Source organism: Peromyscus eremicus, chromosome 16_21, assembly GCF_949786415.1.
Source record: "Peromyscus eremicus chromosome 16_21, PerEre_H2_v1, whole genome shotgun sequence".
Classification (NCBI taxonomy): Eukaryota; Metazoa; Chordata; class Mammalia; order Rodentia; family Cricetidae; genus Peromyscus; species Peromyscus eremicus.
In genome coordinates, this window is record NC_081432.1 from 23949428 (window position 1) to 24061783 (window position 112356).

The 112356-nt window shown below is 48.5% G+C and overlaps 4 protein-coding genes and 1 long non-coding RNA gene across 12 annotated transcripts; 2 read left to right on the forward strand and 3 right to left on the reverse strand.

Moving 5' to 3' along the window:
- Positions 1-7014: 7014 nt before the first annotated feature.
- On the forward strand, positions 7015-53119 carry LOC131926351 (core histone macro-H2A.2). The gene is made up of 9 exons (XM_059281721.1): positions 7015-7164; positions 25916-26149; positions 30071-30177; positions 31389-31586; positions 37344-37454; positions 39219-39318; positions 43090-43179; positions 48710-48884; positions 52324-53119. Exons 2-9 carry the CDS (start codon positions 25978-25980, stop codon positions 52487-52489), a joined length of 1119 nt encoding a protein of 372 aa, XP_059137704.1. The 5' UTR covers positions 7015-7164; positions 25916-25977; the 3' UTR covers positions 52490-53119.
- A 34-nt stretch (positions 53120-53153) lies between these two features.
- On the reverse strand, positions 53154-75326 carry Aifm2 (apoptosis inducing factor mitochondria associated 2). Of its 6 annotated transcripts, XM_059281723.1 has the most exons (10): positions 74370-74470; positions 66207-66455; positions 65804-65919; positions 64802-64921; positions 64250-64342; positions 60103-60211; positions 57453-57605; positions 56213-56416; positions 55318-55493; positions 53154-53460 (listed from the first exon to the last, which is right to left on the reverse strand). In XM_059281723.1, exons 2-9 carry the CDS (start codon positions 66382-66384, stop codon positions 55342-55344), a joined length of 1125 nt encoding a protein of 374 aa, XP_059137706.1. In that variant the 5' UTR covers positions 66385-66455; positions 74370-74470; the 3' UTR covers positions 53154-53460; positions 55318-55341. The 6 variants fall into 6 exon arrangements, with proteins under 6 accessions (XP_059137706.1, XP_059137708.1, XP_059137707.1 ...); XM_059281725.1 differs by lacking the exons at positions 53154-53460; positions 74370-74470 and adding an exon at positions 75223-75326 and having other exon boundaries at positions 55134-55493; XM_059281724.1 differs by lacking the exons at positions 53154-53460; positions 74370-74470 and adding an exon at positions 74498-74622 and having other exon boundaries at positions 55134-55493.
- Positions 75327-81235: 5909 nt separating this feature from the next.
- Tysnd1 (trypsin like peroxisomal matrix peptidase 1) lies at positions 81236-89540 on the reverse strand. Of its 2 annotated transcripts, XM_059244103.1 has the most exons (4): positions 88187-89442; positions 86628-86758; positions 85288-85473; positions 81236-81714 (listed from the first exon to the last, which is right to left on the reverse strand). In XM_059244103.1, the coding sequence occupies exons 1-4, from the start codon at positions 89359-89361 to the stop codon at positions 81497-81499; spliced, it is 1710 nt and encodes a 569-aa protein (XP_059100086.1). In that variant the 5' UTR covers positions 89362-89442; the 3' UTR covers positions 81236-81496. The 2 variants fall into 2 exon arrangements, with proteins under 2 accessions (XP_059100086.1, XP_059100085.1); XM_059244102.1 differs by lacking the exons at positions 81236-81714; positions 85288-85473 and adding an exon at positions 85488-85845 and having other exon boundaries at positions 88187-89540.
- LOC131893946 (uncharacterized) lies at positions 89033-93674 on the forward strand. Its single transcript, XR_009374772.1, has 2 exons — positions 89033-89425; positions 93408-93674. It is a non-coding gene; the product is annotated as an uncharacterized LOC131893946 (long non-coding RNA).
- On the reverse strand, positions 93631-108260 carry Sar1a (secretion associated Ras related GTPase 1A). Of its 2 annotated transcripts, none has more exons than XM_059244104.1 (7): positions 108132-108260; positions 103645-103718; positions 103413-103532; positions 102942-103007; positions 99318-99421; positions 95985-96116; positions 93631-93793 (listed from the first exon to the last, which is right to left on the reverse strand). In XM_059244104.1, the coding sequence occupies exons 2-7, from the start codon at positions 103700-103702 to the stop codon at positions 93677-93679; spliced, it is 597 nt and encodes a 198-aa protein (XP_059100087.1). In that variant the 5' UTR covers positions 103703-103718; positions 108132-108260; the 3' UTR covers positions 93631-93676. The 2 variants fall into 2 exon arrangements, with proteins under 2 accessions (XP_059100087.1, XP_059100088.1); XM_059244105.1 differs by lacking the exon at positions 108132-108260 and adding an exon at positions 107893-107911.
- Between the last annotated feature and the right edge of the window lie 4096 nt (positions 108261-112356).

Here is a 112356-nt window from a genome sequence, read left to right on the forward strand (position 1 = left end):
AGAGTCTGGTAAATTTGTTCTGTGTTGGCATGTCAACCAGTCCGGCCATTATGCATATTGTTGAGATTTCATGGATTCACCTTGTCTGCTGTGTCTAGAAGACACCATCCAGCAAAGGTATCCTGATCCTCTGGCTCTTACCTTACTGTCCCCTTGTCCCCTGTTCTCTGAGCCTTGGATGTTCTCTGCCTCCACTGGGGCTGGCAGAAAAGGATAGGTTTTTAATTAATGTTTTTTAAGGATCAGGACCAGTGAAACGGTTCTCTTGTTAGGAGACCAAGACATGAATTCCAGCCACAGATGGAAGAAACTGGGTTGTGGGCACACTGCTTGCCTATTTCTTTCTTTCTTTCTTTTTTTTTAAATCCCCCTCCATGAATGATTTAGATCCTGAACAAGAAAACAAAAGTTTAGCATTAATCATGTCCACCATTCAAAATGTAGCGACCTGAGAGACTTTGCATGTTTCCAGCTTTAACAAGAAAGATTAGCAAGATTGATTGATTGCCAGCACTTCCCCAGCGATTAGATATTTTCAAAAGCTGTATTTATTCTTTAAAGTGATTGCTGAGCTGGGAGGTTCATTCATAACCTCAGACCCCCAGACTGCTCTGAAGCGTTATGTTAGTAGGTAGGCTAATGGAATTACCACAGCATCCAGGGCAGTCCACTTCCATCTGGCGGTTTCCCTCCGTCTGCATGCCTGTCTGTCTGTACGAGACAGATTTTTTGAGGGGGAAGAAAACACAAGTGTACTTACCTCAGGAAGAAAAGTCACCACAAAGCAGAGTCAGGATTGTACCTACATCACACTTGGTGAACCAGTGAGCTTTTGTTGGGGTCACTAACAGGAGTATGGGTGGTGGATTACTTATAGGACCAGGGGTGACTCAAAAGCAGCTATACCACCATAAAAGCCCACCCCAACACCATGGCAGCTCCCAAAAAATGCAACCCTGGACCTTTCTGCACACCTTGCCGGCAGCTCCACAGGTCAGAGAAATATCTCTGTAACTCAGGGGCTCACTGTCTCCTACCCCACAGTTGTTAGTTGTTTCTAAAACCCTGGGAAAGCTTACATGCTTCAGTTTCCTCAGACATGTGACTGTTTGCCTGCTAAGTTTCCCCCACCTCCCACTTCCCTCCTGAAGGAAGCTGGTTCTGTTTGTTTCCTTGCTGGCCTGTGTAGCCCAGGCTGACCTTAAACTCGCTTTGGAGCCAAGGACAACTTTGAGCTTCTGATCCTCCTTCCTCTACCTCTGAAATGCTGTGTTTACAGGTGTGCACCACCATGCCCGGTTAATTTACCAGAGACCAAACCCAGGGCTCCATATATGCTGGCTGTGGTGGTTTGAAAGAAAATGGCTCCCAATGGGAGTTGGCACTATTGGGAGGTGTGGCCTTATTAGAGGAAGTGTGTCACTGTGGGGGTGGGCTTTGAGGTCTTTTTCTCAAGCTTCACTCAGTGTGACTGTCAGTCAACTTCCTATTGCCTCTGAGTCAAGATGTAGGAATCTCAGCTCCAGCACCATATCTGCCTGCACACCACCATGCTCCCCATCATGATGATAATGGACTGGACCTCTGAAACTAAGCAAGCCAACCCAATTAAATGTTTTCTTTATAAGAGTTGCTGTGGTCGTGGTGTCTCTTTACAGCAATAAAAACTCTAACCAAGACACTGGGCAAGCACTCTCCCAACTGAGCTACATCCCCAGCCCTTCATCTGTCTTTATGACTCTTGGGGTATCTTTATGAGATCTTGGGGGAATCTCGGCTTGCTTCAAAGAAGATCAGAAACACAAACAAAAATCATCTGGATGTACCAATCTTGCACGTGTGTACTTCCATCTGCCAACTATAAATATATAGCGGCATGGTCATGGTCCTATTGGAAAAGGCATCGAGATCAATAGATCCTAGAGGAGTAAAACTGATCACCAATTGTGTGTGCATCATACACTGGATCAGAACTAATCAGGGAAAATAAAGGTCTATTTAATCCACAGATGATGCATTTGATTGTGTGTGGGGATAGAAACAGGTTTGAGAGGCAGCATGGTCCCAGTGCAGGCAGGAGGATCAGCAGGGTTTTGTTTTGACTTTTTGAGACAGGGTTTCTCTGGGTAGCCCTGGCTGTCCTCGAACTCAGAGATCCACCTGCCTCTGCCTCCCGAGTGCTGGGATTAAAGGCGTGTGCTACAACTGCCCGGTTGAGGATTAGCAGCTTGAGGCCAGCCTCAGCTACACAACCAATATGAGGCTGCCTGATCTACATAAGACCTGTCTCAAAATAAAAGGAGGGAGAGAGAAAAGAAGAAGATTTTAAAGGGCAAAATGGATGAAGTTCTTTTTTTAAATAGGTGACTTGGAGCCAGTGAGGTGGCTCAGTGGGTAGAGGGGCCTGCCACCAAGCCTGGTGACTCGAGTTCAATTCCTGGAACTCACACGGTGGAAGGAGAGAATCGACTCCCTCAAGTTGTGCTCACGCACAACATGACACATGTACACACACACACACACACACACACACACCAGGTGCACAAATAAATAATTGATTTATGAAATAAAACCGAGGACTTGTGGATGAATTTCTGGCAGATCCAACAGGACACGAGTCTCTCTGACTGCACTCTGATCTGAGCCGTTCATTTTCCGTCTCTGCACCAGGCCCCACACCTGTCTGAAGGTAGACGCACTTCACCCCGCATCTCAATAAAATCTCACCAGACATCCTGTAAGGGTTTTTCTGGCACAAGCCTATCTTGGCAACTGGGAGCCAGGCAAACCACGACGTCACACCATGCAACAAACCTCACCCAAGACATTTATTGGGGACAAGAAGGGAAAACAGCAGCTGCCTCTGAACTGGAAGAGAAACAACAGAGAGCTGGGCTTTTATAGGGTCTTTGGAGCATGGCCAGTGAGCTAGTGGAAAAGTATCGCTGGAAGTATCGCCCAGTGGTTAACTCTGAAACATTCTTTGGCCATTAACACGGATACAGCTGGGATTTCCAAGTGTCTAAGTGTTACAGCTCAGAAAGGAAAGGTACCCTGGCAGTTTGGAGCCAAGGAATATCACGAAGTCACATTGCACAACAAACCTCACACAAGAGATTTATTAAGAGGGAAAAACCCAGGAGAGTAGCTGCCTCTACCCCAGTGAGAAGCAGCAGCAGCAACAGCAAATTGAGTTAAAGACAGAGTTTATATAGGATTTCTTGAAGGGGGGGGGTAATGGGTGGAGCTTTCTGGGGTGGCCTAGGATTGGAGGGATTATGTGGCCTGATCTTGGGGCAGGCTCAGGGATTGGTAGGATTTTTTTCTGTGGAGTGGGGCCTGGCCACTCTCTCACCGGGGTCGGGGTGGCGGTGGGGTGGGGGTGGGGGCTGGGAGTCTTGGTGGAAAAGACTATTACAACTGATATGGAAGTCTGGGGCAGGGCCTGGTCCCTGAGATGCCTAGAGGGGCCTGGAGGGGTCAGGCAGGGCCACCGGAGTAGTCTGGGGGTGAAGCCTGGCAGCTGGAGGTCTCTAGGGGCAGAATCTACAAGGGGAGTTCTGTGCTCAGCAGGGAAAGCCACCCATACTGACCAGCCAACACCAAGTCTTGGTCAAGCAGAGGAAGGGTGTTTTTCCCTTGACCTTTTTACCTTATACATCTCAGTCACTAACGGTGTCAACTCAGAATCAATACGCGGATTCATCGCATTATACACACACAGGTCAAGGGTTAAAAAAAAAAAATGTTCCAACCGAAAACTGTCATCCACCCACCTCCTACTATTAGGTTAACTGCCTACTCCTTGAGGATATAGGTTGGGAGCAGTCCAAGAGGCTTTCAATCAAATGACTGAGTGCAAAACTTCCTTTGGACTCGTGACTCAAAAGCGGCTGCACCACCCCAAAGCCCCCCCAGCTGGTGAAGGCTCACAAAAGCGCAGCCCTGCAGCGCTCTGCAGAACTTGCAGGCAGCCCAACAAGTCAGAGAATGATCTCTGCAACTCAGGCTGGTCAGTGCCTCCTCCCCTGGAGTTGTTCACTGTTTCTATAACCTTGGGGAGAGGCCCTGCGGAACCTTGAGAGTATCAACTTTCCCAGACACGGAGGGTTTGTTTACCTGATGAGCCCCGTCCCCAGCAACCCCCCACCTCTGCCTTTGGAGAGAATGTTTCCATTGGCAGGAAACCACTATACACAGTATATGCCTCCATCACAGTGGTAGGTTTCTGGTTATGTGTTAAAAGCCCGTGATAAAATATGAGCCATTGAACTCCATCTGCCCAATGGAAGTTGTAGGTTTGTCCACTATATTTCCTGCAAATTTTGGAGCTGGTAGAGACTATTCTGGCTGGGTATCTCTAAATGCTGTGGAAACTTTGCCTATGGTTTGCTGGGTGGCCTTGGCTGAACCACTACGTCTACCCAAGTTTTGATTCATGAAGTTTTGGTTCTGTGGCAAAACACAGTATTGTGTAGTTGACGGCCCCCTTGACTCTGAGTGACTGCATCATTTACAGCTGGTCCCCAACTTAACAGTTTCTCAGCTTTACCATTGGGCAAGAGTAAATAGCATTCAGTAGAAATCATGCCTGGAGTTTTGGATTTCCACTTCTGCACTAGTGATGTGTGGTGAGCATCTCTTGGGATGCTGGGGGAGGTGAGAAGCCATTCCTCACTGGTGAGCTGGGCAGGAAAGATTACCACTACACCACAGTGCACTGTGCTTACCGGTTAAGTGTTCTGCCCTTATGTCTTAATTCGGCTTACACCATTTACAGGGACGTAACCCCATCTTAAATGGGAGAATCATCTGTATTTGAAGACACTTCCGGAATGAAATGGGAGGTTCTTGAGTAACACACTTCGCAGCTGTATCCTTTCTCTGGAGAGCACATAACCAAATATTGGATGAGACAAGTCGCAGAGGGTTCATATAAACCCAGCCGATAGCCCCTGAATTGGGGGGCAGAAGGATCAAAGAGTAAGGTCTTTCTTGGCTACATGGCAAGTACAAGGCCAGCCTGAGCTACTTGAGACGATGTCAAAAGAAAGGAAAGAGGAAGTCAGGTGTGGAGGCACAAACATTAATCAGAGCGCTCAGAAGGCAGAGGAAGGCAGATCTCTGTGAGTTTGAAGCCAACTTGATCTACCTATCCATTTCCAAGCCAGCCAGGACTACATAGTCCTTGTCTCAAATAGAAGATGGAAAGAGTGAGGAAGGGATGGAGGGAACGAGGAACAAAGGAAGGAGAAAAATGAAGGAAATAAATATCACATTAAAATGACTTTTTTTTTTTTTTGACAGGGTCTCTGTATATGGTGATACAGCCCAGACTGGCCTTGAATTCACAGAGGTCCACTTGCCTCTACCTCCCAAGTGCTAGGAGTAAAAGCATGTGCCACCATACCTAGCCACATGCATCATTTTTAGTAGAAATTACAGAGAACATGACTATCATGTACCAATGAGTAATTCGATTACATTTCTCTGAGCATGGCTGACTGGGGACCGGGAGTGATGGTCAAGTTCTCCTCCAAGGTGCCGGAACTGTCTTGAATGACGGCCTGAAGATTTATTTATTTATTTATTTTTTTTAGTAAGAAAGATTGACACTCCCTCTAGGAATATGCGAAGATGCCAGTAGGAGACATCTCAGATGGCCATCTGAAGTCCTTGAAATACCCATCTCTGGAAAGAGGACTGCATGCTGCTTGGATTTCTGGCCTGGCAAGGATTTTCAAAACAAAAGATGGAAAGGTCATACCCCAAGCATAAAGGGTCTAGGTGGAAGAATTAAAGCTGTCCTGCCTCTCCGACTGTGGGGCCCCGGCCAGAGGAGATGAAATGCACATTCTCAGTGGAAAGCACTGTCGTCTATAAATGCCAGCTGCCGGCTCGATGAAATGGCGTTGAGCTAGGGTGGCAGGGTGGTTAGCCTTTCCCCACCCAGGCCATCACAGGCATTGGTCACTCCAGTCTCCCCACTGAGCACATAAATGTAAGGTCTCGGATTTGGGAAAGTTCATTTGGTCAATGCTGAAGATTTTGCTTCATTTATTATTATTATTATTATTATTATTATTATTATTATTATTATTATTTGCTGATATCAAAAGGTTGCTTGCCTCTCAGACGCCTCTGATTCAGCCAGGAGAAACCTGAGGAAAACATGGATGGTCCATTCAAGTTAATGCATATGGTGACTGGCCTTGGAACCATGTGCCCTTGACAAGCTTCACAGTATAAAAGAAAGCCATAGTTTCCACCAGGGATCATGCAACTACACATGCCCAATGTCACCTGATACTGTCCACCGCTCCGCCATCACAATGGAAACTAATAACAACTGCTCCTTCAGACACTATCTTTGTGCTAACCTCAGTCCCCGTTGGGAGAGGGCAAATTAAAGCAACTCAATTAAAAAAAAAAAAAAAAAAAAAAAAAAAGGATGCTGGGGCACACGGTCTTCATCCACCAAGGAGCAAACACATTTGTGCCTCCAAACACTATACAGCCGATTCTCGCTCGTTCTTCGCTTATAAACAGCGGACAGGCAGGAGTATAAATTCTCAGTTCCTGTGGCCGCCGTGTGCGACACAGTAATGTGTTTGGTAATATTTTCAGGTCAAGGCTGCCTCCAAAGTGGGCTTTTTTGCGTTCACCTTCTCACCCCGTAACCGGCAGATGAACGCCCACACCTCTTTCTCCCAGCCAAGGTGAGTCGAGCTAACCGGAGCCTGTGGCTGGTGACCACAAGGCCTCCGTGCAGGGCTCTAGGGAAGCGGGGTCCTCGCAGCCAACAGCTCCGCGAGGCGCAGGCCCGGTGGTTCCATCGTGACCACTGCAGAAGGACAATAGCTCATCAAGCCCCACGAAAGCCCCCGGACCCGTCGCGGAGCCTGGGCTGGCGGGGGATGAAGCTGAGCGACTCCTCCTAGAGGTGGTTATGTGGAGAAGGAGCAATCCCTTCTCCCTCCTCCTCCTCCCCCCGCTACTATCCGCGGCCCGGAGAACTGCCGCTTGCCGCCATTGACACGCACAGATACAACCCCAAGAAAGGCAGGGTCCTGCCCGACACCGGCGGCACGCGGGCCGAACCTGCGGCCGGGGATTGGCGCGCAATAGGCCACGGGGCGCCCGGAGCCCGCGGCGCAGCACCAGGTGAGCCCGCCATGCCCGTGGCATCATTGTTTCGGGGGGCGCCGGGGGTCTGGAAACAAAACCCTCTGCCCGGGCAGTGCAGGGGCCGAAGGGAGCCACGGCGCCTCCCCCTGCAGCCCTGCGGGCGCACCCCGGTCACCGACCCACCTCTGCCACAGAAATTAATAAATCGATTTGCTCAACTTGCTTCCTCGGGAGATAAAAAGGGGGGTTTGCTGAAGACGCCGCGCGATGCCCGCAGCCGGCGAGGGGCTGGGGCGCCCTGGGCCAGGCAGGGAGGACGCAGAGATGCGGGGTCCAGCGGCCCGGCTGGCGGTGCCGGGAGCTCAGGGCTTCGAGGATGCGGAGCTCAGGGCACAGGGGAGGGAGGAGGGAGGCGCCCGGGCGCCGAGAGGACCGGGCGGGGGACGCAGGCTCGCCAGGGCCGAGGGCGCGCGACCAGGGCCTCCGGGGTGCCGGGCTGGGCGCGGGCTGACAATGGAGGAGGACGCGGAGGCGCTGGGGCGGCGCGGATGAGGAGCCGGGATGCTGCGGGTGCCGCGGCGGAGGAGGACGCGGGGCCGAGCACTCCCCCTCGGGTTCCCTTTCCGGGGCGCTCGGTGCTTCCACCGGCAAATGGCGGCCCCTGTGCGGCTCGCCCTGCCGGTCCCAGCTGCTTAATTTGCGCGGGAAAATAACAATAATATTAATAATATCAAGAAGAGGGAAATCAAAGTCAAGTCAGGAAAAGGCTGCACCCGCTGCTGCCGCGGCTTGGAGTCTGCCCTGCCTCCCCGGCTGCCAGAGCGCCATCCAGGTGCACCGCATCCCAGCCCCGCCAGCCTCCTGATCGCTCCCCAGAGTGTCTTTCTGCGCCTTTCCTCATGGGGGCGCCCTCAGCTCCTGCCCTCTTTGTTCCTCTCAACAATAGCCAAAGGGGCATCGAACCCCCCAAACGCTAATTGAGCCGCCTCCTCCAGGAGCTGTGCGTTGCTCATTGTGCCTGGGAGTGAAGTGGGCCACTGGTGGGCCTGATTTATGCCTGGCCATTGCTGCAGCCTTCAGGCCGTAGTTCTCTGGGGTGAGTGGAGAATGGAAGGAGCTAGTGGAAAGAGGCTGAAAAACCAAAGTGTGGATCGCTGCCTGTTGGGGGACGCGGTGGGAACCAGCCCAGACTGGAAAGCAGTTCTCCAGGTGAGCTGGCAGTCCTGGCTTCAGGGGAATTCACAGCAGGAAGCCACACACTCTAGGAGCCCCAGGGCGATCAATCCAGAGTGGTGAACGGCGTCCACTGTTCCTCACGTGTTTATGTTGAACACAGTTGCACCCTCACTGGGCTTTGCAGTAGGTAAGGGGGAAAGGAGATGTTGTTCCGAGCAAAATGTCTGTGCTTATGTCGTCTCAAAATAAATTAAACTGTGCCTAATCCCCAACCAGTCCGCTCTTTCTGCGAGACTGAAAGTTGTCCCCTACCCCATAGGGAACTCTCCGAACTAAATGCTCAGAGCTGCAGGACCGGCGGCCGACCGGTGCCTTTGGGTTTTCAGAAATGTTGAAATGAAGGAACTGAAATATTGGAATTCCTCTGTAGGAAATTGCATCTTAATAAAAAATAATTCACATCAGCAAAATCTCTTTCCTGCATCCAAATTCCCTCTCAAAATACTGTCTTCCTCTCCTCCGGTTTGTCCCACCCTAACACTGGTTCTGCTTCACCGGGATCCACTCATCCTTAGCCTTCAGATGGGATTGACAGTTTCTGCTATTTCAGAACTCCATACTGAGAACTTAGCCTCTGTGGATCTAGAATGTCCCAAAGATTCTGACCCTACTCCATCTTCTCTGCCTAGCTGCCAGGGTTTATTTGGCGCCTGTGGTCTGCTGTGCCCCAGTGGGTGGGACCCCCTGCTAACTGCAGCAGAGACAACCAAGCCCTGTTTTCTCTGCCTCCTGCTAGGAAAGCAGGAGGTGAATTCTGTTGCAGACAGCTTTAAATGGAAAATATCAATACCTAGAGAGAGGCGCGTGCAAAAATTGAATTATCTTAAGAATGTTTTGTTGTTGTTGTTCGTAAAAAAATAACCTCAAAGTTAGTTGTCATCTTGGTGCATGATTTTGAAAAGTGTGTTGTAGAGATCAGCAAAAGACAGGGATCGGTCAGCCAGCATTCACTGAGTGTGGACTCTTAACAGAGCCAATCAGAGAGAGCAACATGGATTTAAGGAAGCCAGGGTCCCACTCTCAGTGAGCATCCCACCGAGGGCCTAGGAGATGCTAAAATAGAAATACAGGCAAAGCAAAAGGGAAAGTGTTATCATTTATGCTCCTGGGAAATTGGGTACCTACTACTGTCGAGAGGTGTGAGTGCTGATACAATGTGGATGGCAGTTGGGCATTATTTTAAAAAATTACTACATTCGTGTGTGTGTGTGTGTGTGTGTGTGTGTGTGTGTGTGTTGACATTTGTTTGTGTGTCTGCATGGGCATGCATGTGCCACAGCACTCAATGTAGAGGTCAGAGGGCAATACCAGGTGTCTGCCCTTGCCTCCCACCGTATTTGAGACAGGCTCTCTGCTTTCTTACCCACCACATAGACCAACCAGGCAAGCTAGCCCTGGGGCTTCTGGCAGTTCTGACTCTACACCCCACCCCCCCACCCCACCCCGTTTCTGAAGATCTTCTGGGATTGTAGATACTCTGCCTACTCCTCCATCTTTGACATGGATTCAGAGATTTGAACTCAGGCTTTCGTGGCAAGAACATTTACCCAAGGAACCATCTCCCTTAGTCCTGAGCTTGGCACTATTAAATCTATAATATGCACGTGCTGTAAAGTAGCAGTTCGTTTTTTCTTCTGATAGTGTTATATTTAGTGCGTGTGTGTGTGTGTGTGTGTGTGTGTGTGTGTGTGTGTGTAGGTTAGAGGGCAACTTACTGGAGTTGGTTCTCTTCTTCCATGATGTGGGCCCTGGGGATCAAACTCAAATTCTTAGGCTTGACAGCAAGCACTTGACCTCTCAGTCATATCCTAGTACTCCATTTCTTGGTGTGTGTCCTCCTGAAGCAGACGTGTGTGCTCCATGTGTGCGAACATTTATGGCAGGGTTTCGGTAGTTCCAACCTTGGAAACACCTTAACAGCCACTAGTAAGGGATGCTACATGATCCCTTCCGCGTCTACGTTCTGGAACACTAGACAGCAGTTAAGAGTAAAGCCAATGTATATATACAGAGAAAGATCACCAAGGCATGCTATTAATAAAGACAGAAAGGGGCAAATCGCAGACATGCAAAATGGAACTGTAGATTTCTATAAATTAAAATACCATATAAATAGGAAGTGTAGAGAAGATATTTGAAGGACTGTGAAGAGCTTTGATTCACAGCTGCTACCATGGCTATTGTGGCCTTTTGACATTGTACACATCGTCCAAGCAATTTATGGATTGCTTGGACAGGTAGATGCAACTAGTCATTTGGAAATAATGTAAGATAATGTGTATGAAAGCCACAAAATGCTGCAATTTTTAAAGGAAGAAGATTTCAGGCCGGAAGGGAGGAACAGAGTTAGGCTTCCTAGAGAAGGGGGTGGGACTGAGTGGAAGCAGTGACTGAGTGGAAGCAGGACTGAGTGAGGAGGCAAGAAGAGCTCCCTCATCTCCTCCGTCTCCAACAAAACTTTATGTGCCATCCCAGCAAGGCTGACCAGGCCCATCAGCTTCCCACTGAAGGATGAACTAAAAAACACTCACAATGCTTTTCATCACAATGATTCTGCAAACAGGTCCATGAGACATTAAGGAGGAAGGGAGGAATAAAAGAGGAGAAAGGGGCAGGGGGTGTCTGTTTTGTTTCATGACAGGGTCTGGTACAGCCCAGTTTGGTCTTGAACTCTCTACAGAGCCCCTGATCCTCCTGCCTCTGTCTCCCGAGTCCCTGGGTTATATGCGTGCAGGACCACACTTGGTTGTGAAGAGTTGAGACTAAAACCCAGAGCTTCATGATGCTAGGAAAGCACTGTCAGCTGAGCCACACCCCCAGCCTGGAGTCCCCTAACAGCGCTGAAGGATGGTGTTTTCAGCAGCAGCTGGAAGGCAGGGAGTTTCTCTTGGGAATTAAATTCCACGGGAAGATGGGTCTTTGAAAAGATACTTCATTTGACAAAATAAAGGGTTTAAAGGGTTTATGCTATGTTTCAGTGTGTTCGTGGGGGAAGGCTGGAAGACAGTTTTCTGAGAGTCGGTTATCCTGAGGTTTCTCCTTCTCACCGGTTCTGGGGCCAGAACGCAGGGCCTTAGGCTTTGCCGCAGTCTCCCTTCCCTGCCTAGCCATCTTGATGGGTTTAAACACGCTTTTGAAGCAAAACATGTAAGTGGTTGCTTTTAAATTATTCACTCACTTCAGGAATACTTATCGAGTATCAACCATGTCCTTAGCACTCGACAGGGTGTTGTCAGGGGTACAATGGAGAGCAGGAAGAAATCAGGAACTGGAGGGTGGAGCATTCCAGGTGAGGTTTTTCCACAGATAGTGTAGCTGTGGCCAGTCTTCTCCTGACTCCTGAACGTTGTCTTCTGACTGCCACACAAAGACGGCAGCATGCATGCACACACACACACACACACACACACACACTCATGAATAAAGAAATGTAATTAAAAATTTTTTGTAATAGCTTCTTTTGAGGAAACAAACCATGTTGAGGGGTAGCGAGTCGGCTCAGTGGTAAAGGAGCTTGCTACCAAATCCGATGACCTGACTGATCCCACGGTGGAAAGGGAGACCCAGGTCCCGCAGGTTATCCTCTGTACTCTCCATGCCCATCGTGGTATGTGCATGAATACACACATGCATGCACACATGCGTACAAACAAATAGCGTAATAATTAAAATGCAAGAACTTAAGTTCGTATTGATGGCGTGTGGACCGCCGGCCAGGTTCTATTCTGAGCACTTGATATGAATGAGCTTATTTAGTTCTGACCACGGCGCCACAGACAGCCAATGTTACTATCCCTACCCTTCAGGAAAGGAAGCAAAGACTGAGGAGGAGCCAAGGGACTCCAGCCCAGGAAGCCTGCCAGCATGCTCTATCCATGTATTTTTAAAAAAAAAAAAAAAGTGCTCCTAATATTCCAGTGATGCGGTGCTGATTTATGCAGATTTTTTTGAAGTATGAAAATTTTTATTTATAAAACTTATTTGCATCGCTGCCGGGAAACCCCTCCCATGCTGTGACAAATGAAACATAAAGAGAATCCGATGGAGCCACGTAGCGCTCTGCTTTCAACTGTCGTATCGCAGTATTAAGTGAGATAAATCTGATGGTGTCTCCGAAGCCCTCTCTGTTCGTTTATCCATCTCAACATCCATCATACTTTGCCTGATTTATTTGACTGGCATTGCCAATTTGGACCTTGGATGGAGTAAGTAATTCAAGTCAAAATTCCCACGCCTTGACATAAATAGGTGCCAGACATACACACAGACCACCAGCCCGGGGACACCACTTCAGCTAATTCCCTGGTGTCACAACAGTCTTTTTTTTAAAAAAAAAAAAAAAAAAAAATCTTATCGTTTATTTATTGTGTGTGTTTATGTAGAGGGGCGTGCACATCACATGGTACCGCACACGTGTGCCGCTGAGTACGTAGAGGACGTACTTGCAGGGGACAGAGGACAGTTGGCAGGAGCCACTGCCCTCTTTTCTCAGGGGTCACACTCAGGCTTGGCAACAGGAACCCTTACCTACTGAGCCATCTTGCCAGCCTTAGCCACATTTTTTAACCTAAAATGATAACACTCAGTCTGCCTCGAGATTTGAGGGTTGTTTCTGGATACGAGACGCCATTCTAGGGAAATAGTTCAGATGCTTAAATTTGGTTGTTTGCATGAGAATTGGGTAAAAACATAATTAAGGTCAAATCCGATTCTCCTGTACCCCAGGCCCGTGCTTGCCGGGCAGTACTCTACATGATGTATGTACAGAACAATGTAACTCGTATTTTCCACAACCCTTGCTGCTCAATAAAGCATAAAATTAAATAGTGGTGTGGCCCACAGAGAGGTCAAGTCCAAGAGCTTCTGCAATAGATGGTATAAATGTTTAGGTCAGAGGATAATTCAGCGCATCCCCCATCAGCACAGGAAAGTTACAAATTGATTACTCTCACAGAATTTCAACCAAGAGATAATCAATTCATGTATTCCTCTGCCTACTCTCAGCTGGATTCTGTGTCTGTGTGCACATGTGGTGTACGTATGATTGCATGTTTGTAGGTATACATGTGTGAGCGTACATGTGGAGGACGAAGGGGTGTGTGTGTGTGTGTGTGTGTGTCTGTGAGTGTGTGTGAGTGTGTGTGTCTGTGTGTCTGTGAGTGTGTGTAGATCAGAGGACAGCTTGCAGTTGAGTCTCTCCTCCCACTGTGTGGCCTCCAGAGATGGCTTGGCATCAAGTGCCTTTCCAGCCCCAGCCCCGTGACTCTTGTTTTGTTGTTTTTGTTTTCTGAGACAGGTTCTTTCTATAAAGTCCTCCTGCCTGGCCTGGGACCAGGCTGTTCTTGAACTCAGAGAGATCTGATTGTGTCTGCCTTCCCTGCTGTTGAGATTAAAGAAGTGTAGCCACGCCCAGCTCACCACCTGATTTTTTTTTTTTTTTTTTTTTTTTTTGAGACAGAGTTTCTTTGTTGCTTTGGTGCCTGTCCTGGATCTCACTCTGTAGACCAGGCTGGCCTTGAACTCACAGAGATCCACCAGCCTCTGCCTCCTGAGTGCTGGGATTAAAGGCGTGCAGTGCAGCACCCACGCCCAATTTCACTGCCTGATTTTTTAAGAAAAGGCGAGGCTGGGTGGCCAGTGAACCCCAGGAATCTTCCTGTCTCTACCTCCCCATGCTAGAATTGTACAGACTCATGCCACTGTGTCTGACGTGGGTTCTGGGAACACAAACTCTGGACCTCATGCTTGCAGACTGAGCCATCGACCTAAACAGAACGTTTCCTTTACCTGTTCTCCGATTGACACGGGGTATCATTGCCCTGGTGGGTGGAGACCAGACTGTTCTGGTGCTCAGTGAAATCGAATTTTGGGGGGGCCAGATTTTCTTTTCTGTGATTATCATGACAGTGACTTCAAAAGAAAGCTCCCAGGGTAACATCAGCTTCTCCTGGTGTGAGGGTCCGGAAGGCTCCTGTGTTCAGGGTTTAGAAAAGTTTTAAAGAATCTACTGATTTGACCCACAGCTGATGAGTGAGAAATAGTCCAGTGCTCCACCACCATTGGGTCTCCGTGAGGCAGCAGTGGGAGCTTCCCTGGTGCCAGCACTTGGGGGCTACAGGGTGGGGGCGGGGGCACACCTTGTCATCTGCTGCCTGCCAACAGCACAAAATGCTGCCGCAGAGGAAAAAGCCCCAGCCACTCCTGAGAGAAGGGGAAGAGAGTAGAGAGGTGTGGGTAGGAGAGGCGTGGGGGAGGGGCCTCCACAGCCGCTGCCTGTGTTAGTCAGACTGTTGGAGTGAGAGCAGATGTCAGGTGTCCATGTCTGCCTTGGTGGGTCAGGTAGCACCAGCGGCCTGGGACCCTCACCCCAAGCCCTGAGCAGCTAGCTGATCTTGAATCAGACAACACCAATCCACTTCCTAGAGAAACCCAAAGGACGCTGCTTGCAAGAAACTCCATTACTAGTTGGGATCGATCAGATTCTGAGGAAACAGGACAGTTAACCCAGACAGATCCTATCTGTCCATCCTTAAAAAGCAAACAGTGGCTAGGCTAAACACACTAGGGGGTTAGTTTTGTTTCTTTTGTTTGTTTGTTGTTGTGGAAAGGATGAACGGCGCTGGTGGCGGTGCTGGTTACTGGCAGAAAAGTCAGGAGCCACAGCCACGACTACCAGAGTTACAGAGAGCTTTATTGGAAGGAGGGAGGGGATAGGAGAGAGGAGAGCCAGGCCTGGAGAGAGAAAGATGGCGGGAGCAGAGCAGAGCAGGAAACAGAGAGAGAGGATGGGGTCCGAGTCTGGCTTTTTTTTTTTTTAAGGCGGAGATTGCGTGACAACGCTGCGCATACGTAGTTGCCAGTGACCCCTAATGACATAATGACCCCTAATGACATAAGATGCAAGACCCAGAGCTGTTGTTGTTTTTGTTTTCTATCAGTAAATAGATTCAGGTCTAGTGCAGTGTCTCTGTGGGTAAAGGCACTTGCCCTTTGCAAGCTTCATGACCTGAGCTTCAGGAACCCATGTGCAAAGGGAAAGAGAAAACAGGCTCTATATAGACCTTCCCTCTTGACCCCTCGAACACACACTAATAATAAGCAAATAAATCCAAAAGGCAAACTAGCTCATTTTCTAGTTGACTTTCTTCTGGGGTGCATTTTTAACTCAGACTTAAAAAAAAAAGTTACTAGCCATCTTTCATCCAACTAGTACCACTAAGGGCCAAGTGTATTTATATTAAAACAGGATATGGATAGCTGGGAAGAGATAAACACAGCAACAATTTCTGCCTTTCTCTTGTTTAAGAAAACCATATCTGTCTCTCTCTGTCTCTCTCTCTGTGTGTAATGTATCGCTGGAAAACTCTAATAAAATTTAAAACTCCTCCTCAAAAAAAAAAAAAAGAAAACCATAGCTTGAGTTAAACAAAGACAAGAAAAATGTGTTGAAAGTCACCACCTGCAGCTGGGGAGAGGACTCAGTCAGGGAAGTATTTACCATACAAGCACAGGACCTGAGTTTAATCCCCAGAACCCACACCAAAAAAAGTCAGGGTTGAGACTGGAGAGATGGCTCAGAGGTTAAGAGCACTTGTTGCTCTTCCAGAGGACCTGGGTTTGATTTTGATTCCCAGCATCCCCATGACAGCTCACAATTGTCTGTAACTCCAGTTCCAGGGGATCCAACACTTCATCTGGCCTCCATGGGCACTGCATGCACACGTTGCATAGACACACGTGCAGACCAAACACCCATACACATAAAATAAAAATAAATACATCTTTAAAAACAAAAACAAACAGTTGGCTTGGTGGTGTGTGCACATAATCCTTGTGCTGGGGAGGTGGAGACAAGTGGATCCTGGGGTTTGCTGGGTGGCCATCACCTCATCAAGTAGGTGAGCCCTGGACCAGAAGACTGTGTGGATCTCAAAAATTAAGACTACAGCTCCTAAAGTTAACTGGCTTCCACATGTATTTGTGCACACATACCCACACACTTGCATGCATATATGCACACACATGTGCCCCCACACACACACACACAAATTCACTCGCATGAGGCCTCATCTCTCCTGATAGCCTCTGGAATGACCCAGGTGGCCCGAATTCTCTGCCTCTAAATTACAAAGAGCACACAAGCTTCCCAATCCACAGCATGAATGGAAATGCATTTTTTTAAAAAAGGGAGTGATTTGTTTTCCAATAGTATCATTAAAATCAATTGGATTAATGCTTGATTTTCATGTTCATGGTTGGTTAATTTGGTTAATTTGATCCTCCTGTCATTTTGATAAACCTGCATTTAGTGTTGCTTTTTGCATGATAAATTGGTAGCGTAGTTTAACATAGGTGACAATGAAATTATTGACTGTTCGCAGTCACTTGGAGATGGCCCTGGAAGAAAATGGTGTGGGAAGTATTACTTGTGCAGTGATGGTTTGCCCTCAGAGTTCCTAAATGGAAGTGTAATAGAGCCAGTGCTTTTGCTAGTATCACTGAAAATGGTTTTTACAGCTACAGAATAATGCTAACAAACTATTATTGTCTTAATACAGTGCTCGGGCTAAGACACCAAAATATGTTAGAATTGTTGGGTGGGGAGCTGTCAGGAGGCCCTGTTCCCCTTTTCACACCCTTTAAGACGCAGTTCTGCATATAGTTAGTGTATTTATATTGAATTCCTTTATGTCCTATTTAGTCCTATTTTATCTCATTTGATTCTCCCTGAGGACAGTTTTGAACTGACAGAGAAAAGCTGCTTCATGGTGGCGTCTGCTTCATTTTTTTCATAAATATTTACAGTCTACAATATTCTGGAGCACAGTACCACAGAGGAGGGAAATGCCACAGGTACTAACGGAATTTTCACACAGTCCACTGATCCACTGGGGACAATGCTGGAAGTTTCACGTTTGAAAATGTCTCAGAAAAACAACAACCAGTATTTAAAGGGTTTTTAAAAATTCATTTTCATCATTAAAAAGCAGTGCGACCTCTTATTTCTTGCTTCCTGATAACACAGGTGAATGTTTGATTTGTATAGTTCTGAAGCAAAGGGTCACAAAAGAACGCTTTAACAGTCTCAGGTCTAGGTCCCTTGGCAAGATGGTGTAGACACATGAACAGATTCACCTGGTACATGATGGCTGCAGCGATAGCATCCAGCCCCCATTCTTTCTCTCTCCTGCCTCCAGTCTTCATAAGAGCCTCCAGCTGAGGACACTGAGGATGTAGCTCATTGGAGCATTTGCCTAGCATGGCCAGTTGTTGTCTGGGTTCTGTGTACACACACACACACACACACACACACCAAAACCCTGTCTCAAAAAGAAGCAAACTAAGGCTCCATCCTTAAGAACACTGGGCTGCTCTTCCAGAGGACCTAGGTTCAATTTCCAACACCCACATGGCTGCTCTTTATTAAAGCTATCTGTAATTCGAGTCCCAGGGAATCCGACACCCTCTTCTGGCCTTTTCGGGTACTGCATACACATAGTGCACAGACACACGTAGACAAAACACCCATACACATAAAAATTTTTTGTTTAAAGAAGTAACATAGATAGAAAGAAATGATAAATGCCTCTTGGAAGACATGTAACTGTTTTGAAAACTGGTCATTTACGTGAGGCACTGGAGGAAACTTTTTTTCTTCTGATTTTAGCAACCATTTATCACATGCTCATTTATTTGTGTGCTGGAAATGATGAGATTGAACTCGGGTTGTCAAGCTTTGTGGAAAACACTTCCAGCCACTGCGCCATCTTTCAGGTGCCCAATATTTTTAGAGACAAGCTATCAGGTAGCCCAGGTTGGCCCAGAACTCACTACAGAGCTAACGATGATGATGAACTCCTGATCCTCCTGCCTCCACCTCACAATGTTGGCATTACAGTATTTCAGGCTGGTATATACAGCTTGAAAGTGTCATTTTCATTTAAGAACTTAACAAATCTCATTGGCAAATCAGTTTAGACATGACTGTGTTGGTGAAGAAGCCGAATTCAACTGTCTTCCAATTGAACACTGGTGTCATGAAGAGAGTGAGATCATTTTTATTAATAGGTTCATTTTTTTATTTTTATTTATTTGTTTGTTTGTTTTGTTTGTTTATTGATTGACTGGCTTTTAGAGACAGGATTTCACTGTGTAGCCCTGGCTGTCCTGGAACTCACTCTGTAGACCAGGCTGGCCTTAAACTCACAGAGATCCGCCTGCCTCTGCCTCCTGAGTGCTAGGACTAAAGGCATGTGCCATCACTACCCTGCTTAGTTTTTTTTAAATTTTATTTTATATAGTTATAATATAATTACATTATTTTCCCCTCTTCCCTCTCCTCCCTCTAAACCCTCCCATTTACTCCTCACCCTGTTCTATTTCAAATTCATGGCCTCTTTTTCTTTAATTGTTGTTGACTATGTATGTGTGTGCATATGTATTACTAAATGTGTAAATACAATCTACTCAGTCTGTATAATGTCTCCTACACGTATGTTTTCGGGGCTGACCATTCAGTATTGGATAACCCATTGTTGGACTCTTCCCTGGGAAACACTGTTTCTACGGCTCTCTCCATCCCTTAGTTGCCTGTGGTTCTTTATGGAGGGTTGAGGCCTCATGAGCTTTCCCTCTTCTGCTTTGGGATGTCTGTTGGTGTTGTCCTTGTTCAGGTCATGGTAGTTAATCATGCTGATGAGACTTCATAGGCATAGCTTCTGTTATTTGTAGGAGACACAATCTCACACTCCCTGATCCTCTGGCTCTTAACAATCTTCCCGCCCCCTCTTGCACAAGATCCCTGAGCCTTAGGTGTAGGAATTGTTTGTTTGTTTGTTTGTTTGGTTGGTTGGTTTTGGTTTTTCAAGACAGGGTTTCCCTGTGTAGCCCTGGCTTTCCTGGATCTCTATAGACCAAGCTGGCCTCAAACTCACAGAGATCCTCCTGCCTCTGCCTCCCGAGTGCTGGGATTAAAGGTGTGTGCCACCATCGCCCAGCAAGGTGCAGGAATTGTGGTTATAGATGTATCCGTTGGAACTGAGATCCACGGTCTTCGCTTTCATTGGTTGTTATTTTTCCGTAATGGTCCCTGTCTGTTGCCAAGAGGAGTCTCCTGGATGAGATTTTTTTGAAGATTCTCCGCACTGATTTACACAGGCCTTGCTGAGGCACAAGTTACAGTACCGCAGACAATAAGGGCGATGTTAGTGACATAGTGATGTGTATTAAATAAGGTGTCTTTAGAACAGAAACCCACATGTAACAAAGCCGTGGGGCTGGGGTGTTGTGCAGGGGTAGGATGCGGGCTTAGCACATCTGGAGCCCTGGCTTCCATCCTTAGCACCTTGACCAAGACCTATAACTACAGGTGTTTGTCATCTTACAAATGGGTTATGCCCCAGTAGCCCTCGTAGTAAACGGAAGACATGAAAAGCATTGAATTCACCTCCACTCTCCAGACCTCCCGTTCAGCAGCACAGTGCACCGTACAGTACTGGTTCCTTCTCCCCTGTGACCACATGGCGAGCTGTGAACTGCAGCCCGCCACAGCCCAGCAACACAAGCGAGCATCACGCTGCATTATTGCTTGCATGTAAGATTAAAGTACCAAACTGAAGGTGCAGTTTCGGCCACATGCATCTGTCTAGCATATACCTCTGTCAAGTCAAAAAAAAAAAAAATCAAGAACCCCCTGTACGCCGAGGCCTGTCTATACATGTTTAAGCTGGTGGGCGTTGAGCCGGACACAGGCATCTGGGACATCCATAGCTCCCAGAGGCCCCAGTGAGGCCGCTGTTGCAGGAGAAACATCTGTTGGTTCCTTGTATTAAGTGGTGGAGTCGGAAGAATTTAATAACCCGTATGCCCTAACCACATGAGTGACTGCTAAGACACGTGCACCTGTGGGGTGCTGCACACGCTCTCGGGAGGGAGAATAGGACTGGACACTGCCGGCCTCATTTTCTTCCTGTATTGACTTTCCCCTGGCAGTTTTATGTACAGCAGTGGTTCTCAACCTTCTAACGCTGTGACCCTTTAATACAGTTCCGCATGTTGTGGTGACCCCCAACCATGAAATTATTTCATTGCTACTATTGTGAGTCATAATGTAAGTATCTGATATGCGACCCCTGTGGGGGGGTCGAGACCCACAGTTTAAGAACCGCTGGTTCACAGCGACACTCAAGAACCCCCCTGTGCCACAGTCAAGTATCATCAAAAGGAGGACATTTGAGGCCCCTAGAGAGATCTCAATCAGCAATATCTTTGCCACCCAAGCATGAGGACCTGAGTTACCATGACCCCAGCACCCACATCAAAAGCCAGGCATGGTAGTATATGCCTGTAATCCCAGCGCTGGGGAAGTGGAGACGGGGATTCCCTGGGGCTCATCCACCAGCTAGGCTTTATCAGTGAGCTCCAGATTCAGAGAGCGACCCTGTCTCAAAAACAGTATGGTGGAGAGCAGTCAAGGAAAGAGTCCTAATGTTGACCTTTGTTCTCCACATGCACATACACACACTTGCACATGAACTTGTAAATGAACACGCATGCATGCACGCACGCACAAAAAGAAGGAAAAGAAAGAAAGGAAAAAGATAGTCTGAAGACTTGAGCTATCATGAGCTGGCTACCATAGTAGTGGTTGGTCCCAGCAGAGATCAAATGCTCCCCAGCTTTCCTAGAAGGCTGCGGGAACTGAGTGGTGAGCGGGGAGAAGGGGAAGGAGGGGCCCTCACTGAGGTGCCCCAGGGCAGGGTGCTTGGGGTAGTTACTACCTTTGTTATGGTACCATGGAAAACATTTAAGGACAGGGACATATAAATTCCACAACATCTATATGGTTTCCTCCTTCTCAATAGCAACCCGTAAGACCGTGTCTCGTTGATGCCATGATGGCACAGGTTGTACCACGAATGCCAATTCTTGACATAGAAAAAAAAAGGGACCATGAAGTCCCTGAAATATGGCAGTTCCTGGACAACTCCAGTGAGAGTCTATTACCTGTGTTCAAGGGAGGACTGCAACTTATTATTTGTCCTGAATTGTCTACAAAATCTAATTGCCCTTATGAACCCAAAACCAGACCCTGGAACAGCAGACTCCCAGCTCCCCTTCCTGGCATGCCCCAATGATGTTCATTAAGAGTCTGATGAGGTATTTCCTGGTTCCCCATGGGTGTGCTTATAACTATCCTGGTCAAAGGGCCACTGAAGGGAGATCCTATGCCCTGGGTCCTTCTGCTGTGGACCAGCTAGATGTACTGCAACTCAGGACTTTCTTGAAGTTCCTTAAGGGATCCCTTGTGCAGCTTGGAGTATGGGAACTCCCCCAGGGGGGACCCTGGAAGGTCCCTACTGTTACACAGTGAGCTGCAGCCAGCCAGTGTTTTCTTCAAACATGTCAACGAAGAGAGTCGATTGTATCCTTGAGCTCTGCCTGATGGGAGCCAAAATTGTTTGAGAGCAGACGGTAAACAAGGGTAAACATTAACTAGTAGGCGGATGGAATTGGAACCTCCCACGGATGGGTCTTTTTTCCCAGACCACCAGTTCTCAACTTTCCTAAAGCTGCGACCCTTTAGTACAGTTCCTCATGTTGTGGTGACCCCCAACCATAAAATTACTTTCATTGCTACTTCATAACTGTAATTTTGTTACTGTGTTTTCTGATGGTCTTTTATTTTGTGTGTGTGTGGGGGGGATCACGACCCTCACTGAGAACCGCTGCTGTAAACAGCAGACCCACCCCAGACTTAAGTTGACAAGCTGTGAATACAAAACTCAAACCTTAAACTCCTCCCTCTTCCAAGACCAGAGTGGAGTGAGGAAACCCCGTGAAGGAGGAAGTTAGGGTGATCTCTGCTGACTATAAGCAAGGCACAGGTAAGCCTAGGGAGGGGTGGTCTCGGGGTGCAGGGGCTCTCCAGTGGTCGGGAGGTGAGAGGCTTCCTTTCCCGGTGGACTTGGGACCCTGCCAGCTCCCGGCAGCCCTCCTCACTTCACCTGTGGGTTCTAGTAACGGACAGGGTGTCTCAGCCCTGGCACATTCCAGGGACCCTGCAGGTAGGCACCTGCCTGTGTGAAGACAGCAGGCCTGTCTGAGGAGGTATGTTCTCCAGCACCAAGAACCTTCTGGTCCCAGGGAAAGCCTGTGAGGTGGTCATCTCACAGATAGACCTCACCTGGCCCTGCTTCCCCAGCTCTGTGCCAGGCTATCACTAACAGGAAGCCTGGAGCTGCAGAAGGAAGTCTTGCGTTTAGGAGCCTTTAAAACAATCTACAACCAATTTCCCTGGGGCATCTTACCTTGATTTTCCTTACCCAGCTAATTTGTCTTCCTGAGTATCTCAAGCATCCCTAAAGTCACTTGCTGCTCTTATGGATCCTAATTTCTAATTTTAGGGCAGGGTCTGATTTGTTTCGATTCATCCTGGGGAGTCTCTAGGTAGCATTATCTCGCAAACCTAACTATTCTGGTATTAATTAGAAAGGTGTGTGTGTGTGTGTGTGTGTGTGTGTGTGTGTGTGTGTGTGTATGTGTGTGTGTGTGTGTGTGGTGCAAGTGTGTTTGGGAGGTGCTTCTGTCCATTTGGCACACAGCATATCCACAGGACATGTTTACCCTGTGGTGGGCCTTTCAGGTGGTTTCCTTGGCAACCACACTTACTAACCCTTAGGGGCGGGGTAGGGGGACTCATGTAACAGTGACTAAAAAAGCGTGTAATTGGCTTAGTGGGTTCACTGTGCATCTTTGTAAACCTGAACTGACCCTGAACTGATTGGAGAGGTACAGTTTTGTGTAGTGGTTTGTTTGTGTGTTGAGGTTTTTTGCTTTTTGTTTTTTTGAGACATGGTCTCATGTAGCCCAGGCCAGCTTTGAACTCCATATTATATGGAATACACACACACCACACACACACACACACACACACACACACACACACACACACACACACACGAATGAAGGTGGGCATAAATTCCTAATCCTCCTGCTTGCACTCCAGAGAGCTGGCATTACAGGTGTGCACCTCCACCATCAACCTCTCTGGACTCTTAAGAACTGGCTTCGTCTAGAGGTTAAGCTTCTTAACCCAAACAGTTTGAAGGTGTGTTTTAGAAAAATTAGAAGGTGTGAGAGAAAGAGCAGAAGGCTCCTGAGCTGCCTGCACTGCTGTACAAAAGAAGGAGCCCATGGTATAGGGATGCACAAAGCCCCCTGCTCCCCTTCCGGGCTCTTTCCTCTCAGCCACGTGCTTTTGAGCACCACCCGCTGACCTAACACGTGCCCAGTGAGATGACAGGGTCATTGACCATTGCTGTGAGTCCCCTAGCTCCTAGGACAGTGCAGTGACAGCTGCTGTTCCCTGCATTTCCTGCCTCCTGACCCCTCTTAATAACCTGTTTGATGTTCTTACTGCCAGTCTGCAGTTCTGGCTTCCTCGGGGACAGAGCGCACTCACAGCTAAGTGGGGGGTCAGCAGCTTCGGAGAGCACGAACCCAGAAATCATGGACATTTTCAACACTCAACATCATCTTATTCCTGTGTCCTACCTTTAGAGATGATGTTCTAGGGCTGCTAGTGCTTACATTCCACTGAAGAATACCAACACTTGTTTGTTTGTTTGTTTGTTTGTTTTTTGTTTTTTGAGACAGGGTTTCTCTATATAGTTTTGCTGCCTGTCCTGGATCTCGCTCTGTAGACCAGGCTGGCCTCGAACTCACAGAGATCCGCCTGGCTCTGCCAACTAAGTGCTGGGATTAAAGGTGTGTGCCACCACCACTCGGCTCTACAGCTCTATCTTATGGAGGCATTTTCTCAATTGGAGTTTTCTCCTCTCAGGTGATTCTAGCTTGTCAAGTTAACATAAAAATATCCAGCACACATACATACACACACAAACACATCCATACAGACAGACGTGCATACATATACATACATACATACATACATACAGATACTATCAAACACACATATGTACGTATACACACACACACACACACACACACACACACACGTAAATTTTTTAAAAAGTGGCCCATGCCAGGTTCAATAACCTTAGTTGCATGTCTCCCAGCAGCCGGGCACTCATTTAGTACTGTCCCCATCAACCCTGAGCCTTCTTTGGCTTTCTCATTGTGTGTGGGCTGCAGCTAAGACAGTCGTGGAAAGATGAGCCATTGTCTCAGTGGGCAGAATCAACTCCAGTTAATTTTGACTTTCTCATTTCTGTCAACAAGAGAATGCTGACACCCTGGAGCAGTTGTGACTCATTTCCTAGAAATGTCTGTGGCTTCACTCTGCTCCTGTTTGCCCTATGTTATTCACTTATTCTCAGTTATATTACTCCATAATTATATATATATATATATATATATATATATATTGTTATACATAGTATAATGTAGACATTATAATGTAGACTGTTTGAAAGAAAACAGTCCCCCTAGAGAGAAGTGGTCTATTAGGAGGTGTGGTCTTGTTGAAGTATGTGTGACCTTGTTGGAGGAAGTGTGTCACTGTGGGGGTGGGCTTTGAGGTCTCTTATGCTCAAGCTATGCCCAGGGTCACAGTTCTTTTCTTGTTGTCTTTGAATCAAGATGTAGAACTCTCAGCTCCTTCTCCAGCACCATGTCTGCCTGCATGCCGCCGTGTTTCCCGCCATGATAATAATGAACTAAACCTTTGAAACTATAAGCTACCCAAATTAAATGTTTTCCTTTATAAAAGTTGCTGTGGTCATGGTGTCTCTTCACAGCAGTTGAAACCCTAACTAAGACAGTTATAAATAGTACATGATTTTTTTTTTTTTTTTGGCGAGGGTCACAATATTTCCTTACCTGACAGCTCAAGATCAACCCATCCCTTTAACAATTATTTTTAGCCTTAAAAAGACTGTGTTGTCAGGCAGTGGTGGCACACGCCCTTAATCCCAGCACTGGAGAGGCAGAGCTAGGCGGATCTCTGTGAGTTCGAGGCCAGCCTGGACTACAGAGCGAGATCCAGGACAGGCACAAAACTACACAGAGAAACCCTGTCTCGAAAAACCAAAAACAAAAAAAAAACAAGCTAACTATGGAGCCAGGTGTGGCGACACTCACCTGTCCTCTCAGCGTTTACGAAGAGGAGGTAACAGAATGAGAATTCACAGCTAATCTTGAGTATATGAATATCTGTATTTAAAAAAAAAAATTGAATCATGTCTGCAAAATCCCTTTTCCACGCAGAGCAACATCCACAGGTTCCGGGGACAAGGAAATGGCATCTAGGCCATCACTGCACAGCTGGGCACGGGAGCGTAACTTCCCTCTCTAGTGACAGCTTCATTTTGCCTCTGCTCCTCAGGGCTGCCCCGCGAGGAGGGATGTTGGTGTGGGGGGTGTGGATGCCTTTCAGAGGCCCTGCCCAGCTCGTGCCTTCATGTGCCGGCAGCTAGGGTTCAGCTGCCTCCTCGGGGCAGCCAGACATGTCACAGTGTGTCCTACAGCCGCACTGATGTGCCCCTGGTGTTTCCAGCCAGCCTCAATCCCTGCCTTCTTTCCTCTCTAGTATTGTGTAAGTGCCAGGAGGAGGCCACCGTGTCAGCAAGCTGAGAGGGAAACTGAGGCAAGATGTCAGGCCGGAGCGGGAAGAAGAAAATGTCCAAGCTGTCCCGGTCAGCCAGGGCCGGTGTCATCTTTCCAGTAGGTCGGTTGATGCGTTACCTGAAAAAAGGGACATTCAAGTACCGGATCAGTGTCGGCGCACCCGTCTACATGGCCGCCGTCATTGAATACCTGGCAGGTAATTCCAGCGTGTAGGGGACCTCACACCCAGGTCCCCACCCTGGGGGGGGGTTCTTCACATGTGAGGAGGATGCTATGGATCCCCCAGTGCCTGGCTCAAAGATACAGCAGGTGGTGACAGGGCTTTTCCTGGCCAGCTTGGCCAAGGTCGGCTTCTAGAGGCTTTGGGGAAGGGCTTTGGAAAGTTGGTCCACATAGGACAGAGAGCCCACATTTAAGCTACCCTTCTGCACCTGCCAAGCAAAGGGGCGACTTACCTTAGCAAACACTGTATATGACTAGCTAAGCTCCCCAAGAGCAAGTGCAGAGAGGATTCTGGGAAAAGGAGAGAGGACTCCTCACTCTGAAACAGATTGCTCCTTGAACCCCTGGGGCGGAGGGAGTTATAGGGTTTTTTTGTTTTGTTTTGTTTTGTTTGTGTGTTTGTTTTTGTTTGTTTGATTTGTTTGGGTATGTTTAAAGTAGAAGGGTCGGGGGGCAATGGTTCAGTTGGTAAATGCTAGCCGTACATTCATGAGAACCTGCGTTTGATCCCCAGCACTCATGTAAGAACTGGGCACGGTGCCACACACTTGAAATCCTGGCACTGGAGAAGTGTAAACAGGTGTACCCTTGGGGCTTGCTGGCTCGCCAGCCTCGCCAGTCCATAAGTTCCAGGTCCCAGTAGGAGAACCTGTCTCAAGAATGAGGTGGATAGCCCTTGAAGAATGACATCTGAGATTGACCCTTGGCCCTGCACACACACACACACACACACACACACACACACACACACACACACACAATCTCAGATCATCACGTTTGTTTGGGGAGCACGGTACCTACTGAGCCGTGTCCCCAGCCCCAAGAAGAGAGGCTTTGGTTTTGAACCAGGGTCTCTATTGCCCAGGCTGGCCTTGGAACTCACCATTTCACCAAGCTGGCTTCACACTCCATTCGATCCTCCTGCCTCAGCCTCTTCAGTGCTGGGATCACAGGTGTGTGCCACTCCACCCATTGGTGAGATGTTCGGTGCACTTCTTACTTAATTCCACTTGACATTCAGCCCTCGTGTAGTAAACCGGAACAAGACTTAACAATGGTGTGGGTGCTTTTTAAGAAATACATATGTAGCCGGGTATGGTGGTGCATGCCTTTAATCCCAGCGCTCGGGAGGCAGAAGCAGTCGGATCTCTGAGTTAGACCCTGGTCTGCAGTCCCAGGACAGCCAGGGCTACCCAGAGAAACCTTGTCTCGAAAGCAAACAAAGGAAATCTATGCAAGTCAAACATACAAAAGTGTAGATAACTAAGTGGGATTAGTCTCTCTAACAGTGTCACAGTTTGTCACTCCCCCCGCCCCCCACACACACACCAAGGTTAAGTGCCGTAAGGATTCTGCCCAGTTGAAGAAAAGCCGCCTCCTGGAAACTCTAACCTCAGCACTGTAAGCATTCCAGAGGCAGAGGCAGACGGATTTCTATGAGTTTTGGGCTAGCCTGGTCTACATAGTGAGGGCCAGGCCAGCCAGAGCTACATATAATTTTTAAGAGCAGGGAAAGCTGAGCATCAGCCTGAAGGAACATCCCAGATACTCTAATACAGCATTCATTTCAAATTATCTGTCCCTACAGGTGTGTTCGTACTTGTTAGACTACAGTGGCCCAACCTTTAATTCAGCAAACGAGGCCATGGGTCGGAGGAGACGGCTTAGTAAATAAAGTGTTTGCTGTGCGGGCGTGAGGACCTGAGTTCGCATCCCAACACCCGTGCAGAAGCCGTGCACGGCTTGTAACCCCAACACTGGGAGAGAGGGATACAGGCAGAGCCCCACGGCTCACTGGTGAGCCAGTCTAGCCCAAAGAGCAAGGTCTCATTTAAGTGAGAAACTCTCAGAAAGTATGGTGTAAAAACAAAATAGAGGATGACCCCTGATGTCGACGTCTGCCTCCACACAGGCGTGCGCATGCGCAAACACACACACACACACACACACACACACACACACACACACACACAGACTATGGTCACTGTGTCAGTGAACTCTTAGTGAACTTGCTAGCCATTGCCGAGTATTCCAGGAAAGGCATGAGAAGAATTTGCAGTTCATTAGTGCCTTCCATTCTGGAAATTCCGTATAAATATTGAACTCCGGTGTTTGTTTTATTCTGTTTTTGTTAATCACATCTGCCTGGCTCATATGGTATACTTAGGCCAGATTTCAACTATTGCCGTCGATTTTTTTGGATGATGGCAACTTTCTGGGCTCTTCTGTTTGAAGTGAAGTTGATTGTGAGGACACGTGCGAAATCCCCTGTTCATTTCAGGCCTGGGTATTTATGCCGCTGTACCAGCGGAGTCCTTCAAAACACAGACTTGTCTACGGACATTGGTGCAAACACACACACCCTCCTCTTCCCTCCTCAGTGAAATATGTTGGCCCACCGCCTCCAGCTTTCTAGTAAATACTTTCTCCTTAAAACTCACTCCTTTAGTTTTTCATTTTCTTGTTAGTTTGTCTGAGTCCCACTGTGTAGGCCAGGCTGGCCAGGAACTTGGGCTCCTTCTCCTTCAGCCACCCACGTGCTGAGATTTGTAAACAGACACACCAAACGTATTCACGCTTTTTTTAAAAAAAAAAAAAAAGATTTGATTTTTACTTTTATTTGTGTATGTGTCTATGTGAGTGTATCCCACATTTGAGTGTATCCCGCATGGAGGCCAGAAGAGGGTGCTAGGTTCTGGAGTAACAGGAGATTGTGAGCCACCTCACCTGACAGGGATTCTGGGAACTGAACCCGGGTCCTCTGGAAAAGCAGCCAGTGCTCTTAACCACTGAGCCATCTCACCAGCCCCTCGGTCACACTTTTTAAAACAAACGAATCACCGTTCCCCAACTGAAGAGAAAGTAAAATAAATTTTTAATTAAAAATAAAGCACATCTTTACAAAAACCATAACACTATAACAATAAAAGTGAAGAAGAAAGAGACAGAAAGTCAGGCATGATGGCTCACACCTTTAATCCCAGCACCCGGAAGGCAGAGGCAGGTGGATCTCTGTGAGTTCAGGGCCAGCCTGGTCTCCAGAGTGAGTTCCAGGACAGCCAGGCTACATAGTGAAACCTTGACTCAGACAAACAAAACAAAACAAAACAAAACAAAACAAAACAAAAAAATCCAGAAAAAGAAATGAAGTAAGAGGGCCAGTGAGATGGCTTATGGGTAAAGGCACTCGCCTTGCCCACTGGCAACCTATAAATCCCCAGAATCTATCTTTACAACTGACCCCACAGAATTGTCCTCTGACCTGCACGTGTGCACTGTGGCACACTGCCCCCGCCCCCCGACACCAACAAATTTTTAGAGAAATAAAAAGTTGCTAGAGATGGCCCAGTGGTTAAGAACACTGGCTGCTCTCACAGAGGACCTAGCTTTGATTCCCAGCATCCACATGGTGGCTCACAGCTGTCTCTAGCTCCAGTTCCAGGGAATCCAAAACCCCCTTCTGAACTCTACAGTCTCCAGGCACCTCCATGGTGCACACACATACACACAGGCAAAACACTTAAAGACACAAAGTATACAAATTTAAGAGAAATAAGAAATGACAGAGAAAAAAATGGTATGAGATACCAGATATATCCAGCCCGGGGCCTTTAGGCCGCATATACCTCTAGATAACTATGGAGACAGCCCGCAAACAAAAACCACCAATTTTAGGGGGGATGGGATGGCTCAGCAGGTAAAGACACATGCTACACAAGTCTGACATCATGAGTCTGATTCCCAGAACCCTCATAAAGGTGGAAGGAGCGAGCCAACTCCACAGAGTTATTCTCTGACCTCCACCTGTGTGCGAATGCACACACGCACGCGCGCGCACACACACACCAACAATAATATAAGTTGATTGTCTATTAAGCTCTCCTTGTAATTTCAGCGGAAATCCTCGAGTTGGCCGGGAATGCCGCAAGGGACAATAAGAAGGCCCGGATAGCCCCCAGACACATCCTGCTGGCCGTCGCCAATGATGAGGAGCTCAACCAGGTAGGTCTGCACCCTAGGCTCAGCTGGGGCGGGGGAGGCAGGGGGGAGAGCGGTTTGCTAGGCATGCTCCTGGGTGGACGCAGCCAAGCATCCATCATTCCTGTGATAGTTCCCAGTCCCACCTACGCGCACGCGCACACACACGCACACACGCACATACCAATATGAGGTAGAGAAGAACAAATCTTGATAGCTCTGCATTCAGAGTCAAGATGAAACCCCCTCTTGAACAGACTCCACCGTGCCGTCAAGACCTTGTCTCAGCACTAAATACAAGTCATCGCATGCACGTACTACTGGTAATTTCTTGACTCAAACCCTGTGGGTGATTTATTGGGCTCTGAGTAGGAGATTCCTTGTTTATGTATTAGAACTGACTGACGCCACGGTCAAGTGAACGCCTTCCTCCCCAACCATAGGCAAGCTGGTGGGTAAATAGTCTGAGAAGTTTTATTTATATTTATGTTCTGAGCTCACTCTACTCAAACTAAAGAATCTTCAAAGTTGCCAACCCATCCCCGAGTGACCGTTTTCCAAAAAGGAAAAAAAAAAAAGTCATAAAAATTGATGGCTAGAAAAATGAGAAACGAAGGCATGCGAATAAAAATCCACAAGCTCTTGTCGTCGGAGCCAATAGTGCTGTAATAACTGCACGTGTTTCTAGACTCTCAAGTGGTCGGTGCTGCGCTGGTCACATAGGGATGGCTAGTGGTTCATGGATAAGCTGTGGGTTCAGACCACCCTCTGGTCTAAAAGATGCAGAATATATGCTCATGGGTTATTTATTTAAAATGTACCCATCGGGAGATGCATGGTCAAACATATGTTCCTCATGGGACACAGGTTTGAGTGTGCAAGCCGCTGGATCTCCTTCTCGTGTTAACCTTTGACCCAGGTTTGACCAGCTGAGCTTCCCACCTGTGAAGCCCTCTACTCTCTGTTGTCATCTGAGATTCCAGAGCCCTGGGCATCCTCCCAGTCTCCACTTCTCTGACCCTTTGATTTTTGCCTTGTTTTGCCTTCTACGCAAGACTACAGACCAGCCGATACCCCCTGAGAAATGCTTTGCCAGCATAGGACGGAAGAGCTAGTAACTGCAGGTTAGCAGTTCCATTAGCTAAGGGGAAGCCAGACTCCAGCCTTATTTGGCCAGTGCTGAGACCTGTGTTAGGCAGCACAGACCTGACCAGCTCTTCACATTTCTCTCTCAGCTGCTGAAAGGAGTGACCATCGCCAGTGGGGGTGTCCTGCCGAGAATTCACCCTGAACTGCTGGCCAAAAAGCGAGGGACCAAAGGAAAGTCAGAAACGATCCTCTCCCCACCCCCAGAGAAAAGAGGAAGGAAGGCCACCTCGGGCAAGAAGGGGGGTAAGAAATCCAAGGCCACCAAGCCACGGACGTCCAAGAAGGTGAGTCCTGGAGCATTTCAGGAGCCAGGTATCACCACCACCATAGGCACGCTGCTTCGCCATGGAAATCTGACCCCCAAGGGATGAGATTAGGAGGTGGAGGCTTTGAGCAGGGGTGACGTCATGGGGACACATCCTTCACGTGCAAGATTAGTCTTAGTTTCCTTGCCCACTGCTGGGATAAAATATCCCGACGAAGGCAGCTTTAGGGAGAAGGAGTTTGTCTTGGCTGACACTTCAAGGTATAATCCATATGGGGTTGGGGAGAGTCAAGGTGACAGGAGTTTGGAGCTGGGCATGGTGGCACCCGCCTTTAATTTCAGCACTGGAGAGGCAGAGGCAGGCAGATCTCTGAATTTGAGGCCAGCCTGGTCTACAGAGGGAGTTCCAGGACAGTCAGGGCCACACAGAGAAACTCTGCCTTGGAAAACCAAAAAAAAAAAAAAAAAAAAAAAAAAAAAGTGGCAGGAGTTGGAAGCCACTGGTCCACATCCAGAGATAGGAAACGGACCATAAATGAATACTCAGGTCCCTTTCTCCATGTAATGCTGTCCAGGATCCTTGCCAGGGAATGGTGCTGCCTACCATGGGCAGTACTAATGAAATCAAAATAATCTCTCGTAGACATGCAGAGTCCCGTGTCCCTCTGTCAAGGTGACAGTCCCAACCATCACAAAACCCTTCTAGTGAGGCCCGAAACAGCTTCTCATTCCATCGCTTGGGGACCCAGTAACACAATGTCACCTGTGAGGAAGTGAGCCCTTACCAACACAGAATCTTCTAGAAAACCTTCGTCTGGTTCTTCCAGGCCCTCTAGAAGGAAGAGGACTACATTTCTGTGTTTACAAGCCACAACACATCTGTGTTATTTGTCCTAGCAGCCCAAACAGGCTGAGATGCCCTAGCAGTGAGAGGGAAGTCGGTGTTTGCAGAGAACAGGAGGCACTACATCTTTGCAATGGGATGAAGTGACAACATGGTGTCACTGGGTGTGGCAGCATAGACTTCTAGTCCTGGTATTGGGAAGCTGGCGCAGGAGAATTAAAATTTGAAGCCAGTCTAAACTATATAGTAAGTCTCAGTCCAGAGGTTAAAAAGGGACCGAGAGGATATGTATGCAGAAAAATAAAGAACCTTTGAGGTGGAGCTGGAGAGATGGGTCAGTGATTAAGAACACTGGCTGCGCTCCCAGAGGACCAAGGTTCAATTCCCACCACCCATATGGTAGCTGACAACCCTCTGTAACTCCAGTTTCAGGAGATCCCATGCCCTCTTCTGATCTCCGAATGCACCAGGCATTGTACACAGTACACATACACATATGTAGACAAACACTTAAACCCCTAAAATAATAGAATAATACATTTTAAAGAACCTTGGGTTCTAGAGTTCAAATCTTCATGTTTCCAGACTCAAAGAACGATGATTTTCAGATCCTTTTTTTTAAGCAGAGCTGGGCAAGTACTGCCCTGCTGAGCCACACCCCCAACCCTCAGAGGCCTCGTGTGTGTGTGTGTGTGTGTGTGTGTGTGTGTGTGTGTGTGTGTGTGTGTTTTCGAGACAGGGTTTCTATGTATAACAGCCCTAGCTGTCCTGGAACTCACTTTGTAGACCAGGCTAGCCTCCAACTCTCAGAGACCCACCTGCCTCTGCCTCCTGAGTGCTGGGATTAAAGGCATATATCACCACCGCCCAGCTCCGTCAGATCCCTCTTACTGCCTGCATTAGTCTGCTTTTATTGCTGTAACAAAATAGTTGAAATATTCAACTTCTGGGGAAGAGAGGTTCATTATGGCTCATGGTTTCATAGGTATCAAGTTCATATTCACTTGGCCTTGTTGCTCTGGACCTAGATCAAGACATAACATCTTGGCAATGGTGTATGGAAGAACAGAATTGCTTACTGCATAGCAGCTAGGAAGTAGCAAAAAAAAAAAAAAAAAAAAAAGGAGAAACCAGGGCCCCAGCATCTGCTTTAAGGGCACCCATTGTATGACCTGACTTCCTTCCACTATGCCCCACCTCCTGAAGTTTCTACCACTTCCCAATGGTGCCACAGGCTGCCGATCAAACCTTCAACACAAGACCTTCAGATGACATTTAAGGGCTGAACCATAACACTGTCCCCACCAAAGTCAGGAGCAACATCAACCTGGAGTGTTGTTTATCCACTCTGCAAAGTTCAGGTTGGGTGTTTAAGCCACCTTCAGGGTCTCACAGACAGTGCCCTGAATTTGGTCAATAGATTCCAGGTGACTTGTGCAACTTGCTAAGCTCAGTGGCTTAGCTCCACAATGCTGCCACTTGTGGACAAGTATTTTCATGTGCAGCCTAATACAGCAAGCACCAGTCACACGAGGCTATTGCAACTTGAATTAAAATTAAGCTGGGGATATAGCTTAGTAGTAAAGCATGAGCCCAACTTGCAAGAGGCCCTGGGTTTTCTTCCAAGTATTGCAAACAAACAAAAAAACAGCACCACAACAACAACTCCAAATAAACGTTTGGCCCCTCAAATGCACTAGCCACGTTTCCTGTGCTCAGCAGCCCTGAGCAGCAGAGATACCAAGTGTCTCCATCCAGGGTAGTTCTGTTGAACAATAGGAGCATTGCTTTGGAGCTTGTAAGATTTTCACTCTACAGATCTCCATGATAACAAAAGATCGTACAAGAGTTCATGCCACTGCCACATGGCCCCAGGACAATCCTGGGGAGGTGGGAAGCCCAGCATGAATGCAGCTTCTTGACCCCACCACATGGCTTAGAATTCAGTGGTTTTCAACCTTCCTAACGCTGCCACCCTTTAGTACAGTTCCTCATGTTGTGGTGACCCCCCAGCCATAAAATTATTTCACTGTCCCCTCCATAACTGTAATTTTGCCATTCTTATAAATCATAATGTAAATATCTGATATGCAGGATATCTACTCTTTGACCCAAATGGGTCACAACCCACAGGTTGAGAATCACTTTCTTACATGCTTATCATGAACTGCAGGCATAAAAAGATTAACACAAGTAGCCAAAAATAACATCTCTATGTCCAGATTTGGATGAAGACTATAGGGACCTGTGAACTCCTGTAATAATCATTATGACACTGTGAGGTTTTTGTTGTTTTTGTTTATTTGTTTTGTTTTTCTTTTTGTTTGTTTAACAGTATCTTATGTAGCCCAGGTTGGCCTCACTTGTCTATATAGCTGAGGATGACTTTGAACTTCTGATCCTGTTCTGTCCACCTCCTGAGTACTTGGATACTATCACGCCTTGTTTATTGAGTGCTGGGAATTGAACCCCAGGCTTCCTACCTGTGAGGCAGGCACTCTACAAACTGAGCTGCATCACCTCCCCATATTATGGTACCCTTTTGTTTGTGGAATAGTCTGTCCTACCAGTCAGCTCCCAAATAACCACACAAAGACTTATTATTACTTATAAATGCCTGGCCAATAGCTTAGGCTTGTTACTAACTAGCTCTTACAACTTAAATTAATCATTTTTATCTATCTACATGTTGCTACATGACTAGTGGCATTTACTTGTCCTCTTACATGTCTTGTTCCCTCTCCATCTCACTGGCAACTCTGCCCTTCTTCCCAAAGTTCTCTTTGTCTGGCTCTCCTGCCTGGCTATGGGCCATTTATCTCTTTATTAAACCAATGAGAGCAATACATCTTCACAGTGTACATAAAGATTTTTCCACAACACCCTTCTCTTTCCCTTTTATTGCTGTCTCTTGTTTCCCTCCATCAAGAAACAACGAAGTATTGCTGCCATGAGGACCAGTCTTCAGCAGCTCAGGGATTGAGGGGGATCCATAGAGTTGGTGAACTAATCACTCAACTTGACTCTTCTATCTGAGGGAGTAAGACAATTCTATGAGGCCGGCAAAAGAGGACAAAACTTAACTCTCTGGGGCTGGCGAAAAAGGGAAAAATACACACACACACACACACACACACACACACACACACACACACACATGCACACACCTTCAGCATGACAGGATCTCACCTAGGGTGCTGATGCATGGCAAGCCTTCAGGAGGTCAGAGAAACTGAAGAGGAGATGCATAGCAGGACAGACAGACAGACACACGAGGACTTCTCTGAAGGCCAAAGCTTAGTTCTTCATTTTATTATTCTTACTGTTACTGGTTCTACTCTATTCCTTTTCTGTTTATTTTTCTACCCTGATGTTTCCCTTCTGTCTCTCTTGACGTCTTCCTTCTAACTAACTTTAATTTTCCCTTACAGTTTATATACCCCAGCAAAAATTTTCAAGCAGTATAAAAATTACAGCGTGGTTACATTCTATTTTTCATGTGAATGATTACAATGAATACAAGTGAAAAAAACAGCATGTTTTCCATATTCCTTACATGATTAAACATTTTACGTATTATAGGTGAAAAAAAAGTTGTCCCAAGAACCCACATACATTCGTGTCCAAGCAGCTTGTTGTAGATTAACAGAGTGTAAGCAAGCAAGGTATTTTTCTCAGCCAGTTCTCTTGCTGGCAGGCTGCGTTTTGCGGTTACAAAGAAAAGATCAATCACTTTATTATTTATCTCAAAAGGTACTCTTATAAGAAATCTTAATCACAAACCTCAACTTTTATATATGAAAAACAGTCAATCAGTGCTACTTTAAATCTTCAGGGTGCATACCCACTCATCAGCAATTATTTATATCAGGAAGCTGAGGGCAGAAATGGGTACAAGGAATTAATCATCACCGTTGATCACCAGCCCATCCTAGCAAGAAAGATTTGTCAGCCAGCAATGGCCAGGCTGCCCTTGTTTTGTTCCCTGACCTCAATGAGTCCCTTGCTCAACTATTAAAAGTGTGTCTTTACAAGCTTTAAATTCTTCCCCAAGATTTTCTGCTTCAAAGCCATTAACAAAAACATCTTAACCTAACCTTATTGACAATTTTACATGTCTCAATTCTTTTAAGGGTGGTGATTGAACCATTAATCTGCTCCAGCAGCAAGGCTTTGAAAATGTCAATCACTATTATTGTTAAGTACCAGTAACACTGCCCGGTGAGGGGCTAGAGCCCCCTGAGAGTTTTCATACAACCCATGGATTATGAGGGATGTGGTGACCACGAAGGCAACCATCAGAGCTTTGTTCAATAACAGCATGAGGTCCTCAGGACACCTCATCCTCGGGGCTTTGCCTCTCCAAGGCTCACTCAGGCGTGGCTTTGCCAACAGCCCAGCCATGTTCCATGAGTTCCAGTGCTACCTGTTGGTCCCCTGGCCTGGCCCCCGACACAGAAGAGCTTGGGATGTGGCTCACAAGCACTTGATTAGCTGATGTGAGGCCCTGAGTTCAATCTGTAGACAACCCCCTCCTCCCCACAGCAAAGACAAGAAACAGCAGAGGGCCTAGTGGAGGGGGTGAGCCAAGTACACTGATATACCTGTGTGAATGTCATAATGAAACCTTTTATTGTGTGTGTGTCAGTGAAAAGATAAGGGAGGGAGAGAGGGAGGGAAGGAGGGAAGGAGGGAGGGAAGGTAGGAAGGAGGATGGAGGGAGGGGAAGGGAGCAGAGAGGGACCAGGAGTGTAGCTCAGTAGCAGCATACACGTGATACCCACAATAACTGCAAAACAAATCATCCAGAATACCACCTGACCGCTTCCCTTCACACCCAAGCTGGTGGCAGCCGTGGAGGGAGCATCCTGCGGTCACAGAGGAAGGCTGTCCAGACTCTTTCTCATCTTTCCCTCCGGTTTTCACCCACAGTCCAAACCAAAGGACAGCGATAAAGAAGGAACATCAAATTCCACCTCGGAAGATGGGCCGGGGGACGGTTTCACCATCCTGTCTTCCAAGAGCCTCGTTCTGGGGCAGAAGGTAATAAACTCCGGACGGGGCTGCGGTGAGCCCGTCTGTATACACCCCTGTTCACAGGCCATCATGCCTCCCCCGTCCCTTCCTCCCTTCCATTCTGCTCTTGAATTATCCTTTCTTTTTCCCCCTTGGTTTTTCAAGACAGGGTTTCTCTGTGTAGCTTTGTGCCTTTCCTGGAACTCGCTCTGTAGCCCAGGCTGGCCTCGAACCCACAGAGATCCACCTGGCTCTGCCTCCCGAGTGCTGGCATTAAAGGCATGTGCCACCACCGCCCAGCGAATTATCCATTTTTAAAGGAACAGGCGACATACGCATTCCTAGAGCAAACTAGGTCTTTGGTGCTAAGAATGGCTTGTGCTGGTCAAGCTAAGGTCAGCCTAGAGAATCTGGTCAATAGGTGGCATTCCTGGTTCTGCTGGGAAATCCCCAAGCCCCAATTATGTCTGTACCCACCAAGAAAAATCCATTGCTAACTCCCAGCCAGGATCGAAGAGGCCTAGCTTCCAAGATTAAATGTCATTTAACAGAGGGAGAGAATAGCAATATATGTTTCTTGAATGTGCCGGGTGCTAGAAATGAATTATTTGTCAATAATTCAGTCTGCCTGCCTTCCTGAGCTGCAGAAAAAATAAAATAAAATAAAAACCTAACAGGATGGATTCCAGCAACATCTCAGCATCCTGCCAGACATGCAAATAATTCATCTCTGTGCGCGGCGAGTTCACTGAGCAGACATTTTATCTGTCAAGTCAACCGGGGCTGAAATAAGACACACAGGAAAATAGTCAGTGAGTCAGAGAGCCAGATCTTTGGTTCCTGCCTGTCCTCAGTCTGCCGAACAAGTACATCTCCATCCAGACAGCTGGGGATCACTAGGTCTCTAGGGAGCAGAGATGTAGTGGGTTCCTTATTCATTTCTGATGCAAAGAAAACCGAGCTGCAAAGAGGTGGGATGTATGTCCCCTCCAGGGCCGTGAACATTCTCCCAAACATATCTTAGAGTATCAGAAAGTTCCCACTCACGTTAGGAAAACAGTGGGAGATGCTCTTCATCCTACTATGCCAAAAAAACACACCAGACAGCCCCAGGAATGTGGTACTCGAGCTGAGGATGTAGCTCAGGGGTAGAGTGCTCACCTGGTGCACAGAAGGCCTTGTGTGGATCCATAGCACAGAAGGATTGGGGAGGAGGCAGTTGTCACAGGTAGGGCAGGGTGGGAACCCAGAGTCTACTCCTTCTCCATGGCAAGACTGCTGACCTCCCCAGATGTTCTGGACTCTCTTGGGTGAGAAGAGAGCAAGCCTTGGGCTGCTTTCCACACAGAGCTAATGAGGGGATGTGTCCGTGGAGACCGAGGCCACCAGGGTCAGGAACGAAAGAAAGAAAGAGGAAGGGAGAGCCTGTTTCTGGTCCTGGCAGCGGAGGCTGGCTGTTCGCACTCTCAGGCCTCAGGAGCTCCTGAACTTGGAGCCTGCTCAAAAGCAAACACCTGGAAGCCTGGCGTGGTGACCCAGGCCTATAATCCCAGCATTAGGAGGTGGAGGCAGAAGGAGCTGAAGGCAAGCATGGGTTACCTAAGTGAACTCAAGCCCAGCCTAAGCTACCTGAGGCCCTATCTCAAAACCAAACAAATAGCTGGGAATTTGAGCCCCCGTGCTGAACGTCAGCCTGAATAGTTGAGACAAATAATGCGGACGGTTAAATTAAAATGGTCTTCAGCGGGAGTTGACCTTGCCCCTGTTCACTGTCTTCTCTTCCTAACGCAGCTATCCCTGACCCAAAGTGACATCAGCCATATTGGCTCCATGAGGGTGGAGGGCATCGTCCACCCAACCACAGCCGAAATCGACCTCAAGGAAGAGATAGGTAAGGCCTGGCTGGGTTTTGGAGAGGTGTCATGGCGTAGCCCACTGTCCAGACAAGTTCTCATGGACCCAGTCATCCTCCGCCTGAGGTTCCATGTGGAAATGTCTCTCTGTGGGATAAAAGGGTCTCACTGGAGAGGAACAGACTTTGCTTTGATTCTACACAAATTTTGTGAAGTTTTTCTTAGGGTGTAATATAGAGACAGACCGTTTATGTACAACTTAATGATACTGTCTCAAAGTGACCGAGCTCAGCAGGCTCAGGTACTTGCCTAGTATGCACAAAGCCCGGGCTCACTCCTCAGCACGCCATAGGCTGGGTGTTCTGTATCACGTGTGTAATAGTGGCATTCAGAAGGTGGAGGCAGATGCATCAGAAATTTAAGATTATCCTTGACCATGTAGGAAGTTTGAGGCTAGCCTAAGCTACATGAGACCTTGTCTCAAAGCAAAGAGTGAACACCGCTGTACAGCCAGCACACTGGTGAGCAGACCCTCACCAGAAACCCTTCCAGTCCCACCCCTTATTACGATTTCCTGTAGAGGAAGGCGGTCATCTAATGGCGCAGATGGGGCTTGTTTTGCATTTCATTTAAATAGCCCCATATGGTCTTCGAACCTGGCTCCTTTAGCCCAACTCAGTGTCTGCAAAATCCTCCCAAGCTACTGAATGTGTTTATTTTCTTAGCTGTGTGGTATTTCATTGCGTAAATAATGCCACCTTGTGGGTTCCATTCTGTAGCTGATGGCGGCACCTGGGTCATTTTCATGTGAGGCCATCCCGAGTGCCGCCACTATGAACATGGTTGCGCAAGCTCTGGGTTCCACCGCGCATGCGTTCTAAGCTCACTGTCCAGAATGCGGTTGGTGAAAAGGAAAGGGACGGAGATATGGGAACTTGGGGGTACACCACTGTAATTTCTGCCCTGAGGGAGCAGACAGGAGGGTTATGAGCTGCATATGGAGATCCTATTTTAGTACTCTCCCCTCCCCGCCCCCCAAAAAAGATAAAGGGCATGCAGAAAGCAATCTATAAGGTGGCATTATTGTGCCGACGACGCCGTGAGTGGAGAAGGAAGCTGTAAGCAGTGAGGTAAAGGCGGCCGAAATAACAGCAAACACAATGGCCACTCTCTGGTCCATTTGCTGCCATGTGGTCCATTTTCACAATACAGAACTGTTCTAAACCCTCCATTGAAGGGCAAATGGAGCAAAGAAAAGGCCTGGACCCCGGGACCCAGGGCTGGCCCTGGGGTGAGTGGTTTGAAGCCATTGCCAGCCACTCATCCCTGGGTGGTGGCCCCAGACTGCTGGACTCACTAAGTCTCGGGCACCAGAGGCCACTTGCTGTGCTGGAAAGCAGGTGGGGTGGCGCTCAGCGATAACAGAACTACAAAAACAGTCTTGTGTCTTGCCGTATGACAGACCCCCGGCATTGCCTCCTCTGGGAGGCCGGGGGAAGGCTCTCCCCACCGTGGAAAGGCGCCCCCTAGTGGCCGAATCTCCAGCTCTGTTTTGCTTGATGTCTTTAATTGCAAGCAAAGCAAGTTCCTGTTTCAGATATCCTCAGAGTTCTGCATTTTTGTGTCCAAAACATCAAAAGAGGTGCTTCTCTGTTTTGAAGCAGGGTGGAGTGGGGTGCCCAGTTGTGAGAGCAAAAGGTCAAGTTTGGACCCCACTGGTGGCTGACCTCTTGGTGGTCAGAGGAGGTGAGATGGGCTGAGAGGCAGGCAGGCAGGCAGGCAGGCAGGAGAACAACCTCTGAGTGGCCTTGGTCTCCCTCCAGGCACTCACAGGTCACTTCCTAGCGTGTGACTTCGGGTGTGTTTCCTAACCGCCCTGAACCTCCATTTCCTCATCTGTAAGTGAGGATACAGTCGTACTCACAGGTGCTCTGGAGACCACATGGCACGGGGCTGGATGTCACACCAGCTCACACCTACTCCCTAACTGACTGGTCTTTATTGTTGCCGTGTTACTAGGAGACACACCATTGTGAGTCCATCCTGTACCACCCGCACCCACGCCAGTCATGCTGTCCAGCCCAGGCCCTGACTGATTTGTTTTTTAAGTCTTGTGCTAGGGGATTCAAGTGTAGCTTGGTGGTCGAACCCACGCTTACTATGCACAAAACCCTGGAGTCAATCCATAGCACAAAAATTAAAACGTAAAGACATCTACTACCAAGCCCCATGGCCTGAGTTTGATCCCTGGGACCACATGGTAGAAGTAAAGAATCAACTCACCCAAGTTGTCCTTTGACCTGTACACACACACACATACACACACACACACACACACACACACACACACACACACACAGAGTGAAGCGGGGGGCGGGGGGGGGGGGAGTCTCTTAACCTGTAGCCTCTCCTGCCCCCACACTTCTTTTTGTTGAGAAGCCAGGCTGATTTTCCCCCAGTCTGGATTTTGTCCCTTGCAGTCTCACTAAACACATTTCTACCTGTTTATCTGTTTAAATTGATGGCAGTTCTAGAGACTTCAAGACATTCAGGCTCAAGAAATAGGGTCTAGGGCAGTGGTCCTCAGCCTGTAGATAGAGACCCTTTTAGAGGTAGAATGACCCTCTCACAAGGAGAAAACACAGACCACCAGAAAACACAGATATTTACGTTACGATTCGTAACAGTAGCAAAATTACAGTTATGAAGCAGCAATAAAAATAATTTTATGGTGGTGAGGGGTGCACCACAACATGAGGAACTGTATCAAAGGGTCACAGCGTTGGTCTAGGGGCATGGCGCTATGGTCGAGCGTTTTCTGGGTTCAATGCCCAGCACTAAAACACAACTGGACAAGACTCCATGGCCAGTGACACATCATTGTGGCATTATATCTCCTTTGGTGAGGGGCTGTCATGATGCCCTGTCAGCTTAAGCACTCCTCCGTGGTTGGGAATTGGTGTAGTGCTAGCACGGATGTGAGCCACCATGCCCCGTTTATTCTGTGCTGGGAACTGAACCCAAAGCTCCCCGTGTTCCAGGCAAGCCCCACACAGACTGAGCCACAGTCCCCACGCCCACTTCATTGTCCACCTCAATTAACCCCCTAAGCTAGGGAGAAGAGTGGGCTCACCTGTCTCCCACACAATTCCACCTGACCCCTGACCCCAAATGCAGGGTGCAGCAGTTTGGACTTAGGTGCCAGTTTCAGTCCCCAGCTGTCCCCAGGCTTCTGGGAGCCGGAAATGAGACTCAGAAACTTGTGGTGTCACAAGTACCGTTTCCTGGTTGTGTCTCTGAGACCTGAGCTACTTGAGGAGGAAGCCCCATCCACAACCCCAGGGGAGAATGATTGTCTAGACACTGATGTAAGTTCATCGATGCGTTCTGGCTCTCCAGAGATACGTGAGTGCGTGCCTGAGTTCGGAGTGAAGCTGTGTCACCCACAGAAACCTCTGAGCCGAGTGATCCCAATGACGAATAATAACAATAAGTGCTTGGGATTAGAAGTGTTTCGGATTTGGGACAATTCAGGGATATGTGCATGTGCATAATGAGATGTCCTGGGGATGGGACCCAAGTCCAAATGCAAAGTGATCCCTGTTCCCCAGAGACCCTCTACACAGTGGTGAATGGCCGCAGCAGGCAGGCAGGAGCAGCAGCTCATGCCCCGTCTGGTGTTCAAGCCAGGGTAACAAATGGGACATGTCATCCCTAGTTTTTAAGTTAGTTTTAAGTTACTAAGATGCCCAACAATATGAATCTATTGAAAGGTCATTCACCACGGCCTCCGTTGTTCTTCTTTGTAGGAAAAGCCTTGGAAAAGGCTGGAGGTAAAGAGTTCTTGGAAACAGTAAAGGAGCTTCGCAAATCCCAAGGCCCTTTGGAAGTTGCTGAAGGTAAGTGTGAGTCTGGGCTGCATCTCAGCCTGACTCAAGGGCACCCTTGCAGTCTCCAGCTTCCCACATCCATACACGGTCACTGTATACAACAGGATACGCCATCCCTAAAACTCACGTAAAAAAGCCAGTCACATTCATTGTCACAGGCTTGTGACTCCAATGGTGGGGAGGTGGAGACTGGAGGACCCCCAGGGCTCGTTGGCCAGCCAGTCTAACCTACTTGGTGAGGTCTAGGCCAGTGAGAGTCTGTTTCAAAGGAGGTGGCCAGTGTCCCTGAGGATAACACCAAGACTTCCCTCTGGCCTGTATACACACACACACTGTGGTGGTTTGAAAGAAAACGGTCCCCAGAGGGAGTGGCACTATTAGGAGGCGTGGCTTTGTTGGAGTGGGTGTGGCCTTGTTGAAGGAAGTGTGTCACTGTGGGGGCGGGCTTTGAGGTCTCATATATGATCAAGCCACACCCAATGTCTCAGTCCAAGATCAAGCTGTAGCCAGCACCATGTGTGTCTGCACACTGCCATGTCCTCCCATGACGATAATGAACTGACTTCTGAAAATGGAAGACACCCCAACTAAATGCTTTTCCTTTATAAGAGTGGCCACGGTTATGGTGTCTCTTCACAGCAATAGAAACCCTAACTGAGACAGAGACAGACAGACAGAGAGAGCTGCTTTAGCATTGCTCTGATCATTTGAGCAGCAAGTGTAGGTCATTTCTCACGTGCTCTGGACTCTTGGATGGCTTATGGTCATGAGCAGCAGGGGTGAACACTAAGGTGGTCTCGGAGGTTATTGGGTTAGTTTTACATGTGCGCAATAAGATACACAGAACAAAAAAACTTACCCCATAAGCCTTTTAAAGCATATAATTCAGTGGTATTAAATACTTCTATAATGTTGTACAACTATCACCACTACTTCCAGAACTTTCTTATCACCTCTGACCAAAAGGCCAGGTCCTAGCAACCACTAATCTACTTCCTGTCCCTGTGGATTTGCTTGTACTGGACATTTTATGTAAATGCTGTCATACAGTGGCCAACCCTTGGTGTCTGGTGTCTTGCACGTGATGTAGTATTTTTTGATTTCATGTATGTTGTAGAATATATCATCCCCTCTGTGTGTGTGTGTGTGTGTGTGTGTGTGTGTGTGACTGAATATTTGTGTCAGCATCCTGTCACTGTGACAGAATACCTGTGAAAATCAATTTAATGGGGGACAGATTTATTTGGGGCTCAGTTTCACAAGTTTCAGCCCAGGGCTGGGTGGCTTCATTGTTTTGTGGCTTGAGGTGAAGCAGAGTAGCAAGCAGGGTGGCATCTGGCCAGATGGCTCAGTGGACCACGACACTTGCTGCCAAGCATGACGACAGATCACTGCTCAAAGCAGTGGCCATCCCCATGAGGTTACACCACGTGGTACAGCACCCACCCAGCATGTGTGAGGCCCTGGGTTCCATTCCCAGTACTGACAGAAAAAAAAAAAAAAAGCCAGAATAAAACTCCCATAGCTGGGACTAAAGAGATGGCTCAGCAGTTGAGCCCGGGTTCGATTGCCAGCACCCTCCCAGCAGCTCAGTCTGTAACTCCAGTCCCAAGGTACATAGACATACATGCAGACAAAACACTGTACACAATTTTAAAAAAAAAACCCTCTCCCACAGCCCTCCACCGAGGGCTGTCGTTGGTGCAAGACCTGTGCCTTCTAAGACAGAGAGAGCAGAGAGTCCTCACCTGGACCTGGGCCACACTGTTCACAGTTACTAAATGTGAGATGCCCCCCGTAGGTCCACGTATCTGAACACTTGGTTCCCAGCAGGCATCAGTATTTGGGAAGGTTGGGGAACCTTTTGGGATGAGGCCTAACTAGGGGAAGTGAGGATGGCGCTATAGCCTAATGGATTGTAGCCTGAGAGTTCCTGTTCACGTTCTTCTTTCTGATCCTGGGTAACCAGCCACCTCATAGTCACTGACTGGAAATACCCAGGAGGCCAAGTGTTTTCCGCTGAGGACATTGTCGCCTCGGTCTGTGAGCCGAAATAAATCCTTTGTCCTCTAAGTAGCTTCTGTCAGGATCCTGCCACAGTGCTGGCTTCCCTCTGTCCTTACGACTCAGGCAGAGCTCTGAGTCAGCTGTTGAAGAGTTTACCTGGTCTGGGGGACTGGGGTCTGGAGGAGGCTCCCAGCAAGTGCCTGGGAAGAAAAACATCCAGGCAGGAAGCTCTGACATGTTTTTAAGCAGAATTCAAAAGCTGTGAGTGAAAGGTGAAGTAGTCGTTAAAAGAGTTCTCAGCAGGGAACTTTCCAGAATTAAATGCAAGTTCAGGTTGAAAATGTTGGGCCAAACAAATGAAAGTAAATCCCGAACCTGGCCCATCACAGCGGCCAGTCAGGGGTTTGGAAGTCAAGAGGCATCATGAAAGCTGCCCGAGAGGAGAGGGGGACGGGTCATCTGTAAGGAACTGGAAGTTGGAGTTGATGGGATAGCTCAGCCAGTGATGAGTCTCACCATGGGCTTAAAAGCCTCAGTTCAGCCCCTGACACCCTCTCAGTGGAAGAACTGGCTCCCGTGTTGTCCTCTGACATATGTGTACTGAGACCTACATGCATTAGTGTGTGCACACATGCTCTTGCACAAATGTGTGCATGCACACAGACACACAAATATGATCCCCCCCCCCAAAAAAAAAGAAAGAAAAATCAGATTTTCTAAATAAGGTGGGTAGCAGCTGACCTTGCCTCACAGAAGGGTAGCAAGTTCTGCGCATGATCTTGGCATTAGTTGGATGGTGTCTTAGATGCTATTCTATTGTGGTGAAAAGACACCACAGCCAAGACAAGCTAGAGAAGAAGGAGTTTATTGGGGGCCTACAGTTTCAGAGGTTGAGTCTGTGGCCATCGTGACAGGAAACATGGCTGCAGGCAGACATGCATGGTGCTGGAGCAGTAGCTAAGAGTTTACGCCTTGATCCACAGGCAGGAGGCAGAGAGAAAGCTAACTAAGAACAGCATGGACTTTTGAAATTTCAAAGCCGGGCCCCAGTGACACACCTCCCCCAGCAAGGCCACACCTCCTAGTCCTTCCCAAACAGTTCCACCAACTGGGGGCTAAGCTCATTCAAATGCATGAGCCTGTGGGGGCATTCTCATTCAAACCACCACAGATAGGATGAGGGGGGGAAAAATGCCTAGGAAATATGAGCTATAAGCCAGTGCTTCAGAAGACAGGCAGCCCAGGACTGCTTAAATCCTCACACACAGAGGCTCATGGGACCTGACCTCAGCAGATGAAGGACATGCATTTTGTTGTTGTTTTTTGGGTTTTTGTTGTTGTTGTTTTTCGAGACAGAGTTTCTCCATGTAGTTTTGGTGCCTGTCCTGGATCTCGCTCTGTAGACCAGGCTTGGCCTTGAACTCACAGAGATCCACCTGGCTTTGCCTCCCCAGTGCTGGGTGCTGGGATTAAAGGCGTGCGCCACCACTGCCGCCCGGCTGAAAGACATGCATTTTATTTCTGGAAGAGCTTAGGTCTCCTGCAGGCTGACAGCAGTCATGAGACAAAGACACTAAAACATGTGAAAACATTTACCTCTTAGAATTGATAAAAAGACCAATTACAGTCCAGGCCCTAACACGGCTGCCCTTGCCAGACCCTGCTGGAAGCCTGTGTGACTCCATGCATGCTCTCCAAGCCAGACCCATGCTGAGCCTCCGACATATGCGCTGTGCTGTGGGTGTCAAGTGTGGCCCTGAATCAAGAGATTTATAGCCAATGAGAGCCCCAGGGTCACACAATGCATCTCTTATCCAGGCTACCCAGTTGCATGATGGAGGCTCAGAAAAGATGGGCAAAAGAGCTGGGGAGTGAAGGACACAACCAAGCCTGGGGACAGAGGCGCCACCTCTGATGATTGATGGCCACAGGGACTTCCCTCAAACTCCTCAATAGCCATGGCTCTTACTGATGGGGGATAAAAAGTCCTTGTAAACGAAAGTGAGAGGGAAGGAGTGTGGTAGTTTGTCGTTGGCCCCGCATAAGCTCATGGGGAGTGGCACTGTTAGGAAGTATGGCTTTGTTGGAGAAGGTATGATCTTGTTGAAGGAAGTGTGTCACTGTAGGGGTGGGCTTTGAGATCTCATATATGCTCAAGCCATGCCCAGTGTCTCAGACCACTTCCTGTTGCCTGTGGGATCAAGATGTAGCTCCTTCTCCACTCTCCACTCCTTCTCCAGCACCATGTCTGCCTGCACGCTGCCATGCTACCTACCATGATGATAATGGACTAAACCTCTGAAACTGAAAGCCACCGATGAAATGCTTTCTTTAAGAGTTGCTGTGGGGGCTGGAGAGGTGGCTCAGTGGTTAAGAACAGCACTGGCTGTTCTTCCAGAGGATCTGAGTTCAATTCCCAGCAACCACATGGTGGCTCACAATTGTCTATAATGAGATCTGGTGCCCTCTTCTGGCTTGTAGACAGAACACTGTATGTGTAATAAATAAATAAATCTTGAAAAAAAAGAGTTGCTATGGTCATGGTAATTCTCCATAGCAATAGAAACCCTAAGACAGGGAGGGAAGGAAGGAAGAAAGGGGCTAGAGAGGTGGCTCAGAGGTTAAGAGCACAGGCTGCTCTTGCAGAGGACTCAGGTTCAATTCCCAGCACCCATATGTCAGCGCACAACTGTCTGTCACTCCAGGTCCAGGAGATCTGGCGCCATCTTCTGGCTGCCAAAGCAGCGCAGGCAGGTGGTGCAGACATAGATGTAGGGAAAACATCCATACACATAAAATAAAATAACTTTTAAAAAAGAAAAAGGAAGGAGGGCCTAGAGAGATGGCTCAGCAGTTAAGAGCACTGGCTGCTCTTCCAGAAGACATGGGTTCAGTTCCCGACATCCACATGGTGGCTCACAACCATATTTACCTCCAGTCCCAGGGAGGTTGCCCTTTTCTGGTCTCCTCGAGCACTGCATATGTACAGTACACAGAGATACATGCAGGCAAAATACCCAGACCTATGAAAACATTCGTTTTAATTAAACCTTGCCAGGTGTGGTGGTACACACCTTTAATCCCAGCACTTGGGTGGGCAGAGGCAGGCAGATCTCTGAGTCTGGTCTACAGAGTGAGTTCCAGAACAGCCAGAGCTGTTACACAGAGAAACCCTGTCTTGAAAAACTGAAAAGAAAAGAAAAGGAAAAAAAAAAAAAAACCAGGTGCTGTGGCACATATTTTGATATGTTCCTGTCACTAGGATCCACCGAGGTGGTTCCTGACCTGGAGCCCGTTGGCAAATCGCCAATAGTGATAAACTGTCACATCAACAGCCAAACTCCGTTTCTGATCAGACCTCCGCTTCCTGCTAGACTCTCCACACAGTGGCAGGGATGTGTCTGGCAACCTACACTTTCACTTCCGAATCTTCCAGAGTCTCACAGGGTCGCCTCTGAGGCCCAGTATCAACACCCAGCTTAAGGTGAGACTCAGGAAATAACCTACCGCCTTTCTCTCTCCTGTGTCCCAGCTGCCGTCAGCCAATCCAGTGGACTCGCAGCCAAATTTGTCATCCACTGTCACATCCCCCAGTGGGGCTCCGACAAATGTGAAGAACAGCTGGAAGAGACCATCAAGAACTGCCTGTCCGCAGCGGAGGACAAGAAGCTGAAGTCCGTCGCCTTCCCGCCTTTCCCTAGCGGCAGGTAGGACACAATTTCTGAGTTGATGTTCCCAGCCTTTCTGTTGGGAACCAGCTACTCATCAACATGTCCACGTTCCATCGGCCCATTCTAGAAGACACACCCAAGGTCTGCCAGCATAGCCAGCGTGTTGGGTAGGCAACAGAATAAGAAACCCAATTTCCTACCTTCCAAACAGACAAGCCCCCGGCCTGGGATGGCAAGCTGGGACCAGCTTTCCTGCCTTGTTGATATCAATGCCCAGAACAGAAAGACACCCTGGGTAAGGCCAGGTAGCATTTTAGTTTTGTGTATGCTTGTGGGTGCAACACGTATGTCCTAGGTGTACATGTGTGTGTGTGGAGACCAGTGTCACTGATACTCTCTTGTTGCTGTGATAAAACATTCTGTCCTGAAGTAATTTAGGGGAGCGAAGGGTTTATTTGGCTTACACTTCCAGGTCACAGCCCCTCATTGAAAGAAGTCTGGCAGAAACTAAAGGCAGGAGTTTGATAAGGAAACCCTGGGCAAATTCTGCTTGCTGGCTACTCCCTGGCTTATAGCTTTTTAATGCAACCCAAGATCATCTACCAAAGGAATGGTGTTGCCCACAGTGGGCTGGGCCCTTCCCTATCAATCATCAGTCAAGACAGCCTTGTGGCCATGTCTGATCTGGGAAATTCCTCACCTGAGGTTTCTCCTCTCTGATGACCTAAGCTATCCATCTTGTTTTTGTTTTGAGGAAGGGCCTTATTATGTCATCGTGGCTAGCCTGGAAATCACTAGGTAAGTTAGGCTAGTATGTAGCAGGAATCTTAAAAGTTCTTACGAATAAAATCAAACCTGAGGCCAGTTATTGGAGTGAATACTGGAAGATCAGAGAGACAGAACAAGCCACAGCTAACAGCACCTGGCCAACTTCTCAGCTGATCTTGTTTCCTCAGACTGGAAGCCTCTGTGTCCTCATATCCGAATGGCTCTCAGCTGAACTGCTGCTCAAAAGCCTGAATGCTTAACCAGGCCAGATGCTTAACCAGGCCAAATGCCTCTAGTTCCTGGTCCTCACGCTTTATATATCTTTCTGCCTTCTACCATCACTCCCTGGGATTAAAGGCTCATTCCCTGAGATTAAAGGCATGTGTCACCATGCCTGGCTATTTCCAATGTGGCCTTCAACTCACAGAGATCCCAGATGGATTTCTGCCTCTGGAATGCTAGGATTAAAGGCGTGAGTGCCACCATTTTCTAGCCTCTGTATCAGTGGCTGTCTAGACCCCAGATAAATTTATTAGGGTACACAATATTTTGGGGAACACAATACCACCACATTTCCCCTTTTTTGTCTAAAATTTTAAAAAGCTTATAACTAATACAAGAAAAACTATATCCAATAAGTATATACAATATTCAGTCAAGATTACATTAACAATGTCTAGTCCATTAAACTCAGAAAGATCTGCCTGCCTCTGCCCGCTGAGTGCTGAGATTAAAGGTATGCACTCTACCACCTTGTGTTTGGGTTGCTCTTGGTTTGGTTTGGGGATTGTTTGTTTGTTTGAGATAGGGTCTGACCTGGAGGTGGTGGACCATGTCTTTAGTCCCAGCACTAGGGAGGCAGAGACAGGCAGATCTCTGAGTTCGAGGTCAGCCTGGTTACGGAGCGAGTTCCAGGACAGCCAGAGCTACAGAGAAACTCTATTTCAAAAAATCAAAACAGAAAAAGATAAGTGTCTCACTATGTAACTTTGACTGGCCTGGAACTCATTATGTAGATCAGGCTAGCCTTGAACTCACAGAGATCTTCCTGCCTCTGCCTCTCCAGAAAGGTGTGTGCTGCCATGCTGGGCTTACCATCTTCTTTTTTCTTTCTTTTTTTGTGAAAGCGTCTCACTGGTTTTAAGCTAACCAATCAGGTTAGGCTGACTGGCCAGCAAGTCTCAGGGATCCACCTGTCTTCACTTGCCCAGCATTGGGGTTACCAACATTATCAACGTGCCCAGCCTTGTTATATCTATTCTAAGAAACTCGAGTCTACATGCTTATATGGCAAGCACTTTCCCGCTGAGCCGTCCCCACATCACGCCCCATGTTTCTTTCTAAAAGCTTGTTATGTTCAGAACCCACATCCCCACCCTTGGTCCTCATCTAGAACACAAGATCGGAAAACCCTAGGCTCACAGGCCTTGCTAATGTGTGTGTGGTCTGTGAACCACCAGCAGCATCCCCTGGTTATAGATCTGGCCCCTGGGCCGCACTCCAGACCTGCTTCAAGAGCCCCAGGGAATGCTCTGGAGGGCAGCAGAGGAGGAGGCTAGGGCTTTGATAACTGTACCCAGAGCAGGGGAAGGTTCTCACTGCAGCTTGGAAAGCTGAGGACAAAGTAATGAGTACTGTGGGATGTATTCTCCATGATCAGACCGTGTTCCATGCAGAGACACTCAAGAGAATTCAGGAAGTAGGCATATCCTAGACTCTTGGACCTACCCCCAGTGTCTTGGTGACTGACCCCAAATGGCCAAGGTGGCTAAGTCCCTAGGAGCTGGTGAACAGCACTTATCAGTGATTCCCTAGTGGTTGGGGTCCTCGGGGAACTTTCACCAACCCAGCCTGCCCAAAGTAGCTGAAATCACAGTGGCATGTTCATGTGAGTCAATGAAAGACTAAGAGCCTGGGGATGTGGCTTTTGCTTTGTTTATGGAGGCGGGGTCTTGAACCGATCCTCCTGCCTCCAACTCCCAAGTGCTGATATTTCAGACATATGCCACCATGCCTGCTTTATGCGGTGCTGGGGGCCTAACCCAGCATGTTAGACACAAACACTGACCAACTGAGCCCCAGCCCCAGCAAGTTTGAAAGGCCCTTGTCCGATAATCTGGCTAGCATGTAAACTGGTTTGAAGGAGCTAACAAAACAAAAAAAACATGTTTGCTTTTTTGAAGATATGGTCTTATAAATGTGCAATCAATAGACTTTACAAAGTCAAAATTCCTTGAAATCAGCTGACAGATTCAAATCTGGGACATCCTTTATGTACCAGCTCTGTGACCTTGGCTGAAATCATCATATCTGAGACAGCATGATAACTATGTAGCAGGGACATCTCCACCTACCCATGTCTTCCTCTTGACTAGTGCCAGAGAAGGTGATTTGTGGAGTGGCCCTGTGCCTGGTGAGTCCCACGCTGTACAAACAAGGGTCAAGGGCCAGAATCAGAAGAAACTGTTAGCGGGGTGTGGTGGCACATGCTTTGAATCCCTGCACTCTGGAAGGCAGAAGTAGGCAGATCTCGGAGTTCATGGCCAGCCTGGTTTGCACAGTGAATTCCAGGCTAGCCAGGGCTCCATAGTGAGACCCCCTCAAAACAAAAACAAAAAGAAACCCATGTCCCCCTTCCCAAACTAAGAATTACAGCGGTAGGTACAGGGAACAAAATGACATGAGCTCTTCTTTTGTTTGGGCACAGAAACTGCTTTCCCAAACAGACAGCCGCCCAGGTGACCCTCAAGGCCATCTCTGCCCACTTCGATGACTCGAGCGCATCCTCGCTGAAGAACGTGTATTTCCTGCTCTTCGACAGCGAGAGCATCGGCATCTACGTACAGGAGATGGCCAAGCTGGACACCAAGTAGCTCTCCAGCGGGGACGGAGGAGGACCAGTGTCACGTCACAAGAGCGGGGGTTTTATTTTTTAAAAGGATTGAGAAAGGGTGACATGGCATGGGAGCAGAGGGCGGCTGAGAGGGTAGCAAAGGCCATGGGAACAGGTCCTGCCTGCCTGGGGAAGGGGCCCAGCGCATTTTATATTCTCTTTACAAAGGGCCTCTCCCGAAATTAACCAGGTCTCCGCCAGGGGTTTCTTTCCATGTGTTTTCTTCCTGTTGTTTTAGAACTTTTTTTAAAAAAACAAACAAACATAAAAATAGACCTTGTTTAGATTTATAGCACTGACTTTTACTCTCTCTCTCTCTCTCTCTCTCTCTCTCTCACACACACACACACACACACACACACACACAAGTCTTTTCAAAAGGTCTTAAGACTTTGGTTCCTCCTTTTTCCAAGTGAAGAGGGTGTGACGGCCACTTGGGTGTATTGGCTGTCTCCCTCAGTGAAGAGAAGATGGGAAAGACGTTCTAGGGTGCTTTTCTCTTCTGTTATAGGGTCCCCTCCCTGACCCCTAAAATATTTGTAACTACACCTAAAAGGATTTTTGCCTCGGGATCTTTCTTTGTTCAGTTTTGTTTTTTAAAGAAAAAGAAAAATGAAAGGAAAAAAAAAAAAAGATCCAGTGTCTTTCTTATAACATAACCATTTATTACCACAGTTCCTCCTCTTGGGAAACTGTGTCTCCACGGGTAGATTCTTCTAGAGTGTTGTAAAGAAACTTCACAAGGCCGGTCACTGAAGAGTCTCACCGTGCTCTCTAAGGCTCCTGGTCAGCCAACGTCACGGGCAGGCTTTCTGCGGGTGGCTGATCCTACCTTCAGAGAGGGTGAGTCCTGCTGTCTAGCATCCACAAACAGTCGAGCTGGGCACAAAACTGCCAATGGATCATCATTCTCTGGGCGAGAGACTCAAGTCTCAGCTGCAGCCTGTGCATCTAAACGGAATAGACCTTAGCCATAATCCAAAGGGGGCTGGACTAGAAGCACCAGGGAGACTACTGGTCAAGGACTCTGCCACCCATAACCGGAGGCCAAGGCCAAAAGCAAGCAGGAAGAGGCAGGGTGGAGAGAGTCATGCCTGACTCTACCGGACTGGCCTCACAGTCTCCTCTGCCATAGACACTCAACTTAGGCCATGCACAGTTGGCTCTTCCCTTTGAGACGAGCTCACTTGGATAAAGAAGTCATTCATGTACCTTAGCAGTCTATAGTAGATATGTTGGCCAGTGAGGGCCCAAGTGACAGGAGCTGGCCAGGAAATCGGCAGCATGGCCTCCCACCCCCACCCCCACCCCCACCCTGCAATGATAACCTGGAAATCACTAGCAATCACCCACAGATGCCCATCTGATCTCTGAAGATCAAGCAGCTAGTACCCTCCTCAAGTCACGGGTCTCCCTCCTGGGATTCCTATGGTAGTGGCAAAACGGGTTTCCCTTAGTCCCTCACCCTGCTAGGATAGTGTTTGAATGACTGTCTTCAAGAGCCAAGCAACTGTCATCCTGGGGGGCGGGGGGTTCAGCTGCTCCCCTTTTTAAAAGGACTGTCCCAGCTGACCTTGTTGACTTTTTATCCCCTCATGGAGTAGTGGGGAGGCAGGAGACCCTCACCTGTGTATCCAGCAGCTCCCAACCACCTGTTGTGTGCAACGCTGACTTAATTACATGTGGCCTCGAGGGGCTAGAGCATATAGGCCGGGAAAGGCTAGGAGAGAGGTGCTCCATTTATGCTGCCCCATAGCTAGGAAGCTCTCATCCCTGCTGGTTAGAGGTTTCCAGGTTTGGCCTGTTAGGGAGATGTACTCACACCCCTCAGATACTGTGTAAGGAACCCCAGTAAACTCATGGTTCCCCAGAGTAAAGTTTGACAGACTCATGCCTCAGTTTGTCATTGGGACCTTAGGAGAAGGAGCAGATGTTGCTTATATCTCCCCCCTGGGGAAAGATTTCAGCAACAGCTGGACTAGCTAGAGGGGAATTCTGTATAACTCTCTGTCAATGTCTCTGTGACCTACGGTCCAATGAAAACAGAGATAAAGGCTCATGAAAGTTAAAGGAGGTCCCAAGGTACTAGAAAAGCTGAGGCAGGAGCATTACTTGAGCTCAGGAGTTCAAAGCCAATCTGAATAATGTAGATAAACCCTGGAGAGAGAGGAGGGCTGGTGGGGGGAGAGGAAGAAAGGGAGAGAAGGGGGAGAAGGGGGAAGAGAGCAGAGTGCGGATTCTGTTAAGTTTCGGAGAATAAAATGAGGCCCCTATTAATCCCCTACTCACTGTGGGATGGACAAGCTTCCCCACCCTGAGTGAGGAGAGACTCCAGGCGCAGACCATCTCCCCGCCCACCCCAGCCCTCTTTCTTCAGCTGCTCTCACGCTGTGGGCTCTATTTACTAGACTGCAGACAGGATGCCCGCTCCGGGAGCCCAACTCTGCCCAACGGGAGCGCTGCACACGACACCCAAAGCCCTGTGCATTCACGTGCACACACAGACCCACAGACAGGAAAGTACAGACCCTTACGGTACAGCAAGCTGCCTCTGCCTCCCCAAGTCCCTTCCGCAAACACAGCTGCAAGCAGACCTTCCAAACCCAGAAAGAATCTTCTAGGGCTTTTTTTTTTTTTCCTTTTTTAATGTCTTCCCTCCTTTACTCTCTGTTCTCATTTGGGGCTTTATAAAGTTATCTTTCCGGCCAGCACACAACTGACACCGTGATCCGGACAAAGAGCTTCTGCCCTTGACACCTGTCAGGAGGGTGTCCTTGGTCAACAGTCCGTCACCCCTCCAAGCGGTACCTCGACTCCCACGCAGCCTCCCTGTCACGGTGGAGACTGCCGCATGGTTTTCCAGCTGGTGGAGATGAATAGGTCCCTGCTCTTGGCCAGCCGCACCATGAGGCGGCCTACGTAGAAGCCACTGATCTGGCCCACGCCATCGTTTCTGCCCATGGACAGGAGGAACGTCAATGCACCTGGGAGGCAGACACACAAGGCGAGATGATGCTTGAGGGATGCAGCCCTGAAGCCTTCAGATGCCACAGGCAACCATGCATGCCTTTTAAGAAAGCAAGTGAGATGTCGGGGGCGTGCCTGTGTGCATGTGTGTGGGTACATGTTGAGACCAGAGGACAACCTGGGCTGTCATTCTTCAGGTAACATTCACCATTTTTTGTTTTGTTTTGTTTTTCTTTTTGTTTTTTTTTTTTTCAAGACAGGGTTTCTCTGTGTAGCTTTGGAGCCTATCCTGGTACTCGCTCTGTAGACCAGGCTGGCCTCGAACTCACAGAGATCTGCCTGCCTCTGCCTCCCCAGTGCTGGGATTAAAGGCGTGCGCCACCACCACGCCCCCCCACCACCACCATTTTTGTTTTAAACACTGGATCTTTTACTGACCATGAGGCCCCAGGTTGAAGCCTATTCTAAGCCTCAAACTAGGGTCCACCTTGTATGTACTTAACATCTGAGCTCTGTCCCCGGCCTCTGTTGTTAGCAATGCTGGAGATGAAACCCAGGGCCTCAGTATGCCAAGCAAGAACTCTACCATTGAGCTACGGCCCCAGACACATTTGCTTTTAAAGAGACTCTGCGCTGTGACCTGCAGTCCAGTGGTCAGTCATCTTACAGCCCCCAAAGCCTTCCTCACATCGAATCCCAAACTTCAACAACTGTAGAGTGCCCAAGATTTCCTTACCTGGCTTGTAGGCTTTGAGGGGTCTCTGCTTCATGGAGTTGACAATGTTGGCCACGACAACGTTGGCATGCAGGCCAGCATGGTAGGCCATCTTGGGCTCCTTAACATCGGCACAGTCACCAATGGCGTAAATATTGCTGTAACCTTCCACCTGGAGGAACTCGTTCACTTTCAGAGCGCCATTGCTGGCCAGTCTAGTCTCTGCTGGGCAAGATGACACCAAAGCAGCCCGGGGGACCATGTTAAGTAGCCTCCAGAACAATGGGACGAGTCTGGGGTGTGGGTCCAGGCACTTCAGAGATGTGTGCGAAGAAGCGACACTCCCCCCTGCTGTCATCCTGCCTGAAGTCCCCATCCAAGACTCTGCCTGCCAAGGCAAGCCTGACCCACAAGAACAGAGACAGAGCCCTGGGACGCCTCCTCATACACAGCACAGAGAGCTCTTTGCAAGTCCCCTGGCTTTCTAAGTCTTTAACTGCCTTTGGGACAGACGTCAGACTTTTAAAATAGATGCCGGCCTTTCCTAAACGATAAAGAGCTTCCCTAATGGGACTTGAAAGAACTTATCTTTGAAAATGCGTTTGAATAATGAGATGTTAAGCTCTGCCCACTGCCTTCCTTCCAGATTGAAAACTAACTTCCCACTGGACCCGACAGAGACTGATCAGGGAAGGGCGCTCAGCAGTGGGTGACAGGTCCCTGGGGATGCAGCGCAATCATGGGGCTTGGCCACTGAGTGTCACTCTCATATGGAGACACTTAAACACACATCAGTCCGCTGTCTGTCTATCCCTCTGGAATCTAAATACTGAGCTTTAAGAGATGAGGCCATGGTAACGTCCCCACTCCCGCAAATGGAGGTTTGGAACTGATGTAGCCAGATACTCGGGTCTGGATTTGCAGAGAGCAGCACACCTGTGGATGGGAAAAGCCTGCCCTGGGAGTTCCTCAGCTTCCTCTTGGAAAGTGTCAGGCAAAGAGGCTGTTCTCGCCTCTCTGAAGCCTGCTCCCACCTCTCGCCACTAGAGGGAAGCCCTCACCTTGGAAGTTCCTGGCCTCCCACCTCGGCAGGCGAGGCCCCTCAACCTGAATTTAAAGTTCAAGATCTAATGAGCTAACGAGATAAGAGGAGGAGGCAGAGGGTACTGGTTCGGGGGCAAGGGGCTGTGGGGTGTCTCCGAATGCCAGAGAGAGAGAGAAGGCCACCTAGGGAGCATCTGCGGCTGGGCCACCCACTCACCGAATGAACTGTGGTAGGCAGAGCTGTTAATCTTGATCCCGTTGCACACAATCACCAGGTTGGTGGCCACCTCTGTGCCCTTGTCTGTCTGCACCTTGATGTACTCCCGGTACTCATTGAGAGGCAGGTCCTCCAGGTTGCACACCCGCTCACCTGTGGAGGGCACCACGACAGGAAGCTGGCAGAGGCCGGGCCCACACCAAGGCAAACTATGGGGAAAGTGATTACTCCCCTCATGACTCTTCCCTCGGTCCACTCTCCTGCCTCATCTCCAAGCAACAGAATGTGGACATCTTGTCCCCAGGGGATCCAACTGGAGAAAAGTTCCAGAAAGCTGCTGGAGGGAAGTGAAGCCAAGCTTCCCAAGTTCTAGGAAACACTACCCAACGGAAGGCCCCTTCTCTGGATGGCAGCTTGCCCATCCCGTCCAAGCAAAAGGCCCCCAGCACAGCACAGACGAGAAAGCATTCAGTTGGCAGCTACTTGCAAAACATGCAGAAAGCCCTGTGTTCTAGACCCAGCACCGCAAAAACTAAGCATGGCATGTATGCCAGTGCCCTGGAAATGGAGGCAGGAGGATTACAAGTTCAAAGTCCTCCTTGGTGACACAGTTTAAGGCCAGCCTAGTCTACATGAGATACTCTATCTTTCAAAAATTTAAGAAAAAAAAATGAGGGGCTGGAGAGATGGCTTAGCAGTTAAGGGCACTGGCTGCTCTTCCAGAGGTCCTGAGTTCAATTCCCAGCAACCACATGGTGGCTCACAACCATCTGTAATGAGATCTGGTGCCCTCTTCTGGCCTGTAGGCATACATGCAGACAAAACACTGTATACATAATAAATAAATAAATCTTAAAAAAAAGAAAGAAAGAAAGAAAGAAAAAAGAAAAAAATGAAGGAGCTGGAGAGAGGGCTCAGTGGTTAAGAGCACTGGCTGCTCCCTCTGGGGGACCCAGATTTGGTGGTTAACATCCGAATAGAGGCTGAAAACCATCTGTAACTCCGTGTCAAGGAGATCTAATACCCTTTTCTGGCCTCCATAGGCACTGGGCACATACACAGTACATAGACATGTACACAGACAAAACATTCACACACATGAAAATTATTTTAAGGGATGGATGGATGGATGAATGGATGGATGGATGGCTTGTAGCTGGAGATTTCTTCAGTCCCACCAGAGCCTGCAGCCATTCAGACCCAAGTAAACACACAGAGACTTATAATACTTAAAAACTGTATGGCTGTGGCAGGCGTTTTGCTATCTAGTTCTTACATCTTAAATTAACCCATTTTTATTAATCTATAAGTTGCTTTGTGGCTTGTGGCTTATCGGTACTTTATATGTAACTTCTCATGGTGGCAGCGGCTGACAGTGTCTCTTCTCAGCCTTCCACTTCCCAGAAATTTTCTTCTCTCCTTATCCTGCCTACACTATCCTTCTTGCCTGGCTACTGGCCAATCAGCATTTTATCAATCAATCAGAGCAACACCTTCACAGCATACAGAAAGACATTCCCAGCAATGGATGGATGGGTGGATGAATGAGTGGATGCATGGATGGATGGATGGATGGATGGATGGATGGATGGATGGATGGTATGGGAGGGGGTGGGGTGGTGGATGGGTGGATGGATGATAGATGGGTGGATGGATGGATGGATGGATGGATGGGTGGGGGTGGGGGGTGGGAGGGGTGGATGGGTGGATGGATGGGTGGGGGTAGGGGGTGGGAGGGGTGGATGGGTGGATGGATGGGTGGGGGTAGGGGGTGGGAGGGGTGGATGGATAGATGGATGGATGGATGGATGGATGGATGGATGGATGGATGGGAGGGGGTGGGGTGGTGGATGGGTGGATGGATGATGGATGGGTGGATGGATGGATGGGTGGGGGTAGGGGGTGGGGTGGTGGGTGGGTGGATGGAGGATGGATGGATGGATGGATGGATGGATGGCAAAAGGCAGAGAAAGTGAGGGAACCTGTTTGAAAGCAAAGTGCTTCCTGTCCTCAGTGACCAGTTACCACAGGGGCTGTGACAGCTGAGAGGGGTTTCCACAGCAACTGCCACACACCCTTCTGCACAGAACATGGAGGTGACACCCAGGTGTCATCCCATTCCAAATACTGGGATCAAAAAACCACCACTCAAAGAGTAGGGTGGTGGTGGCTAAGCCTTTAGTCCCAGCATTCAGGAGGCAGATGGAGTGCTGGGAGGCAAGGTAGACTGAGTTCCAGTGAGTTCCAGGACAGCCAGGGCTACACAGAGAAACCCTGTCTGAACAAACCAAAAAGAAAAAAAAATCACACTTGATACACACCTGTTCCCTCTTCCACAGAGACATCAAAAATCAAAACATGGGGCAGATCCTTCAGAGGCAATAAGTCATTCAGGAAATAGCATCTCCTATCTGTCCTTGTCCGAAGCTACAGCCAGGCACTGCTAGCCCTGTGATTTTGACCTCCAGCTGGACACAGCTCAAGCAAGCTCCGATGCTTGAGACTTCCTGATGTTTCCAGATACGGTGGGAAAGAGGGAGCCTGAGTGGACGTCCCGCCCCTACAGCCCCTAGCATATATATATGATATACTGGGCCATGCGCAGTAGATCAGCAGGTGGGGGCTGGGCAGGCGGGGTTCATCAACATACTCAACAGCAGCTGCACACCCTTCCGGAGAAGGATCTCCTTCACTTCCTGCCGCACACAAGGTAGGAGCTCCTTGTCCGCCAGGGGTACTCTGGAGTGGATGAGAGTGACCTGGAACAAAAACAAACAAACCAAAACCACAGGGCTTGAGAGGGAAGCCCGGAGCCTCTTCCCCTACCTCCATGTAATTCTGAGGAAACTGAGCGTCAGAGAATCTCTACACAGTCGTTCCGGGCTCCAGCCTACCTCTCAGTACTCGGTACTCGGTGCCCCTAAACCAGAGAGGACCACCCATGTGCCACTGCACAAACCCACACCTCACCTAAGGCAAATGGACAATTCTTTCAGGATATACAATGGTATAATCAGTATTTAAGCTGCTGGCATTCCGACCCGCTACCAGGCTGGTAGTTCAACACTAACGCTAGTTCTAAAATTAGCCTCATAGGCATGTCCACTTGCTGTCTCAGCATGAAGGCATGGAGGCAGATCGTGACCACCGTCCAGGTCAGACTTTCAAACCAGGTTGCCTCTCCAGCCTGGTGACACAGGCCTGTAATCTCAGCTACTATGGAGGCTGAGGGAGAAGGATCTCATGTTCTAGTCCAGGCTGGGCTACAGAGTGAATTCCGGACCAACTGGCAACCGAGTCAGACCCTGTCTCAAAAAGTAAAAAGAGGCTGGGCGGTGGTGGCCTATGCCTTTAATCCCAGCACTCGGGAGGCAGAGGCAGGCAGATCTCTGAGTTCGAGGCCAGCCTGTTCTGCAGAGTGAATTCTAGGACAGTCAGGGCTACACAGAGAAACCTTGTCTCAAAAATAAATAAAAGAGGGCAGGAGACGTAGCTTATGGGCAGAATGCGTGCCTAGCGCATACAAAGTCTCAGAGGAGGAGCGAAGAAGGGAGAGAGGAGAGGAGGACAAGACAGAAGTGGGGAAGTGGGGGAACTTGGCTGAGTTGAAATCCCATCTCTGACACTTGGATCAGACATCTCCCCGAGACTCACCAGAGTCCACTCGTCCCACTCAGGAACTGTGTCATGATGGACACGAACACATGTTACAGGAGGGCTGGCAAAAAGGCTCAGCAGCTGAGGTGACTGCATCAAGCCTGGCAACCTGAGTTCGAACCCAGGACCCACATGGTAGAAGGAGAGAACCAATTCCTACAATTGTCCTATGACCTCCACATAGAGAGTAGAATGTGGCGTGCGCGCGCACGTGCACACACACACACACACACACACACACACACACACTAAAATACATAAAAAATTTTTTAATTATTTTTGTTTTTTGAGACAGGGTCTTTCTACATCAGTGATTCTCAACCTGTGGCCACAACCCCTTTGTGGGGGTCAAACAAACAACCCTTTCACAGGGGTCACCTAAGATCATCAGAAATATCTTACAGTTCACACAGTAGCAACATTACAGTTATGAAGTAGCAGCTAAAATAATTTTACGGTTGGGGGTCACCACAACATGAGGAACTGTACTAAACAGTCACAGCATTAGGAAGGTTGAGGATCACTGTTCTACATAGTCCTGGCTGCCCTGGGGCTCGATATCTAGACCAGGCTGGCCTAGAACTCACAGAGATCCTCTTGCCTGTGCCTCCCACATACTGGGATTAAAGGTGTGTGCTACTATGCTTGGCCCTAAATAAAAATATGTTAAAGGAAGTGACTTTATCACCAATCCCACAATAGGTGGTTACTACAGTGCTCTTAGATGCCTGCTACTACAACATAGATCTTACACTGAGTTGGTGGAAATGTACTACTTCAGACACACTCAATCCCTGGGACATGACAAGAATTCCAGTCTGTCCCTGGCTGCTGACACAGAGCTCTCAAGCCCTTCCAGGGCTGGAAGAATCACTTGTTCTGACATTTGACCCTAATTCCTAACCTGGAGCTTCTGCGATCTTTATAATTCTCTGAGTGACCAAACTACCGGATGCCTTAGGATTTCCTGGGTGACAGGCACATCATTCAATCTGATGAGACAATGCCACCAGACTCAAACCATGATGGGAGCTCCCAGCCCCTGCCCCAACCCCCCCCCCCAGGAGGCAGAGGGGAGCCAGAGATGGAGTTCCACGGTCCATCATGCCTAAATGCTGAAGCTTTCAAAAACTCCCAGCAGGACTTGGAGAACCTCTACATGTATGAACATGGCCAGATGGCACACCCCAACTCCAGGGAGAAAGAAGCCCCTGTGCTCGGGATCTTTATCTGGCTGTTCATATATGTCCTTTAAAAGCTTATTTTATTAGTTTTTTGGTTACATTTACATGTGTCTGTATGTGGATATGTGCACATGAGTGCAGTTCCTATTGAGTCCAGAAGAGGGCATTATATCCCCTGGCGCTGGTTATACAGGTGGTGTGAGCCCCACATGTGGATGCTGAGAACCAAACCTGGGTCCTCTGCAAGAGCAGTATGAGCTCTTAACCACTGGGCCATCTCTTCAGCCTCATCTGTGTCCTTTGAAGCATCCTTTGTGATAGGTAAGTCAGCAATGGTAAGCAAGCGGTATCTCTGGGGTCTGTATGCCACTCTGGCCACTGTAAAGCCAGATGGGAGGGACTTTCCATTTATAGCTGGGTCAGAGTGTTATTTAACCAGGGACCTACTACTCCACTGTCATCTGAGATGGGAGCAGCCTTATGGGTCTGAGCCCTTGATCTATGGTATAGGTGCCAATTCCAGGCAGCTTTGGAGTTGAACTGCATCGTGGGACACGTCACTGGTCACTGGTCACTGGCGTCAGTAAGATCAGTCAGTGTTGGAAGAGACCCACTCTTCTCATCACAGAAGCACCGAGAACAAGCAGGGGAGGGTTGGCTTTCCCTACGCAACACTCATGAATCAAAATGAATACTTTAACTACATCCATCAGTCACCATAATTTCCAACCATTTGTCAGAGAGTAAGCATATAATTAAATTATCTCGGATTGATTTTCCTTGTTGAAGCTAACCCTCTCTCCCCAGGGAGAAGAGTGCTGTTCACGGGCTCTTTGTGGCTTGAAGAGGCTGACTCACATGAGCCAAGGCTGACCCACATGAGGTACCAGAAAGCCGGGGATTTCAGAACCCATCACTACAATGATCATTCAGCTCTCACAGCTCAGGGAGTTTAGACTGCCCTCTCTCTCTAAGGTCCCAGCCAGGTTCCTATCTCCCCAGCATTAGAAAAATCAGGGCAGACTGTTGCCACCCTTCCAAGGAACTGAGGATCAGTCCTTCCCCAGTGTGGGCAGCTCTCCCAACGCCACGGGCATGGGCCACCATGCGGCTGTCCAGGGCAAGGGCTGCCAATCAAACATAAAAAGGAAACTTCACGGCAAAAAGAGGTTACCAAAGAACATCCAGGCCTCATCCCAAGGGCCTTAACTCTGAAGGAGAGACGTGGGAGGTTGGGTTTGTGAGGGTTTCTTGAGAATGTGGTCCTCCTCCTCCTCCTCTCCCCACATTCAGAACTCCCTACAGCCAGGAGCCTAAAAGGAGGAGGCTCTTCTCCTCCTCCCTGTGTGGAGTAACTGCACGTGGAATTGCTTTTAGTACAAGATGGAAAACGCTCTGCTTATGCACGTGGGGCTCCAGCCTCCCGGGGCCTGAGCAAAGTTCTGACGTTGCTGGGGTGGCAGGATGGGTGAAGGTAAAGGCGCTTGCCCCCTAGCATGATGACATGAGTTCAAAACCCAGCGTAGACAGAGTGGAAGGAGAGAACTGATTCCCACAGGCAATCCTCTGACTCATACCATGGCACGTGTGCATGTGCAGATACACACACACTAAGACTATATATGTATAGGTTTTCAAAAGAATGAAGGGAGGGAGGGAAGGAGGGAGGAACGAAGGAAGGAAGGAAGGAAGGAGGGAGGGAGGAAGGGAGGAAAGGAAGGAAGGAAGGAGGGAGGGAGGGAGGAAGGGAGGGAGGGAGGGAGGGAGGGAGAGGGGAGGGAGGGGGGAGGAAGGGAGGGGGGAGGAAGGGAGGGAGGGAGGGAGGGAGGGGGGAGGGAGGGAGGGGGGAGGGAGGGGGGAGGGAGGGAGGGAAGAAAGAAAGGGAGGGGGAGGGAGGGAGGGAAGAAAGAAAGGAAGCAGATGGCTGAGAGCTCCCAGCCAAGGGGGCCGCCTCACCTCCTTCTCGGGGTACTCAGTTTTAATCTCTGCCGCCATCTCCACTCCTGCCGAGCCACCCCCCACCACCACGATGAACTGCGAGCGCTGGATCTGAAGAAGAAGAAGGGACCATGGAACACACTCACACGCCTACACGGTGGTTCAGCCTCTGGAGGGGGAGGGAGGCCCTGGCCAAAGAAGGGCAGAGCTCTGTCCATATTTGGGCTCCAGCTGGGCCTCCCCACCCCGCACCTCACAGGATCCCTGGGGAAACTGGGAGCATGGAGCTAGGTGGGCTGTGCCGCACAAAGCAAGTAGAATGGGAGGCATGTGGATATGAAGAGGTGACAAGTGGGACCAGCCAGAGACATACCCAGCCCAACACACACAGGACCCCAGGTCGGAGGCCTCCTCTGGGAAAATATCTCTCTAGCAACTCTCGGCTGCTCCCAAGCTGTTTAGGCAGCTGTGAGGTCGTCCCTCATAGTCTCCCTGCTCCCGGTCCCGGGGTGTAGCCCACGGTGCTCTGTCCTGCCCACCCTGTCCCACACCCCCGTCAGTGTGGCCCACCTGCTTCACCATGTCCTCGTAGGCCTGGATGGCTGCCTGCTGGCAGGACACCTCGTTAAACTTGCCAGGGAAGGGCCCCGTGCTGCCTGTGGCCAGGATGAGATGTGAGAAGGGCAAGGCCTGTAGAGGAGACAAAAAGACATGTGAGACCCAGTCGGAGACGAAGGACTGGGCCTCCGCCTCCAACCGCCAGACACCAAGGGGCCAGGGAGCATTGCAGAAAAGAGGATCCTGGGGTTGGGTTTATGAGGCAACTCTGGTCTGCCTCTCCCCATAGCTCTGTACAGCCAAGAGCCCAAGTAGGAAGAGGAAGAGGAAATACCACACTAATGAGAGGCATCTAAGGTACCAGGAGCCAAGAATTACCTTGAAGCAAGAGAGCATGGGATGTAGAGCTAACTGGCATAGGGGCCAGGAACTGGAAACTGCTTGGGGGAGAGCATTAAGCAGTACTCACATCTCCAGTGTAGAGTTAGTTTGGAAACTTCTGGATTTTTGTTTTTGAGACTGGGTCTCATGTAGCCCAGCTATGTAGCCAAGGATGACCTTGAACTTCTAACCTCCTGTCTCCAGCTCCAATGGAACTGGGATTACGTGGCATATACCACGTTGCTCAGTGCTGAGGAACACACCCAGAGCCTCATGCACACTAGGTAAGAAGAATTCTACTGAGCCACATCCCCAATGCCTCTCTTGGATATTTTAGAACCCTCCACCTATCACACCAAAGAATGACACTTATGTAAAGGCTCAGGATGGTGCCTGGCATGTAGGAAAGTCGGTGGTAGCACACGCCTTTAATCTCAGCACTTGGGAGGCAGAGCTAGGCGGATCTCTGTGAGTTCGAGGCCAGCCTGGTCTACAGAGCGAGATCCAGGACAGGCACCAAAACTACACAGAGAAGCCCTGTCTCAGAAAAAAACAAACAAAAAAAAAGTGCTGTGAAGCAGAAAACAGGACTTGGAGCCCATAGATGGTTCCTCTTGGGCCTCACACACTCACCTCACCGCCCTGGAGCAACACTGTACGGTTCTTCAGGTCTATGCCAACCACTTTGCCCTGGCGGAAGTTGTCCTTGAAGGTCACTGAGTAAGAAATGAATGTCTTTTTGGCGAACCCTGGCAATGGACAAAGAAGATGTCATGGGGTTGAGTAGGGCTGAAACTCTCCCAAGCCACATACCCCACAAGGGTGCTCGTGGCCACAGCCAGGCCAGTGGGTATACCCAGGTGTCCACTCTGCCCTGAAGTACCCCGTCCGGTCCTCCGAAGAACCTACACTCTTACCCTGGGACTTCTTTATAGGATATGCTTAAGACCAGTGCCCTAAATGGAGAAAACGCCCCCAGCCCTGGCATCATACCGCATAACAGTGACAAGACCGTGCTCTCAAAGGAACGACTCACCACTTTCCACGGAGGCCCGGAGGGCTGCCACATTGTGGTGGAAGGAATCCTTCATGTCCACCAGCATGAAGGGGATATTCAGCGCCTGCAGCTGGCTGGCGGCCGCTATCCCTCCAAAGCCTCCGCCCACGATCACCACGTGCACGGCTCCCGTATCCACCGAGACCTGGGACCCCATCTTGAACTTGGCACTGATGGGCTGACAGGGGAGACTACATTCGATTCAGGGGAATGAGAGGGCAGGGGTGCCTGTGGCGAGAGACAAGTTGACATGAGGCTTCCTCCTCAGGTGCTCCGCTCTCCCCCTTATTTATTGAGACAGGGTCTCTCGATTGAACCCCGAGCTAACTAATATGTTTCTCTGCCTTTCTAGAGATAGAATTACAGTTGGGCTGGCATGAGCACTTGGCATTTATTGGGTACTGAGTATCCAGACTCAGACATCACACTCGTGTGGCAGGCACTTTAAACGTTGTACTATCACCCCAGCCCCAAGCATTCATCTTTCAACCCCATGGAAAAATTAAATTCAAAGAAGAAGGAGCAGCCTGCTCTCACCCCATCAAAAACACCCGCTCCCTTCTCCAGAGGCATCCGAACCGCGCCACCCCCCCCCCAGCTGTTTTATAAACCGAAGCCCATAATTATCAAACTGTTCTTCAATTTGCTTTTCCTAAATATACGTCCTCAAAGATTTCCAAAGACGGAGCCGTGTCTACTCAACATAACATGAACACAGCACGCTGTTGCTGTGGGTCATGTGATCAGACAGACAGGCACGGCCGCTACCCTTACAGAAACAGAGCTGAGGCCAGCAGGATGGCTCAGCAAGTGAACACGCCTGATGACCCCAAGTTTGATCCCCAGAAAACGATGGAAGGAGAGAAATGATTCCCAGAAGTCATCCTCTGAGGTCCACACACACATGGTGGCACATGCATGCCCCCCAACAATATCATACACATACAATAATGATTATATATATAATTTTAAGAAGTGGGTCCCTGAGGCTTCAAGCACTTGCTCTTCCTTGCCTTCCCCATGGGAAGGTGCAGCAGGAAGGCCTTTGGCAGAGGTTGGCTCCCTGACTTTGAACTTCCCAGCCTTCAGAGCCATGAGCCAACCATTTTCTGCTCATTATAAATTATCCAGTCTGCAGCAGTCTGTAGAAACGCTACAAATAGACTGAGACAATAGGGGAGGAGCCCGCCATAGGATAGGTCACTCCAAAGCAGCAACACCCCTTACCCCAGGGACATCTAGGGTATGACCCAAGACCTGGAGGTCGGAGAGGAAACCTGCTGGGAAAAAAAAAAATCCCATTGACTGTCTGCTGTGGGAAAGAGGGTGGGGGTGGGGTGGAAAAGCACTAGCTATCTGGTAGACCCTGTGCTGAGAGGGGAGAGCCAGGCCCCGAGGGAGGCTGAGAGGAGAGACAAGAGGGTGGTCCTCTGAGGCCGGTGGCTGCAGTGAGCGTGGCCTAAGCTGGAGACCCACCGCTTGGACTGGGGCAGGCTACCCAGTTCCCAGCACACTGAGAGTAAACCATGGTTGAGCCTCCGGAGCGAAAAACTCCAAAACCTTTGGCCCAGAGCTGGATGTTGAGGCATCTAAGTGGCCGTCAGGTCACTAGACACAGAACTGCTGAGCCCGGAGATAACGGCAGATGTCGGGTGCCCGGACTCCCCCCAGCACCTGCATAAGGCTGTCGGGGCCTCTTGCAGTATCCTGGGGTCTGCCCCTGTGTCTCCAGCCCAAATGAACCCCAGAGATGAACATACCATGTGGCCTTGAGACAGCCCAAGGGCTCACCAGTGCGGAAAGAGCCACCCATCCATATGAGGGCCAGGTCCTTCCAGCTGAGATCTAGACAGCAGGAGCAGGGTTGCTGGGTGGTACTGTCTCAGACCAAAGGGGCATCAGACGCCTCCAGCCCGGGGCCAAGTCCTAGGAAGGGACCTCTAGGGTGACACTAAGGACAAAAAGCTACAGAAAGCAGCCAGAGAGGCCCCGCTACTCTGTGGGCTTCAGGGCAGGACACCAATAATGACATTTGGGGGGACATAAGAAAGGAGGAAGTAGCCGGGCGGTGGTGGCGCACGCCTTTAATCCCAGCACTCGGGAGGCAGAGGCAGGTGGATCTCTGTGAGTTCGAGGCCAGCCAGGAAAGGCTCAAAGCTACACAGAGAAACCTTGTCTCGAAAAACCAAAAAAAAAAAAGAAAGGAGGAAGTAAGTCAGGCACAGTGTGGACCATGCCTATAATCCCTGCATTTGGGAGGTAGAGGCAGAGAGATTGGAAGTTCAAGGTGACCCTCAGATATACAGCAAGTTCAAAGCCAGTCTAGGATACATAAAGACTATTAAAAAAAAAAAAAAAGTCTTGCCGCATGCCTTTAATCCCAGCACTCGGGAGGCAGAGCCAGGTGGATCTCTGTGAGTTCAAGGCCAGCCTGGGCTACCAAGTGAGTTCCAGGAAAGGCACAAAGCTACACAGAGAAACCCTGTCTCAAAAAACCAAAAACAAAAAAAACAAGATGAATAGCTCCTGAGAAATGACACACAAGGCTGACCTCTGACCTCCAGGGCTTGCACACACATGTGTGCCCGAACAAAAAGAACAGAAAGAAGTTCACGCTAAGATGAGCCTGGAAGTACAGGCTCAAGCAGCCGAACAGCTTCGTGAGCAAGCGTGTCCCAGTCCATCGGGGACTGTCACGGGTGGTGCTGTGGCACTGGAGGGCCCTCCATCATCTGACCCTCTGTGTGGGGAGACGGAACCCCACTCTTCTCTGGGCCTCAGTTTACTCTTTCTTTTTTTAAATTGATTTATTTTCTTTTTCTGTGTTTGCCCACATGTGTATCTATGCATCACGCGCATGCTTGGTACCTCGAAGGCCAGGGAGGATGTTGGGAACCCTGGAACTAGAGTTAGAGATGGTTGTGAGCTGTGGGTGCTGGGAATGGAGTCCAAGTTCAACCAAGATCAGCCAGTGCTCTTAACCACTGAGCTATCGATCTAGCCCCCTCAGTTTACCCTTTCTTATAGGAAGCACTATACACTTACCCTTACACACATAGAATTGATTCCAAGACAAGGAAACCCCTGGGACAAATCCTCCCACCCTTGCAGGATAACTCATGATTAGAACTCCCAACACTGTTTTCATTGGTACTGGCATTTGGGAGCGGACTTAAAGTTATTTCTCATTGGCTAAGTGGCCTCTAACACACCAAGGCTCCAGCATTCCACCCATCTGACAGATTAGGAAACTGAGTCCCTGACAGGACTGAGACCACAAATCCCCCAGCAGGCAATGCTCCCTCTCTTCCTCCAACTCCTCAGAGGGTTGCCCAGAGCTAATTCTGAGTAGTCAGCAGGCTAACTATGCCAACTGAATAAAAGATGAATATCTCCAGGGAGCCAGGACCCAGGAAGACACAGGTACTCAGCCAGAGGCAGGAACAGACATCGGTGGGTTAGCAGGGCCTGCAAACAGGGAAGGTCAGAAGGTGGACCACAATAGACCAGTGGTAAGTTCAGAAGTGAGTAGGAGTTCAAGGCACATGTGGCAGAAATGTGGGAAAAGCAGGTGACAGGCCAGGCCAGACGTCACTAAGAACCCATCATGCCCGATGGGCCAACAAACCTGCCCTTGCCTCTGCTGAGAACTCCCTCCCTGCGAGAGGGGAGTGCCAGCGTCTGCTGGACTGGCCAAAAGTCCCAGAGGCCTCAGCTCCTCCTTGTTCACCTAGCTGCTTCCCCAAAGAGCAGACAGACCTTTGCTATGCTCAACTGAGCCAGCCCCCAGTAAAGCCAAACTTCTGCCCTGGCCTCCGGGGCCTCCGCAATGTCCAGAAAAGGGAGGCCGTTTCTCCCACTCCCTGCTGCTCTCTCTGGAACCTTCTCTCTCCTCCACTGACCTCTGCCACCCTCACTTGGGAGATAGGAGGCCAGCAACTCTCTAGAACATTCCAGCTCCTTGCCCAACACTTGGACACACCAATTGTCCTTGGCTCTTCTCTGTCCATCCTTGCCTGCCCTCCCCAGAGTGGGTAGGGCGTTGGGGTGGGTCAAGGCTCCTCTTTGCTGGGCCGTGACCTACTTGGCCAGCCACTGAAAACCCAGGGCCTCGGCCACAGTCCTCCACTCCCAGCTGCTGCAGACCCTGTGGTCACTCCAAATGCATGCAGGGCATGAATGAACGTTATCTGTGTGTTTGAGTGTGCTTAACACAGCAGCCAGGCTGGGTCGACTACATTCACTGGAAGACTCCGTTAACCCACAGAAACCTCCATTGGTGGGAGACTCTAGAAGAGACTCCCATACACCCCCATACAACCTATTCGTTTTTAAAGAGTGAATAGCATTTTTCCATGAAAGGCTTGTCCATGGAAAAGTCAAGCAACAGAATCATCACCAGTAGACCCTCACCCCACTTACAAGCAATAAGACACAGCACCTCGGTGTATGCGTGCGTGCGCGCGCGCGCACGCACACACACACGCACACACACACACACACACACACACTTGTGATGGCTGCAATGCTTGGCGTCCCCTGTCTTTCCCCTGCCGCTTTGCATGTCATACCTGTGGGGTTTTCACCCTATTTTGGAAAAAGAAAGTTCAGCCATTGGAGAATGCTCCCCCTTTAGCAGACCTGACCCCGTTCCCTGAACCAGGACATTAATCGTGGGCTAAGAACGGGTTTCTACCTTCTTTCTCGGCTTTCTTTTGTTTGAATTGCTAAACAAGTGTGTGTTGTCTTTGCAAAAATTACGACGCTTCAAAAGTGAGACAACGGGGCTGCGGAGATGTCTCGGTGGGTAAAGTGTCTGCATGCGAGCATAGACTCTGAGTCTGTATCCCAAGAACACGTTTAAAAGCTGGGCACTCAGCTGGGCAGTGGTGGCGCACGCCTTTAATCCCAGCACTCGGGAGGCAGAGCCAGGCAGATCTCTGTGAGTTCGAGGCCAGCCTGGGCTACAGAGTGAGTTCCAGAACAGGCTCCAAAGCTACACAAAGAAACCCTGTCTCGAAAAACAAAACAAAACAAAAACAAACAAACAAAAAAAGCTGGGCACTGTGACTTGGACTTGTAACTCCAGCACTGGGTAAGCAGAGACGAACAGATGCCCGTAGGTGACTGGCCAGCTGGCCTAGCCAGACCAATGAGCTCCTGGTTCGGAGAGACCCTGTCTCAAAAAAAAGGGCACCAGGAATGGAGACACAGGTCTTAAATCCCAGCACTCTGGAGGCAGAGGTAGGCAGATCTCTGTAAGTTCAAGGCCAGCCTGCTCTACATAGAAAGTTCTAGGCTAGCTAGGGCTACAAAGTGAGACCTTGCCTCAAAAAATAAAATAAAATAGGTGGGTACTTACCAAGGAAGGGTACCCAATGTCAACTGTAGTGCATGCATACAAACACACACACACACACACACACACACACACACACACACACACAAGTTGCACAGGCAAGCTAGCTGTGATGGTACATCATACTCATGATCCCAGAATTTAGGAGGCAGAGGCAGAAGGATCAACGTAAGTTCAAGGCCAGCCTTAACTCAATAGTGAATTTCAGGGCTGTAGAGTAAGACTGTATCTCTAACAGGAAACTAGTGAGATAGATCTATCATTCTATGATTTCTTTAATCAAATAGAATTCACATATAAAAGTTCCCATCTAAAGTGTCAATTGTCAGATTTTATTATACTTCCCAGATTGAACAATCACCACAACTATCAATGCAGAAAACTTTCATCAGGGTGTGATGGTACATGTCTGTAAACCCAGCACTTGGGAAACACTGAGGCAGAAGTTCGAGGCCAGCCTTGAACATGTACGGAGACCCTGTCTTGGAGAAATCCTTCGGCGGCTACTAACACACCTTGTCTCTACAGATCTGCCTACTCTAGATGTCTTATGCAAATGGAGTCATACAACATATACCCTCTTGTGTCTGGTTCCTTTCCCTGACTTGCATGGTGTCTGTGTTCCCCCTTTACATAGCTAAATAACACCATCATACAATGACACCACATTCTTGTGGGTGACCCAACATTTTAGTTTTCACTTCTTGGCTGTTGTGAACAGTGCCAACCCGGATGGACATCTGTGCACAAGGTTTTATGTGGCCATGTTTCCGAGTTTAGTCTATGGCCATGGGAAGAACTGCTGAATCATGGGTAACTCTGGGTTTAACTTTCTTAGCCACTCCCAGAAAGGAAGCACAGAAAATCTCAACTAAAACTACCGGGTTCAGAAATATTAGCTTAAAACAGTGGTTCTCATCCTTCCTAATGCTGTGACCCTTTAATACAGTTCCTCATGCTGTTGTGACCCCCCCAACCATAACATTATTTTCGTTGCTACTTCATAACTGTAATTTTGTTACTGTTATGAATCATAATGTAAATATCTGTATTTTCCGATGGTCTTAGGTGACCCCTGTGAAAGGGTTGTTTGAAGCCCCCCAAAGGGGTCACAACCCACAGGTTGAGAACCACTGGCTTAAACTAAGTCTTAAGTGCTGGAGCATTGTTCAGCTGGTGGAGCGCTTGCCTAACGTTCAGAAAGTCCTGGGTTTGATTCCTAGTATCACATAATGCTCACTTGAAATTCCACGGAGAGGCAGGAGGATCGGAAGTTCAAGGCCAGCCTTGGATACATAGTAAATTTGAGGCTGCCAAGGGCTACATTCCCCTACCCCTCAAAAAACTAATGGTACAACAATTTCTAAGTAATTTAACCACTGCCCCATCTCCCAAAACATACACACACATACACAGATGTGGTTCACGCTTGAACTTGCCTATCAACCCTGTTTTCTCTGCCATACAACCCGATCCCTGGGTAAAAGACCTTCAGGAATCTACTGGAACACATTCCTGCCATAGCTTTCAAGAGGTCAAACCTCAGGCAACACAGAACAGGAGCCCTGTACACCCAGGCCAAAGTGAGACCATCTTGCTGTCTTGCTCCACAAAAATCACAAATACACTACACAGCCATTTGAGTCATCCTGGCTTCTACAGGAAGCAAGATTTCAACACCGACACAGGATAGCCTTGTCCCCACAGTGGCCATGAGGCAGAAGGTTACTGAAGAGTGACTCAGTGGGCTATGATGTCCCCTCTTCCATCCTCCTCCCCTCTTTGGACACCAGGAACCAGGCTGTGAGGGGGATGCTGCTGGGGAATGCACCCCCAAATGTAGCCTTTTGGGGTTACATCCAGTGCTAAAAGGGACTGACTGAAAGGATGAAGAAAAGAGGAAGGTATAGACACTCCTGTACTCAAACCTCACCCCAAGTGACCTGCCCGTCTCTGTCCACTGCCAGCATGCACACCGTCATCTACCATCAGACAAGGTCCACTGACTCTACAGTACTGGACAGACCCAGCTCTGTCACTTATGGTCAGATGGTCCTGGAACAGCCTGACATTGACTGCGGTTCACTGACCTGGTGCATAGGAAGCAACCTGGGTCCGAGCCGACATGCAGATCCCTTGAGGAACTCCCCTAGGTGTGGCTGAGCACTTGGGGTGTGTGGGCAGCAGACACTGGCTCATGCTAGAAGCTGATGCCAGCCTTGGAGTATAGGTCTGAGTGGGGAGACCTGGAAGTCCCTTCCCAAACTGCCTATGCCTGTTCTCCCACGGGAAACTCGGCTCCTAAGACAGCTGAATCCTCCCCACCCTCCCCTTAAGATCTTAGGGTGCCAGGAGAGAGTGAGTGAGTGGATTCAGCCACAGCTGGTCTTGTTTTGGCAGAACCCCGACTTCGCAGGGAGCAGGGTGAAGCGGTCCTCCGATGCACCCGAATTGATGATCACTTGGGCAACCCCACTCACTTGCCCTGAGATCCCTAAGGGTCTCCCCGCTGCGCTCAGACACTGCAGTCCTTCGGTCTCAGACTCTCCCAGGATCGGACCGCGCCTGCCACGCCTGCCCCTAAGCGTCTGCTCCCTACAGAGCCCTAAGTTCCCGGAAAGACTTAGCGGGGGGTTTAGGGGCGGGGAATCTCAGGGAACCGAGTCCTACCGGGCCAGCGCTGGGTGTCCTAGGCAACCGCCCCCTTCTCCCAAAGCCGTGGCCCTTGTCGTCCCTCCACCGTACCCCGCCGCACCCGGGAACAGGGGCCCAGGCGACCTCACCTGCCGCTGTCCGCCTGTCTTCCAGCGCCCGCCGAGGCCCTGGCCGGGGCGTGCCCATCACTGTCCCCGGCCCGCGGCACCGCCCCTAGCCCGCCCCTAGCCCCGCCCCCTGCTGCCCTGAAACTGACCTTGGCCGCCTATGAACCGTGTGCAACTTGAACACATATTCGCCGCAGCCCACGTAGCTCTCCGCCTGGCAGCACCCCTCGCCCCAGTTTTGCCTGGGATTCTGGGAGACACCTGTAGATCCTATTCCCCCCCCCCCGCACTAGCTAGCTGTGCCTCCTTCACGCATGTGCGTACGGGCTGAGCGCCTGGTGTACGCCCAGCCCCTGGGTCCTGGCTTTAAAATGCAGAGTGGAACAAGTGTATCTTTTGGTCAAGCGATGGCCTGGGGAAAGAGGGGTTAAGCCCCAAACTGGAGAGCTGGGATGTCGCTCAGTAGGACAGACTGCCTATCTTGAGTGCCTTAGGTTTCTTACCCAGCACTACAAAAGAGGAACGTGGAGGTTGCTTGCCTGTAATCCTAGTACTTGGGAGATGGAGACAGGAGCGTTAGAAATTCAGGGTCATCCTTGGCTACTACAGCCAGTTTGAGGCCAGTTTGGGCTTCCTGAAATCCTGTCTCAAAATGAAACCACTACCACTACCAAAAGCATCTCTTGGCCGGGCGGTGGGTGGCTCACGCCTTTAATCCCAGCACTCGGGAGGCAGAGCCAGGAGATTCTCTGTGAGTTCGAGGCCAGCCTGGGCTACCAAGTGAGTTCCAGGACAGGCTCCAAAGCTACACAGAGAAACCCTGTCTCGAAAAACCAAAAAAAAAAAAAAAAAAATCTCTTGTCTTGTCTCCTACCTCAGTGAAGAAACTTGAAGGCTGGAAAAGGTGTTAGACCTCTCTCCCATACCAAAGTCAGCACCAGGCAGGGGAGGGAAGCGAGCATGGGTACAAAGTGGCAGAAGCAGGGCAGAGATATGAAAGTCAGAGCGTTCTAAGCTGCAGTCTCTAGGGAAAAGTAAGAGATAGGCTATCTGTCACAATGCAGATATTGTCCCCTGCCCTGCCCTAGAAGCAGTGGACAACTGTGAGATCACTTTTATGTCTGAGCTGGGTGTACTAGCTCGTGCCTGTACCCGCAGCCACTGAGGAGGCTGAGACAGGGGGATCACAAAACATACATATATATTGGGGGGGGATACTATTTCTTTTTCCCCCTTTGAACACTTATTTTTATGAGAATTTCACACATGAATACCATATTTACCTCATTTCCATCCCTCCCTCCAACTCCTCTTATGTCCCCCAACTCCCTCTCAAATTCATGATCCCTTCTGTAATTACTACTGTTGCATGTACAGAAAGTTAGAGACCGAACCTACTAAGTCCATTTAGTGTTGTCCTTATGAACATGTAACCACATGTATAATTAGCCTTTCCCTAGAGAAGCCTGACTCATACTCTGTCTGTCTCTGTCTGTCTCTCTGTCTCTCTCTCTCTTCTCTCTCTCCTCTCTATCTCTCTCTCTCTTTCTCTCTCTGTCTCTGTCTGTGTCTCTGTCTCTGTCTGTCTGTCTGTCTGTCTCTCTCTCTCTCTCTCTCTCTCTCTCCAGGCAGCCATTGGTCAGATCTCTCTCTACAGGCTCTGAAGTAAGAGCCTGTAGCTCCTACTTTAGAGATGGGGCCTTGTGTGTGTGTGTAGGAAAATAGGACTTCAGGAGAGATGGTTCAGTGATTAAGAGCACTGTCTGCTGCTCTTCCAGAGAACCCAAGTTCAGTTCCCACACCCACATGACAGCTCACAATTGTCTGTAACACCAGTTCTGCGGGGATCTAATGCCCTCTTCTGGCCTCTGAGAGCACCATGCACATAATGTGGTGTGCAGACATACACGCCGGCAAAACACACATACATAATTTTTTTAACTAAAAAAAAAAAAAAGAACTTTCATGTCCAATGCTCTTGATGTGGGAACAAGTGATCAATCTTATCTAGGAGACATTGGTGCCTGGAATCACCTCCAGCTGGAAGGGGACTTGGTATCCTCCTAAAAACACCCTGATTTTATCTGCCCACGAGCCCCGGCTGCACGTTCTAGTTCTCTATGCCTGGGGCATACATAGATCATAGTCAGAGACGTAGAAGTCTGTACCTACTTCTCCAAGCCTCTAGGGCCTCCACAGAGAAACCATTGCCAAGGTGTGGGTACGGAAAGCCTTTGGGGCTGTGCCTGCCTTAACCCTGCCTCACAGGGAAGTCTAGGGAAACTGCTGGATGAATATGGGATCAGCCAGGCATAAGAGGTCCTCTGTGTTATTTAATGGTCTTCAGGGCACATGTGGTCCAGGACAGCTACAAATTCAGTCAACCACAAAATCAACCATAAACTTAACTTAAAATATGAGAATGATTTTTTGTATTCCTTTTGAAACTTGATTGCATAGTTGTTGAGTGAGAACTTTGTAAATGACAGTTTTGTGTCATATTATCAAAAGGTTGGCTGTGACTGACAACTGATTAGTGTGCTACACCTCTAGGTGTATCTTTAATAGTCCAGAGCACTTCCTGTGGACTCTGGCCTAATCCATGGGTTAAACTCTTGGCAGGTTCTTAATACGATGGGGTTATTGGGAGTTGGAGGACAAGATGTGGGGCCTAGCTGGAAGAGGCACTAGACCATGACTCTGGGGGTTATGTGCCCACCCCAACCTCTTCCACGGAGAAGTGAGGAACTTCCTCTACCACATGCTCTTGCCGCCATGATGCTCTGCCCAAGCACATGGGACCAAGCAGCTTGAAACCTTGAGGCAAAGTAATCCCCTCTTCCCTTCGGATGTCTGTCGGGTATTTTGGTAACAGTGACAAAAGGACAGCTAAAATGCGCTGCATTCATCCTGGGCTTTGCAACTGCCGAATGGTTTTTTATCTCCTGTTACTCCCCTAACCGAGAGACTAAGGAGGTGTCTAACTCTGACATGAAGAGGACAAGGACACCATACTCCAGTTCTCTGGGATGTGTGTTACTTTCTTTCACTGCTGCGACAAACTACCAGACCGAGCAACTTGAGAGACCATGGGCTTACTGTGGCTCACAGTCTGAGAATGCAGTCCATCACCGCAGGGAGTGCTCGGCCACAGGGGTCCTGTTGTGGGATATTTGATCACGCTGTGTGAAGATGTGTTTCTGTCTTACCTCACCTGTCTAAGACGCCTTCTGACTGGTTTGATATAGAGCTGAATGGCCAATAGCTAGGCAGGAGAGGATAGGCAGGAATTCTGGGAAGAGATAGGAACTCTGGGAAGAATCTGAGAGGCCAATGAGACAAGAACGAAGTGGGACTTACATTATGGAGGAGAGGTAATGAGCCGCATGGCAGATGCAGATTAATATAAACAGGTTAATTTAAGTTATAAGAGCTAGTTGGGAACAAGCCTAAACTAAGACCAAGCTTTCATAATTAATAATTAATTAATTAATGATAATTAATAATTAACATTAATTAATAATCTGTGTCATTATTGAGGAGCGGATGGTCCAAAGAAAGTCCAACTATAGTGTTCAGTGGTGGCAGAAGTGAGGTGCAGCTGAGACCCCTCCCCTCCTTACCTCTCAGCCAACCAGGAAGCAGAGAGATGAATGCTCAGCTCCCTTTTGGCTCAGTCTGGGACCTCAACCCTTGGGATGGTGCCACTCATATTAGAGTAGGTAGGTCTTCCCGTCTCAGCCAAAGGTCTCCAGGAACATCCTCACAGACATGCCCAGAAGTCTGTCTCCTGTGTGATCCTAAAGCCTGTCGAGTTGACAGTGATTAACCATCACAAGCAGAGAAGTCACTTTGCTAGACTGTTGAACCTCAATTTCTGGCACTGGCCCAGTGCCTGGCTCCCCAGGAATCCACTGGTGTTTGAAATGTTATTATTTAAAATTAAGATGTAGAGGCTATGGACATTGCTCAATTGAGAGAGTGCTTGCACAGCATGTATAAAGAAAGCCCTGAGTTCAATCCCTAGCGCCACATAAACCAGGAATGGTGGTGCGTGCTTGTAATCCTAGCACTCAGGAAGTGGAAACAGGATGATCTGAAATTTAAGGTTATTATTGGCTACATAGAGAATTCAAGGCCAGCCTGGGCTACATGAGGCAATTTTTTTTCTTTTTTGTTTTGTTTTGTTTGTTTGTTTTTGTTCGAGACAGAGTTTGTCTACACCGCCCTGGCTATTCTGGAACTCACTAGGTAGACTAGACTGGTTGTGAACTCACAGAGATCCACCTACCTCTGCCTCCTGATTGCTGGGACTAAAGGTACTCACCACCACAACATGCTAGAGACATTTTGTTGTTGTTGTTGTTGTTGTTGTTAATTAAGATATAGTCGGGTGATGGTGGCCCACGCCTTTAATCCTAGCACTTGAGAGGCAGAGGCAGGAGGATTTCTGAGTTCGAGGCTAGCCTGGTCTACAGAGCATTCCAGGGCAGCCAGGGCTACACAGAGAAAAGGTGTGGGATCAAAGGCACACACCACCACACTTGCTGCATGGTCAGTTTTAGTTATCTGCTCTTTGCAGCTGGACACTAGGGCCCCTTCAAGGGGAATTAGGCAATGCCACTCAACTAACAAAGCAGAGGAACTGAGCCTTGGGTAGAGGCCATAGCATTGAAGCCAGGAAGTCTCCCAGCAAGAAAGGAACGGTCCCTAAAGAACCACTGAGAAGGTGCTGTACAGAAGTATGAGAACACGACTGGACACATGCCTATTGGTGAAATTAAGGCCACTCCACGAAGTTAAAAGGGAGGTTTATTTTGTGGGGTAACTTATAAGTGAAGGGATAGTTTACAGGGTCTGGGAAAGGTGTGGCGCAGTCCGGCGGTGTTCTCTGGGGAACTCTGCTCGGTCTACCTTCAGCATCCAGGGTCCAGGAACCAAGAGCGCCGGCGCATCCAGATCTCGGGTCTTCCACGTCCTCTCTTGGCCCTGCCTTGTAGGCGTGACAGTTACAAAGCCTCAGTGGGGGTTGGAACTTCCAGATCAAAGCTGGAATGGCTACCCACTATACATGCCATGTAACATTGGACAGAGACTGATGGAGATACTTAACCTGCTCAGTCCTGGAGCTCGGGAAAGTTGAGGAAGGCTTCCTGGGGGAGCCAGGCATGGGCATGGATGGAAGAAGACCCCTACTGGCAGGCTGCAGGGGAGGATGTCGTCAGGCTTTCTTTGGACCGCAAGTTCCCAAATAATGACACGGGGGATACTTCTTATTAAGTATGGAAGCTTGGCCTTAGCTTAGGCTTATTCCCAACTAGTTCTTTAAATTTAAATTAACCCATTTATATTAATCTACATTGTGCCACGTGGCTTGGTTACCTCCCCTCCCTGCTGTACGTCCAACATGCTCCATGTTTCACTGGTGAATCCCAACTCTCTTCTTCCCATAGTTCTTATCTCATCCCAGAAGTCTTGTCTATCCTCTCCTGGCTAGCTATTGGCCGTTCAGCTCTTTATTAAACCAATCAGAAGGTATCTTGGCAGAGACACATCTTCATAGTGTACAAAAGGATTATCCCATAATGGGATTCAAAATCCTGGGAGGGAGAGCGAGCTGGAGGGGAGGCATGGCAGGTGTTATGGTTTAAAGTGATGTGTTTGGTTTCAGATTGACAAGGGCTGGGTTTGTGATGGTTAATCTTGACTGTCAACTTGATGTGATTAATAGATGCCCAGATTAGTAGAGGTCTCTGGATGTGACTTGGAGGGCATCTCCAAAGAGATGCAGGCAGGTCCAACCTTCAGACATTGCAACGCCTTGTTAACATCTTCAACATGTTTGAGACCATGCAATCAGACCATGCTTGCTTGTTTTCAACAGAGACAGGGTCTCACTATGTAGCCCTAAGTGGTCTGGAACTTGCTATGTAAACTACACTGGCCTCGCACTCACAGAGACCTCCTGCCTCTGCCTCCCAAATTCTGATCCCCTTACCTCCATCTCTCTAGTGCTGGGACTGCAGGCATGGGCCTCCATGCTCAGTGCTGAGGATCAAGCACACGGCTTCATGCATTTTAGGCAAGCATTCTGCCAACTGAGAAACATTCGCAGCCCTCAGTCACTTTTTATTTACATATTTTTGTTGTTGCTTTAGTGGGTTTTTTTTGTTTTTTGTTTTGTTTCATTTTGGGTTTTTTTTTTTTTTTTTGGGTGGTACAAAGGATCCAAACCCAAGGTCTGACGTACCAGGGCAAGTGACCCACCACCAGGCCACACCCTCAGCCCTCCTCATTCACTTCTGACCCCGTCTCCATCCACGCCTAGAGCCCATTCCGGACCTCTGCACACCGGCTGCCAGGCCAGGCCAGGCCTTTCCAGGACCCTTTCCTGCCTCAGGTGGCATGGATGAATGCAGCTTTGGGCCAGGCTGGCGGACAAGGCACAGGGAGAGGAGAACAGCTGGGAAGCAGAGGAGCACGTTTCCCTGCCAGGTGCTGGCCTGCTCCCCACTGTGCCTTGAAGGAAAAGCAGCTGGTACACAGAAGTGAAGCCATTCAGACTGTTTATTCCCAGCCCCCACCACACACACACACACCACCCGCAAGATCCCGAGTCACGGGCTCTGGGCTAGAAAATGAAGGCACTGTCAGAGCGAAGGCCCAGGTGACTTTCGGGTATTTGCCTGAATATCAACGTAGCAATGGGAAGGCATGCCTGTTATTGGCCACTGAGACTCTGGGCTTCCAAGCAGAGTCCTCTACCTGGCGAATACGGAGTATCGGGCAAGAGCCCTGGCTGTGGCCACTTCAGGTAGCCAGGGGCTATCAGGAGGAGAGATGCCGAACCAGGGAGGGGGGTATGTGGGGGCGGAGGGGAGGGCGGGCGGTATTGGGCCGCTCTTCCAGCAGCATCTGCCCGATGGACCAGAATCCCCAGAAGGAACCATGACGTGTGAGTCAGGCTCAGGAAAACACCCCGAAGTGGATCAGAGACCCCCAGAGCTGCCCAGAAGTTTGTTCCTCGACAGTCAGCGGGTGAAGATGAGGGGGTGGCTTGGGCCGCGCCCTGGCAGGCGACTCAGATGTCACAGTTGCACTTTTCACAGCCATAAAGTGGTCTGCCTTGTCCCGGAAGAGGGACACTCTCAGAGCTTGCTCCGCGGGACTTCGGGCAGCGGCCGCTGCAGCCGCCACACCACCTTGACCGGCTCAGTGGCGTGGTCCAGCTCTCGGAGGCCACCCAGGTCGCCAGTCTGGCTGTACTGCTTCAGGGCTGGCTGGAGCACCGTTATGGGAATGCTGAAGTTCAGGTGTGGGTAGGTGGCGCCCGTGTTGTTGTCCCGAGTGTTGCTGGCAACAATACCTGTTGGGGCGAGAGCAGTGAGGACGTGAAGCAGCACGTGGGGTATCCACGGCCGGGGGGGGGGGGGGGGGGGAGACCTTCTCCTGGGAGTCTGGAACCCCCCAGTGACAGGTGCTGAGCTTTCTGCCACGGCTTCTGCTCCTCGTACCTCACCCACCTCCAGCCATGATCTCCTTCATACCATCCATATAAAATAGCCTAGCCGATTTCTTTGGTCATCTTTCTCTCCCATCCCAAAGGGCAGGATTCAGTGTGTGTTCCCACAGCCTGTGCAGAGGCCTTCAAAACCACCACCAAATGAACCAAAGGCAAAAAATGAGCCAGACTCACATTGCGTTGGCCCGCTCTGTTGGTTAGCTTCATGTCAACTTGACACAAACCAGAGTTGTCTTGGAAAATTGAATCTCAATTGAGAAAATCACCCTATCACATTGGCCTGTGGTAGATCTTCTTGATTGATGGGGGAAGGCCCAGCTCACTGTAGGTGGGTACCCTAGGCTGGAGATACTGGGTGCTCTAAGAGAACAGGCTGAGCAAGCCATGGAGAGCAAGGCAGTAAACAACACCACTCCACGGCCTCTGCATCAGCTCCTGCCTCCAGGTTCCTGCCCTGTTTGAGTTCCTGTCCTGACTTCCTTCGATGGTGGGACTATGATGTGTAAGTGTGCTGTGGGATGATCCTTCTGTATGCTGTGAATATATAGTACTCTCATTGGTTAATAATAAAGCTGTTTGGCCTATGGCAAGGCAGGATAAAGTTAGGCGGAACAATCAAACTGAGGACTCGATGAAGGACAGAGTTGAAGGAGACACAAGCGAGTCGCCCAAGATGTAAGATGCCAGAGGACTGGTAAAGTCACAGCCACATGACAATACATATATGAGTAGAAATGGGTTAATTTAAATGTAAGAGCTAGTTAATAAGCCCGAGCCATTGGCCAAACATTTGTAATTAATATAAGCTTTTGTGTTATTATGGGTCTGGGCAGTCAGGACAGAAAAGCTCCACCTCCGTTTACATATGGCACTCAGTGGTTAAAAGCATTTGTTACTCTTGCAGAGGACCCAGGTTTGAGTCCCAGCACCCACAAAGGCAGTTCACAACCATCTGTAGTTCTAGTTCCAAGGGATCTGAAAACCTTTTCTGACCTTCGTGAGCACCAGGCATGTTCATGGTATACATACATACATTCAGAAAAACCATTCATACACATAAAATAATAAGGAAAATAGACAAATCTAAAGAAAATATTTCAGAGAAACCACTTTATAATTACAGAGGGCTCAACTAAATGCTGGTGCTCCTGTGTATTAATATCTAAATACAGAAGCTACCTTCATGCAGCTACTACCCTCCTCTACATTAATATCTTGTCATCAAAAAGAAAAATGTTACAACCAGGCTGGCCTTGAACTCACTGAGATCCTCCTGCCTCTGCCTCCTGAGTGCTGAGATTAAAGCCATGCACTACCACATCTAGCCCTTCACTAGGCACTTGTTACTAATCCTCCTGCCTCCGGTGCTGGGATTTAGGTGTGCACCACCATACCCAACATCCAACCGGACACTGTAAAGCAAAAACCAGGCAGCTGAGGTGGATCAGCAGGTAAAGGTGCCCGCCCCACAAGCCTGGCGGCCCGAGCCTGACGTTGGAGCCATTGGTGGAAGGAGACAGCCTGCTCCTGAAAATGGCCTGGACCTGCACACTTGTGCCATAGCAAGAGTGCACCTGTAGTTATAGACACAGATACACCTACACACAATAGCAATAAATACCTTTAAAAGGGTTGGAGAGATGGCTTGGCAGTTAAGAGCACTTATGCTTATAGAGGACCTAGATTTGGTTCCCAGCATCTTCATAGTTCCAGAAGATCTTATGCTTTCTTCTGGCCTCCACAGACACCAGCATGCACACAATACACACACATACATGCAGGTAATACACTCACACACATAAAATAATCCTATTTTTTTTTGTTTTTGTTTTTTTGAGACAAAATTTCTCCGTGTAGCCTGGCTGTCATAAAAGTTGCTCTGTAGACCAGGATCTGCCTGCCTCTGCCTCCCAAGTACTGGGATTAACGGCGTGCGCCGCCGCCGCCACCACCACCCAGCTTAAATTAAAAAAAAAAAAAAAAAAAAAGAGGTTGGCTGTGGTGGCTCATGTCTATAATCCCAGCATTCAAAAGGCTAAGTCAGGAGGACTGCTCTGAGTTCAGGAACTACCTAGGCTACACAGCCAGTTCAGGCCAGCTTGAGCGAAGAGTGACACTGGTCTTGAAGAAAGCAAAGAACCTGCCCCCAAGTGTGAGACACTTGCTGGAGCTGTGGCTCACAAGGTAGATTTACAATCCTAGCTGGACACTGGAGTTGAAAGTAAGTGCAGACATACAGGCTGCCAAGAGTAAGGTTCACCACTGTAGGAGACAAGCGTTAGAATAAGCGAGGCAGAAATAACAGCGGCCAGCAGAACAGGCCAAGCAGCGCTACACACACAACCTGGGAGGCGCCATGTAGGGGCTGTTTGCTATGCTAGCAAAACAAGACTCCAGTTGGGTGGTTTCGTTCCTTCACTGGTTTGTCTGGTGCTATAGATCAAATGCTCTACCAACTCTGTCTTAAAAAATCCTGACTTCAGCACGGTGGTGGTGGTGGTGGTGGTGGCGGCGGCGGCGGCGGCGGCGGCGGCGGCGGCGGCGGCGGCGCACGCCTTCAATCCCAGCACTCGGAAGGCAGAAGCAGGTGGATCTCTATGAGTTCAAGGCCAGCCTGGGCTACAGAATGAGTTCCAGGAAAGGCTCCAAAGCTACACAGAGAAACCCTGTCTAAAACATAATAATAAATAAATCCTGACTTCATCACCGAAGCTTAAAAATTTGGTGGTCTACGCCTGTAATCCCAGTACTTAGGAGGTAGAAGAGAATTAGGAATTCAAGGTCATCCTTGACTATATATTACATTCCAGGCCAGTCCAGGCAACATGAGACCCTGCTGTCTCAAAGCAAAACAAGGACTGGACAACCACATATACAGTAAAAAAGGTTCCCCTCTTGAGACAGGTCATCACTAGGCTTCGAAGTCAGTCTGGTGAGTTAAACAGTGTCTGCCCACTGACCCCTGCCTTGGCCTCCACCCCGCTGTCTTCACCCCTGCCTTGCCCTCCACGCTGCTGTCTTCACCCCTGCCTTGCCCTCCACCCCGCTGTCTTCACCCCTGCCTTGCCCTCCACCCCGCTGTCTTCCTGCTCTCATTCACTATTTCACAAGCCCAGCTCCGTAGACTTTTGAGTTTGTGACCCCCCAGACTAACCCATCTCCTAAATTTCATAGACTAAATGGGATTTAGTGACTTACCTAAGGTCACAGAAGTGGCCAGAACCTGGAGAGGGCCAAGGGCCTAGCGAGCTCTCCGCCCTCCCAGCTCAGAGGCAGATTAGCTGAAAACTTTGACTAACTAACACGGGACAAAGTCCACCATTATCCCAGAAGGGCCTCCCAAGATGGATGCAGGGTACCTCTGGCAGGATCAAGGCTCTGGCAACAAGGAGATGGGGAGTGAAAGGGACTAGTTACCCAAGAGGTCCCCTGAGCGTGTGGAGAAGAGGGGTCCTCCGCTGGAGCCACCGTGCACGGCACACGTGGTCTGTAGCATCACTGGGGTATCATCCACATGCACCACGGCCGACAGGATGCCCGAGGTCACCGAGGGCCCGCAGGCCTGGCCAAAGACCCCGAAGCCCACCACACTGACAGGCTCACCTGCCGGAGAGGGAAGGAGAAAAGCTGGGTACCTCCATTCTACGGCACTCGCTTCCCACCCCCTCCAAGGCTCTGGTCCTCTCCCCTTTGAATTCCTGTTCATCCCCTCACGCGCTCCTAGGCACCTTCCCCAGGAACCCTGCAGGGAGATGCAGAATTCTTTGTGTTCCCAGTTGCACGTGTCCAACCACTATTCTGGAGCACCAGGCAGATGCCCAGTCCTAACTCCCTTACTTAACAGGGCAGTCACCTTTGGGGCTGTTGGCACCTACTCCTATGTGTAATTAATATGCATCTCTCTCTGGGACCAAGTCTCTTGGTGAAGACAGGGTGATGATGGCCATGAGGTGACCCCACCTTCTTCTCCAAGTGCTATGAAGGAACAAGGCACAGGCTAGTGCATCACAGGCGTGTGCATCACAGGCATAGCTCACCCAGTCCAGAAGGCGTGGCAGCCCCATCGGACAAAGGGCCAAACCGAGAGGGGGCAGTCAAATAAATGTGTGTGTGTGTGTGTGTGTGTGTGTGTGTATACACTCCAGTGGCAGAGCAGAGCGGCTAACCCAGAGGACCTATCTCCTTTGTAACTATATGAAATGAGATATTTGGGGCTGGAGATGTAACTCGGTTGGTAGAGTGCTTGCCTGGCATGCACAAACCCTGGGTTGGATCCCCGGGACCCCATAAACAGGGCGTGACAGCACACACTTATAATCCTAGTACTTAGTAGGAAAAGGCAGAAGGATCACAAGTTCATGGTTATCCTTGGCCATATGGGGTGTTTACTGACAGCTGGGTTACCTAAGACCCTGTCTCAAAATATAAAAAATGAAGGAAGACATCTATACTTATGTAGTAGGATCAGACTTTCACCCAGATTATGCCACTGGAATTCCCAAGGCCCAGCACCCCGTATCACACGGCTGCAAGCCCTCAATAGGGTGTCCACTTGGCTTGGCACTTGGGGTGTCTTGATACACAGGGAAGTCTACAGTAAGAACACAAAAGCTCCGCCGAAGCTCCCTATTCCTTTGCTCAGCAGGAATGGGGAAAGGAGCCGGCTCTTGGGTCGGTCTGGCATCGTTAATGTCAACACTGACCTCTGCCTGGGGTCCAGCCTGGTCCCCTACCACACTGGACCCTTTGTCCTTTACCTTCATGGAAGTGCTCGGCGGGGACAGGCGTGGGAACACCATTCAGGTCCTCTTCCAGGCTCATCACTGCTATGTCATATGGTGAGGTCTCCTGAGTGGCAAACACCACTCGTCCCCAGATTGCCACATTCCTGGGGACACAGGAAACAAGGGACAAGCTAGCCTTTCTGATGCCTTAGCACTGGGGAGAGAGCAATATGAAAGACAATAAAACTCATGGGGTGAGCTGGCTGTGGTGGCGCACACCTTTAATCCCAGCACTTGGGAGGCAGAGGCAGGCGGATCTCTGTGAGTTCCAGGCCAGCCAGGATTACAATGGGACTCTGTCTTATTTTTTTTAAAAAAGTTATAGACTGAAGTCAGAACATATGGGTATATATGCCAGCCTGAAACCTTAACCAGATGTGCCTTACCACTACAAGCACCGGATACTTAGTGAGTGCTGTGACCAGGTCTTCCAAAAGGTCACAGAACAAATAATAAGGAGCCGGGGCAAACCCACTGGAACTCAGTGCTATCTCACTGATGGGCAAGCATGGGGGTGTCTGTGTGTGCTTTTTGTTTTGTTTGTTTTGAGACAAGGTCTCTCTACATAGCCCTAGCTGTCCTGGAACTCACTGTGTAGACCAGACACCGGGGTACCTTATTTCTACCCACTCTACAGGGTAGCTGCTCCCAGAAAACCTAGTGAGTTCCTTAAGATCAGCAGTCCAGGGAAGAGAGAGTGAGGAATCTGGGGTGTAGCACCGGCAATTCTGTTTTTCACTATGAAATCACAGCTGTTCAGTTCACTGCCTGTGGGGCCTCTGGGAAAGCTGGGCTGGCTCAGCATGCAAGGCTAACCTCAGAAGTCCAGAGAGGCCTGGGCTAAGGTGCTGCTGTCTTCAGCTAAGTACTTGGGGCTACAGAGGAAACAGAACCATAGAAAACCGTGCCAGGAATTCAAGGCCACTGGCCCATTGCCAGAGGGAGAAAAGAGGGTAAAGGTGTCTCTCTCTCCTGAGGGAGTAAGGTGACTGTGTAAAGTCCCTGCCTAGCTGCACTCTGGGGCTACTCAGACTGTTCAGAACACAGCCATCTGCACGGGCCCAAGGCCTACATTTTAAAAACCCTCATCTTCCGGTGGCAGAGCAGCCCTGGTGAGGCTCTAAGGGAGCCAACTCATCACGTCAGGGCCTTCAATTACCACTTACACTTAGTCTTAGAGGACTGAAGCCCTTAGGGTTAAGTGTTCTCAGGCCAAAGGGCTTTAACGGGGCTGAAACTGCAAAGCTAAGAGACAGAGGAGCTGAGCTGCCCAAAGAGTTTAGGCTAGTTGAGGGATTCAAAGGCACCCAGTCCTACCAGCCCATAGGGCCATGGGTCGCCATGCTAAGAGTTGCTTGTGCCTAGCAATTTAATCAAGTTCCACTGTGGCCCACTAGGAGGCCCAGATCCCCACATGGGGTAGTGGCTGTCAAAAATGAACCGAGGTCTCTAACAGTCTCTACAGGAGTTAAGGCTGTGTGACATGGCCTCCACACTGGTACCTGGTCAGGGGAGGCAGCCCTGGGCCTTACTTGGGGGTGGCCGAGTGCACCAGGACCCTGGTTGCTTCCCGGGGAGCCACGTGCCGGCAGGTCACCACCAGGCGAGGCGCCACGGCCACTCCGGAGCCCCACACACTACCACATTCCACCAGCACGGCCGCAGCTGCCCACGGGGGTCCGAGGTCTCGCAGGGGCAGGCCCCGGGGCGCGCCCACCTCGGGCGGCAGCAGTGCCGACAGAGAGGCGGAGCCGGGATGCAGGCGGGCGAGCGCGGAGCGGGCGACCTGGAGCAGCGGGGCGGCGGCGCAAAGCAACGTGAGGCCCACCCACTCGCGGGCCTTCCAGCAGAGCGGCGCGGCCACCAGCGCCACCAGCGCGCCCGCGGGCCGCGCCGCGAACACTCCGCCGCCTTCCGTGCCCGGCAGGCAGCGTGCATCGGTGAGCAGGAGCGGCCCTGCAGCGTTGCTAAGCACGCCACGGCTCAGCGTGTTGAGGAAGATGTCCGGGCAGAAGGCGCCGAACGGAGAGCCGCAAGCCAGCAGCGGCGAGCCCTTGGCCACGGTCCCCAGCGGCGCCACGGCCACGGCCGGCCCCCGCCTCTCCGCCGCCGCCGCCGCCGCGCCGGACCGCACCCGCAGCAGCGCGAACCAGCCGAGCGCGCGCAGCTGGTCCTCCTCCTCCTCCTCCGACACCGCGTCGTCGGGCGCCGAGCTCACGAAGTGCCACTGTTCGGCCGCTTCGGCCCCGAAGAGCCGTGCAAAGTGGGAGCGGAAGGCCGGGCAGCTGAGCAGCAACAGCAGCTGCGCGGGCCGCGGGGGCTGCAGAGGCCGTGCGCGGGCCCGGCTGGCGGCGCCGGGTTCGAGGCCCAGGCTCGCACACTGAGGCGTACACAGCCCCGGGAGCTCCTGCTCCGCGCGACCGGCGGGGCTGGCAGCCGTAGATCTCCACTGCACGTGCAGGCGCAGGTCATCGCTGCAACTGTCGCCGGGCAGGAAGGTGGCACCCGTCCGGGTCAGCGCCGCGCTGCCCGTCCGCAGGAAGGGGGTGAAGATACCCCCGTGACACAGCACAAGGCCTGGGCTGCGGCTCAGGATCACCCCGCTGCAACTCCACGAGCCTGTGTCAGGCTGCCCGGCCCGCGAGGCGCTCACCACACAGCCCGCCTGCTCCGCCACCTTCATGGAGGGACCCCACTGCCGTCCCATGGTTTCCCCAAGACGTCGCACAACGGCTGTCACCTCTGGGCGACCGGCGCAAGCGCTGACTCAGGTCTCCTCGTCTAGCCCGATTGGCTAAGCCCCAAGCAACCGCCCCCATTGGCTGGGCATAGCGCCGAGTACCGATTGGCTACTGGTGCTTATCCTCCTTTCCCCGCCCTCTGGTTTATCCAACCTGGGACCCTTGCGAAAGAGGTTCTCAGGAGGAACCTCCTGGGCGACAGACGTGTAGCATCACAGGGATCCCGACAAGGAGCGTACTCTCCAGTCGAATCTCGTACTTGACGGCATCTAACTGGTCCCCACAGCCTCTGCACAGGTGTAAGCAACCTCTATCCCTGAAGCTGAGCAATATGGGCCAAGGGAACCCTTGGTGGATGATCTACTTTGAATTCTAATGTCCTATAACTATCCACCAGGGGGCACACGACTCCCAAAATTACTCCTAGGACCGCTATCAAAATTCCCACCCCACCAATCTAGCTTTTAGAATCATTTGTTTTTGAGACAGGGTCCCACTATTTAGTCCACACTGGCATCGAACTTTGGCGATCCTTCTGCCTTCCTCGGTCTTTTACAGTCCTGGGATTGAAACTGTGCACTACCACACACAGATTAAATTATTTAGCCATAGATTATACTAACGAGCATGCACATTTCACATGACATTTCTAACCACCACTCAGGATTTATGTTAAACCAGGGGGGTAAATACTTTGTCTTTAAAAGTCCAGAATGAAAACAGGTCAGGTTTTGTGGACTATGCGGTATTCACCACCAAATACTCAGCACACAACCCAAACAGCCTCATAAATTCGAATTTCATGCATAGTTCGTATCCCAAGTGTAAAAATCAGGACTGGAGAGAGCACTCAGCAGTTAAGAGCCATAATGCTCTTACCGTAGACCCTAGTTTGGGTCCCAGTACAATTGCTTCTAATTACAGTTCCAGGGTATCCAATGCCCAATTCTGACACCTGCTGTCTCCTGCATTTGTGCTGTACATAAACTCAGGCAGGCAAACACACATACACATAAATACAGTAAAAAAAAAAAAAAAAAAAAAAACTTCACCACTTTCCAAATGATGGCTGAGGACAGGTGAGAACAGGTATGTTTGGAGAGACTTCATGAGCCTCCCCAGAGCAGTGCCACAGCTTGTTCCAGAGGGATGCTTAAATCACTAACATGCGTTAATGTCTAGTAAGACTTCTAGCATACCTGTGAGCATTAATGAAAAAATACCCATTTGCTGTTTTGTTGTATAACTTCTCTGAATAAAAATACTGTGCTGTTGCTTCCCCAATCAGCACACCTAATGCTTCCAAATGCTCCTGGTGATACAAACCTGAAAAGGGAAAATGGAGGATCGGGGCAGAAAACGGAATCCAGCCTTCCCAGGGTAGGCAGTCCTGGTGTGCCGACAGAGATGACCACAAGATCTCTTACTTCCCCAACTTCCTGACAATTGGGACCTTCTCTCTAGAATCCAACAATTCTTCCTCGATGCCCCTCAAGCCCCCGGCACCCTCCGTTCCTTACCAAGCTTTTCTGTTTAGGACAGACCACAGTACAGAAGTCAAAGTCAGCCAGCAGCAGCCGGTGTTAAGGACCTCAGTACTAGACTCACACTCAGGTTCCTCTCTGTCCCCAGCAAACATGTCCTTTACCCACAGAACCATAGTCTTTTTCCACTGTAATGATGACCACAGGGCACATCCAGCATGGTCCTCTTTGACGTAAAGAACCTGTTGTGGCTGGGCAGTGGTGGTGCACACCTTTAATCCCAGCACTCAGGATGCAAAGAGATCTCTGTAAGTTTGAGGCCAGCCTGGTCTACAGAGTTACAGGACAGCCAGGACTGTTATACAGAGAAACTCTGTCTTGAAAAACAAAACCAAAAACCTTCCTGTTTTTGTTTTTTTGTTGTTGTTTTGTTTTGTTTTTTAGGGGAGGTGTGTTTGGTTGTCTTGTTTTTTGTTTTGTTCTCTGTCCTCTGGTGCTTTCTATGAGTAACTGCAAACACAGAATCAGACTTCTGTTTTGCCTAGTGTGGCTCTGTAATGATTCACTCCAGTGCTGTGGAATGAGGGCTGTTAGTCTGGTATGTTCAAGCACAAGTCACTTCCATTCTTTTGCAGAGATGGCCAAGGACCTCAGGCCCACAGCATGATCCAAGATACTCCAACAGTACACATTTGCTACTAACAAGTGCCCAGCCTTTTTTATTTTGTCTTTTATCCTGATAGCAATTCAAGTCTCTTATTCACTCTGAATGTTCCTCCCTATATGTAGGAAAGAACTTTTGTTTTTCTTCCCAACACAGTTGTAAAACTGCATGTTCATTCAGAACAAATCAATGCAAGAAAAGAGGAAAAAAGGCAAGTTCGTTTTAGCTTTTTATTAAAATGTTTAGGATACAGACTGACCTTTTGTAAATGACAGTTTCACTCTTGCTGAAATAGGACACATGTGCACTCTGATAAGCAGAATGAAGAGTCTCAGTTCACTGAGCCCCTGGACAGGGCCCTGCCCCTCTGGTGTTGTGCTCACTGCAGCAGCTTCTTTTGACCACCTTATTTAAGATGGTGTCTGTGGGGCAGGAAACAGACTGGTGCCACTTTTTAGTAATCTCTTTCTCCAGTGGCCAGAATCAACCACTTTCACAAAGAGCCGCCCTGGGCAGAGTCCAGTCCTCCAGCTTGCTACAGGGCAATTCGGGACAAATGCGAAAGACAAATAAGGAAACCAACACTGAGGCCATCACACCTGTCATGTGCCTGGACAGAGACGTACGGGCAGCCGTTAGCCAAAGGTAATGAAAAGCACGCCCATTACCTACCCTAGTTCTCACGGCCAGCTAGATGACTTCATGCTCTCACTCCAGCTATTCATAGGTGAACACTGTGATGCGTGCACTTTGCAGACAAGATACCTCACCGAGCCTCTGCATTGGGAACCTGGCAGTCTAAGAGAACACTGTCCCACAAGCTCAGTGCTCAAACTAACGAGTAAGAGCTCACTCCCCAGGAGTGTGCTTCCCACCTTCCCTACCCTCTGGCTGGGAGCCTGTCACAACACAGCAGCTGCAGCCTTTTCACTTAGGACCTACCTCTCACCTTGCAATAAAGGAAATAAGAATCAAGATACCCTTTCTCCTTCCACCTTCTACAAGGGTAGACTATAGCATTAACATCAAGAAAACCAAATGCTGTAAGAATCAGGTTCATAATTCTCTCTGAGCTGCTGTGCTTTCACACTAGTGCTCACTGTTGCCAGGAGCTGCCCACAAAGCCAGACAGCAAGGCCATTTCCTGTTTTCTCCGCTTATTTCTGGAGTGGAAAACATGGAGCCCACTGACAGTCTTTCCTAGGTTCACTTGTTGCTAGCAGAGCCGATGGAAAGGTCTTCTACTCACAGAATTCAGAGCCCTAAGCTGCTGATTTTGACCTGTGTTCTGTTCAGAACTGTCTCTCTATCTGTTCAAAAGCTTCAGAGACACACTCTCAGCATGGGGTCTACATGAGAGATGTTCTTAACTCTTTCATGAGGCAAAAGTCACTTTTTGTATCTACAGTGAAAAAAGGAAGGTGCTACAGAGATGAAATTCCACAACAGTATAAAAGCAAAGCCTGCTGCAATTGCTAACTGCAAGTAAAGCTGACAATGTAACAATGACACGTTCCCACTCCAGATGAGGGACTCACTCCCCTTACCACAGTGGAGACCACCCCAGGAAAGGCCAAGGCTCCGTCCTCTCCCAGCACACTTGTGCTCAGGTGCCACCTCCAACAAGGCAGTTACACAGGGGAGCTCTGGCCTCCAGTACGCTATCTGTTCATAATTTTATGAAGTATCTAAATTTCATTTACTAGTTTAAAAAAAAAAAAAAGAATAGAAAATCTGGACCAAGTAAATTGTGAACTCAAAAAGTTAGAGAAGGGATACCAATTACATTAATAACACTTTCTTTAAAAAATAGAATCACTTTCTTTTGAAATCAACCAGTGGTGAGACGTGTTTTTCTTTCCAGGTGTTCCATGATGGCACCCGGCTTTCCCTGGCAAATCCTGCCAGCCCAAGTCCCTGACACTGACCTGCACCAGCAGACAGGTAGTGTTACTTCCCACGAGTGGAGAAGAGCACATGTCACCACTGGGCGATGAACGTAGACAGAGATGCATGGCTTTTCAATGCCAGACATGGTTGGAGAGCTTTCCTTGTTCTATTAGAAAAGTCCATGAGGAAGCTGTGAATAGGATCAGTCCAGAAGTAAAACTCTTTATTTTCACTGTCCAAACATCAGTCAATATACTGGGAGAGCCAGCGGAAACCCTCGCCGTAGCCTTGCCTCTTGAGCACACTGCACATGAATACTTCCATGGGGCGGGCGTTCAGCTCTTTCAGAGACACATTTCCCTAAGGGAGGCAAAACCCAGAAAGGCCTGTTAGGACTTCCATATGCAAAAGCACAAATACACATAGATAGTAACTGCAAAATGTGTCCGGCCACACAGATGACTTCTGCAGGGCCTCCTGCTTCAGAATAAAATTAGCACCTTCTATACACCACCTCATCCTACATCTGTAAAAAGCATTTGCTATGAATGTCCAACATTCATCTGGGCAGTTATGAAAAGGAACTGTCATAACTTTAGGGACCTATGGACCCAGCATATACTATAACAAACAAAACAAGTGTGGACATTTTAGTATATTCATTAACATAAGCATTCAGCAACAGACAATGTGGGGTCGCATGAAAGAAACTGATGTGCATGTAGCACTCATACAGAAGAGGGCAACCAAATGAGCTTAAAAGAAGCGGCAAGCATTCACACCCACACGAATAAATAAATGCAATAAAGGGCCAGGCGGTGGTGGCGCATGCCTTTAATCCCAGCACTTGGGAGGCAGAGCCAGGCGGATCTCTTGAGTTCGAGGCCAGCCTGGGCTACAGAGCGAGACCCAGGACAGGCACTAAAACTACACAGAGAAACCCTGTCTCAAAAAACCCAAATAAAAATAAATAGATAAATAGATAGATAAATGCAATAAAGGCAAGTTTTCATTGTGTAGCCCGGGGCTGCCCTCAATGTGCACCACCACACCTGGCCTGGAAGCATTTCTAGAAATAAAGAGATAATGAATCAAGACTATGGAACTAAGCCAGTCGTGGTGGTGCACACCTTTAACCCCAACATCCTGGAAGCAGTGGCAGGTGAGTCAGAATCCAGTCTACAGTTCCAGGCCATCCAAGGTTACACAGAAAGACCTTGTCTCAATAAATAAGTAAATGTAAAAAAAAAAAATTCAAAGCAGAAGACAGGGGACAGGGGAAGACAGCTGAGTGGACAAAGTGCCTGCTGCTCAAGGGTGAGGACCTTGGTTCAGATCCCCAGCACCCACATAGTTAGGCACATTGGCACACATCTGTGACCCCAATGCTAAGAGAGTACAGAGCCAGGTGGGTTCCTGAAGCTCGTTGGCCAGCCAACCTAACCCAATAGATAATTGCCAAACTCTTTCACTGAAGGACAGCCAAAGTTGACCTTAGGTCTCTACATAAATGAACAAGTATGCACACATATATAAAGCACCAGGTTTGTATTTCTGTATTTTCTCTCTCATCAGCCTGCTTTTCTAGACCAGAGCCTCTCTTCACACTATAGGGCACACTGATGTAGGATATTCCTGTTCTATTTCTGGTGTTATTATCCACTTGCTATACAAACCTGAACAACTACTGCTTCCCCCATTTGTAAAATGGGAAAATAGTTTCCACTTCTATCAGTAAGAAACACTAAGGACAACCAAATGCTTTGCTCTTAATACTTGGAAAGCATATATACTACTTCTTTAAGATTTACCTTTATTTTTAAATTATGTATATGTGTGTGGCAATGTGAGGTGAATGTGGTGCCCATGGAGGCCATTAAGTGGTGTCGGATTCCCTGGAGCTGGAGTTACAAGTGGTTGTGAGCTGCCCAACGTGGGTGCTGAGATATAAACCTGGGTTCTCTGCAAGAGCAAGACGAAACGGGCTGAGCCATCTCCTCAGCCCCAGAAAATGCTCTAAGGAGACTGAAGCCAAGTGTGCTAGCACATGCAGAGACAGACAGATCTCTATGAGTTCGAGGCTAGCCTGGTCAACATAGACTATGTCTCAAAATAGTAATAATAATAAATTTTTTAATTCCAAAAGTAAGTAAATATTAGCACCTGGTGACTAACACCGATCTCTAACCCTAGTTCCAGGGTATCCAACATTCGCGATGCACAGGCACATATGCAGGCAAACATCCATACAATAAAATAGTAAAGGAAAACTGCCTTTCCTGCCATCTCTTCAATATTAGGTATTAGAAAACATACAGGAGGAGGCACGAGGATGGCTCAGTGGTACAGCACTTCCTTAGCATGTACACGGCCCTGGGTTCGAGGTCCTTTTGTATCACTGGGAAGGAGGGAGGGAGGAGGATGGCTGAAGGATACACCCTGATAATAAAACACTCCCACTGAGGAGCAAAGGTCTCAGAAACACAAAGAAAAGCACCTGTATTTAAGGACTGTGGATGTCCTCTCATGCCCCCTTACACTTTTTTCTTACCTTTCCTGTGGTCTGTCCATAAAGCCCAAATATTTCACGGAGTTTTTCTTCACTGATTGCATCTGTCCTGTCAATTTTGTTTCCCAAGATAAGAATTGGCACATTGGATATTGTTTCATCAGTCATTAAAGCCTAAAGACAGGATTAAAAAAAAAACAAACAAACACGTAAGCAGTTCATGAAATGAAAGCTCATCAAGACATAATAAAAACTAACTTCTATCAGTTTATAGGACATCATGTGGTCCTCTTTGCATCTGATGAACGGCTCATCTTGGCATTAGGTGCCGAGAGCATCGTAAGTGAGATGCCCTGGGTTTGTGATTATGTTAACAAATGTAGATAAAATATAACGTACTTAGTACCCAATGAACTGGGACAGAAAGTCAACACTAAATGTTCACAGAAGCATCACAATTCATGCTCCAACAAAATCAAAGATGTGGAACTGAAACTGGGCTCCACAGGAAGGGCAGACCTTGGTAAGCAGAAAGGAAGGACACAGACAATGACTCCACAACAGTGTGAGAATTCAAGAAGCTACAGAGCACCACTTAACTGAATTAAGACGTTTACACAGATGTGCAGGAACAGGGCAAATGTGTGGGCAACAACAAACCTCGTCAGTGCCAGTCTGAAAAAAAATCACCCCTGCCCTTGTTTTTTTGAGACAGGGTTTCTCTGTGTAGTTTTGTTGCCTGTCCTGGATCTCGCTCTGGAGACCAGGCTGGAACTCACAGAGATTCGCCTGCCTCTGCCTCCCGAAAATTTAAGTTGCACTAGATCTTAAAGAATGTGACCCTAAAGTCAGCAAATCTACTTTCAGGACTGAACTGATAAACACTGCGTATCTGGACAGTGAACTGATAAACACCATGTATCTGCAGTGCTTACCTAAGAGATGATCTGTAAGACAGCAGAATTTAGTGAATTGTGCAAGAAGGATTCTGGGAACAATTGAAGTGTCTAAAACAATAAATCAGACAAAAGAGGAGACAGTGCTGATATGGATTCTCAGTAAGAAGAAAGCAGAATTGGAAGAACAGGGAGAGTATGTGTGCATTTTTACCCTGTAAGCGACTGGAACCATTAAAGGAAACAAGCAGGGAGTGAATGACAAGTTCCCTCTGGCACTCCAGTACAATGCACAGGCTTCCAGAGCATGTCCAGGACGGTGGAGAGGAACAATCGATAGCTTCACTTTGGGAAGGACCATCTAGTAGGCAGCACGTTTGAGGCTGGAGCTCAGCAGGTGAGGATGAGAGAGATGCCCGTGGAGCCATTACCACGCAGATGAGGATGAAAGAAGCATTAGAACTAGTCCATTTAGTCCATTCAGGACCAAGCAGAAGAACATGTACAAGAGCTAACACTGGCCGGGCATGTGGTGCACTCTTACAATCCCAGCATTTGGGAGGCTGAAAAGGCCAGGCTGGTCTACATAGCGAGACCCTGTCTCAAAAAAAAAAAACCAAACAAATTAATAAAACAAATAAAAATTAAATGAAGAGTATAAAGTAGGGGCTGGAGAATCGGCTAAGTGGTTAAGAGCACTGGCTGCTCTCCCAGAGGATCTGGGTTCAATTCCCAGTGGCAGCTCACAGCTGTCTGTAACTCAAGTTCCAGGGTTTCTGACACCTTCACGCAGGCATACATGCAGGCAAAACACCAATGAACACTGGGGGGGGGGGGGGGGGGGGGGGGAGATAGAGTTTAAGAAAGGAAAGCAGTTAGCCCCACACAAAATGAGACCTAAGCATTAGAAACATACATTAAAAAAATAGCCAAGCAGTGGTGGCACACGCCTTTAATCCCAGCACCTGGGAGGCAGAGGCAGGTGGATCTCTGTGAGTTCAAGGCCAGCCTGGGCTACATTGTGACTACACAGAGAAACTGTGTCTCAAAAAAACAAAACCTGAGACAGGTTCAAACTGCTAGACAAGTCAAAGAAACACTCATAAATCACAGAGAAAGGCACTGGAAAGATGGGTAAGTGATTCAGAGCACTGCTTTTGTAGAGGGCTAGGGTTTGGTTCTCAGCACCCAGTTTACAATCTTCTGTAACTCAGGTTCCTTGGGATATGACACCTTCTTCTGGCCTCTATCAGCACCAGGCATGCATGTGGTATACATATATACATGCATACAAATACACATACAAAATAATTTCAAAAATAAAAGAGACGAGATACAGGGTGAAGAAAGAGGCATTATAAGGAACATTATTATAGAGTCTGACAAAGGAGAAAACCCAAAGTGAGTAAAAAAAAACCTGAAGAGTGCTCACAGATCACCAAATCCATCACATGACTCTGTAGGAGAAGTAGATTCCAAAATATAAAAACTCAAGGCTGGAAAGATGCACTGGTTAAGAGCACTGGCTGCTCTTCCAGGTCCTGAGTTCAATTCCCAGCACCCACATGGAGGCTCTCAACCATCCATCTACAACTGAAGTCCCATGGGATCTGATACCCTCTTTTGGAGAACAGATGTACAAGCAGACAAAACACCCAAAGACATAAAATACATAAATAAATAAATCTTTTTTTTTTAAAGTATAAAAACTCTGAGTTTCACAATACCAGGACTATAAAAAGAATAACCACAACAAGGGAATACTACTAACTAGGCTGAGATAACAGGCAGAACTGAGGAGTGTTGTGAGCAATCTGAGCCAGCCAGGCAACCTTATCATATAACTACAAAACTTTTTATTCAAGTTCAACCTGAGGTTCCTCAGGACATTGAAAAACTAAATCTCACTGGGCTAGAGAGATGGATCAGTGGTTGGTTAAGAGCACTGGCTACCCTTCCAGAGAATCTATTCCCAGTGCCCACATGATGGCTCACAATTGTTTATTATCTATTAGCTCCATTTCCAGGGAATCCAGTGCCCTCCTCTGGCCTCTGCAGGCACCAGGCAAGCATATAGCACCCATACGTAAAATTCAGGCAAAACACTCAAACACATAAAAATAAATACATCTTAAAAAGACAAACCATGTGCCGGGCGGTGGTGGTGCACATCTTTAATCCCAGCACTCGGGAGGGAGGCAGAGGCAGGCAGATCTCTGTGAGTTAGAGGCTAGCCTGGGCTACAGAGTGAGTTCCAGGAAAGGCGCCAAAGCTACACAAAGAAACCCTGTCTTGAAAAAACAAAACAAAAAACAAACAAAAAACAAAAAACAAAAAAAAAAAGGGCAAACCATGTCTCAGATTTTAAAATCCTTTCTTCTAGGACTCTGAGCACATTAAGTACTGGCACTACTGAGTTGTAGTTCTTAAAACAAAGAGCAAGACAGGAAGGAAGAGATATACAAAAATATAAACCTACATTAAGCTCAACTTTGGATTCCATGAGGCGAGAATGATCCGCACAGTCCACCAGAAAAACTATCCCATTAATCGCTGGGAGATAATTTTTCCAAACCCGACGTGCTAGAAGACAAAATTTCTAGATCAACAAAACAGCTGACAAGTGAATAACCTAATGGTCCACAGAATGAGATTTGCTAAGCTCACCAAGTCCTGGCCAATAGCAGTTAGAATAGAGGATTCATATTGATGGTCTGTGAGCAAATCCTGAGTTTTGAAAACTAAGAGTTTCTGCCTTCCTTGATAAAGCATAAACCTAGCAACTCTAAACCTACCCATAACTTAATGGTTGTCCTTTAGTCAGTTTGCCAAAATCCCCACCAGTTCTAAGGCTGTAAATGCAGAAAATAATGAAGTGACCAGTTTGGGGCCTTGTGCCAACTTTGCAAACTCCACGTTAAAACATGATAATGATTTAATTGTTCATATAATTTTAGTCCCACTGTAGTTCCTAACAGCTAATGAGTGTATGTGCTGATAGACTTGAGTGGTGGGCTTGGTAGGTACTTGAAACTCTCTGGCCAGGTACTCAGTCTCCAATATTTAAGCAATGCTTTTTGTTCGTCATTATTCTGAGACACAGTCTCACAATGTTGTGTGGCCTAGGCTGGCCTTGAACTCTCCATCTTTCTGCTTCAGTCCCCCAGTACTGAAATTACAGATCTGCCAGCAATAAATAATTTCTGTTTTTGTTTTGTGACAAGGCATGGTGAATGTTTCAAAGCAGTGCTTTAATGTACTCTAATTTCAGGGCATTGGGGGTGGGGATTGAATTCAGTGAGCTACATTCTCAAAATGTAAGGGATTTGCTTTCTGAGACAGGATCTCCCCACGTGGCTAGTGCCAGGGTTGCAGGCATATGCCACCACACCCAGACTGTATTATAGTTTCCAGTGCTCACATGGATGACTAAGGAGGCAGATCTGCATGGTCACCTGGTCACCTCAGAAAGTGGGGTAGGACGGAGAGGCTGCAGCTTTCACATTCACGTCCTTGTCACACACTGACAGTTTATTACAAGCCTGTGCTCCTTTTATAAATTACATTTTTAAAGCCATGCAAATAAAAAACATCAAGACGTAAAATACTGTAGTTACTCATATAAAATGGCAGTCATGCACACACCTATAATCCTAGCAGCTGGAAGTCTGAGGTAGGAAGATCAAGAGTTCAGGGCTAGAAGCCAGAGATGGCTGAGCAGGTAAGAGCACTTGTCACTAAGCTTGATGACCTGAGTCTAATCCCTAGAACCCACACAGTAGAAGACTCAGTTCCCCTAGGTTGTTCTCTAAACTCCACAGGTGTGCCATAGCATGCAAACACACACATGCACACACAAATAAATATTGTTAAAAACAAACAAAACCAGTTCAGAGCTTGGAGGCAAGGTTTGGCACTTAAGAGCACTTGCTGTTTCTCTAGAGAACCCATGGTTCCCAGCACCACTGGCAGCTCACTACCATCTGCAACTACAGCTCCAAGGGATCTGACATCCTCTCTGGCCTCTGAGGGCATCTGAACACATATGGCATTCATTCACATAACACATACACACATATAAGCATAATAAAAATAAATCTTTAGCTGGGTGTGAAAACATACCCCTTTAATCCCAGCGCTTGGGATGCAGAGGCAAGTGGATCTCTGAGTTTGAGGACAACCTTGTCTACATATTAAGTTCCACATTAAAAAAAAAAATACACATACACACAATTTAAATTAACAAAATGTTCCAAAAGCGTGACTTGTCAACTCAGTAATCACAGGATTGCAACTAGTTTCTTTTCCCAGCCTTCTCAGAATATTCTCAGGTCTTAAACCATTCACTCCTGCTCCTAAAGTTTTACCAAATACAAAGTGAGGGTCCATCAGACAAAAATCCCCATTCTGTAGATCTCTAAGAAGGGAGAGTGGGAGTGTGGCTCAACGGTAAACCACTTACTTAGCATGCACCAGGCCCCAAGTCTGATACCCAGCACAGGAAAAAATCCAACAGAGGCTAGAGAGATGGCTCAATGGTTATACTACTAGACCCAAGTTCAGTTTCCTGCACCCAAGTCTATAACTCCAACTTCAGGAGGATCCAATGCCTCTGGCCTCTGCCAGTACCTACACTCACATTCACACAACCCACACCCACACACAAAATTATAAATAAAACTAATCTTTAAAAAAAATTTACAAGGCTGGAGAAATGGCTCAGCAGTTAAGAGTACTGGCTCCTCTTACAGAGGACTCAAGTTCTGGTCTCAGCACCCACCTGACAGATTACAAATGTCTGTAACTCTAGTTCTGGGGGGTCCAATACCCTCTTGTAGGCTCTGTGGTCACCAGGCACACAGGGCACAGATATACATGCAGGTAAAACACTCAAATAAAATAATTAAAAAAAAATTTGTATGTGTAAATTAAAAGCAAATAAACATATATCCATAGAAAGCACTTTATGAGAATCTAAGAGCCAGAGACACAAACTGAATAGGGCAAAATAGACCTAGAGCAAAGCAAAAAGGTATTAGAAAATGTCCCAACTGTCCCTAATAAGCAGGGCACACAAAATACCAGTTCAAAGGGGTCACAAATACCCACTGTGCTCTTCTGGGAATTTTTGAGAAATTTAAAAATACTTGTTAAGTAATAATTTCCTACATATTCATATCCTACTGAATAAAGTATACAATACAGACTTGGTAACTAAACACAGAAATACGACATTTTAAGGCCAGCCTGCTGTATGTAAAGTTCCAGGCCAGCCAAAGCTATATACTGAGATCCTGTCTCAAAAACAAGACTACTAAACAATAAAGAACATATTGTCAAGTAGACAGAACTTTCACAAATGCACCAGGTGGTGGCGGCGCATGCCTTTAATCCCAGCACTCGGGAGGCAGAGGCAGCCAGACCTCTGTGAGTTCGAGGCCAGCCTGGGCTACAGAGCGAGATCCAGGATAGGCACCAAAACTACACAGAGAATCCCTGTCTCAAAAAACAAAAAAACTACAAATGATTCATAAAATAAATAGTACTATGTATTAAAGAGACTAGCAAATCTGGACTAAATCTATAAGTAAACAATTCCCTGTATTATTTACACTTTTTTTTTTTTTTTTTTTTTTTTTTTTTACACAATTGAAATTAGAAAAACTCAGATGTGGTGGTGCATGCTTGTAACCTAGCACCCAGGAAGGGAAAGCTGAGCAGGAAGGAGTTCCTGGCTAGCCTGGGCTACATGAACCCTGTCTCTAAAAGAAAAGTGGACGACATAACTTCACTAAAGCAGTAAAACTGCAATCCTAAATACAAGTAATCTACAAGTTAAAATGAGGGGCTGGTGAGACAATTCAATGGATAAAAGTTCTCGCCACCTCACGGGGCTTGGGACCTGAGTCTGATCCCCAGAAACCACGGAAAGGTGGACGGAAAGAACCAATTCCAGAGCTGTCTCCCAACCTCCACACCAGCACCATGGCATGCACACCCATACATCATGCACATGCACACACCATGTTTTAATTTTAAAAAGGTTAAATGGCACACTGCTTTGCAGATGTGACTCACAAGACACCCTCACCCAGTCTCTTACCTTGCTCATGTCCACCAAGATCAAAAGTGGTAAAAGTCATTCCAGCAATTGTCAGTTCTTCTGAGGCTGAAAGTGTCAAAAAAAAAAAAAAAAAAAAAAAAAAAAAAGAAAGAAATAAACTTCCAACCAAGGGCTCAAGTGCTATTACTGAGAATCAATACTAATGCAAATGTAATCGTGTTTTCGTTTTGTAAATAAAGGGTACAAGAATGCAAACAGTCTTAAAAAGCTTTTCTCCAAGAAGTTTTCTGCTTAAGGTCAGATGGGAGCTGTGTCTCATTAGAGAACTGGTCAGCAGATCAGTGACAAGGTTCCAGAGATGCAGAGTAAGTGACCCAAGAGTGTCCATAGTAACTTCAAAGTAATCTGGCTTCAGGGGCCTCAGTTAGTAACGGAACTACATTAATAGGGGATTCACCCTCCATGCATGACACTGACCATCAAAAAGTCACCTGGTATTTTGAAACTTACTGGGATGTAATGTTGGTACGTGCTGGCCTAGTCTGTCATCTTTCAGCATGTGAAGAAGAGTGGTTTTGCCTGCATTGTCCAAACCCAAGAATACAAGTTTTCCAGATTTCTTGTAGAGTCCTACAAGAGAAAAGAATGTCTTAATGTTCTTCCCATCCAAGGCCCCTTAGATATCAATTGTTTGTGGAAATGTAAATGCAACCTGTAATGTAGTTCATGAAAATGGCTTTACCTAGGAACTGGAGCACACTGCTGAAGCCATTGTAGATCCACTCAAAGATGAAAGACATTATTGATGCTTACAACCTGTGTAAAACATGAAAATAACATTAATTTTCTACATGCCTTATTCTCTGGCCATGACACACATTCATAGACCCAAGTTTTCTAGACTAGGAAAGCAAAGTCTGGGGCTGGAGACATGGCTTAGCAGTTAAGAACGCTTGCTGCTCTTCTAAAGGACCCAGGTTTGACTTCCAGGATGCACATGATGATTCCCAACTGTCTGTAACTCCAGTTCTAAGGGATCCAACACTCTCTTCTAGCCTCTGTAGTAAACATGCTTGCATGCAAGCAAGATAACTCATACACATAAAAATAAAAATCAATCTTGTGCCAGGTGGTGGCGGTGCACACCTTTGATCCTAGCACTGGGGAGACAGAGGCAGGCAGATTTCTGAGTTCAAGGCCAGCCTGGTCTGCAAAGTGAATTCCAAGACAGTCGGGGCTACGAAGAAACCCTGTCTTGAAAAACAAACAAACAAAAATCAATCTTTCAAAGACCAACTAATCTTCTCCCCCCCCCCCCCCAACACAGATTTTGCACTCAGAATGGAAACCTCTAGGATTCTCTTATCTGCAAATTCAGATACTCAGAGAACTAGGAGTCACACACACACACAGTCCTCCTTTACTGTGAGATGTACTCCTCCAGGCAGCTGCCCATTCACACCCTTAGATAACCACGACTGCCTACCAGTTGGCAACATTCCTAGGAATTCTAAGATGGACAGTGGTTGTATATGCCTTTAATCCCAGCACTTGGGAGACAGAGGCAGGAAATCTTTGGCTAGTCCTGTCTACAGTGAGTCCCAGGCCACCTAGGGCTACAAAGAGAGATTCTGTCTCACAACAACAACAAAAAGAACCAAAACAAAACCATGCATGAAAAGTATATTAACCTGAATAAAAGGTTTATTAAGTTATTCTGTGTACTTCTAAAAAAGTCACCCCATATCTATCAACTGGCCCAATCTGTTCGGCTCTACTTACTGATATCCTTAACCATTTTTGCAGGTATGTTTTGACTCACAAAAAGATTATTTTACAGAACCATGTAGGAACAAAAAACAAACAAAAAAAGCCAACACTTTGTAATACAATCAAGTACATATCTACTTTATAATTTTTTTTTTTTTTTTTTGGTTTTTCGAGACAGGGTTTCTCTTTGTAGCTTTGCGCCTTTCCTGGAACTTGCTTTGTAGACCAGGCTGGCCTCGAACTCACAGAGATCCACCTGGCTCTGCCTCCCGAGTGCTGGGATTAAATGCATGCGCCACCACTGCCCAGCCTACTTTATAAATTCTTAATTTCTTAAAATAAGAATACTCATTCATGCCGGGTGTTGGCGGCACACAACTTTAATCCCAGTACTCGAGAGGCAGATTCAGGTGGATCTCTGTGAGTTTGAGGCCAGAGTGAGTTCCAGGATAGGCTCCAAAACGACACAGAGAAACCCTGTCTCGAAAAACAACAAACAAACAAACAAACAAAGAATACTCATTCATAATATAGTAAGAGTTTCCAAAACAAGTAAGTATCTTATTTGTTCTTTCGACACAGGGTCTCAACTATGTAGCGCTGGACTGCTAGTACAAGTCTTGTCAATTAACACAGACACCAATACTACCTTTTCTATTTCCTATAGGCTTAGAAAAAAATACATGACTCAAAGCCACTTGGCAGGTCTACACACATAAGCTCTAAGTATAGTTAAGAGAGAAGAATCTAGAAATACTGAGGAATCATAAAGACTCTCAGAGATCAATTTCCTGGTCACAATGATTTTTTAGCACAGAAAAGAAAAAATCACCACTTTTTCAGCAAGGCAAACTTTATTCAAGATGCAGCCAACTGCAATCAGACAAAACTTTCATGAACAGGAACTGGAGGAACGGCTACCCACAAAACATATATGTATATACACTGGTATACACTGTGTGTTCTTTTATCAACAGGTAAGCCCAGGCTGGCTTCAAACTCCAGGGCTTAAGGTAGCCTCCTGCTTCAGCAAAGCATCACCTATATTCTTAAAATATGTTAGATGAAAAGCAAACTATGTAATTATTGGGGTTAGGCCTATCGTCTGACCTGTAAACTTGGAACCTGCCTCATGCTTAACTCAATTCAGCTTTTAAACAAGAACAAAATTTGGCCAGAGGCACAGACAGACAGAAAACTGTGGCACATAAACACACTTAGCATGTTAAGTAATAGCCAGGAAGGGTAGTACACACCTGTAATCTTACCACTCAAGGCTCAAGAAGATCACAAGTTCAAGGTCAGCTTAAACTATACATCGAGACCCCGTCTCAAAAAAAAAAGGCTGGAGCCAAGCATAGCAGCACGTGCCTGTAATCCCAGCATAGGAGGCAGAAGCAGAATATCAGGAGTTCAAGGACAGCCTCAGCTATACAGTGAGTTGAAGCCAGCCTGAATTATGAGATTTTAAGGAGGGGAGACTGAAATGTAGCTCGATGCTAGGGAGGCATACTTAGCTAACATGCATGGCCCTGTGTTTGATTCTTGGCACTGACAAGCAAACACACACACACACACACACAGAGAGAGAGAGAGAGAGAAAGAGAGAGAGAGAGAGAGAGAGAGAGAGAGAGAGAGAGAGAGAGAGAGACTGAGACTTATCTATAAATTTAGCACTTTAAGAAGCCCAGTAACAAACACATAAATTTACTGCAGATAAATAAAACAATATGCTTTTCTTTTACAGTTCCCCAAATGAGACATTCTCCCTTGTTTTTCTCACGTTATTCTTGGAGAATCACAGTTCAACTTTAACAAGCTATTACTCCCACTGTGGCCACTCTTTACAACCCAACACTACTAAATTCATGTGTACTGGTTTGCTGCCAATAGTATGCCCAAGATGGACATGGCAGTGTAAGCTTTAATCACATCACTTTCGAGGTTGAGGCAGGAGAAATGAGCTTGAGTTTGTAGCAGCTTTGCCTATATAAAGTTCCAGGCTAGCTTGGGCTACATTGTGAGACTCTATTTCAGAAAAGAAAACGAAAGCAAATATTCTCAACCGAGTTAATTTTATGTCACTTTGTTTTTCTTAAGTGGTAACTGAATTACTTTGATTTTTCTAACCTATTTTCCTTTGCAGTCCTTGTTTTTAAAAGCCCTATAAATTCTTCCCACCAAAACAATATAAGTAAAATATTAGAATGAATTCTTCAGTGACGTTAAAAAGTAGTAACTCCTACCAGTCCCCAGGAGTTGGGTTGTAGTGCTGCCCAGAGTTGAGTAAATGGCCTTGCTAACTCCTCTGTCCTTGAGAGCTCAGGATTTGAACCAATTCATCCATCAGCAACCTTAGAATTTATCCAGTACTCACCAATCCTACCAAGCAGAGACCTCCGGCCTGACACTCTTAGGCTACCTGTCCTGGTCAAGACTGTGTAGCTCAAAGTGTCAATTCCAAGGACTTAAAACTCTCACCTAAAACCGAAGCTTTTCCTGCTAATGTGAAACTCCAATCACAAAACTTCCAAAAACGAAACTCCCCACCTAATCTTCGTAAGAATACACCCTTTCAGATGGTATTTTTACTAAAGAACATTCTATTTCTCTCCTCTTCTTCACCTACTCTATCATCTATGGAATGTTAAGAACAACGTTAAAACCAACACTATTCCTGAACCTAAAGTAAAAGCATGCAAGTATCAAGACTGGTGGAAACAAACAAGTCCCCAAATGACCACTGGCCAATAAAAACGTACTCATTACTTATACGTATTCAATCCAGATGAACCTGGGGCGGAAGGCAGCTGGCTATTACCTAAGGAATTCTATGTTGCTGCGGGGTAAATGTCAAAGATTAGCTTTCTGCCAATTCCCCCTAAATCTCCCCTCTCAACCTGAGCAGATGGAGCCAGATTCCGGGAAAACATCAGAACAAGGGGAAATACTGAGAAAGGGTACTTATTACCATGCTCTTGCCTGGACAAAAATGGGGAAGAAAACACTCATCTACGATAAACGCCCGAGAAGGAATTTTCCCATGCACAGGGAAAAAAAAAGAGGGGGTGTTGGTGGAAGGAGCGAACACCGGGTTCCAGATAGGGCGTCGGATGCCCAGAAGACTGAACGTGGGGCTCGAGCGCCCCACTCGCTACCTGCGTGGCCCCCGGGTCTGCAGAACCCAAGGAGGCGCTCCCGGGGCTCCGGCTAGCCTCACCGAGGACCCAGGCTCCTCCGCCACGGAGGCCACGGAGCCGTTCCAAACACCCGAACGCCGCCGCCACGCCACCCCGCAGCTGCGGCCCGTCCCCGCCCAGAGCCGGCCCCGCGGAACCGCCTGCGTGTCACTTCCCCCCCACCCAGCCCCTCCACGCCGGCCCCCGCCCCGCCCTTCGCGGCCGCCCGCCCCGAGCCCAATGCCCCCCTGCCGCCTCCTCCGCTTGGGCCCCGACTCACGGCCCGAGGGGCTCCTCCGGCGGTGGCTGGCGGCGCGACCCTCCCTCAGAGCACACAGACCAGCAGTACCCGGGACCGCCAGCTACGCGCCGGATGTACGTCACGCCCCTCCCACGGGACTTCCGGGAACGCGCTCGCCTCGCCCCCTCCAAGCGTCAGGCCGTTCGGCCTGTGGGTACCGCCCTACCAGCCGCTCAGGCCGCGGAGGGGCGGGCCCAAGGGGTGACGTACGCTCCGGGTGCGGCCCCGCCCTCCGCTCCGGGTGTGGTCCCGCCCTCCCCCTGAAGGTGCTCCAGCCGCCCAAGACGTGGCAATGCCTGTCGGGCGGGTGGCCTGGGCTTCTGTCCCCGAGTTAAGCAACTGCTCCAGCCCGGGACTTCCAATCCCAGTACATTTTCAGAGGCACCTGGGATGTCAGAAGTGGAAGCTGCCAGATATAGGTAGACTGCAGGACAGGTCACCTTGGTGACCTCAGCCTAGGTGGATGCCACCAAGCCATTGTTTTGTTTTCCCTGCCTTGGGTTAGCTTCTTTTTTATTTTATTATTATTATTATTTTTTTACTTAATAAAAGCAGCAAGAGTTTTTTGAGCAGTTCTAGGCAGTACACTGAGGGCCTGGGATGTTTCGTCTAATTTAACCCTCAGTACCGATCTATGAAGTATGTACAGACAGCCCCATTGAACAAAATAGTTAAGCAGGACCCGCAAAATGGCTCATGAGGTAAAGGCACTGCTTTGCTGCCTGTATCAGCCAGGGCTCTCAAAGAAAAAGAGCTGTCCCGGCATTGTGGTACACACCTTTAGTCCCAGCCCTCTAGGCTGAGGCATAGAGATCTCTGAGTTCCAGGCCAGCCAGTTACATGGTTATACCGTGTCTCAATAATAATAACAACAACGGCCAGGCGGTGGTGGTGCATGCCTTTAATCCCAGCACTCGAGAGGCAGAGCCAGGCGGATTTCTGTGAGTTCGAGGCCAGCCTGGGCTACCAAGTGAGTTCCAGGAAAGGCGCAAAGCTACACAGAGAAACCCTGTCTCGAAAAACCCAAAATAATAATAATAATAATAACAACAACAACAACAACAACAACAATAATAATAGGAACAGAGCTGAAAGAATGAATATACATATGTAATTTAAAAAAATTTATGTGTATGGGTGTTTTGTTTGCACGGATGTTTGTGTGCCACATGCATGCCTGGTGCCTGCAGAGCCCAGAAGAGGGTGTCAGATCCCCTGGAACAGGAGTGGCCGTACGGGTGCTGGGAATTGAACTCAGGTCCTCTGGAATATCATCCAGTGCTTTCAACTGCTCAGCCATCTCAATGGCCCCCAAACACATGTATAGTTAAAAGAGGATTTACTAGAGTGACTTACAGGCTGTGATCTGAGTAGTCCAACAATGGCTGTCTCCCAGTGGAAAGGCCATGAATTGGGTAACTGTTCAGTCCGCCAGACTGAATGTCTCAGCAGCCCCAGTCTGATGGTGTGAATCTAGGGAACTGCTAGACAGCCAAAAGCCTTCAGTCTCAGTTGGGATCCCAAAGAAGTAGGTTCTAATATCAATGAAGGAACGCCTCTGCAACAATTGATGACTTGCCAGTGAGAGTGAGGGTAAACAGTGGAAAAACAAAAGCTCCTCTCTTCCATGTCCTTTTATGTAGGCTGCCACTAGAAAGTGTGGCCCAGATTTAGGGTGGGTCTTCCCACTTCATATGATCCAATCAAGAAAAATCCCTCATGAGTGTATCCAGCTGCTTGGGACTTAGTTAATTCCAGATGTAGTCGAGTTGACAACCAAGATTAGCAATCACACTGCCCTAAGATGCAAGACACATGACAACCTGAGTTCAATTGCCGGAACCCACATAAAAAGTTGTGGGGTCTCTGCAAACACCAGGGCTAGCAAAGTAACCCGTGTGAGGTAAGAAGGAAATGATTCAACACAACTTAGGTAGCCAGTGTTGGTTCAAACTTCTGGAGTCTGATGCCAGGAAGTTTATTTTTAGGCATATTTAAGCACAGTACAATTTTGGAAAAGTTTCTAGTAACAATTATCCCAGTCCCATATGCACAATAACACTTAAGTCATGCCTACATCAAAGTATATATTGACCTCTTCCATAAAGATGGGTTCTGTAACTTAAGGGCCTAAGGGAGGATCTGGTGTGGTCTCAGTCACACCAATAGCATGCTTTAGAGCAATAGTTCTCAACCTTCCTAATGCTGCAACCCTTTAGTACAGTTCCTCTTGTGATGACCCCAAGCATAAAGTTATTTTCATTGCTACTGTTACGAATCGTAATGTGAATATCTGTGTTTTAGGATGGTCTTAGGTGACCCCTGTGAAAGGATTGTTTGACCACAAAGGGGTTGCAACCCACTTTAGAACTTAAGTTTGAGCCGGGCGGTGGTGGCGCACGCCTTTAATCCCAGCACTCGGGAGGCAGAGCCAGGTGGATCTCTGTGAGTTCGAGGCCAGCCTGGTCTACCAAGTGAGTCCCAGGAAAGGCGCAAAGCTACACAGAGAAACCCTGTCTTGAAAAACCAAAAAAAAAAAAAAAAAAAAAAAAGAACTTAAGTTTGAGAAGACAGGTAGGTTTAGGAAAAAGAGAGCACAGAACCTAAGACATGGGTATGAACTTCTCAAGAGGGTGACACTCAAGTGTCGTGTGTGTGTGTGTGTGTGTGTGTGTGTGTGTGTGTGTGTGTGTAATATGTTATGGCTTTCTAAGTTAGGTTGTTCAAAGCCTGTGGTTTGTAATAAGGCCGGAGCTGTGGCTAAGTGGTTAAGGCATACTGCTCTCACAAAGGACCTGAGTTCCATTCCAAGCGCCCACATCAAGTAGCTCACAACATCCTGTAACTCCCTAAGACTGCACTCATTTCACATACCTACATACAGAGAGACACACACAATTAAAAAAAAAGTTTTGGGTTTGGAAAGATGATTTTGCTCTTTTTACTTGTTTTTCAAGACAGGGTTTCTCCATGTAGTTTTGGTGCCTGTCCTGTATCTCGCTCTGTGGACCAGGCTGGCCTCAAACTCAGAGATCTGAGATCCACCTGGCTCTGCCTCTGAGTGCTGGGATTAAAGGCATATGCCACTGCCACCCGGCCCTGTTTTGCTCTTTTTAGAGGATCAGAGTTTGGTTCTACACTGAGTGGCTCACAACTGCCCCAGAGTATCCAATACCCTCGTCTGGCCTCCACCGGCACCTGTACTCATGTGCACACACCCACACACATACACAAATACATACACATAGTTAAAAATAAATCTTTGGGGGGCTGGAGAGATGGTTCAGTGGTTAAGAGTACTGGCTGCTCTTCCAGAGGACAGGAGTTCAATTCCCAGCACCCATATGGCAGCTCACAACTGTCAGTAACTCCAGTTCCAGGGGACCTGACCCCTCTTCTGGCTTCTGAAGACAGCAGGCACACATACACACTATGAAGCCCTGGCTGGCCTGGAACCTGATCTATAGACCAGGCTGGTCTTGAACTCAAAGATCCACCTGTCTCTGTCTCCCAAAGGGCTGACTGGTTGGGTCTGAGTGGCTGTGGGACTGGCAGGTGAGAGAGATTTGCCCTGACTGTGGGCCAGGCAGGAAAACTCTAGCTACAGTGTTCTATCTGCATGCATGCCTGCACGCCAGAAGAGGGCACCAGATCTCATTACAGATGGTTGTGAGCCACCATGTGGTTGCTGGGAATTGAACTCAGGACCTCTGGAAGAACAGGCAGTGCTCTTAACCTCTGAGCCATCTCTCCAGCCCCTGAATTCACTCTTAATCCATGCAGGGCCTTGGTCTCATAGCCTCCTGAATTGCTAGAACCATAGGCTCACACCACTAAGACTAGAAAGAGATCTTGAGGATTCTAGTTTAGCAATGTGGTAATTCCTGGATGGATTCCCAGGAAGGCTCTATTGAGAGATGGTGGAGTAGGAGGTAGGGATGTAGATCACTAGGTATGTACCTTGGAAGATATGCCTTGTACCCAGCCCCATCTTGCCCCTAGTTCCTCACTGGTACAAGGCTCTACTGATATGGTATTAGGTCCCATCATTTCTCACCTCAGGCCCAAAGCAATGGATCCAGCCAAGCTTGGCCGAAACCTGTGAGCCAAAATAAACATAAACCTTTCTTCCTTTAGACTTTCTCTCAGGTATTTGGCCACAGTAACATAAAACTAACACAGAGACGTTTTATCGAAGAGGAGA

What these genes read in the sequence shown, in the direction of transcription:
- Aifm2 (XM_059281723.1), bottom strand. Translation starts at nt 66,384, where the DNA reads ATGGGGTCCCAGGTCTCGGTGGATACGGGAGCCGTGCACGTGGTGATC. An exon ending in CTGAGTACCCCGAGAAGGAG is followed by an intron (nt 60,212 to 64,249) that starts GTGAGGCGGCCC and finishes TTTTTGTTCCAG; the next exon opens with GTCACTCTCATCCACTCCAG. An exon ending in CCTCAAAGCCTACAAGCCAG is followed by an intron (nt 55,494 to 56,212) that starts GTAAGGAAATCT and finishes TCTGCCTCCCAG; the next exon opens with GTGCATTGACGTTCCTCCTG.
- Sar1a (XM_059244104.1), bottom strand. Translation starts at nt 103,702, where the DNA reads ATGTCTTTCATCTTTGAGTGGATCTACAATGGCTTCAGCAGTGTGCTC. An exon ending in CGTACCAACATTACATCCCA is followed by an intron (nt 103,008 to 103,412) that starts GTAAGTTTCAAA and finishes TGACACTTTCAG; the next exon opens with CCTCAGAAGAACTGACAATT. An exon ending in TCTTGGTGGACATGAGCAAG is followed by an intron (nt 99,422 to 102,941) that starts GTAAGAGACTGG and finishes TTTGTCTTCTAG; the next exon opens with CACGTCGGGTTTGGAAAAAT.
- Tysnd1 (XM_059244103.1), bottom strand. Translation starts at nt 89,361, where the DNA reads ATGGGACGGCAGTGGGGTCCCTCCATGAAGGTGGCGGAGCAGGCGGGC. An exon ending in GTGCACTCGGCCACCCCCAA is followed by an intron (nt 86,759 to 88,186) that starts GTAAGGCCCAGG and finishes CTGTGTCCCCAG; the next exon opens with GAATGTGGCAATCTGGGGAC. An exon ending in ACGCTCAGGGGACCTCTTGG is followed by an intron (nt 81,715 to 85,287) that starts GTAACTAGTCCC and finishes TCGCCCCAACAG; the next exon opens with GTATTGTTGCCAGCAACACT.
- LOC131926351 (XM_059281721.1), top strand. Translation starts at nt 25,978, where the DNA reads ATGTCAGGCCGGAGCGGGAAGAAGAAAATGTCCAAGCTGTCCCGGTCA. An exon ending in CGTCATTGAATACCTGGCAG is followed by an intron (nt 26,150 to 30,070) that starts GTAATTCCAGCG and finishes TTGTAATTTCAG; the next exon opens with CGGAAATCCTCGAGTTGGCC. An exon ending in GCCTCGTTCTGGGGCAGAAG is followed by an intron (nt 37,455 to 39,218) that starts GTAATAAACTCC and finishes TTCCTAACGCAG; the next exon opens with CTATCCCTGACCCAAAGTGA.